Source organism: Hyperolius riggenbachi, chromosome 2 (assembly GCF_040937935.1).
Source record: "Hyperolius riggenbachi isolate aHypRig1 chromosome 2, aHypRig1.pri, whole genome shotgun sequence".
Taxonomy (NCBI): Eukaryota; Metazoa; Chordata; class Amphibia; order Anura; family Hyperoliidae; genus Hyperolius; species Hyperolius riggenbachi.
In genome coordinates this window covers 571,632,712-571,751,642 of record NC_090647.1, presented here as the reverse complement: position 1 = coordinate 571,751,642, position 118,931 = coordinate 571,632,712, and the positions used below count along the sequence as shown (strand labels likewise).

The following is a 118,931-nucleotide window of genomic DNA, read 5'->3' as shown; positions in this document are numbered from 1 at the left end:
ATGCAGCCATCCTGTGCCCTCGCAGTCACTCACTGCTGCTCCAGTCCCCCGCCACCAGCTAGTTCTGCTTCTACCAGCACCACTGTGCCCTCGCAGTCACTCACTGCTGCTCCGGTCCCCTGCCACCAGCTAGTTCTGCTTCTACCAGCCCCATGCAGCCATCCTGTGCCCTCTCAGTCACTCACTGCTGCTCCAGTCCCCCGCCACCAGCTAGTTCTGCTTCTACCAGCACCATGCAGCCATCCTGTGCCCTCGCAGTCACTCACTGCTGCTCCAGTCCCCCGCCGCCAGCTAGTTCTCCTTCTACCAGCCCCCTGCAGCCATCCTGTGCCCTCGCAGTCACTCACTGCTGCTCCAGTCCCCCGCCGCCAGCTAGTTCTGCTTCTACCAGCCCCATGCAGCCATCCTGTGCCCTCGTAGTCACTCACTGCTGTTCCAATCCCCTGCCACCAGCTAGTTCTGCTTCTACCAGCCCCCTGCAGCCATCCTGTGCCCTCGTAGTCACTCACTGCTGCTCCAGTCTCCCGCCACCAGCTAGTTCTGCTTCTACCAGCCCCCTGCAGCCATCCTGTGCCCTCGCAGTCACTCACTGCTGCTCCGGTCCCCTGCCACCAGCTAGTTCTGCTTCTACCAGCCCCATGCAGCCATCCTGTGCCCTCTCAGTCACTCACTGCTGCTCCAGTCCCCCGCCCCCAGCTAGTTCTGCTTCTACCAGCCCCATGCAGCCATCCTGTGCCCTCGCAGTCACTCACTGCTGCTCCAGTCCCCCGCCGCCAGCTAGTTCTGCTTCTACCAGCCCCATGCAGCCATCCTGTGCCCTCGCAGTCACTCACTGCTGCTCCAGTCCCCCGCCACCAGCTAGTTCTGCTTCTACCAGCACCATGCAGCCATCCTGTGCCCTCGCAGTCACTCACTGCTGCTCCAGTCCCCCGCCGCCAGCTAGTTCTCCTTCTACCAGCCCCCTGCAGCCATCCTGTGCCCTCGCAGTCACTCACTGCTGCTCCAGTCCCCCGCCACCAGCTAGTTCTGCTTCTACCAGCCGCATGCAGCCATCCTGTGCCCTCCTAGTCACTCACTGCTGCTCCAGTCCCCCGCCACCAGCTAGTTCTGCTTCTACCAGCCGCATGCAGCCATCCTGTGCCCTCGTAGTCACTCACTGCTGCTCCAGTCCCCCGCCACCAGCTAGTTCTGCTTCTACCAGCCCCCTGCAGCCATCCTGTGCCCTCACAGTCACTCACTGCTGCTCCAGTCCCCCGCCACCAGCTAGTTCTGCTTCTACCAGCCGCATGCAGCCATCCTGTGCCCTCCTAGTCACTCACTGCTGCTCCAGTCCCCCGCCACCAGCTAGTTCTGCTTCTACCAGCCCCCTGCAGCCATCCTGTGCCCTCGTAGTCACTCACTGCTGCTCCAGTCCCCCGCCACCAGCTAGTTCTGCTTCTACCAGCCCCCTGCAGCCATCCTGTGCCCTCGTAGTCACTCACTGCTGCTCCAGTCCCCCACCGCCAGCTAGTTCTGCTTCTACCAGCCGCATGCAGCTATCCTGTGCCCTCCTAGTCACTCACTGCTGCTCCAGTCCCCCGCCACCAGCTAGTTCTGCTTCTACCAGCCCCATGCAGCCATCCTGTTCCCTCCTAGTCACTCACTGCTGCTCCAGTCCCCCGCCACCAGCTAGTTCTGCTTCTACCAGCCCCATGCAGCCATCCTGTGCCCTCGCAGTCACTCACTGCTGCTCCGGTCCCCCGCCACCAGCTAGTTCTGCTTCTACCAGCTGCATGCAGCCATCCTGTGTCCTCGCAGTCACTCACTGCTGCTCCAGTCCCCCGCCGCCAGCTAGTTCTGCTTCTACCAGCCCCATGCAGCCATCCTGTGCCCTCGCAGTCACTCACTGCTGCTCCAGTCCCCCGCCGCCAGCTAGTTCTGCTTCTACCAGCCCCCTGCAGCCATCCTGTGCCCTCGCAGTCACTCACTGCTGTTCCAATCCCCTGCCACCAGCTAGTTCTGCTTCTACCAGCCCCATGCAGCCATCCTGTGCCCTCGTAGTCACTCACTGCTGCTCCAGTCCCTCGCCACCAGCTAGTTCTGCTTCTACCAGCCCCTTGCAGCCATCCTGTGCCCTCGTACTCACTCACTGCTGCTCCAGTCCCCCGCCACCAGCTAGTTCTGCTTCTACCAGCCCCATGCAGCCATCCTGTGCCCTCGTAGTCACTCACTGCTGCTCCAGTCCCCCGCGACCAGCTAGTTCTGCTTCTACCAGCCCCCTGCAGCCATCCTGTGCCCTCGTAGTCACTCACTGCTGCTCCAGTCCCCCGCCGCCAGCTAGTTCTGCTTCTACCAGCCCCATGCAGCCATCCTGTGCCCTCGTAGTCACTCACTGCTGCTCTAGTCCCCCGCCACCAGCTAGTTCTGCTTCTACCAGCCGCATGCAGCCATCCTGTGCCCTCGTAGTCACTCACTGCTGCTCTAGTCCCCTGCCACCAGCTAGTTCTGCTTTTACCAGCCGCATGCAGCCATCCTGTGCCCTCGTAGTCACTCACTGCTGCTCCAGTCCCCCGCCGCCAGCTAGTTCTGCTTCTACCAGCCCCATGCAGCCATCCTGTGCCCTCGTAGTCACTCACTGCTGCTCCAGTTCCCCGCCGCCAGCTAGTTCTGCTTCTACCAGCCCCATGCAGCCATCCTGTGCCCTCGCAGTCACTCACTGCTGCTCCAGTCCCCCGCCGCCAGCTAGTTCTGCTTCTACCAGCCCCCTGCAGCCATCCTGTGCCCTCGCAGTCACTCACTGCTGCTCCAGTCCCCCGCCGCCAGCTAGTTCTGCTTCTACCAGCCCCATGCAGCCATCCTGTGCCCTCGTAGTCACTCACTGCTGTTCCAATCCCCTGCCACCAGCTAGTTCTGCTTCTACCAGCCCCCTGCAGCCATCCTGTGCCCTCGTAGTCACTCACTGCTGCTCCAGTCTCCCGCCACCAGCTAGTTCTGCTTCTACCAGCCCCCTGCAGCCATCCTGTGCCCTCGCAGTCACTCACTGCTGCTCCGGTCCCCTGCCACCAGCTAGTTCTGCTTCTACCAGCCCCATGCAGCCATCCTGTGCCCTCTCAGTCACTCACTGCTGCTCCAGTCCCCCGCCGCCAGCTAGTTCTGCTTCTACCAGCCCCATGCAGCCATCCTGTGCCCTCGCAGTCACTCACTGCTGCTCCAGTCCCCCGCCACCAGCTAGTTCTGCTTCTACCAGCCCCATGCAGCCATCCTGTGCCCTCGTAGTCACTCACTGCTGCTCCAGTCCCCCGCCACCAGCTAGTTCTGCTTCTACCAGCACCATGCAGCCATCCTGTGCCCTCGCAGTCACTCACTGCTGCTCCAGTCCCCCGCCGCCAGCTAGTTCACCTTCTACCAGCCCCCTGCAGCCATCCTGTGCCCTCGCAGTCACTCACTGCTGCTCCAGTCCCCCGCCACCAGCTAGTTCTGCTTCTACCAGCCGCATGCAGCCATCCTGTGCCCTCCTAGTCACTCACTGCTGCTCCAGTCCCCCGCCACCAGCTAGTTCTGCTTCTACCAGCCCCCTGCAGCCATCCTGTGCCCTCGCAGTCACTCACTGCTGCTCCAGTCCCCCGCCAACAGCTAGTTCTGCTTCTACCAGCTGCATGCAGCCATCCTGTGCCCTCGTAGTCACTCACTGCTGCTCCAGTCCCCCGCCACCAGCTAGTTCTGCTTCTACCAGCCCCCTGCAGCCATCCTGTGCCCTCGCAGTCACTCACTGCTGCTCCAGTCCCCCGCCACCAGCTAGTTCTGCTTCTACCAGCCGCATGCAGCCATCCTGTGCCCTCCTAGTCACTCACTGCTGCTCCAGTCCCCCGCCACCAGCTAGTTCTGCTTCTACCAGCCCCCTGCAGCCATCCTGTGCCCTCGTAGTCACTCACTGCTGCTCCAGTCCCCCGCCACCAGCTAGTTCTGCTTCTACCAGCCCCCTGCAGCCATCCTGTGCCCTCGTAGTCACTCACTGCTGCTCCAGTCCCCCACCGCCAGCTAGTTCTGCTTCTACCAGCCGCATGCAGCTATCCTGTGCCCTCCTAGTCACTCACTGCTGCTCCAGTCCCCCGCCACCAGCTAGTTCTGCTTCTACCAGCCCCATGCAGCCATCCTGTTCCCTCCTAGTCACTCACTGCTGCTCCAGTCCCCCGCCACCAGCTAGTTCTGCTTCTACCAGCCCCATGCAGCCATCCTGTGCCCTCGCAGTCACTCACTGCTGCTCCGGTCCCCCGCCACCAGCTAGTTCTGCTTCTACCAGCTGCATGCAGCCATCCTGTGTCCTCGCAGTCACTCACTGCTGCTCCAGTCCCCCGCCACCAGCTAGTTTTGCTTCTACCAGCCCCCTGCAGCCATCCTGTGCCCTCGCAGTCACTCACTGCTGCTCCGGTCCCCTGCTACCAGCTACTTCTGCTTCTACCAGCCCCCTGCAGCCATCCTGTGCCCTCGTAGTCACTCACTGCTGCTCCAGTCCCCCGCCACCAGCTAGTTCTGCTTCTACCAGCCCCATGCAGCCATCCTGTGCCCTCGCAGTCACTCACTGCTGCTCCAGTCCCCCGCTGCCAGCTAGTTCTGCTTCTACCAGCCCCCTGCAGCCATCCTGTGCCCTCGCAGTCACTCACTGCTGCTCCGGTCCCCTGCTGCCAGCTAGTTCTGCTTCTACCAGCCCCCTGCAGCCATCCTGTGCCCTCGCAGTCACTCACTGCTGCTCCAGTCCCCCACCACCAGCTAGTTCTGCTTCTACCAGCCCCCTGCAGCCATCCTGTGCCCTCGTAGTCACTCACTGCTGCTCCAGTCCCCCGCCACCAGCTAGTTCTGCTTCTACCAGCCCCCTGCAGCCATCCTGTGCCCTCGTAGTCACTCACTGCTGCTCCAGTCCCCCGCCACCAGCTAGTTCTGCTTCTACCAGCCCCCTGCAGCCATCCTGTGCCCTCGTAGTCACTCACTGCTGCTCCAGTCCCCCGCCGCCAGTTAGTTCTGCTTCTACCAGCCCCCTGCAGCCATCCTGTGCCCTTGCAGTCACTCACCGCTGATCCAGTCCCCCGCCACCAGCTAGTTCCGCTTCTACCAGCCCCACGCAGCCATCCTGTGCCCTCGCAGTCACTCACTGCTGCTCCAGTCCCCCGCCACCAGCTAGTTCTGCTTCTACCAGCCCCCTGCAGCCATCCTGTGCCCTCGTAGTCACTCACTGCTGCTCCGGTCCCCCGCCACCAGCTAGTTCTGCTTCTATCAGCCCCATGCAGCCATCCTGTGCCCTCGCAGTCACTCACTGCTGCTCCAGTCCCCCGTTGCCAGCTAGTTCTGCTTCTACCAGCCCCCTGCAGCCATCCTGTGCCCTCGCAGTCACTCACTGCTGCTCCGGTCCCCTGCTGCCAGCTAGTTCTGCTTCTACCAGCCCCCTGCAGCCATCCTGTGCCCTCGCAGTCACTCACTGCTGCTCCAGTCCCCCACCACCAGCTAGTTCTGCTTCTACCAGCCCCCTGCAGCCATCCTGTGCCCTCGTAGTCACTCACTGCTGCTCCAGTCCCCCGCCACCAGCTAGTTCTGCTTCTACCAGCCCCCTGCAGCCATCCTGTGCCCTCGTAGTCACTCACTGCTGCTCCAGTCCCCCGCCACCAGCTAGTTCTGCTTCTACCAGCCCCCTGCAGCCATCCTGTGCCCTCGTAGTCACTCACTGCTGCTCCAGTCCCCCGCCGCCAGTTAGTTCTGCTTCTACCAGCCCCCTGCAGCCATCCTGTGCCCTTGCAGTCACTCACCGCTGATCCAGTCCCCCGCCACCAGCTAGTTCTGCTTCTACCAGCCCCACGCAGCCATCCTGTGCCCTCGCAGTCACTCACTGCTGCTCCAGTCCCCCGCCACCAGCTAGTTCTGCTTCTACCAGCCCCCTGCAGCCATCCTGTGCCCTCGTAGTCACTCACTGCTGCTCCGGTCCCCCGCCACCAGCTAGTTCTGCTTCTACCAGCCCCATGCAGCCATCCTGTGTTCTCGTAGTCACTCACTGCTGCTCCAGTCCCCCGCTGCCAGCTAGTTCTGCTTCTACCAGCCCCCTGCAGCCATCCTGTGCCCTCGCAGTCACTCACTGCTGCTCCGGTCCCCTGCTGCCAGCTAGTTCTGCTTCTACCAGCCCCCTGCAGCCATCCTGTGCCCTCGCAGTCACTCACTGCTGCTCCAGTCCCCCACCACCAGCTAGTTCTGCTTCTACCAGCCCCCTGCAGCCATCCTGTGCCCTCGTAGTCACTCACTGCTGCTCCAGTCCCCCGCCACCAGCTAGTTCTGCTTCTACCAGCCCCCTGCAGCCATCCTGTGCCCTCGTAGTCACTCACTGCTGCTCCAGTCCCCCGCCACCAGCTAGTTCTGCTTCTACCAGCCCCCTGCAGCCATCCTGTGCCCTCGTAGTCACTCACTGCTGCTCCAGTCCCCCGCCGCCAGTTAGTTCTGCTTCTACCAGCCCCCTGCAGCCATCCTGTGCCCTTGCAGTCACTCACCGCTGATCCAGTCCCCCGCCACCAGCTAGTTCTGCTTCTACCAGCCCCACGCAGCCATCCTGTGCCCTCGCAGTCACTCACTGCTGCTCCAGTCCCCCGCCACCAGCTAGTTCTGCTTCTACCAGCCCCCTGCAGCCATCCTGTGCCCTCGTAGTCACTCACTGCTGCTCAGGTCCCCCGCCACCAGCTAGTTCTGCTTCTACCAGCCCCATGCAGCCATCCTGTGTTCTCGTAGTCACTCACTGCTGCTCCAGTCCCCCGCCACCAGCTAGTTCTGCTTCTACCAGCCCCTGCAGCCATCCTGTGCCCTCGTAGTCACTCACTGCTGCTCCAGTCCCCCGCCACCAGCTAGTTCTGCTTCTACCAGCCCCCTGCAGCCATCCTGTGCCCTCGTAGTCACTCACTGCTGCTCCAGTCCCCCACCACCAGCTAGTTCTGCTTCTACCAGCCCCACGCAGCCATCCTGTGCCCTCGTAGTCACTCACTGCTGCTCCAGTCCCCCGCCCCCAGCTAGTTCTGCTTCTACCAGCCCCATGCAGCCATCCTGTGCCCTCGCAGTCACTCATGGCTCCTCTGGTCCCACGCCGCCAGTTAGTTTCATTTTTGCCGACTAGCAGTCGGCAGGCCGCATTACACCCGTAACGCATAATAATGTACTTGTTGATGTCTGCAATAGCTCCCTGCACCAGCAGGGATGTGTAAAAACGTACACAGAGAGTTCTAGCATGGATCAGAGATCAGACAATGCGGTAGTGTGTCTCTCCTGAGGACAGAGAGTTCTAGCATGGATCAGAGATCAGACAATGCGGTAGTGTGTCTCTCCTGAGGACAGAGAGTTCTAGCATGGATCAGAGATCAGACAATGCGGTAGTGTGTCTCTTCTGAGGACAGAGAGGTCCAGCATGGATCAGAGATCAGACAATGCGGTAGTGTATCTTCTGAGGACAGAGAGCTCTAGCATGGATCAGAGATCAGACAATGCAGTAGTGTGTCTCTTTTCTGAGGACAGAGAGTTCTAGCATGGATCAGAGATCAGACAATGTGGTAGTGTGTCTCTTCTGAGGACAGAGAGTTCTAGCATGGATCAGAGATCAGACAATGCGGTAGTGTATCTTCTGAGGACAGAGAGCTCTAGCATGGATCAGAGATCAGACAATACAGTAGTGTGTCTCTTCTGAGGACAGAGAGGTCTAGCATGGATCAGAGATCAGACAATGCAGTAGTGTGTCTCTCCTGAGGACAGAGAGGTCTAGCATGGATCAGAGATCAGACAATGCAGTAGTATGTCTCTTTTCTGAGGACAGAGAGTTCTAGCATGGATCGGAGATCAGACAATGCGGTAGTGTGTCTCTTCTGAGGACAGAGAGCTCTAGCATGGATCAGAGATCAGACAATGCAGTAGTGTCTCTTCGGAGCACAGAGAGTTCTAGCATGGATCAGAGATTAGACAATGCGGTAGTGTGTCTATTCTGAGGACAGAGAGGTCTAGCATGGATCAGAGATCAGACAATGCGGTAGTGTGTATCTTCTGAGGACAGAGAGTTCTAGCATGGATCAGAGATCAGATAATGTGGTAGTGTCTCTCCTGAGGACAGAGAGGTCTAGCATGGATCAGAGATCAGACAATGCGGTAGTGTCTCTTCTGAGGACAGAGAGCTCTAGCATGGATCAGAGATCAGACAATGCGGTAGTGTCTCTTCGGAGCACAGAGAGTTCTAGCATGGATCAGAGATTAGACAATGCGGTAGTGTGTCTATTCTGAGGACAGAGAGGTCTAGCATGGATCAGAGATCAGACAATGCGGTAGTGTGTATCTTCTGAGGACAGAGAGGTCTAGCATGGATCAGAGATCAGACAATGCAGTAGTGTGTCTCTTTTCTGAGGACAGAGAGTTCTAGCATGGATCAGAGATCAGACAATGCGGTAGTGTGTCTCTTCTGAGGACAGAGAGCTCTAGCATGGATCAGAGATCAGACAATGCAGTAGTGTCTCTTCGGAGCACAGAGAGTTCTAGCATGGATCAGAGATTAGACAATGCGGTAGTGTGTCTATTCTGAGGACAGAGAGGTCTAGCATGGATCAGAGATCAGACAATGCGGTAGTGTGTCTCTTCTGAGGACAGAGAGCTCTAGCATGGATCAGAGATCAGACAATGCGGTAGTGTCTCTTCTGAGGACAGAGAGCTCTAGCATGGATCAGAGATCAGACAATGCGGTAGTGTGTATCTTCTGAGGACAGAGAGGTCTAGCATGGATCAGAGATCAGACAATGTGGTAGTTTCTCTTCGGAGCACAGAGAGTTCTAGCATGGATCAGAGATTAGACAATGCGGTAGTGTATCTTCTGAGGACAGAGGGGTCTAGCATGGATCAGAGATCAGACAATGCGGTAGTGTCTCTTCTGAGGACAGAGAGTTCTAGCATGGATCAGAGATCAGACAATGCGGTAGTGTGTCTCTTCTGAGGACAGAGAGGTCTAGCATGGATCAGAGATCAGACAATGCGGTAGTGTGTCTCTTCTGAGGACAGAGAGGTCTAGCATGGATCAGAGATCAGACAATGCGGTAGTGTGTCTCTTCTGAGGATAGAGATTTCTAGCATGGATCAGAGATCAGACAATGTGGTAGTGTGTCTCTCCTGAGGACAGAGAGTTCTAGCATGGATCAGAGATCAGACAATGTGGTAGTTGTCTCTTCTGAGGACAGAGTTCTAGCATGGATCAGAGATCAGACAATGCGGTAGTGTGTCTCCTCTGAGGACAGAGAGTTCTAGCATGGATCAGAGATCAGACAATGTGGTAGTGTCTCTTCGGAGCACAGAGAGTTCTAGCATGGATCAGAGATTAGACAATGTGGTAGTGTGTCTCTTCTGAGGACAGAGAGTTCTAGCATGGATCAGAGATCAGACAATGCGGTAGTGTGTCTCTTCTGAGGACAGAGGTCTTGCATGGATCAGAGATTAGACAATGTGGTAGTGTCTCTTCTGAGGACAGAGAGCTCTAGCATGGATCAGAGATCAGATAATCTGGTAGTGTCTCTCCTGAGGACAGAGAGCTCTAGCATGGATCAGAGATCGGACAATGCGGTAGTGTGTCTCTTCTGAGGACAGAGAGTTCTAGCATGGATCAGAGATCAGACAATGCGGTAGTGTGTCTCTTCTGAGGACAGAGAGTTCTAGCATGGATCAGAGATCAGACAATGCGGTAGTGTGTCTCTTCTGAGGACAGAGTTCTAGCATGGATCAGAGATCAAACAATGCGGTAGTGTGTCTCCTCTGAGGACAGAGAGGTCTAGCATGGATCAGAGATCAGACAATGTGGTAGTGTCTCTTCTGAGGACAGAGGTCTAGCATGGATCAGAGATCAGACAATGCAGTAGTGTGTCTCTTCTGAGGACAGAGAGCTCTAGCATGGATCAGAGATCAGACAATGCAGTAGTGTGTCTCTTCTGAGGACAGAGAGTTCTAGCATGGATCAGAGATCAGACAATGCGGTAGTGTGTCTCTTCTGAGGACAGAGAGTTCTAGCATGGATCGGAGATCAGACAATGCGGTAGTGTGTCTCTTCTGAGGACAGAGAGGTCTAGCATGGATCAGAGATCAGACAATGCAGTAGTGTGTCTCTTCTGAGGACAGAGAGTTCTAGCATGGATCAGAGATCAGACAATGTGGTAGTTGTCTCTTCTGAGGACAGAGAGTTCTAGCATGGATCAGAGATCAGACAATGCGGTAGTGTGTCTCCTCTGAGGACAGAGAGTTTTAGCATGGATCAGAGATCAGACAATGTGGTAGTGTCTCTTCGGAGCACAGAGAGTTCTAGCATGGATCAGAGATTAGACAATGTGGTAGTGTGTCTCTTCTGAGGACAGAGAGCTCTAGCATGGATCAGAGATCAGACAATGCAGTAGTGTGTCTCTTCTGAGGACAGAGAGTTCTAGCATGGATCAGAGATCAGACAATGCGGTAGTGTGTCTCTCCTGAGGACAGTGAGTTCTAGCATGGATCAGAGATCAGACAATGCGGTAGTGTGTCTCTTCTGAGGACAGTGAGTTCTAGCATGGATCAGAGATCAGACAATGCGGTAGTGTGTCTCTTCTGAGGACAGAGAGTTCTAGCATGGATCAGAGATCAGACAATGCGGTAGTGTGTCTCTCCTGAGGACAGAGAGGTCTAGCATGGATCAGAGATCAGACAATGCGGTAGTGTCTCTGCTGAGGACAGAGAGTGCTAGCTTGGATCAGAGATCAGACAATGCGGTAGTGTGTCTTCTGAGGACAGAGAGTTCTAGCATGGATCAGAGATCAGACAATGCGGTAGTGTGTCTCTTCTGAGGACAGAGAGCTCTAGCATGGATCAGAGATCTGACAATGCGGTAGTGTGTCTCTTCTGAGGACAGAGAGGTCTAGCATGGATCAGAGATCAGACAATGCGGTAGTGTGTCTCTTCTGAGGACAGAGTTCTAGCATGGATCAGAGATCAGATAATGCGGTAGTGTGTCTCTTCTGAGGACAGAGAGCTCTAGCATGGATCAGAGATCTGACAATGCGGTAGTGTGTCACTTCTGAGGACAGAGAGGTCTAGCATGGATCAGAGATCAGACAATGCGGTAGTGTGTCTCTTCTGAGGACAGTGAGTTCTAGCATGGATCAGAGATCAGACAATGCGGTAGTGTGTCTCTTCTGAGGACAGAGAGTTCTAGCATGGATCAGAGATCAGACAATGCGGTAGTGTGTCTCTTCTGAGGACAGAGAGGTCTAGCATGGATCAGAGATCAGACAATGCGGTAGTGTGTCTCTCCTGAGGACAGAGAGGTCTAGCATGGATCAGAGATCAGACAATGCGGTAGTGTCTCTGCTGAGGACAGAGAGTGCTAGCTTGGATCAGAGATCAGACAATGCGGTAGTGTGTCTTCTGAGGACAGAGAGTTCTAGCATGGATCAGAGATCAGACAATGCGGTAGTGTGTCTCTTCTGAGGACAGAGAGCTCTAGCATGGATCAGAGATCTGACAATGCGGTAGTGTGTCTCTTCTGAGGACAGAGAGGTCTAGCATGGATCAGAGATCAGACAATGCGGTAGTGTGTCTCTTCTGAGGACAGAGTTCTAGCATGGATCAGAGATCAGATAATGCGGTAGTGTGTCTCTTCTGAGGACAGAGAGCTCTAGCATGGATCAGAGATCTGACAATGCGGTAGTGTGTCACTTCTGAGGACAGAGAGGTCTAGCATGGATCAGAGATCAGACAATGCGGTAGTGTGTCTCTTCTGAGGACAGAGGTCTAGCATGGATCAGAGATCAGACAATGCGGTAGTGTGTCTTCTGAGGACAGAGAGTTCCAGCATGGATGAGAGATCAGACAATGCAGTAGTGTGTCTCTTCTGAGGACAGAGAGCTCTAGCATGGATCAGAGATCAGACAATGCAGTAGTGTGTCTCTTCTGAGGACAGAGAGGTCTAGCATGGATCAGAGATCAGACAATGCGGTAGTGTGTCTCTTCTGAGGACAGAGAGGTCCAGCATGGATGAGAGATCAGACAATGCAGTAGTGTGTCTCTTCTGAGGACAGAGAGCTCTAGCATGGATCAGAGATCAGATAATGCGGTAGTGTGTCTCTTCTGAGGACAGAGGTCTAGCATGGATCAGAGATCTGACAATGCGGTAGTGTGTCTCTTCTGAGGACAGAGAGGTCTAGCATGGATCAGAGATCAGACAATGCGGTAGTGTGTCTCTTCTGAGGACAGAGTTCTAGCATGGATCAGAGATCAGATAATGCGGTAGTGTGTCTCTTCTGAGGACAGAGAGCTCTAGCATGGATCAGAGATCTGACAATGCGGTAGTGTGTCACTTCTGAGGACAGAGAGGTCTAGCATGGATCAGAGATCAGACAATGCGGTAGTGTGTCTCTTCTGAGGACAGAGGTCTAGCATGGATCAGAGATCAGACAATGCGGTAGTGTGTCTTCTGAGGACAGAGAGTTCCAGCATGGATGAGAGATCAGACAATGCAGTAGTGTGTCTCTTCTGAGGACAGAGAGCTCTAGCATGGATCAGAGATCAGACAATGCAGTAGTGTGTCTCTTCTGAGGACAGAGAGGTCTAGCATGGATCAGAGATCAGACAATGCGGTAGTGTGTCTCTTCTGAGGACAGAGAGGTCCAGCATGGATGAGAGATCAGACAATGCAGTAGTGTGTCTCTTCTGAGGACAGAAAGGTCCAGCATGGATGAGAGATCAGGCAATGTGGTAGTGTGTCTCTTCTGAGGACAGAGAGTTCCAGCATGGATCAGAGATCAGACAATGCAGTAGTGTCTCTCTTCTGAGGACAGAGAGTTGTAGCATGGATCAGAGATCAGACAATGCGGTAGTGTCTCTTCTGAGGACAGAGAGTTCTAGCATGGATCAGAGATCAGACAATGCAGTAGTGTGTCTCTTCTGAGGACAGAGAGCTCTAGCATGGATCAGAGATCAGACAATGCAGTAGTGTGTCTCTTCTGAGGACAGAGAGCTCTAGCATGGATCAGAGATCAGATAATGCGGTAGTGTGTCTCCTCTGAGGACAGAGAGGTCTAGCATGGATCAGAGATCAGACAATGCGGTAGTGTGTCTCTTCTGAGGACAGAGAGCTCTAGCATGGATCAGAGATCAGACAATGCGGTAGTGTCTCTCCTGAGGACAGAGAGCTCTAGCATGGATCAGAGATCAGACAATGCGGTAGTGTGTCTCTTCTGAGGACGTGGAGATCTTAGCATAGATCAGAGATCAGACAATGCGGTAGTGCGTCTCTTCTGAGGACAGAGAGTTCTAGCATGGATTAGAGATCAGACAATGCGGTAGTGTGTCTCTTCTGAGGACAGAGAGGTCTAGCATGGATCAGAGATCAGACAATGCGGTAGTGTGTCTCTTCTGAGGACAGAGAGGTCTAGCATGGATCAGAGATCAGACAATGCGGTAGTGTGTCTCTTCTGAGGACAGAGAGGTCTAGCATGGATCAGAGATCAGACAATGCGGTAGTGTGTCTCTTCTGAGGACGTGGAGATCTTAGCATAGATCAGAGATCAGACAATGCGGTAGTGCGTCTCTTCTGAGGACAGAGAGTTCTAGCATGGATTAGAGATCAGACAATGCGGTAGTGTGTCTCTTCTGAGGACAGAGAGGTCTAGCATGGATCAGAGATCAGACAATGCGGTAGTGTGTCTCTTCTGAGGACAGAGAGGTCTAGCATGGATCAGAGATCAGACAATGCAGGAGTGTGTCTCTTCTGAGGACAGAGAGGTCTAGCATGGATCAGAGATCAGACAATGCGGTAGTGTGTCTCTTCTGAGGACGTGGAGATCTTAGCATAGATCAGAGATCAGACAATGCGGTAGTGCGTCTCTTCTGAGGACAGAGAGTTCTAGCATGGATCAGAGATCAGACAATGCGGTAGTGTGTCTCTTCTGAGGACAGAGAGGTCTAGCATGGATCAGAGATCAGACAATGCGGTAGTGTGTCTCTTCTGAGGACGTGGAGATCTTAGCATAGATCAGAGATCAGACAATGCGGTAGTGCGTCTCTTCTGAGGACAGAGAGTTCTAGCATGGATCAGAGATCAGACAATGCGGTAGTGTGTCTCCTCTGAGGACAGAGAGTTCTAGCATGGATCAGAGATCAGACAATGTGGTAGTGTCTCTTCGGAGCACAGAGAGTTCTAGCATGGATCAGAGATTAGACAATGTGGTAGTGTGTCTCTTCTGAGGACAGAGAGTTCTAGCATGGATCAGAGATCAGACAATGCGGTAGTGTGTCTCTTCTGAGGACAGAGGTCTTGCATGGATCAGAGATTAGACAATGTGGTAGTGTCTCTTCTGAGGACAGAGAGCTCTAGCATGGATCAGAGATCAGATAATCTGGTAGTGTCTCTCCTGAGGACAGAGAGCTCTAGCATGGATCAGAGATCGGACAATGCGGTAGTGTGTCTCTTCTGAGGACAGAGAGTTCTAGCATGGATCAGAGATCAGACAATGCGGTAGTGTGTCTCTTCTGAGGACAGAGAGTTCTAGCATGGATCAGAGATCAGACAATGCGGTAGTGTGTCTCTTCTGAGGACAGAGTTCTAGCATGGATCAGAGATCAAACAATGCGGTAGTGTGTCTCCTCTGAGGACAGAGAGGTCTAGCATGGATCAGAGATCAGACAATGTGGTAGTGTCTCTTCTGAGGACAGAGGTCTAGCATGGATCAGAGATCAGACAATGCAGTAGTGTGTCTCTTCTGAGGACAGAGAGCTCTAGCATGGATCAGAGATCAGACAATGCAGTAGTGTGTCTCTTCTGAGGACAGAGAGTTCTAGCATGGATCAGAGATCAGACAATGCGGTAGTGTGTCTCTTCTGAGGACAGAGAGTTCTAGCATGGATCGGAGATCAGACAATGCGGTAGTGTGTCTCTTCTGAGGACAGAGAGGTCTAGCATGGATCAGAGATCAGACAATGCAGTAGTGTGTCTCTTCTGAGGACAGAGAGTTCTAGCATGGATCAGAGATCAGACAATGTGGTAGTTGTCTCTTCTGAGGACAGAGAGTTCTAGCATGGATCAGAGATCAGACAATGCGGTAGTGTGTCTCCTCTGAGGACAGAGAGTTTTAGCATGGATCAGAGATCAGACAATGTGGTAGTGTCTCTTCGGAGCACAGAGAGTTCTAGCATGGATCAGAGATTAGACAATGTGGTAGTGTGTCTCTTCTGAGGACAGAGAGCTCTAGCATGGATCAGAGATCAGACAATGCAGTAGTGTGTCTCTTCTGAGGACAGAGAGTTCTAGCATGGATCAGAGATCAGACAATGCGGTAGTGTGTCTCTCCTGAGGACAGTGAGTTCTAGCATGGATCAGAGATCAGACAATGCGGTAGTGTGTCTCTTCTGAGGACAGTGAGTTCTAGCATGGATCAGAGATCAGACAATGCGGTAGTGTGTCTCTTCTGAGGACAGAGAGTTCTAGCATGGATCAGAGATCAGACAATGCGGTAGTGTGTCTCTCCTGAGGACAGAGAGGTCTAGCATGGATCAGAGATCAGACAATGCGGTAGTGTCTCTGCTGAGGACAGAGAGTGCTAGCTTGGATCAGGGATCAGACAATGCGGTAGTGTGTCTTCTGAGGACAGAGAGTTCTAGCATGGATCAGAGATCAGACAATGCGGTAGTGTGTCTCTTCTGAGGACAGAGAGCTCTAGCATGGATCAGAGATCTGACAATGCGGTAGTGTGTCTCTTCTGAGGACAGAGAGGTCTAGCATGGATCAGAGATCAGACAATGCGGTAGTGTGTCTCTTCTGAGGACAGAGTTCTAGCATGGATCAGAGATCAGATAATGCGGTAGTGTGTCTCTTCTGAGGACAGAGAGCTCTAGCATGGATCAGAGATCTGACAATGCGGTAGTGTGTCACTTCTGAGGACAGAGAGGTCTAGCATGGATCAGAGATCAGACAATGCGGTAGTGTGTCTCTTCTGAGGACAGTGAGTTCTAGCATGGATCAGAGATCAGACAATGCGGTAGTGTGTCTCTTCTGAGGACAGAGAGTTCTAGCATGGATCAGAGATCAGACAATGCGGTAGTGTGTCTCTTCTGAGGACAGAGAGGTCTAGCATGGATCAGAGATCAGACAATGCGGTAGTGTGTCTCTCCTGAGGACAGAGAGGTCTAGCATGGATCAGAGATCAGACAATGCGGTAGTGTCTCTGCTGAGGACAGAGAGTGCTAGCTTGGATCAGAGATCAGACAATGCGGTAGTGTGTCTTCTGAGGACAGAGAGTTCTAGCATGGATCAGAGATCAGACAATGCGGTAGTGTGTCTCTTCTGAGGACAGAGAGCTCTAGCATGGATCAGAGATCTGACAATGCGGTAGTGTGTCTCTTCTGAGGACAGAGAGGTCTAGCATGGATCAGAGATCAGACAATGCGGTAGTGTGTCTCTTCTGAGGACAGAGTTCTAGCATGGATCAGAGATCAGATAATGCGGTAGTGTGTCTCTTCTGAGGACAGAGAGCTCTAGCATGGATCAGAGATCTGACAATGCGGTAGTGTGTCACTTCTGAGGACAGAGAGGTCTAGCATGGATCAGAGATCAGACAATGCGGTAGTGTGTCTCTTCTGAGGACAGAGGTCTAGCATGGATCAGAGATCAGACAATGCGGTAGTGTGTCTTCTGAGGACAGAGAGTTCCAGCATGGATGAGAGATCAGACAATGCAGTAGTGTGTCTCTTCTGAGGACAGAGAGCTCTAGCATGGATCAGAGATCAGACAATGCAGTAGTGTGTCTCTTCTGAGGACAGAGAGGTCTAGCATGGATCAGAGATCAGACAATGCGGTAGTGTGTCTCTTCTGAGGACAGAGAGGTCCAGCATGGATGAGAGATCAGACAATGCAGTAGTGTGTCTCTTCTGAGGACAGAGAGCTCTAGCATGGATCAGAGATCAGATAATGCGGTAGTGTGTCTCTTCTGAGGACAGAGGTCTAGCATGGATCAGAGATCTGACAATGCGGTAGTGTGTCTCTTCTGAGGACAGAGAGGTCTAGCATGGATCAGAGATCAGACAATGCGGTAGTGTGTCTCTTCTGAGGACAGAGTTCTAGCATGGATCAGAGATCAGATAATGCGGTAGTGTGTCTCTTCTGAGGACAGAGAGGTCTAGCATGGATCAGAGATCTGACAATGCGGTAGTGTGTCACTTCTGAGGACAGAGAGGTCTAGCATGGATCAGAGATCAGACAATGCGGTAGTGTGTCTCTTCTGAGGACAGAGGTCTAGCATGGATCAGAGATCAGACAATGCGGTAGTGTGTCTTCTGAGGACAGAGAGTTCCAGCATGGATGAGAGATCAGACAATGCAGTAGTGTGTCTCTTCTGAGGACAGAGAGCTCTAGCATGGATCAGAGATCAGACAATGCAGTAGTGTGTCTCTTCTGAGGACAGAGAGGTCTAGCATGGATCAGAGATCAGACAATGCGGTAGTGTGTCTCTTCTGAGGACAGAGAGGTCCAGCATGGATGAGAGATCAGACAATGCAGTAGTGTGTCTCTTCTGAGGACAGAGAGCTCTAGCATGGATCAGAGATCAGATAATGCGGTAGTGTGTCTCTTCTGAGGACAGAGGTCTAGCATGGATCAGAGATCAGACAATGCGGTAGTGTCTCTGCTGAGGACAGAGAGTGCTAGCTTGGATCAGAGATCAGACAATGCGGTAGTGTGTCTTCTGAGGACAGAGAGTTCTAGCATGGATCAGAGATCAGACAATGCGGTAGTGTGTCTCTTCTGAGGACAGAGAGCTCTAGCATGGATCAGAGATCTGACAATGCGGTAGTGTGTCTCTTCTGAGGACAGAAAGGTCCAGCATGGATGAGAGATCAGGCAATGTGGTAGTGTGTCTCTTCTGAGGACAGAGAGTTCCAGCATGGATCAGAGATCAGACAATGCAGTAGTGTCTCTCTTCTGAGGACAGAGAGTTGTAGCATGGATCAGAGATCAGACAATGCGGTAGTGTCTCTTCTGAGGACAGAGAGTTCTAGCATGGATCAGAGATCAGACAATGCAGTAGTGTGTCTCTTCTGAGGACAGAGAGCTCTAGCATGGATCAGAGATCAGACAATGCAGTAGTGTGTCTCTTCTGAGGACAGAGAGCTCTAGCATGGATCAGAGATCAGATAATGCGGTAGTGTGTCTCCTCTGAGGACAGAGAGGTCTAGCATGGATCAGAGATCAGACAATGCGGTAGTGTGTCTCTTCTGAGGACAGAGAGCTCTAGCATGGATCAGAGATCAGACAATGCGGTAGTGTCTCTCCTGAGGACAGAGAGCTCTAGCATGGATCAGAGATCAGACAATGCGGTAGTGTGTCTCTTCTGAGGACGTGGAGATCTTAGCATAGATCAGAGATCAGACAATGCGGTAGTGCGTCTCTTCTGAGGACAGAGAGTTCTAGCATGGATTAGAGATCAGACAATGCGGTAGTGTGTCTCTTCTGAGGACAGAGAGGTCTAGCATGGATCAGAGATCAGACAATGCGGTAGTGTGTCTCTTCTGAGGACAGAGAGGTCTAGCATGGATCAGAGATCAGACAATGCGGTAGTGTGTCTCTTCTGAGGACAGAGAGGTCTAGCATGGATCAGAGATCAGACAATGCGGTAGTGTGTCTCTTCTGAGGACGTGGAGATCTTAGCATAGATCAGAGATCAGACAGTGCGGTAGTGCGTCTCTTCTGAGGACAGAGAGTTCTAGCATGGATTAGAGATCAGACAATGCGGTAGTGTGTCTCTTCTGAGGACAGAGAGGTCTAGCATGGATCAGAGATCAGACAATGCGGTAGTGTGTCTCTTCTGAGGACAGAGAGGTCTAGCATGGATCAGAGATCAGACAATGCGGTAGTGTGTCTCTTCTGAGGACAGAGAGGTCTAGCATGGATCAGAGATCAGACAATGCGGTAGTGTGTCTCTTCTGAGGACGTGGAGATCTTAGCATAGATCAGAGATCAGACAATGCGGTAGTGCGTCTCTTCTGAGGACAGAGAGTTCTAGCATGGATCAGAGATCAGACAATGCGGTAGTGTGTCTCTTCTGAGGACAGAGAGGTCTAGCATGGATCAGAGATCAGACAATGCGGTAGTGTGTCTCTTCTGAGGACGTGGAGATCTTAGCATAGATCAGAGATCAGACAATGCGGTAGTGCGTCTCTTCTGAGGACAGAGAGTTCTAGCATGGATCAGAGATCAGACAATGCGGTAGTGTGTCTCTTCTGAGGACAGAGAGGTCTAGCATGGATCAGAGATCAGACAATGCGGTAGTGTGTCTCTTCTGAGGACGTGGAGATCTTAGCATAGATCAGAGATCAGACAATGCGGTAGTGCGTCTCTTCTGAGGACAGAGAGTTCTAGCATGGATCAGAGATCAGACAATGCGGTAGTGTGTCTCCTCTGAGGACGTGGAGATCTTAGCATAGATCAGAACAATCAGGTAACAAGGGCAAACACTGGAAGTATTCATTCATTAGTTTATTATAAGACTTTACACAAATACATATATATATATATATATATATATATATATATATATATATATATATATATATATATATATATATATATATTTTAAAACTGCCAGACCAGTATATGTGACAGCTGAACAGATTGGTTGGATAGAAGAAGAAAGGGATGAGAGAATGAGGTAGAATGTCTGAAAAACACTGCGTTTGGCTGTGTTTGGAGTCCAGTAGGCAGTAAAGTCTTTTGCTGAAATAATCCAAAGTATTGCGTTTGGCCCGTGTCCTGCTGGCCTGTCTATGATGGAAATTCAACAACAGATGATAAACAATGGACGATGAGGTCTGAGTGTAACAAACGCCTAAAGTGGAGCTGTCAGCCCTACTATCTCAGAAAAAAACCCACATATATAGGTAAATAAATTCTTGTCCACGTTTTGATTTTAGTGATTTTTCTATAATGTAAAAAAATCCTTTTTACGATTCTCCATTTTAACTGTCTTTCTTGAAGCTAATCCTGATGTCATTTCCTCCCTTACTCTCCTCTGCCTGATTGTGTATGCATTGCCCGCCTTCCTCCCAGTCTTCAGACACTCCCACCCAGCTCTGCAATAGAAAGTGAGTTGACTCCGCATGAGAAATATTAGCCAATCAGAGAGGAACAGAGGTGTGGGAGGGAAAGGGGCGCCAATCAGGCTGCATTAGTTATGTCTGAGAGCAAAGTAAAGAAGCAAAAAAGACAACCCAGCATGCCCTGCAACCTCCTTTGTGTGGAAATGTAGTAAGAGGTAAACTGGGGAATGATCATTTATCAACAAGAAAAGTAACAGTGATTTTAGCTTTTGGATTGCCTGGTTAGCATCCGTATTACTTGTTTACCAGATAAAAGTAAAGGATTGATTTTATGCCCAACAGTTACACTTTAACCTCTTGAGGACCTTGGGCTTAAACCGCCCTAGTGACCGGGCAATTTTTTTTACAAAATAGGCCGCTGCAGCTTTAAGGCCTTGCTGCACGGCCGCACAACTCAGCACACAAATGATCTCCCCTCCCCTTTTCTGCCCACCAACAGAGCTTTCTGTTGCTGGGCTATGATCCCTGCTGGGATATGTATTTGTCTGTACATTGGCTTCAATTCGTAAAGCATTCCCACATGCGGTAATGCTGAAAACAGCAGACTTTCCTGAGCACTTAGCAAAATGTCCATTCAATTACCGAGCAGTGAGGTAAATTATTGACTTGGCTGTAAATACCTCCAACACATGTCAGTAATTTGTCAGCAAATGTCAATTCATAAAGCCTGCAGCAAGCGGTAAGCCTGACGATAGTTACCGACATCTCTGGTGAGGTCTTAACAATGCAAAGTCCAGGGAGCCGAGGTCTGTGCAGGGAGCCGAGGTCTGTGCAGGGAGCCGAGGTCTGTGCAGGGAGCCGAAGTCTGTGCAGGGAGCCGAAGTCTGTGTGAGGGCCCTTTTCCACCAGCGCGTTTGCGCTGGCTGAATCGCAAAAACGCAAACCGCTAGCGATTTTACAATCGCTACGGTTTGCTTTTTAACATAGGAATTGCGGGAGGTCATTTCCACTACCGCGATTCGTTTTTGCCAGGAACGCGAACGCGCGGCGGAGCGATATTTGCAGCGATTTTGCTATGCAATGCATAGCATAGCAAAATCGCGGCCGCGAACGTCGGGGAATCGCCGGTAAATGCGATTCAGCAATCGCTAGCGTTCAGCGTGAACTCTAGCGATTGCTAGTGGAAAAGGGCCCTGAGGCTGTGCAGGGAGCAGAGGTCTGTGCGAGTCTGTGCAGGGAGCCGAAGTCTGTGCAGGGAGCCGAAGTCTGTGCAGGGACGAAGTCTGTGTGAGGCTGTGCAGGGAGCCGAAGTCTGTGTGAGTCTGTGCAGTGAAGTCTGTGTGAGTCATCTGTGCAAGGAGTCATCTGTGCAGGGAAGTCTGTGTGAGTCTGTGCAGGGAGCCGAGGTCTGTGTGAGTCTGTGCAGTGAAGTCTGTGTGAGTCTGTGCAGTGAGCTGCGGTCTGTGTGAGTCATCTGTGCAAGGAGTCATCTGTGCAGGGAAGTCTGTGTGAATCTGTGCAGGGAGCCGAAGTCTGTGTGAGGCTGTGCAGTGAGCCGAGGTCTGTGCAGGGAGCCGAAGTCTGTGTGAGTCTGTACAGGGAAGTTTGTGTGAGTCTGTGCAGGGAGCTGAGGTCTGTGTGAGTCTGTGCAGGGAGCCTAAGTCTGTGTGAGTCTGTGCAGGGAGCCGAGGTCTGTGTGAGTCTGTGCAGGGAGCCTAAGTCTGTGTGAGTCTGTGCAGGGAGCCTAAGTCTGTGTGAGTCTGTGCAGTGAGCCGAGGTCTGTGCAGGGAGCCGAGGTCTGTGCAGGGAGCCGAGGTCTGTGCAGGGAGCCGAAGTCTGTGCAGGGAGCCTAAGTCTGTGTGAGTCTGTGCAGGGAGCCTAAGTCTGTGTGAGTCTGTGCAGGGAGCCGAGGTCTGTGCAGTGAGCCGAGGTCTGTGCAGGGAGCTGAAGTCTGTGTGAGTCTGTACAGGGAAGTCTGTGTGAGTCTGTGCAGGGAGCCGAGGTCTGTGTGAGTCCTCTGTGCAGGGAAGTCTGTGTGAGTCCTCTGTGCAGGGAAGTCTGTGTGAGTCCTCTGTGCAAGGAAGTCTGTGTGAGTCATTTGTGCAGGGAGCTGAGGTCTGTGTAAGTCTGTGCAGGGAGCCGGAGTCTGTGCAGGGAGCCGAGGTCTGTGTGAGTCTGTGCAAGGAGCCGAGGTCTGTGTGAGTCTGTGCAGGGAGCCGAGGTCTGTGTGAGTCTGTGCAGGGAGCCGAAGTCTGTGTGAGTCTGTGCAGGGAGCCGAAGTCTGTGCGAGTCATCTGTGCAGCGAGGCAGGGAGCCGAGGTCTGTGCAGGGAGCCGAGGTCTGTGCAGGGAGCCGAAGTCTGTGTGAGTCTGTGCAGGGAGCCTAAGTCTGTGTGAGTCTGTGCAGGGAGCCGAGGTCTGTGCAGTGAGCCGAGGTCTGTGCAGGGAGCTGAAGTCTGTGTGAGTCTGTACAGGGAAGTCTGTGTGAGTCTGTGCAGGGAGCCGAGGTCTGTGTGAGTCTGTGCAGAGAGCCTAAGTCTGTGTGAGTCTGTGCAGGGAGCCTAAGTCTGTGTGAGTCTGTGCAGGGAGCCTAAGTCTGTGTGAGTCTGTGCAGGGAGCCTAAGTCTGTGTGAGTCTGTGCAGGGAGCCGAGGTCTGTGTGAGTCTGTGCAGGGAGCCTAAGTCTGTGAGTCTGTGCAGGGAGCCTAGGTCTGTGTGAGTCTGTGCAGGGAGCCTAAGTCTGTGTGAGTCTGTGCAGGGAGCCTAAGTCTGTGTGAGTCTGTGCAGGGAGCCTAAGTCTGTGTGAGTCTGTGCAGGGAGCCTAAGTCTGTGTGAGTCTGTGCAGAGAGCCGAGGTCTGTGTGAGTCTGTGCAGGGAGCCGAGGTCTGTGTGAGTCTGTGCAGGGAGCCGAAGTCTGTGTGAGTCTGTGCAGGGAGCCGAAGTCTGTGCGAGTCATCTGTGCAGCGAGGCAGGGAGCCGAAGTCTGTGCAGGGAGCCGAGGTCTGTGCAGGGAGCCGAAGTCTGTGTGAGTCTGTGCAGGGAGCCTAAGTCTGTGCAGGGAGCCGAGGTCTGTGCAGTGAGCCGAGGTCTGTGCAGGGAGCTGAAGTCTGTGTGAGTCTGTACAGGGAAGTCTGTGTGAGTCTGTGCAGGGAGCCGAGGTCTGTGTGAGTCTGTGCAGAGAGCCTAAGTCTGTGTGAGTCTGTGCAGGGAGCCTAAGTCTGTGTGAGTCTGTGCAGGGAGCCTAAGTCTGTGTGAGTCTGTGCAGGGAGCCTAAGTCTGTGTGAGTCTGTGCAGGGAGCCGAGGTCTGTGTGAGTCTGTGCAGGGAGCCTAAGTCTGTGAGTCTGTGCAGGGAGCCTAGGTCTGTGTGAGTCTGTGCAGGGAGCCTAAGTCTGTGTGAGTCTGTGCAGGGAGCCTAAGTCTGTGTGAGTCTGTGCAGGGAGCCTAAGTCTGTGTGAGTCTGTGCAGGGAGCCTAAGTCTGTGTGAGTCTGTGCAGAGAGCCGAGGTCTGTGTGAGTCTGTGCAGGGAGCCGAAGTCTGTGTGAGTCTGTGCAGGGAGCCAAAGTCTGTGTGAGTCTGTGCAGGGAGCCTAAGTCTGTGTGAGTCTGTGCAGGGAGCCTAGGTCTGTGTGAGTCTGTGCAGGGAGCCGAGGTCTGTGTGAGTCTGTGCAGGGAGCCGAGGTCTGTGTGAGTCTGTGCAGTGAAGTCTGTGTGAGTCTGTGCAGTGAGCTGAGGTCTGTGTGAGTCATCTGTGCAAGGAGTCATCTGTGCAGGGAAGTCTGTGTGAATCTGTGCAGGGAGCCGAAGTCTGTGTGAGGCTGTGCAGTGAGCCGAGGTCTGTGCAGGGAGCCGAAGTCTGTGTGAGTCTGTACAGGGAAGTTTGTGTGAGTCTGTGCAGGGAGCTGAGGTCTGTGTGAGTCTGTGCAGGGAGCCTAAGTCTGTGTGAGTCTGTGCAGGGAGCCTAAGTCTGTGTGAGTCTGTGCAGGGAGCCTAAGTCTGTGTGAGTCTGTGCAGGGAGCCGAGGTCTGTGTGAGTCTGTGCAGGGAGCCTAAGTCTGTGTGAGTCTGTGCAGGGAGCCTAAGTCTGTGTGAGTCTGTGCAGTGAGCCGAGGTCTGTGCAGGGAGCCGAGGTCTGTGCAGGGAGCCGAGGTCTGTGCAGGGAGCTGAAGTCTGTGCAGGGAGCCGAAGTCTGTGTGAGTCTGTGCAGGGAGCCGAGGTCTGTGCAGTGAGCCGAGGTCTGTGCAGGGAGCTGAAGTCTGTGTGAGTCTGTACAGGGAAGTCTGTGTGAGTCTGTGCAGGGAGCCGAGGTCTGTGTGAGTCCTCTGTGCAGGGAAGTCTGTGTGAGTCCTCTGTGCAGGGAAGTCTGTGTGAGTCCTCTGTGCAAGGAAGTCTGTGTGAGTCATTTGTGCAGGGAGCTGAGGTCTGTGTAAGTCTGTGCAGGGAGCCGAGGTCTGTGCGAGTCTGTGCAGGGAGCCGAAGTCTGTGTGAGTCTGTGCAGGGAGCCGAGGTCTGTGTGAATCTGTGCAGGGAGCCGGAGTCTGTGCAGGGAGCCGGAGTCTGTGCAGGGAGCCGGAGTCTGTGCAGGGAGCCGGAGTCTGTGCAGGGAGCCGGAGTCTGTGCAGGGAGCCGAAGTCTGTGTGAGTCTGTGCAGGGAGCCGAGGTCTGTGTGAGTCTGTGCAAGGAGCCGAGGTCTGTGTGAGTCTGTGCAGGGAGCCGAGGTCTGTGTGAGTCTGTGCAGGGAGCCGAAGTCTGTGTGAGTCATCTGTGCAGCGAGGCAGGGAGCCGAAGTCTGTGCAGGGAGCCGAGGTCTGTGCAGGGAGCTGAAGTCTGTGTGAGTCTGTGCAGGGAGCCTAAGTCTGTGTGAGTCTGTGCAGGGAGCCGAGGTCTGTGCAGTGAGCCGAGGTCTGTGCAGGGAGCTGAAGTCTGTGTGAGTCTGTACAGGGAAGTCTGTGTGAGTCTGTGCAGGGAGCCGAGGTCTGTGTGAGTCTGTGCAGAGAGCCTAAGTCTGTGTGAGTCTGTGCAGGGAGCCTAAGTCTGTGTGAGTCTGTGCAGGGAGCCTAAGTCTGTGTGAGTCTGTGCAGGGAGCCTAAGTCTGTGTGAGTCTGTGCAGGGAGCCTAAGTCTGTGTGAGTCTGTGCAGGGAGCCGAGGTCTGTGTGAGTCTGTGCAGGGAGCCTAAGTCTGTGTGAGTCTGTGCAGGGAGCCTAGGTCTGTGTGAGTCTGTGCAGGGAGCCGAGGTCTGTGTGAGTCTGTGCAGGGAGCCGAGGTCTGTGTGAATCTGTGCAGGGAGCCTAAGTCTGTGTGAGTCTGTGCAGAGAGCCGAGGTCTGTGTGAGTCTGTGCAGGGAGCCGAAGTCTGTGTGAGTCTGTGCAGGGAGCCTAAGTCTGTGTGAATCTGTGCAGGGAGCCTAAGTCTGTGTGAGTCTGTGCAGGGAGCCGAGGTCTGTGTGAGTCTGTGCAGGGAGCCGAGGTCTGTGTGAGTCTGTGCAGGGAGCCAAGGTCTGTGTGAGTCTGTGCAGGGAGCCGAAGTCTGTGTGAGTCTGTGCAGGGAGCCTAGGTCTGTGTGAGTCTGTGCAGGGAGCCTAAGTCTGTGTGAGTCTGTGCAGGGAGCCGAGGTCTGTGTGAGTCTGTGCAGGGAGCCGAGGTCTGTGTGAGTCTGTGCAGGGAGCCGAGGTCTGTGTGAGTCTGTGCAGGGAGCCTAAGTCTGTGTGAGTCTGTGCAGGGAGCCTAGGTCTGTGTGAGTCTGTGCAGGGAGCCGAGGTCTGTGTGAGTCTGTGCAGGGAGCCGAGGTCTGTGTGAATCTGTGCAGGGAGCCTAAGTCTGTGTGAGTCTGTGCAGAGAGCCGAGGTCTGTGTGAGTCTGTGCAGGGAGCCGAGGTCTGTGTGAGTCTGTGCAGGGAGCCGAGGTCTGTGTGAGTCTGTGCAGGGAGCCTAAGTCTGTGTGAGTCTGTGCAGGGAGCCTAAGTCTGTGTGAGTCTGTGCAGGGAGCCTAGGTCTGTGTGAGTCTGTGCAGGGAGCCGAAGTCTGTGTGAGTCATCTGTGCAGAGGGAAGTCTGTGAGTCATCTGTGCAGGGAGCCATCTGTGTGAGTCATCTGTGCAGAGGGAAGTCTGTGAGTCATCTGTGCAGGGAGCCGATGTCTGTGTATGTCCTCTGTGCAGGGAAGTCTGTGTGAGTCTGTGCAGGGAGCCGAGGTCTGTGTGAGTCCTCTGTGCAGGGAAGTCTGTGTGAGTCCTCTGTGCAGGGAAGTCTGTGTGAGTCCTCTGTGCAAGGAAGTCTGTGTGAGTCATTTGTGCAGGGAGCTGAGGTCTGTGTGAGTCTGTGCAGGGAGCCGAGGTCTGTGTGAGTCTGTGCAGGGAGCCGAAGTCTGTGTGAATCTGTGCAGGGAGCCGGAGTCTGTGCAGGGAGCCGAAGTCTGTGTGAGTCTGTGCAGGGAGCCGAGGTCTGTGTGAGTCTGTGCAGGGAGCCGAGGTCTGTGTGAGTCTGTGCAGGGAGCCGAGGTCTGTGTGAGTCTGTGCAGGGAGCCGAAGTCTGTGTGAGTTTGTGCAGGGAGTCATCTGTGCAGCGAAGTCTGTGTGAGTCATCTATGCAGGGAGCCGACGTCTGTGCGGGGAACCATAATTACAGCTTGTAACAAAAGATATCGGCACACTTCTGCTGTACCGCTCAATGGGCTGTGGTAATTTACCGAACTTCAAAGGCAGCTGTGAAAATCTTTATGAATTGGCACACAAAGGTCTAAAATACTGAATGCGGTATTTTCACTCCCAGATTTTTTTTTTATCGCACTTTTATGAATTGAGGCCATTATTTTTTAATAAATTGTCATATTTATTTATGTTCAGAGCCTCCCTCCACCCGCCAGCTAATGACCGCGGTCGGCTTCAGCCTATGACAAAGGATTGCTCCTAACCCTCCCAAGGGGCCAGCGCTGCCGTAGATCACAACGCTGTACAGTGTACAAATGTGTTCAAAATTATTCAACCCCCACAGAAACTGAGTGTTTTGGCCAGTTAGACATTGATTTTGATCATTTTAGTCATCTTGTTTACAATTAAATCAAAGAGGCACTTGTAAGTCAGACAAATATAATATAACATTTATAATGAAATAACCACAAATCTTTTCTGTGCTCACATCACTATCAGTTTTATTCCACCCCCAAGTGACATTCATTCTTAGTACTCAGTACAACATCCTTTTCCAGGTATAACAGCTTTTACACGTGAAGCATAGCTTGTCACAAGTGTCTTGCAGCCATCTGCGGGTATCTCAGCCCATTCTTCATGGGCAAAAGCCTCCAGTTCAGTCACATTCTTAGGCTTGCGCGCTGCAACTGCTTTCTTGTCCCACCAGAGGTTCTCAATCGGATTTAAAGAGACACTGAAGCGAGACTAAATCTCGCTTCAGCTCTCATATATAGCAGGGGCACGTGTGCCCCTGCTAAAACGCCGCTATCCCGCGGCTAAACGGGGGTCCCTTCACCCCCAACCCACCCCCCGCAAAAGTTGGTCGCAAAGTTGGTCGTGGACTTTGCTTTCTGGAGGCAAGGGCTAACGGCCGCAGCCCTGCCTCCAGTCGCGTCTATCAGACGCGCATCGCCGCCTCTCCCCCGCCCCTCTCAGTGAAGGAAGACTGAGAGGGGTGGGGGAGAGGCGGAGATATGCGCTGACAGACGCGCGTGGGGCAGGGCTGCGGCGGATAGCCCTGCCCCAATGCATGGTGTGACAATCCAGCCCGCGATCCCGTCCAATCTGCTCCCGTTAGCATACGCAGGAGGTACGGGTGCAGACGGACAACAAAGACCGGTTGCTGGATCGTCAGAGGGAGAAGAAGGTTAATGTGATAGAGCGTGTCAATCCGGTCTAATCTGCTCCCGTTAGCGTACGCAGGAAGTACGGTGAGCAGACGGACAACAAAGACCGGTTGCTGGATCGTCAGAGGAAAGAAGGTTAATGCGACAGAGCGTGCCAATCTCGTTTAATCTGCTCCCGTTAGCGTACGCAGGAAGTACGGTGAGCAGACTGACAAAAAAGACCGGTTGCTGGATCGTCAGAGGAAGGAGGTTAATGCGACAGAGCGTGCCAATCCCATCTAATCTGCTCCCGTTAGCATACGCAGGAAGTACGGTGAACAGACTGACAATAAGGATTGATCGCGCAGCTGTCGACAATATGTAATGGGATAAACATCCACCAATCCCGTATTACTAGGCCACTGTTGCCATGCAGGTCTCATGCACTAGAGACTGCTGGAGGCAAATTCACTGTGTGCATAGCAAACGGTTAAGGTTGGTTGGAGGTGCCCATACATGTACAATCCCGATTGTATATACAATTGTTAAACTAAATATCGATTTCGCGCTTGAAATCAGGTAATTTCACTGCCACCACTCTCTGATTTGATAGGGCGAAGAGACCCCAACGCTATCATAATACGGTAGCCAGCCCAATCACATTCGACACGCTCCAGTCACCGTTTGGGGAATAGTCACTTCCGACGGCTTAAAGACTGTGAGCAATGTGACGTTAAAGAAAGGTTACTGGGTCCATATATGATGCAATCTCGATTGTATCCAATCGAGGAACTAAAGTTATCGATTTCGCACAGGAAATCTGGTACTAGCTAATCCTAGAAGGAAGAAACGGTTATTTACAACCTAGCTAGCAAATCAACAAGTTATAAGAAAATAATAAAACAATGCGGTAGTATGACTGACTCTTCAGAGGGCAGATTCGTTATAGCAGCAATCAGATGACCAGAACAGGCACACGACTGAACGATAAAATCATTCGTTTTAATTCTAAAACTAAATACACACAGCTTAATGTAGGCCAGAGATAGATATACCTGTCCGGCAGAACAGATTGGTTTGATAGAAAGAGAATAAAGATGAAAAGAAACAGAATGTCTTAATATACAGTTCAAATACCGTTATTGGCAGTCCATGCGGCAATCAAGTGTTTTAGCTAATTAAAAGCCATAGCAAATGCTTGGAAATTGTTTAGAACCAATTATAATGTTCTACGATTAGATATATATTTGTCAAGGGGTACTTGTGATAATGATTCTTATGCTAGGGGGTACTTGGTGAGTAAAGGTGACCATACACTGGTCGATTTGCCATCAGATCGACCAACAGATAGATCCCTCTCTGATTGAATCTGATCAGAGAGGGATCGTATGGCTGCCTTTACTGCAAACAGATTGTGAATCGATTTCAGCCTGAGACCGATCACAATCTGTGGAGCTGCTGCCGCTTCCTACTAGGGCGTTCTACTGTTTAAACTTTCTGCCATGACAGGAAGTCAAACCAGCTGGAGCCCAGCGGAGAAGACGACAGCGGAGACTGGGGGAGTCGCACCGGCCGTAACAGGTAATGTATTGCCGCTATATTTCGTTGGTCGTCGGACATTCGTACGCTGCAGAATCTACTGCACGGACGGATCAACGGGAACGATTGATTTTGGACGGAAATCGATCATTCTGTCAGTGTTTGCGCAACGATTTTACAGCAGATCTGATCATAGTGATTGAATCTGCTGTATATCGTTAGGTGTATGGGCCCCTTGAAGGGGAATTTCAGCCTAAACCAACATACTGTCATTAAGTTACATTAGTTATGTTAATTAGAATAGATAGGTAATATAATCTCTTACCCACCCTGTTTTAAAAGAACAGGCAAATGTTTGTGATTCATGGGGGCTGCCATCTTTGTCATGGGGGCAGCCATCTTTTTGGTTGAAAGGAGGTGACAAGGAGCAGGAGACACAGTTCCAACTGTCCTGTGTCCTGATAACCCCTCCCAACTGCACATGCTAGGCTTCAAATGTCAAATTCAAAATGTAAAAAAAAAAAAAAATTGCACCAAAACAGCAGAACGAGAACAACATCAGAAATCCCATCATGCTTTGCACAGCATCAGGGAAAAAAGCCCGGGCAGTTTTTTTCTGTGCAGCTAAAAATGAGGCTTGTATAAGAGAAACAAAGTTCTGATGCTGTGAAACTGTTACAGAAACACCAGGCCTTTTCAGTTCTGCTGAGTCAATTTTTAGTCCGGAGGTTCACTTTAAAGGGCTTTATAAGGGGTACTTGTGATAGTGTTACTATGCTGGGGGTACTTGGTGAGTAAATAGAAATAAAATGTTGAGAAAGACTGGTGGAGAGAATGGGAAGAGCTAACAGCAGGAGCGGGTCAGGTGATTCCTGTAATGACTGTATACGATTTCTCTGCAGCTTTAGAAAGGTGGCGCTGCTTCTTCAGCCATCATACACAAGTGGATCAGATCCATATAAAAGTACTGCCACCTACACAGGCTGTATATACAGAGATGTGAAAAACGATTTGCCCCATTCCTGATTTCTTAGGCCCGGTTCACATTAGCGTTCCCTGTCCGGATTCGCTGAGCCGGATCCGGACCGTATACTGTACAAACGGAACGTACGTTCCGCATGGCAATGCAAAGGCTATGCGGACGTTCACACGTGTCCGTTCCATACAGTACGGAATCGGATCCGGACTCCGGACTCTTTTCCAACATGCGCTATTTTTTGGGTCCGGATCTCCGGCCCACGCACCCGGGCCGGACCTGAGCCTGACAGCACCATCAGGAACACAGAAACCAATGAGGAACGGAAGGCACAGAACACACTGCTTACAAAAACCTGACGTTCTACCCCACTTCCTATGCGTATCCAAGCGGCCATTTCGGATGGGGACACATGGGCCAAGCATGTCTGGAGTGGAGCAGCAGTGACAGACGTGCTGGAGCTGTTTGGCAGAATGTCTGAGGTGGAGGTGAGGCCTACAGCGGAGGACCTGATTCTACACGTGCACCAGGTGCACCTCCTGCTGACCCCAACATGTTTTTATTTAAATTTCGCTATTTTTTGCCCACGGATCCGGATGGCAGCCTGATGCATGCCTGATGCAAACCGTCCGGATCCGATCAGGATCTGGTCCGTTTGCATAGCAAAACGCAAGTGTGAACGGGGCCTTATTCTTTTGCATGTTTGTCACACTTGAATGTTTCTGCTCATCAAAAACCATTAACTATTAGTCAAAGATAACCTAATTGAACACAAAATGCAGTTTTAAATGATGGTTTTTATTATTTAGTGAGAAAAAAAACTCAAAACCTACATGGCCCTGTGTGAAAAAGAAATTGCCCCCTGAACCTAATAACTGGTTGGGCCACCCTTAGCAGCGATAACTGCAATCAAGCGTTTGCGATAACTTGCAACAAGTCTTTTACAGCGCTCTGGAGGAATTTTGGCCCACTCATCTTTGCAGAATTGTTGTAATTCAGCTTTATTTGAGGGTTTTCTAGCATGAACCGCCTTTTTAAGGTCATGCCACAACATCTCAATAGGATTCAGGTCAGGACTTTGACTCGGCCACTCCAAAGTCTTCATTTTGTTTTTCTTCAGCCATTCAGAGGTGGATTTGCTGGTGTGTTTTGGGTCATTGTCCTGCTGCAGCACCCAAGATCGCTTTAGCTTGAGTTGACGAACAGATGGCCGGACATTCTCCTTCAGGATTTTTTGGCAGACAGTAGAATTCATGGTTCCATCTATCACAGCAAGCCTTCCAGGTCCTGAAGCAGCAAAACAACCCCAGACCACCACACTACCACCACCATATTTTACTGTTGGTATGATGTTCTTTTGCTGAAATGCTGTGTTACTTCTACGCCAGATGTAATGGGACACGCACCTTCCAAAAAGTTCAACTTTTGTCTCGTCGGTCCACAAGGTATTTTCCCAAAAGTCTTGGCAATCATTGAGATGTTTTTTTTTTAGCAAAATTGAGACAAGCCTTAATGTTCTTTTTGCTTAAAAGTGGTTTGCGCCTTAGATATCTGCCATGCAGGCCGTTTTTGCCCAGTCTCTTTCTTATGGTGGAGTCGTGAACACTGACCTTAATTGAGACAAGTGAGGCCTGCAGTTCTTTAGATGTTGTCCTGGGGTCTTTTGTGGCCTCTCGGATGAGTTTTCTCTGCGCTCTTGGGGTAATTTTGGTCGGCCGGCCACTCCTGGGAAGGTTCATCACTGTTCCATGTTTTTGCCATTTGTGGATAATGGCTCTCACTGTGGTTCGCTGGAGTCCCAAAGCTTTAGAAATGGCTTTATAACCTTTACCAGACTGATAGATCTCAATTACAGTACTTTTGTTCTCATTTGTTCCTGAATTTCTTTGGATCTTGGCATGATGTCTAGCTTTTGAGGTGCTTTTGGTCTACTTCTCTGTGTCAGATAGCTCCTATTTAAGTGATTTCTTGATTGAAACAGGTGTGGCAGTAATCAGGCCTGGGGGTGACTACAGAAATTGAACTCAGGTGTGATAAACCACAGTTAAGTTATTTTTTAACAAGGGGGGCAACCACTTTTTCACACAGGGCCATGTAGATTTGGAGTTTTTTTTCTCACTAAATAATAAAAACCATCATTCAAAACTGCATTTTGTGTTCAGTTATGATATCTTTGACTAATAGTTAATGGTTTTTGATGAGCAGAAACATTTAAGTGTGAGAAACATGCAAAAGAATAAGAAATCAGGAAGGGGGCAAATAGTTTTTCACATCACTGTATATAACCTATATACAGTATATAGCCTATATATGTTCCTATATACAGCTTGTGTAGGTGGCAGCAATCCTCCCTCGACAAGCACTGATTTATTTACCTTCTCTGGCTCCAGCGGGGGCGCTGTTGTGGAAAACCGTACGGAGATAGGTGTAAATACCCGAGCTCTGTTGGGTCCGCTTTACTGCGCAGGCACAGGAGATTTGCACCTGCGCAGTAGAGCAGACCGACAGCGATCGTCTATTTCCACCTATCTCCGAGCGGAGAGCCGATACTGCGCCTGCGCTGGAGCCAGGAAGGTAAATATTTACATCCCCGCTGTTCAGAGGGGCACTGTGGGACCGAGGAGGACGGGGGAAGCCTCGATTGGATCCGGAGGCTTCCCCCACCCGAAGTGAGGACCCCCCAGGGGAGGTTTTTGTCGTTACAGGTTTTCTTTAACATGGGTGACAGAGGTGAGATTTAGGAGTACATATGAAATCGGCGCCGGTAGACTTGGGCGCAGGACACAGCCGGTATACAACTGATCCTGCTTCTGCACAAGTCCCGGCCGAAGTAATTACTATTCCCCCTCCAGGCCGCCATGGATAGTGGGGAGGACAGGTATTGGGGTGGGGGAGGAGCACATAGTGGGGGAGGGAAGGACAGGTATTGGGTGAGGGGAGGACAGGTATTGGGGTGAGGGGAGGAGCACATAGTGGGGGAGGGGAGGACAGGTATTGGAGTACATATGAAATCGGCGCCGGTAGACTTGGGCGCAGGATACAGCCGGTATATGGCTGATCCTGCTTCTGCACAAGTCCGGGCCGATTTAATTACTATTCCCCCTCCAGGCCGACATGGATAGTGGGGGAATGAAATAATTCGGCTTCCAGCGATCGCTGGAGGCCGAATTAATATGTTTTAAGCAACTTCGGCTCCGTCTTCTGACGGAGCCGACCTTCCTCACTGAGCGCCGCTAAAGACTGATTCCCATTACAGTCTATGGCGGCGCTGGCTGCACCCAAATCTAGCAGCGCTGAAAAGCACTCCTCCGAGATTTAGGCCTCTTATGGCTAATTCAAACTTTCTTTCAGCGAAAATCTGAGAATTCCTGAGAACCGCTGGTTACCCGGAGACATTGTTCTCAGCACAGCGGAATCTGCGGTGACCAGAGGCGTAGCTGAGGAGCTGTGGGCCCTGGTGCAGGTCTTACATGGGCCCCCCCAAGCACTCTATACATGAGAGCTGCTGGTTACCCGGAGACATTGTTCTCAGCACAGCGGAATCTGCGGTGACCAGAGGAGGAGCTGTGGGCCCCGGTGCAGGTCTTACATGGGCCCCCCCAAGCACTCTATACATGAGAGCTGCTGGTTACCCGGAGACATTGTTCTCAGCACAGCGGAATCTGCGGTGACCAGAGGCGTAGCTGAGGAGCTGTGGGCCCTGGTGCAGGTGTTATATGGGCCCCCCCAAGCACTCTATACATGAGAGCCGCTGGTTACCCGGAGACATTGTTCTCAGCACAGCGGAATCTGCGGTGACCAGAGGCGTAGCTGAGGAGCTGTGGGCCCCGGTGCAGGTGTTATATGGGCCCCCCCAAGCACTCTATACATGAGAACCGCTGGTTACCTGGAGACATTGTTCTCAGCACAGCGGAATCTGCGGTGACCAGAGGAGGAGCTGTGGGCCCCGGTGCAGGTCTTACATGGGCCCCCCCAAGCACTCTATACATGAGAGCTGCTGGTTACCCGGAGACATTGTTCTCAGCACAGCGGAATCTGCGGTGACCAGAGGCGTAGCTGAGGAGCTGTGGGCCCCGGTGCAGGTGTTACATGGGCCCCCCCAAGCACTCTATACATGAGAGCTGCTGGTTACCCGGAGACATTGTTCTCAGCACAGCGGAATCTGCGGTGACCAGAGGAGGAGCTGTGGGCCCCGGTGCAGGTCTTACATGGGCCCCCCCAAGCACTCTATACATGAGAACCGCTGGTTACCTGGAGACATTGTTCTCAGCACAGCGGAATCTGCGGTGACCAGAGGAGGAGCTGTGGGCCCCGGTGCAGGTCTTACATGGGCCCCCCCAAGCACTCTATACATGAGAGCTGCTGGTTACCCGGAGACATTGTTCTCAGCACAGCGGAATCTGAGGTGACCAGAGGCGTAGCTGAGGAGCTGTGGGCCCCGGTGCAGGTGTTACATGGGCCCCCCCAAGCACTCTATACATGAGAGCTGCTGGTTACCCGGAGACATTGTTCTCAGCACAGCGGAATCTGCGGTGACCAGAGGCGTAGCTGAGGAGCTGTGGGCCCCGGTGCAGGTGTTACATGGGCCCCCCCAAGCACTCTATACATGAGAGCTGCTGGTTACCCGGAGACATTGTTCTCAGCACAGCGGAATCTGCGGTGACCAGAGGAGGAGCTGAGGAGCTGTGGGCCCCGGTGCAGGTGTTACATGGGCCCCCCCAAGCACTCTATACATGAGAGCTGCTGGTTACCCGGAGACATTGTTCTCAGCACAGCGGAATCTGCGGTGACCAGAGGAGGAGCTGTGGGCCCTGGTGCAGGTGTTACATGGGCCCCCCCAAGCACTCTATACATGAGAGCTGCTGGTTACCCGGAGACATTGTTCTCAGCACAGCGGAATCTGCGGTGACCAGAGGCGTAGCTGAGGAGCTGTGGGCCCCGGTGCAGGTGTTACATGGGCCCCCCCAAGCACTCTATACATGAGAGCTGCTGGTTACCCGGAGACATTGTTCTCAGCACAGCGGAATCTGCGGTGACCAGAGGCGTAGCTGAGGAGCTGTGGGCCCCGGTGCAGGTGTTACATGGGCCCCCCCAAGCACTCTATACATGAGAGCTGCTGGTTACCCGGAGACATTGTTCTCAGCACAGCGGAATCTGCGGTGACCAGAGGAGGAGCTGAGGAGCTGTGGGCCCCGGTGCAGGTGTTACATGGGCCCCCCCAAGCACTCTATACATGAGAGCTGCTGGTTACCCGGAGACATTGTTCTCAGCACAGCGGAATCTGCGGTGACCAGAGGAGGAGCTGTGGGCCCTGGTGCAGGTGTTACATGGGCCCCCCCAAGCACTCTATACATGAGAGCTGCTGGTTACCCGGAGACATTGTTCTCAGCACAGCGGAATCTGCGGTGACCAGAGGCGTAGCTGAGGAGCTGTGGGCCCCGGTGCAGGTGTTACATGGGCCCCCCCAAGCACTCTATACATGAGAGCTGCTGGTTACCCGGAGACATTGTTCTCAGCACAGCGGAATCTGCGGTGACCAGAGGCGTAGCTGAGGAGCTGTGGGCCCCGGTGCAGGTGTTACATGGGCCCCCCCAAGCACTCTATACATGAGAGCTGCTGGTTACCCGGAGACATTGTTCTCAGCACAGCGGAATCTGCGGTGACCAGAGGAGGAGCTGAGGAGCTGTGGGCCCCGGTGCAGGTGTTATATGCCCCCCCCCCCCCAAGCACTCTATACATAATAAGAAGGGGGCGGGGAGGAAAGTGAGCAATACAGAGCTAATATTAGTATAGGCAGAGGGAGGGGCCCCCAAGCACTCTACACAGGGCCAGCCCCAGTGTCACAGGTGCCAGAAGGGGGCGGGGAGGAGCAATACAGAGCTGATAGAGGGAGGGGCCCGATGTACCGCCTATTACTGTGCCGGGGGCGGGGTCCCCATCTGTCACCTGACCCGCTCCTGCTGTGACCTCTTCCCATTCCGCAATCATAGCCCCGCCCATACACTCCGCCTGCGGGGGGCGGGGCTGGCAGCCGTCTCTACCCTCCGAACAGGAGGGGCGTGGCTGCAGCGAGACTAGTACTGCCGAGGCCCGCCCACAGAGACGCCCCCTTATGACAGAAGGAGCAGCTCCGCCCAGCCACGGCAGAAGATGGCGCAGAGGGCGGGGCTAGCGCTGCGCAGGAAGATGGCGGCACTGCTGGGTCTCCGGAGCTCTGCACGGCTCCTCCCCCTCCTGGGGGCCCCCCGATCCCTGCACGTCACCCCGGGAAACCCCTCCGCCCGCGTGGCTGTGGTGTGTATGACCCCGCCCCCTCCTACCTGTCTGTCTGACGTCACTGGGCAATGTGCCAGACCCCGCCCCCTGCAAGTGATGTCACCCTGTAGACTGACTCCGCCCCTTTCTGTAATGTCCATTGTATGCTGAGCTCTCTGACCCCGCCCTTTCCCTCTCCGTAACTCCTCCCACTGAAGGTCACATGTGTCCCTCCACGGAGGTAGGACACACGTGACTTCCAGGGGGAGGAGCTGTGGGAGGAACATGTGACTTCCAGGGGGAGGAGCTGTGGGAGGGACACATCTGACTTCCAGGGGGAGGAGCTGTGGGAGGGACACGTGACTTCCAGGGGGAGGAGCTGTGGGGAGGGGCACGTGACTTCCAGGGGGAGGAGCTGTGGGGAGGGACACGTGACTTCCAGGGGGAGGAGCTGTGGGGAGGGACACGTGACTTCCAGGGGGAGGAGCTGTGGGAGGGACACATCTGACTTCCAGGGGGAGGAGCTGTGGGAGGGACACATGTGACTTCCAGGGGAGGAGCTGTGGGAGGGACACATGTGACTTCTAGGAGAAGGAGCTGTGGGGAGGGACATGTGACTTCCAGGGGGAGGAGCTGTGGGAGGGACACATGTGACTTCCAGGGGGAGGAGCAGTGGGAGGGACACGTGACTTCCAGGGGGAGGAGCTGTGGGAGGGACACATGTGACTTCCAGGGGGAGGAGCTGTGGGAGGGACATGTGACTTCCAGGGGGAGGAGCTGTGGGGAGGGACACGTGACTTCCAGGGGGAGGAGCTGTGGGAGGGACACATGTGACTTCCAGGGGGAGGAGCTGTGGGAGGGACACATGTGACTTCCAGGGGGAGGAGCTGTGGGAGGGACACGTGACTTCCAGGGGGAGGAGCTGTGGGAGGGACACATGTGACTTCCAGGGGGAGGAGCTGTGGGGAGGGACACGTGACTTCCATGGGGAGGAGCTGTGGGGAGGGACACGTGACTTCCATGGGGAGGAGCTGTGGGGAGGGACACATGACTTCCAGGGGAGGAGCTGTGGGAGGGACATGTGACTTCCAGGGGGAGGAGCTGTGGGAGGGACATGTGACTTCCAGGGGGAGGAGCTGTGGGAGGGACATGTGACTTCCAGGGGGAGGAGCTGTGGGAGGGACTCATGTGACTTCCAGGGGGAGGAGCTGTGGAAGGGACTCATGTGACTTCCAGGGGGAGGAGCTGTGGGAGGGACACATCTGACTTCCAGGGGGAGGAGCTGTGGGAGGGACACATGTGACTTCCAGGGGAGGAGCTGTGGGAGGGACACATGTGACTTCTAGGAGAAGGAGCTGTGGGGAGGGACATGTGACTTCCAGGGGGAGGAGCTGTGGGAGGGACACATGTGACTTCCAGGGGGAGGAGCAGTGGGAGGGACACGTGACTTCCAGGGGGAGGAGCTGTGGGAGGGACACATGTGACTTCCAGGGGGAGGAGCTGTGGGAGGGACATGTGACTTCCAGGGGGAGGAGCTGTGGGGAGGGACACGTGACTTCCAGGGGGAGGAGCTGTGGGAGGGACACATGTGACTTCCAGGGGGAGGAGCTGTGGGAGGGACACATGTGACTTCCAGGGGGAGGAGCTGTGGGAGGGACACGTGACTTCCAGGGGGAGGAGCTGTGGGAGGGACACATGTGACTTCCAGGGGGAGGAGCTGTGGGGAGGGACACGTGACTTCCATGGGGAGGAGCTGTGGGGAGGGACACGTGACTTCCATGGGGAGGAGCTGTGGGGAGGGACACGTGACTTCCAGGGGGAGGAGCTGTGGGGAGGGACACGTGACTTCCAGGGGGAGGAGCTGTGGGAGGGACACGTGACTTCCAGGGGAGGAGCTGTGGGAGGGACATGTGACTTCCAGGGGGAGGAGCTGTGGGAGGGACATGTGACTTCCAGGGGGAGGAGCTGTGGGAGGGACATGTGACTTCCAGGGGGAGGAGCTGTGGGAGGGACTCATGTGACTTCCAGGGGGAGGAGCTGTGGAAGGGACTCATGTGACTTCCAGGGGGAGGAGCTGTGGGAGGGACACATGTGACTTCCAGGGGAGGAGCTGTGGGAGGGACACATGTGACTTCCAGGGAGAGGAGCTGTGGGAGGGACACATGTGACTTCCAGGGAGAGGAGCTGTGGGAGGGACACATGTGACCTCCAGGGGGAGGAGCTGTGGGGAGGGACATGTGACTTCCAGGGGGAGGAGCTGTAGGGAGGGACATGTGACTTCCAGGGGGAGGAGCAGTGGGAGGGACACGTGACTTCCAGGGGGAGGAGCTGTGGGAGGGACATGTGACTTCCAGGGGGAGGAGCTGTGGGAGGGACACATGTGACTTCCAGGGGGAGGAGCTGTGGGAGGGACACATGTGACTTCCAGGGGAGGAGCTGTGGGAGGGACACATGTGACTTCCAGGGAGAGGAGCTGTATGAGGGACACATGTGACCTCCAGGGGGAGGATCTGTGGGGAGGGACATGTGACTTCCAGGGGGAGGAGCTGTAGGGAGGGACATGTGACTTCCAGGGGGAGGAGCAATGGGAGGGACACGTGACTTCCAGGGGGAGGAGCTGTGGGAGGGACACATGTGACTTCCAGGGGAGGAGCTGTGGGGAGGGACACATGACTTCCAGGGGGAGGAGCTGTGGGAGGGACACATGTGACTTCCAGGGGGAGGAGCTGTGGGAGGGACACATGTGACTTCCAGGGGGAGGAGCTGTGGGAGGGACACATGTGACTTCCAGGGAGAGGAGCTGTGGGAGGGACACATGTGACCTCCAGGGGGAGGAGCTGTGGGGAGGGACATGTGACTTCCAGGGGGAGGAGCTGTGGGAGGGACACATGTGACTTCGAGGAGGAGGAGCTGTGCGGAGGGACATGTGACCTCCAGGGGCAGGAGCTGTGGGAGGGACACATGCCTTCCAGGGGAGGAGCTGTGAGACGGACATGTGACTTCCAGGGGGAGGAGCTGTGGGAGGGACACATGTGACCTCCAGGAGGAGGAGCTGTGGGGAGGGACACGTGACTTCCAGGGGGAGGAGCTGTGGGAGGGGCACATGTGACTTCGAGGAGGAGCAGCTGTGGGAGGGACGTGTGACTTCCAGGGGGAGGAGCTGTGGGAGGGACGTGTGACTTCCAGGGGGAGGAGCTGTGGGAGGGACACATGTGACTTCCAGGGGGAGGAGCTGTGGGGAGGGACACGTGACTTCCAGGGGGAGGAGCTGTGGGGAGGGACACGTGACTTCCAGGGGGAGGAGCTGTGGGAGGGACACATGTGACTTCCAGGGGGAGGAGCTGTGGGAAGGGACACGTGACTTCCAGGGGGAGGAGCTGTGTAGAGGGACACGTGACTTCCAGGAGGAGGAGCTGTGGGGAGGGACACGGGACTTCCAGGGGGAGGAGCTGTGGGAGGGACACATGACTTCCAGGGGAGGAGCTGTGGGAGGGACACATGTGACTTCCAGGGGGAGGAGCTGTGGGAGGGACACATGTGACTTCCAGGGGGAGGAGCTGTGGGAGGGACACATGTGACCTCTAGGAGGAGGAGCTGTGGGGAGGGACATGTGACTTCCAGGGGGAGGAGCTTCAGGGAGGGACATGTGACCTCCAGGAGGAGGAGCTGTGGGGAGGGACATGTGACTTCCAGGGGGAGGAGCTGTGGGAAGGGACACATGACTTCCAGGGGGAGGAGCTTCAGGGAGGGACATGTGACCTCCAGGGGGAGGAGCTGTGGGGAGGGACATGTGACTTCCAGGGGGAGGAGCTGTGGGAAGGGACATGTGACTTCCATGGGGAGGAGCTTCAGGGAGGGACATGTGACCTCCAGGAGCTGGGATATCTCATCTCAGTCCTTAAAGGATACCCCAACTGAAATGTGACATGATGAGATAGACATGTGTATGTACAGTGCCTAGCACACAAATAATTATGCTGTGTTCCTTTTTTTCTTTCTCTGCCTGAAAGAGTTAAATATCAGGTATGTAAGTGGCTGACTCAGTCCTGACTCAGACAGGAAGTGACTACAGTGTGACCCTCACTGATAAGAAATCCCCCCTTTTTACCTCTTTCTTGCTCTCACAAGCCATTTTCTGCTAGGAAAGTGTTTTATAGTTGGAATTTCTTATCAGTGAGGGTCACACTGTAGTCACTTCCTGTCTGAGTCAGGACTGAGTCAGCCACTTACATACCTTATATTTAACTCTTTCAGGCAGAAAAATAAAAAAAGGAACACAGCATAGTTATCTGTGTGCTAGGCACTGTACATACCCATGTCTATCTCATTATGTCACATTTCAGTTGGGGTATCCTTTAAAGGACAACTGAAGTAAGAGGGATATGGAGACTGCCATATTTATTTCTTTGTAAAGAATACAGATTGCCTGGCTTATCTTCTGGCATATGCAGTGTCTATCAAAACCCTGGAACAAGCATGTGGGTAAACCAGTAAAACCTTAGAGCACCTGATCTGCTGCATGCTTGTTCAGGGTCTCAGGCTAAAAGTATTAGAGGCAGAGGATCAGCAGGACTGCCAGGCAACTGGTATTGTCTAAAAGGAAATAAATATGGCAGCCTCCATATAACTCTCACCTCAGGTTCCTTTCAACCTATCCATCAGTAGGAGGAGCCACCCCACCCTGCTCCTCCCTCCATGCTTCCGGTGGCGGTGCTTCCCATATGCACATCTATGGTCATACAGAGAATCCAAGGGAAATCTGACAGGACTGGTGCAGCTCCTCATGGGGGATTCTGAGCTTGATATGCACATGCAGGCTTTCAGCAGCAGTGGCGCATGCGTTGTAGGCGTGCGCACGCTGATGCATCGTATAGTATAATTCTGTCAGCACCTGATCTGCATGCTTGGATAAAATGTATTAGATGCACAGGATCAGCAGGTCAGTCAGGCAATGAGCATTGTTTAAACAAGAAGGGGGCATGCTGCAATTGACTGGTTAGTCGCTCAGGCATGCACCACCTCTACCAGACTGAGAATGCATACCCTGCGTCCAAACAAGTGCGACATTTATTATACTAATCGCTCAGGCATGCACCACCTCTACCAGACTGAGATTGCATACCCTGCGTCCAAACAACTGCCACATTTATTATACTAATCGCTCAGGCATGCACCACCTCTACCAGACTGAGAATGCATACCCTGCGTCCAAACAACTGCCACATTTATTATACTAATCGCTCAGGCATGCACCACCTCTACCAGACTGAGAATGCATACCCTGCGTCCAAACAACTGCCACATTTATTATACTAATCGCTCAGGCATGCACCGCCTCTACCAGACTGAGAATGCATAGCCTGCGTCCAAACAACTGCCACATGTATTATACTAATCGCTCAGGCATGCACCACCTCTACCAGACTGAGAATGCATACCCTGCGTCCAAACAACTGCCACATTTATTATACTAATCGCTCAGGCATGCACCGCCTCTACCAGACTGAGATTGCATACCCTGCGTCCAAACAACTGCCACATTTATTATACTAATCGCTCAGGCATGCACCGCCTCTACCAGACTGAGATTGCATACCCTGCGTCCAAACAACTGCCACATTTATTATACTAATCGCTCAGGCATGCACCACCTCTACCAGACTGAGAATGCATACCCTGCGTCCAAACAACTGCCACATTTATTATACTAATCGCTCAGGCATGCACCACCTCTACCAGACTGAGAATGCATACCCTGCGTCCAAACAACTGCCACATTTATTATACTAATCGCTCAGGCATGCACCGCCTCTTCCAGACTGAGATTGCATACCCTGCGTCCAAACAAGTGCGACATTTATTATACTAATCGCTCAGGCATGCACCGCCTCTACCAGACTGAGAATGCATACCCTGCGTCCAAACAACTGCCACATTTATTATACTAATCGCTCAGGCATGCACCACCTCTACCAGACTGAGAATGCATACCCTGCGTCCAAACAACTGCCACATTTATTATACTAATCGCTCAGGCATGCACCACCTCTACCAGACTGAGAATGCATACCCTGCGTCCAAACAACTGCCACATTTATTATACTAATCGCTCAGGCATGCACCACCTCTACCAGACTGAGATTGCATACCCCGCGTCCAAACAAGTGCGACATTTATTATACTAATCGCTCAGGCATGCACCGCCTCTACCAGACTGAGATTGCATACCCTGCGTCCAAACAAGTGCGACATTTATTATACTAATCGCTCAGGCATGCACCACCTCTACCAGACTGAGATTGCATACCCTGCGTCCAAACAAGTGCGACATTTATTATACTAATCGCTCAGGCATGCACCACCTCTACCAGACTGAGAATGCATACCCTGCGTCCAAACAAGTGCGACATTTATTATACTAATCGCTCAGGCATGCACCGCCTCTACCAGACTGAGAATGCATACCCTGCGTCCAAACAACTGCCACATGTATTATACTAATCGCTCAGGCATGCACCGCCTCTACCAGACTGAGATTGCATACCCTGCGTCCAAACAACTGCCACATTTATTATACTAATCGCTCAGGCATGCACCACCTCTACCAGACTGAGATTGCATACCCCGCGTCCAAACAACTGCCACATTTATTATACTAATCGCTCAGGCATGCACCACCTCTACCAGACTGAGATTGTATACCCTGCGTCCAAACAAGTGCGACATTTATTATACTAATCGCTCAGGCATGCACCACCTCTACCAGACTGAGATTGCATACCCTGCGTCCAAACAAGTGCGACATTTATTATACTAATCGCTCAGGCATGCACCGCCTCTACCAGACTGAGATTGCATACCCTGCGTCCAAACAACTGCCACATGTATTATACTAATCGCTCAGGCATGCACCACCTCTACCAGACTGAGATTGCATACCCTGCGTCCAAACAACTGCCACATTTATTATACTAATCGCTCAGGCATGCACCACCTCTACCAGACTGAGATTGCATACCCCGCGTCCAAACAAGTGCGACATTTATTATACTAATCGCTCAGGCATGCACCGCCTCTACCAGACTGAGATTGCATACCCTGCGTCCAAACAAGTGCGACATTTATTATACTAATCGCTCAGGCATGCACCACCTCTACCAGACTGAGATTGCATACCCTGCGTCCAAACAAGTGCGACATTTATTATACTAATCGCTCAGGCATGCACCACCTCTACCAGACTGAGAATGCATACCCTGCGTCCAAACAAGTGCGACATTTATTATACTAATCGCTCAGGCATGCACCGCCTCTACCAGACTGAGAATGCATACCCTGCGTCCAAACAACTGCCACATGTATTATACTAATCGCTCAGGCATGCACCGCCTCTACCAGACTGAGATTGCATACCCTGCGTCCAAACAACTGCCACATTTATTATACTAATCGCTCAGGCATGCACCACCTCTACCAGACTGAGATTGCATACCCCGCGTCCAAACAACTGCCACATTTATTATACTAATCGCTCAGGCATGCACCACCTCTACCAGACTGAGATTGTATACCCTGCGTCCAAACAAGTGCGACATTTATTATACTAATCGCTCAGGCATGCACCACCTCTACCAGACTGAGATTGCATACCCTGCGTCCAAACAAGTGCGACATTTATTATACTAATCGCTCAGGCATGCACCGCCTCTACCAGACTGAGATTGCATACCCTGCGTCCAAACAACTGCCACATGTATTATACTAATCGCTCAGGCATGCACCACCTCTACCAGACTGAGATTGCATACCCCGCGTCCAAACAACTGCCACATTTATTATACTAATCGCTCAGGCATGCACCGCCTCTACCAGACTGAGAATGCATACCCTGCGTCCAAACAAGTGCGACATTTATTATACTAATCGCTCAGGCATGCACCACCTCTACCAGACTGAGATTGCATACCCCGCGTCCAAACAAGTGCCACATGTATTATACTAATCGCTCAGGCATGCACCGCCTCTACCAGACTGAGATTGCATACCCTGCATCCAAACAACTGCCACATTTATTATACTAATCGCTCAGGCATGCACCGCCTCTACCAGACTGAGATTGCATACCCTGCGTCCAAACAACTGCCACATTTATTATACTAATCGCTCAGGCATGCACCGCCTCTACCAGACTGAGATTGCATACCCTGCGTCCAAACAAGTGCCACATGTATTATACTAATCGCTCAGGCATGCACCGCCTCTACCAGACTGAGATTGCATACCCTGAGTCCAAACAACTGCCACATTTATTATACTAATCGCTCAGGCATGCACCACCTCTACCAGACTGAGATTGCATACCCCGCGTCCAAACAACTGCCACATTTATTATACTAATCGCTCAGGCATGCACCACCTCTACCAGACTGAGATTGTATACCCTGCGTCCAAACAACTGCCACATTTATTATACTAATCGCTCAGGCATGCACCGCCTCTACCAGACTGAGAATGCGTACCCTGCGTCCAAACAACTGCCACATTTATTATACTAATCGCTCAGGCATGCACCACCTCTACCAGACTGAGAATGCATACCCTGCGTCCAAACAAGTGCCACATTTATTATACTAATCGCTCAGGCATGCACCGCCTCTACCAGACTGAGAATGCATACCCTGCGTCCAAACAAGTGTGACATTTATTATACTAATCGCTCAGGCATGCACCGCCTCTACCAGACTGAGAATGCATACCCTGCGTCCAAACAACTGCCACATGTATTATACTAATCGCTCAGGCATGCACCGCCTCTACCAGACTGAGATTGCATACCCCGCGTCCAAACAACTGCCACATTTATTATACTAATCGCTCAGGCGTGCACCGCCTCTACCAGACTGAGAATGCATACCCTGCGTCCAAACAAGTGCGACATTTATTATACTAATCGCTCAGGCATGCACCGCCTCTACCAGACTGAGATTGCATACCCCGCGTCCAAACAACTGCCACATTTATTATACTAATCGCTCAGGCATGCACCACCTCTACCAGACTGAGAATGCATACCCTGCGTCCAAACAACTGCGACATGTATTATACTAATCGCTCAGGCATGCACCGCCTCTACCAGACTGAGAATGCATACCCTGCGTCCAAACAACTGCAACATTTATTATACTAATCGCTCAGGCATGCACCGCCTCTACCAGAATGAGAATGCATACCCTGCGTCCAAACAAGTGCCACATTTATTATACTAATCGCTCAGGCATGCACCGCCTCTACCAGACTGAGAATGCATACCCTGCGTCCAAACAAGTGCCACATTTATTATACTAATCGCTCAGGCATGCACCACCTCTACCAGACTGAGAATGCATACCCTGCGTCCAAACAAGTGCGACATTTATTATACTAATCGCTCAGGCATGCACCACCTCTACCAGACTGAGAATGCATACCCTGCGTCCAAACAAGTGCGACATTTATTATACTAATCGCTCAGGCATGCACCGCCTCTACCAGACTGAGAATGCATACCCTGCGTCCAAACAACTGCCACATTTATTATACTAATCGCTCAGGCATGCACCGCCTCTACCAGACTGAGATTGCATACCCTGCGTCCAAACAACTGCTACATTTATTATACTAATCGCTCAGGCATGCACCGCCTCTACCAGACTGAGATTGCATACCCCGCTTCCAAACAACTGCCACATTTATTATACTAATCGCTCAGGCATGCACCGCCTCTACCAGACTGAGAATGCATACCCCGCGTCCAAACAAGTGCCACATTTATTATACTAATCGCTCAGGCATGCACCGCCTCTACCAGACTGAGAATGCATACCCCGCTTCCAAACAAGTGCCACATTTATTATACTAATCGCTCAGGCATGCACCGCCTCTACCAGACTGAGAATGCATACCCTGCGTCCAAACAAGTGCCACATTTATTATACTAATCGCTCAGGCATGCACCGCCTCTACCAGACTGAGATTGCATACCCTGCGTCCAAACAAGAGCCACATTTATTATACTAATCGCTCAGGCATGCACCGCCTCTACCAGACTGAGAATGCATACCCCGCGTCCAAACAACTGCCACATTTATTATACTAATCGCTCAGGCATGCACCACCTCTACCAGACTGAGATTGCATACCCTGCGTCCAAACAAGAGCCACATTTATTATACTAATCGCTCAGGCATGCACCGCCTCTACCAGACTGAGAATGCATACCCCGCGTCCAAACAACTGCCACATTTATTATACTAATCGCTCAGGCATGCACCGCCTCTACCAGACTGAGAATGCATACCCTGCGTCCAAACAAGTGCCACATTTATTATACTAATCGCTCAGGCATGCACCACCTCTACCAGACTGAGATTGCATACCCTGCGTCCAAACAACTGCCACATTTATTATACTAATGGCTCAGGCATGCACCGCGTCTACCAGACTGAGAATGCATACCCTGCGTCCAAACAACTGCCACATTTATTATACTAATCGCTCAGGCATGCACCGCCTCTACCAGACTGAGAATGCATACCCCGCGTCCAAACAACTGCCACATTTATTATACTAATCGCTCAGGCATGCACCACCTCTACCAGACTGAGAATGCATACCCTGCGTCCAAACAAGTGCGACATTTATTATACTAATTGCTCAGGCATGCACCACCTCTACCAGACTGAGATTGCATACCCTGCGTCCAAACAAGTGCCACATTTATTATACTAATCGCTCAGGCATGCACCACCTCTACCAGACTGAGATTGCATACCCTGCGTCCAAACAAGTGCCACATGTATTATACTAATCGCTCAGGCATGCACCGCCTCTACCAGACTGAGAATGCATACCCTGCGTCCAAACAACTGCCACATTTATTATACTAATCGCTCAGGCATGCACCGCCTCTACCAGACTGAGATTGCATACCCTGCGTCCAAACAACTGCAACATTTATTATACTAATCGCTCAGGCATGCACCGCCTCTACCAGACTGAGATTGCATACCCTGCGTCCAAACAAGTGCGACATTTATTATACTAATCGCTCAGGCATGCACCACCTCTACCAGACTGAGATTGCATACCCTGCGTCCAAACAAGTGCGACATTTATTATACTAATCGCTCAGGCATGCACCGCCTCTACCAGACTGAGATTGCATACCCTGCGTCCAAACAAGTGCCACATTTATTATACTAATCGCTCAGGCATGCACCACCTCTACCAGACTGAGATTGCATACCCCGCGTCCAAACAAGTGCGACATTTATTATACTAATCGCTCAGGCATGCACCGCCTCTACCAGACTGAGAATGCATACCCTGCGTCCAAACAACTGCCACATTTATTATACTAATCGCTCAGGCATGCACCGCCTCTACCAGACTGAGATTGCATACCCCGCGTCCAAACAACTGCCACATTTATTATACTAATCGCTCAGGCATGCACCGCCTCTACCAGACTGAGATTGCATACCCCGCGTCCAAACAAGTGCGACATTTATTATACTAATCGCTCAGGCATGCACCGCCTCTACCAGACTGAGATTGCATACCCTGCGTCCAAACAACTGCAACATTTATTATACTAATCGCTCAGGCATGCACCGCCTCTACCAGACTGAGAATGCATACCCCGCGTCCAAACAACTGCCACATTTATTATACTAATCGCTCAGGCATGCACCGCCTCTACCAGACTGAGAATGCATACCCTGCGTCCAAACAACTGCCACATGTATTATACTAATCGCTCAGGCATGCACCGCCTCTACCAGACTGAGAATGCATACCCTGCGTCCAAACAACTGCCACATGTATTATACTAATCGCTCAGGCATGCACCGCCTCTACCAGACTGAGAATGCATACCCTGCGTCCAAACAACTGCCACATTTATTATACTAATCGCTCAGGCATGCACCACCTCTACCAGACTGAGAATGCGTACCCTGCGTCCAAACAACTGCCACATTTATTATACTAATCGCTCAGGCATGCACCACCTCTACCAGACTGAGAATGCATACCCTGCGTCCAAACAAGTGCCACATTTATTATACTAATCGCTCAGGCATGCACCACCTCTACCAGACTGAGAATGCATACCCCGCTTCCAAACAACTGCCACATTTATTATACTAATCGCTCAGGCATGCACCGCCTCTACCAGACTGAGAATGCATACCCCGCTTCCAAACAAGTGCCACATTTATTATACTAATCGCTCAGGCATGCACCGCCTCTACCAGACTGAGAATGCATACCCCGCGTCCAAACAAGTGCCACATTTATTATACTAATCGCTCAGGCATGCACCGCCTCTACCAGACTGAGAATGCATACCCCGCTTCCAAACAAGTGCCACATTTATTATACTAATCGCTCAGGCATGCACCGCCTCTACCAGACTGAGATTGCATACCCTGCGTCCAAACAAGAGCCACATTTATTATACTAATCGCTCAGGCATGCACCGCCTCTACCAGACTGAGAATGCATACCCCGCGTCCAAACAACTGCCACATTTATTATACTAATCGCTCAGGCATGCACCACCTCTACCAGACTGAGATTGCATACCCTGCGTCCAAACAAGAGCCACATTTATTATACTAATCGCTCAGGCATGCACCGCCTCTACCAGACTGAGAATGCATACCCCGCGTCCAAACAACTGCCACATTTATTATACTAATCGCTCAGGCATGCACCGCCTCTACCAGACTTAGAATGCATACCCTGCGTCCAAACAAGTGCCACATTTATTATACTAATCGCTCAGGCATGCACCGCCTCTACCAGACTGAGATTGCATACCCTGCGTCCAAACAACTGCCACATTTATTATACTAATCGCTCAGGCATGCACCACCTCTACCAGACTGAGATTGCATACCCTGCGTCCAAACAACTGCCACATTTATTATACTAATGGCTCAGGCATGCACCGCGTCTACCAGACTGAGAATGCATACCCTGCGTCCAAACAAGAGCCACATTTATTATACTAATCGCTCAGGCATGCACCGCCTCTACCAGACTGAGAATGCATACCCCGCGTCCAAACAACTGCCACATTTATTATACTAATCGCTCAGGCATGCACCACCTCTACCAGACTGAGAATGCATACCCTGCGTCCAAACAAGTGCGACATTTATTATACTAATCGCTCAGGCATTCACCACCTCTACCAGACTGAGATTGCATACCCTGCGTCCAAACAAGTGCCACATTTATTATACTAATCGCTCAGGCATGCACCACCTCTACCAGACTGAGATTGCATACCCTGCGTCCAAACAACTGCAACATTTATTATACTAATCGCTCAGGCATGCACCACCTCTACCAGACTGAGATTGCATACCCTGCGTCCAAACAAGTGCCACATGTATTATACTAATCGCTCAGGCATGCACCGCCTCTACCAGACTGAGAATGCATACCCTGCGTCCAAACAACTGCCACATTTATTATACTAATCGCTCAGGCATGCACCGCCTCTACCAGACTGAGATTGCATACCCTGCGTCCAAACAACTGCAACATTTATTATACTAATCGCTCAGGCATGCACCGCCTCTACCAGACTGAGATTGCATACCCTGCGTCCAAACAAGTGCGACATTTATTATACTAATCGCTCAGGCATGCACCACCTCTACCAGACTGAGATTGCATACCCTGCGTCCAAACAAGTGCGACATTTATTATACTAATCGCTCAGGCATGCACCGCCTCTACCAGACTGAGATTGCATACCCTGCGTCCAAACAAGTGCCACATTTATTATACTAATCGCTCAGGCATGCACCACCTCTACCAGACTGAGATTGCATACCCCGCGTCCAAACAAGTGCGAGATTTATTATACTAATCGCTCAGGCATGCACCGCCTCTACCAGACTGAGAATGCATACCCTGCGTCCAAACAACTGCCACATTTATTATACTAATCGCTCAGGCATGCACCGCCTCTACCAGACTGAGATTGCATACCCCGCGTCCAAACAACTGCCACATTTATTATACTAATCGCTCAGGCATGCACCGCCTCTACCAGACTGAGATTGCATACCCCGCGTCCAAACAAGTGCGACATTTATTATACTAATCGCTCAGGCATGCACCGCCTCTACCAGACTGAGATTGCATACCCTGCGTCCAAACAAGTGCGACATTTATTATACTAATCGCTCAGGCATGCACCACCTCTACCAGACTGAGATTGCATACCCTGCGTCCAAACAACTGCCACATTTATTATACTAATCGCTCAGGCATGCACCGCCTCTACCAGACTGAGATTGCATACCCTGCGTCCAAACAACTGCCACATTTATTATACTAATCGCTCAGGCATGCACCGCCTCTACCAGACTGAGAATGCATACCCTGCGTCCAAACAATTGCCACATTTATTATACTAATCGCTCAGGCATGCACCGCCTCTACCAGACTGAGAATGCATACCCTGCGTCCAAACAACTGCCACATGTATTATACTAATCGCTCAGGCATGCACCGCCTCTACCAGACTGAGAATGCATAGCCTGCGTCCAAACAACTGCCACATGTATTATACTAATCGCTCAGGCATGCACCGCCTCTACCAGACTGAGAATGCATACCCTGCGTCCAAACAACTGCCACATTTATTATACTAATCGCTCAGGCATGCACCGCCTCTACCAGACTGAGAATGCGTACCCTGCGTCCAAACAACTGCCACATTTATTATACTAATCGCTCAGGCATGCACCGCCTCTACCAGACTGAGAATGCATACCCTGCGTCCAAACAAGTGCGACATTTATTATACTAATCGCTCAGGCGTGCACCGCCTCTACCAGACTGAGAATGCATACCCTGCGTCCAAACAACTGCCACATTTATTATACTAATCGCTCAGGCATGCACCGCCTCTACCAGACTGAGATTGCATACCCTGCGTCCATACAACTGCCACATTTATTATACTAATCGCTCAGGCATGCACCACCTCTACCAGACTGAGATTGCATACCCTGCGTCCATACAACTGCCACATTTATTATACTAATCGCTCAGGCATGCACCGCCTCTACCAGACTGAGATTGCATACCCTGCGTCCAAACAAGTGCCACATGTATTATACTAATCGCTCAGGCATGCACCGCCTCTACCAGACTGAGAATGCATACCCTGCGTCCAAACAACTGCCACATTTATTATACTAATCGCTCAGGCATGCACCGCCTCTACCAGACTGAGAATGCATACCCTGCGTCCAAACAACTGCCACATTTATTATACTAATCGCTCAGGCATGCACCGCCTCTACCAGACTGAGAATGCATACCCTGCGTCCAAACAACTGCCACATTTATTATACTAATCGCTCAGGCATGCACCGCCTCTACCAGACTGAGAATGCATACCCTGCGTCCAAACAAGTGCCACATTTATTATACTAATCGCTCAGGCATGCACCGCCTCTACCAGACTGAGAATGCATACCCTGCGTCCAAACAACTGCCACATTTATTATACTAATCGCTCAGGCATGCACCGCCTCTACCAGACTGAGATTGCATACCCTGCGTCCAAACAACTGCCACATTTATTATACTAATCGCTCAGGCATGCACCGCCTCTACCAGACTGAGAATGCGTACCCTGCGTCCAAACAACTGCGACATTTATTATACTAATCGCTCAGGCATGCACCACCTCTACCAGACTGAGAATGCATACCCTGCGTCCAAACAACTGCAACATTTATTATACTAATCGCTCAGGCATGCACCGCCTCTACCAGACTGAGAATGCATACCCTGCGTCCAAACAACTGCCACATTTATTATACTAATCGCTCAGGCATGCACCGCCTCTACCAGACTGAGATTGCATACCCTGCGTCCAAACAACTGCCACATTTATTATACTAATCGCTCAGGCATGCACCACCTCTACCAGACTGAGAATGCATACCCTGCGTCCAAACAACTGCCACATTTATTATACTAATCGCTCAGGCATGCACCACCTCTACCAGACTGAGAATGCGTACCCTGCGTCCAAACAACTGCCACATGTATTATACTAATCGCTCAGGCATGCACCACCTCTACCAGACTGAGAATGCATACCCTGCGTCCAAACAACTGCCACATCTATTATACTAATCGCTCAGGCATGCACCGCCTCTACCAGACTGAGAATGCATACCCTGCGTCCAAACAACTGCCACATATATTATACTAATCGCTCAGGCATGCACCGCCTCTACCAGACTGAGATTGCATACCCTGCGTCCAAACAAGTGCGACATTTATTATACTAATCGCTCAGGCATGCACCGCCTCTACCAGACTGAGATTGCATACCCTGCGTCCAAACAACTGCCACATTTATTATACTAATCGCTCAGGCATGCACCGCCTCTACCAGACTGAGAATGCATACCCTGCGTCCAAACAACTGCCACATGTATTCTACTAATCGCTCAGGCATGCACCGCCTCTACCAGACTGAGATTGCATACCCTGCGTCCAAACAAGTGCGACATTTATTATACTAATCGCTCAGGCATGCACCACCTCTACCAGACTGAGAATGCATACCCTGCGTCCAAACAACTGCCACATGTATTCTACTAATCGCTCAGGCATGCACCACCTCTACCAGACTGAGATTGCATACCCTGCGTCCAAACAAGTGCGACATTTATTATACTAATCGCTCAGGCATGCACCGCCTCTACCAGACTGAGATTGCATACCCTGCGTCCAAACAACTGCCACATTTATTATACTAATCGCTCAGGCATGCACCGCCTCTACCAGACTGAGAATGCATACCCTGCGTCCAAACAACTGCCACATGTATTCTACTAATCGCTCAGGCATGCACCGCCTCTACCAGACTGAGAATGCATACCCCGCGTCCAAACAACTGCCACATTTATTATACTAATCGCTCAGGCATGCACCACCTCTACCAGACTGAGAATGCATACCCTGCGTCCAAACAACTGCCACATTTATTATACTAATCGCTCAGGCATGCACCGCCTCTACCAGACTGAGATTGCATACCCTGCGTCCAAACAAGTGCGACATTTATTATACTAATCGCTCAGGCATGCACCACCTCTACCAGACTGAGAATGCATACCCTGCGTCCAAACAACTGCCACATTTATTATACTAATCGCTCAGGCATGCACCGCCTCTACCAGACTGAGAATGCATACCCCGCGTCCAAACAACTGCCACATTTATTATACTAATCGCTCAGGCATGCACCGCCTCTACCAGACTGAGAATGCATACCCTGCGTCCAAACAACTGCGACATTTATTATACTAATCGCTCAGGCATGCACCACCTCGACCAGACTGAGATTGCATACCCCGCGTCCAAACAAGTGCGACATTTATTATACTAATCGCTCAGGCATGCACCACCTCTACCAGACTGAGAATGCATACCCTGCGTCCAAACAACTGCCACATTTATTATACTAATCGCTCAGGCATGCACCGCATCTACCAGACTGAGAATGCATACCCTGCGTCCAAACAACTGCCACATTTATTATACTAATCGCTCAGGCATGCACCGCCTCTACCAGACTGAGATTGCTTACCCTGCGTCCAAACAACTGCCACATGTATTATACTAATCGCTCAGGCATGCACCGCCTCTACCAGACTGAGAATGCATACCCTGAGTCCAAACAAGAGCGACATTTATTATACTAATCGCTCAGGCATGCACCGCCTCTACCAGACTGAGATTGCATACCCTGCGTCCAAACAACTGCCACATTTATTATACTAATCGCTCAGGCATGCACCACCTCTACCAGACTGAGAATGCATACCCTGCGTCCAAAGAACTGCCACATGTATTATACTAATCGCTCAGGCATGCACCACCTCTACCAGACTGAGAATGCATACCCCGCTTCCAAACAACTGCCACATTTATTATACTAATCGCTCAGGCATGCACCGCCTCTACCAGACTGAGATTGCATACCCTGCGTCCAAACAACTGCCACATTTATTATACTAATCGCTCAGGCATGCACCGCCTCTACCAGACTGAGAATGCATACCCTGCATCCAAACAACTGCGACATTTATTATACTAATCGCTCAGGCATGCACCACCTCTACCAGACTGAGAATGCATACCCTGCGTCCAAGCAACTGCCACATTTATTATACTAATCGCTCAGGCATGCACCGCCTCTACCAGACTGAGATTGCATACCCTGCGTCCAAACAACTGCCACATTTATTATACTAATCGCTCAGGCATGCACCGCCTCTACCAGACTGAGAATGCATACCCTGCGTCCAAACAACTGCCACATTTATTATACTAATCGCTCAGGCATGCACCACCTCTACCAGACTGAGAATGCATACCCTGCGTCCAAACAACTGCCACATTTATTATACTAATCGCTCAGGCATGCACCGCCTCTACCAGACTGAGAATGCATACCCTGCGTCCAAACAACTGCCACATTTATTATACTAATCGCTCAGGCATGCACCGCCTCTACCAGACTGAGATTGCTTACCCTGCGTCCAAACAACTGCCACATGTATTATACTAATCGCTCAGGCATGCACCGCCTCTACCAGACTGAGAATGCATACCCTGCGTCCAAACAACTGCCACATTTATTATACTAATCGCTCAGGCATGCACCACCTCTACCAGACTGAGATTGCATACCCTGCGTCCAAACAACTGCCACATCTATTATACTAATCGCTCAGGCATGCACCGCCTCTACCAGACTGAGAATGCATACCCTGAGTCCAAACAAGAGCGACATTTATTATACTAATCGCTCAGGCATGCACCGCCTCTACCAGACTGAGATTGCATACCCTGCGTCCAAACAAGTGCGACATTTATTATACTAATCGCTCAGGCATGCACCACCTCTACCAGACTGAGAATGCATACCCTGCGTCCAAACAACTGCCACATGTATTATACTGATCGCTCAGGCATGCACCACCTCTACCAGACTGAGATTGCATACCCTGCGTCCAAACAACTGCCACATTTATTATACTATGGAGGAATTTATCTTCCACTATAGTTTGCAGGCAAAGTATAATATACTACACTATCCAGCCACCACTGGCTGGACTATTCCGGGATGTATAGTTATTATGCACACAATCCAATATATATATGAAAGGATAACGTCAGTTTTTCTAGGTATATAAATTTGTTTATTAAAAGTACAATTTCACATAAATATTAAGGTCTGATATAAATGCCAGGCTTGCTCACAATTATAACATGGTCATCTGAATATTTCAGACCAACAGCATTCACTCACATATTTCATACTATTATTAGGTATGTACTCTCCTATGCCGTGTTCTCACATGTATAAATCACTCATAGCTTGCACACAATGGAGCCACCTGATCCAAAAGAGACAAAAAGTGATAAAAAAATAACCTAAATAAGAAAAAATGTATACAAATATAGATCTCTTCTGCTCAAAAATTGCCCCCACAAGTTGTGTGTAGCACTATAGTCTGCTGTAGCACTATAGTCTGCTGTAACACTCTAGTCTGCTGTAACACTGTAGTCTGCTGTAACACTGTAGTCTGCTGTAGCACTATAGTCTGCTGTAACACTATAGTCTGCTGTAACACTGTAGTCTGCTGTAACACTGTAGTCTGCTGTAACACTATAACACTGTAGTCTGCTGTAGCACTCTAGTCTGCTGTAGCACTCTAGTCTGCTGTAACACTATAGTCTGCTGTAACACTATAGTCTGCTGTAACACTCTAGTCTGCTGTAACACTGTAGTCTGCTGTAACACTATAGTCTGCTGTAACACTGTAGTCTGCTGTAACACTGTAGTCTGCTGTAACACTGTAGTCTGCTGTAACACTATAGTCTGCTGTAACACTATAGTCTGCTGTAACACTGTAGTCTGCTGTAACACTATAGTCTGCTGTAGCACTATAGTCTGCTGTAACACTATAGTCTGCTGTAACACTGTAGTCTGCTGTAACACTATAGTCTGCTGTAACACTCTAGTCTGCTGTAGCACTCTAGTCTGCTGTAACACTGTAGTCTGCTGTAACACTGTAGTCTGCTGTAACACTGTAGTCTGCTGTAACACTGTAGTCTGCTGTAACACTATAGTCTGCTGTAACACTGTAGTCTGCTGTAACACTGTAGTCTGCTGTAACACTGTAGTCTGCTGTAGCACTATAGTCTGCTGTAACACTGTAGTCTGCTGTAACACTATAGTCTGCTGTAGCACTATAGTCTGCTGTAACACTATAGTCTGCTGTAACACTGTAGTCTGCTGTAACACTATAGTCTGCTGTAGCACTATAGTCTGCTGTAACACTATAGTCTGCTGTAACACTGTAGTCTGCTGTAACACTATAGTCTGCTGTAGCACTATAGTCTGCTGTAACACTATAGTCTGCTGTAACACTATAGTCTGCTGTAACACTATAGTCTGCTGTAACACTATAGTCTGCTGTAGCACTATAGTCTGCTGTAGCACTATAGTCTGCTGTAGCACTATAGTCTGCTGTAACACTATAGTCTGCTGTAACACTGTAGTCTGCTGTAACACTGTAGTCTGCTGTAACACTGTAGTCTGCTGTAGCACTATAGTCTGCTGTAACACTATAGTCTGCTGTAACACTATAGTCTGCTGTAACACTATAGTCTGCTGTAACACTGTAGTCTGCTGTAACACTATAGTCTGCTGTAACACTGTAGTCTGCTGTAACACTGTAGTCTGCTGTAACACTGTAGTCTGCTGTAACACTATAGTCTGCTGTAACACTATAGTCTGCTGTAGCACTATAGTCTGCTGTAACACTGTAGTCTGCTGTAACACTATAGTCTGCTGTAACACTATAGTCTGCTGTAACACTATAGTCTGCTGTAACACTGTAGTCTGCTGTAACACTGTAGTCTGCTGTAACACTATAGTCTGCTGTAACACTATAGTCTGCTGTAACACTATAGTCTGCTGTAGCACTATAGTCTGCTGTAGCACTATAGTCTGCTGTAACACTATAGTCTGCTGTAACACTGTAGTCTGCTGTAACACTATATTCTGATGTAACACTATAGTCTGCTGTAACACTGTAGTCTGCTGTAACACTGTAGTCTGCTGTAACACTATAGTCTGCTGTAACACTATAGTCTGCTGTAACACTATAGTCTGCTGTAACACTATAGTCTGCTGTAACACTGTAGTCTGCTGTAACACTGTAGTCTGCTGTAACACTGTAGTCTGCTGTAACACTGTAGTCTGCTGTAACACTATAGTCTGCTGTAACACTATAGTCTGCTGTAACACTGTAGTCTGCTGTAACACTATAGTCTGCTGTAACACTGTAGTCTGCTGTAACACTGTAGTCTGCTGTAACACTGTAGTCTGCTGTAACACTATAGTCTGCTGTAACACTATAGTCTGCTGTAACACTATAGTCTGCTGTAACACTATAGTCTGCTGTAACACTATAGTCTGCTGTAACACTGTAGTCTGCTGTAACACTATAGTCTGCTGTAGCACTATAGTCTGCTGTAACACTATAGTCTGCTGTAACACTATAGTCTGCTGTAGCACTATAGTCTGCTGTAACACTGTAGTCTGCTGTAACACTGTAGTCTGCTGTAACACTATAGTCTGCTGTAACACTATAGTCTGCTGTAACACTGTAGTCTGCTGTAACACTGTAGTCTGCCACTCTAATAGAGCTGCCAAATAGCTTGTGTTAGGAGTGCTTAGTCGCGTTTCTCATAATTACTCACGCGTCTTCTAACAGTTATTGATTCTCTCCACGCGGGCTCCGGCCGGTAGCCTCGCACTAAGTCCCCCACTCAGGCCCTGTTCACACTGCATGCGTTTCCAGCCGCGTTTTGGAAACGCGTGCAGGTGGCCGACACGCACGACATCAGACATTGCATAGAGTGCAATGTCTGATGTTCACACTGCATGCGTTCCGGACCTGTGCGGTCCGGGAACGCATGCTTCACGCACTTTTTGTAAAAACGCGTGGCTGTCCCATTCACTTTTCAGTGATGGGATCAGCCACGCAACGCACACAAACGCGGATGGCGTGCGTTTGCATGCGTTGCGTTCCGCATGCGTGGCCATCCGCGTTTGTGATGAGAACGGGGCCTCAGAGTGCAGTACGTCCGCTTCCTATGCGTAACTGTACCCGCGTAGTTCCAGCAGTACAGTAGCGGTGAAATCAGCTCTGCCTACAGCTTCCAGGCAAGTGGTTGGCTGGGAGTGACGTCACTTCCCCCTGGGACCCTGATCCTGAGGAAGATGGCCGTCAGCCATTGAAACATGTCGATCTAAAAAGGAGTTTTGAGCAAGCTGATAGAGAAGCTACCAGTGTGGACACTCTTGCATTATCCACGGGCTGCTAATACGAGCTTGGAGACTGACAGCCGCGTTGGAAAGCAAGGTGGAACGCAATAAACTCCAGGGGGAAGTGACGTCACTCCCAGTCAACCACTTGCCCGGAAGCTGTAGGCAGAGCTGATTTCACCGCTATTGTACTGCTAGAACTACGCGGATACAGTTACGCATAGGAAGTGGACGTACTGCACTCTGAGTGGGGAACTTAGTGCGAGGCTACCAGCCGGAGCCCGCATGGAGAGAATCAATAACTGTTAGAAGACGCGTGAGTTACCTTATGAGAAACGCGATTAAGCACTACTATTGCAAGCACTCCTAACACAAGCTATTTGGCAGCTCTATTAGAGTGGCAGACTATAGTGTTACAGCAGACTATAGTGCTACAGCAGACTATAGTGTTACAGCAGACTATAGTGCTACACACAACTTGTGAGGGCAATTTTTGAGCAGAAGAGATCTATATTTGTATACATTTTTTCTTATTTAGGTTATTTTTTATCACTTTTTGTCTCTTTTGGATCAGGTGGCTCCATTGTGTGCAAGCTGTGAGTGATTTATACATGTGAGAACACGGCATAGGAGAGTACATACCTAATAATAGTATGAAATATGTCAGTGAATGTTGTTGGTTTGAAATATTCAGATGACCATTGTTTTAATTGTGAGCAAGCCTGGCATATTTATCAGACCTTAACCAGTTCGGCCTATCTGGACGAGCTTTCTCGTCCAGAAAGGCACTGCTGCTTTCAATGCGTGGTGCGCGCGATCGGGCGCGTGCCCGCGCCGCTAGCCCCCCGATCAGTGAATGGGAATATAATTCCCATTCACCGATCTAACTTCCCCGCAGAAATACCAACGCTTTCTCTCCAGAGAGCGTGGTATTTCTGCCCCCAGGAAACAACTCCTCTGAATTTTGGTTCCTGGATGCGTGATCGTTAGCATCCAGGACTTTTCTCACTGTGGCCATCTTGTGGCCAAATAGTAAACTGCACCCACATACATTTTTAATGAAAGAATTTGCTTATTTTACATGTAAAATAAGCAGTTTCCCTCCCACACCAAAAATTACCCACATACATTTTTTATTAAAAAATAAAATAAAAAAAAATACAATTAAAAAAAAAAAAAAAAACAACATAAATAGTTACCCAAGGGTCTAAACTTTTTAAATATACATGTCAAGAGAGTATGTTATTATAATTTTTAAAATTAGAAGCTTATAAATAGTGATGGACGCAAATTGAAAAAATGCACCTTTATTTCTAAATGAAATATCGGCACCATAAATTGTGATAGGGACATCGTTTAAACGGTGTAATTAACGGGACAGATGGGCAAATAAAATACATGAGTTTTAATTACGGTAGCGTATATTAATTTCAAACTATAATGGCCAAAACTGAGAAATAATGAATTTTTTTCATTTCTTTCTTAATTTTCCTGTTAAAATGGATTTAGAAAAAAATAATTCTTAGCAAAATGTAGCACCCAAAGAAAGCCTAATTAGTGGCGGAAAAAACAAGATATAGATCAATTCATTGTGATAAGTAGCAATAAAGTTATAGGCGAATGAATGGGAGGTGAACGTTGCTCGGATGCATGAGATTTTTCGGCACTGCGGCGCTGAACCGGTTAATATTTATGTGAAATTGTACTTTTAATAAACAAATTTATATACCTAGAAAAACTGACGTTATCCTTTCATATATATATATATGTATATATATATATATATATATATATATATATATATATATATATATATATATATATATATATATATATATATATATATATATATATATATATATATATATATATATATATATATATATATATATATATTGGATTGTGTGCATAATAACTATACATTCCGGAATAGTCCAGCCAGTGGTGGCTGGATAGTGTAGTGGTTGAGGGCTCTGCCTTTGACACAGGCAACCAGTGTTCGAGTCTCGGCTCTGCCTGTTCGTAGCGCCATCCTCTGTATTAACTTTTTTTTGCTCCAAGTATTGGTAGGGGGAAGGGGATACCCCAGACCTTGAGGAATAGGCAGCTCTAAATTAATATAGCAGCGCCCTTCAATTAACTCGTTAAAGTATAATATACTGGACTCTTGCACCACGGTGAGGTGAACCTCCAGGCAATAGATCTAACCTGAGTTAAAACAACACATGTGTAACCCTGGGAGCAGCTAGGCAAAATTTTTGAAGGGTTAGTGAGTTGGGGGCAGGAGTAGAAAGGAGATGTATGGTCATCATTGTCTCACATGCACACATATGTAACATTTACCACGTCTTGTGACAGGTTTTGTCGGGCTGTGGAGTGTACGATGGCACCGAGATACACGAGGCGTCAGCGTAAGTCGCACCCCTCTCCACCCATTCTACTGTGCTACTGACCACACCTCCAATAGTGTGTAACTGACCACACCTCCAATAGTGTGCTACTGACCACACCTCCAATAGTGTGCTACTGACCACACCTCCAATACTGTGCTACTGACCACACCTCCAATACTGTGCTACTGACCACACCTCCAATACTGTGCTACTGACCACACCTCCAATAGTGTGCTACTGACCACACCTCCAATAGTGTGTAACTGACCACACCTCCAATAGTGTGCTACTGACCACACCTCCAATAGTGTGCTACTGACCACACCTCCAATAGTGTGCTACTGACCACTCCTCCAATAGTGTGCTACTGACCACACCTCTAATAGTGTGCTACTGACCACACCTCCAATAGTGTGCTACTGACCACACCTCCAATAGTGTGCTACTGACCACACCTCCAATAGTGTGCTACTGACCACACCTCCAATAGTGTGCTACTGACCACACCTCCAATAGTGTGCTACTGACCACACCTCCAATAGTGTGCTACTGACCACACCTCCAATAGTGTGTAACTGACCACACCTCCAATAGTGTGCTACTGACCACACCTCCAATAGTGTGCTACTGACCACACCTCCAATAGTGTGCTACTGACCACACCTCCAATAGTGTGCTAGTGACCACACCTCCAATAGTGTGCTACTGACCACACCTCCAATAGTGTGCTACTGACCACACCTCCAATAGTGTGCAACTGACCAAACCTCCAATAGCGTGCAACTGACCATGCCTCCAATAGTGTGCTACTGACCACACCTCCAATAGTGTGCTACTGACCACACCTCCAATAGTGTGCTACTGACCACACCTCCAATAGTGTGTAACTGACCACACCTCCAATAGTGTGCCAGTGACCACACCTCCAATAGTGTGCTACTGACCACACCTCCAATAGTGTGCTACTGACCACACCTCCAATAGTGTGCTAGTGACCACACCTCCAATAGTGTGCAACTGACCACACCTCCAATAGTGTGCTACTGACCACACCTCCAATAGTGTGCTACTGACCACACCTCCAATAGTGTGCTACTGACCACACCTCCAGTAGTGTGCTACTGACCACACTTCCAATAGTGTGCTACTGACCACACTTCCAATAGTGTGCAACTGACCACACCTCCAATGACCACACCTCCAATAGTGTGCTACTGACCACACCTCCAATAGAATGTAACTGACCACACCTCCAATAGTGTGTAACTGACCACACCTCCAATAGTGTGTAACTGACCACACCCCCAATAGTGTGCAACTGACCACACCTCCAATAGTGTGCTGCTGACCACACCTCCAATAGTGTGCTGCTGACCACACCTCCAATAGTGTGTAACTGACCACACCTCCAATAGTGTAACTGACCACACCTCCAATAGTGTGTAACTGACCACACCTCCAATAGTGTGTAACTGACCACACCTCCAATAATGTGCTACTGACCACACCTCCAATAGTGTGCTACTGACCACACCTCCAATAGTGTGCTACTGACCACACCCCCAATAGTGTGCTACTGACCACACCTCCAATAGTGTGCTACTGACCACACCTCCAATAGTGTAGCTGACCACGCCTCCAATAGTGTGCAACTGACCACGCCTCCAATAGTGTGCCACTGACCACGCCTCCAATAGTGTGCCACTGACCACGCCTCCAATAGTGTGCCACTGACCACACCTCCAATAGTGTGTAACTGACCACGCCTCCAATAGTGTGTAACTGACCACGCCTCCAATAGTGTGTAGCTGACCACGCCTCCAATAGTGTGCAACTGACCACGCCTCCAATAGTGTGCTACTGACCACACCTCCAATAGTGTGTAACTGACCACGCCTCCAATAGTGTGTAACTGACCACGCCTCCAATAGTGTGTAACCGACCACGCCTCCAATAGTGTGTAGCTGACCACACCTCCAATAGTGTGTAACTGACCACGCCTCCAGTAGTGTGTAACTGACCACGCCTCCAATGGTGTATAACTGACCATGCCTCCAATGGTGTGCTACTGACCACGCCTCCAATAGTGTGCTACTGACCACGCCTCCAATAGTGTGCAACTGACCACGCCTTCAATAGTGTGCAACTGACCACACCTCCAATAGTGTGCAACTGACCACACCTCCAATAGTGTGCAACTGACCACGCCTCCAGTAGTGTGCAACTGACCACGCCTCCAGTAGTGTGCAACTGACCACGCCTCCAATAGTGTATAACTGACCACACCTCCAATAGTGTGTAACTGACCACGCCTCCAATAGTGTGTAACTGACCACACCTTCAATAGTGTAACTGACCACTCCTCCAATAGTGTGCTACTGACCACACCTCCAATAGAATGTAACTGACCACACCTCCAATAGTGTGTAACTGACCACACCTCCAATAGTGTGTAACTGACCACGCCTCCAGTAGTTTGTAACTGACCACACCTCCAATAGTGTGCTACTGACCACACCTCCAATAGTGTGCTACTGACCACACCTCCAATAGTGTGCTACTGACCACTCCTCCAATAGTGTGCTACTGACCACACCTCTAATAGTGTGCTACTGACCACACCTCCAATAGTGTGCTACTGACCACACCTCCAATAGTGTGCTACTGACCACACCTCCAATAGTGTGCTACTGACCACACCTCCAATAGTGTGCTACTGACCACACCTCCAATAGTGTGCTACTGACCACACCTCCAATAGTGTGCTACTGACCACACCTCCAATAGTGTGTAACTGACCACACCTCCAATAGTGTGCTACTGACCACACCTCCAATAGTGTGCTACTGACCACACCTCCAATAGTGTGCTACTGACCACACCTCCAATAGTGTGCTAGTGACCACACCTCCAATAGTGTGCAACTGACCACACCTCCAATAGTGTGTAACTGACCACACCTCCAATAGTGTGCTACTGACCACACCTCCAATAGTGTGTAACTGACCACACCTCTAATAGTGTGTAACTGACCACACCTCTAATAGTGTGTAACTGACCACACCTCCAATAGTGTGCAACTGACCACACCTCCAATAGTGTGCTACTGCCCACACCTCCAGTAGTGTGCTACTGACCACACCTCCAATAGTGTGCTACTGACCACACCTCCAATGGAATGTAACTGACCACACCTCCAATAGTGTGCTACTGACCACACCTCCAATAGTGTGTAGCTGATCACGCTTCCAATAGTGTGCTACTGACCACACCTCCAATAGTGTGTAACTGACCACACCTCTAATAGTGTGTAACTGACCACACCTCCAATAGTGTGTAACTGACCACACCTCCAATAGTGTGTAACTGACCACATCTCCAATAGTGAGTAACTGACCATGTCCCCAATAGTGTGCTACTGACCACACCTCCAGTAGTGTGTAACTGACCACACCTCAAATAGTGTGTAACTGACCACTCCTCCAATAGTGTGTAACTGACCACACCTCCAATAGTGTGTAACTGACCACACCTCCAGTAGTGTGTAACTGACCACACCTCTAATAGTGTGTAACTGACCACACATCCAATAGTGTGCTACTGACCACACCTCCAATAGTGAGTAACTGACCACGCCTCCAATAGTGTTCAACTGACCACACCTCCAATAGTGTGTAACTGACCACACCTCCAATAGTGTGTAACTGACCACACCTCCAATAGTGTGTAGCTGACCACGCTTCCAATAGTGAGTAACTGACCACACCTCCAATAGTGAGTAACTGACCACGCCTCCAATAGTGTGTAACTGACCACACCTCCAATAGTGTGTAGCTGACCACGCTTCCAATAGTGAGTAACTGACCACACCTCCAATAGTGAGTAACTGACCACGCCTCCAATAGTGTACCTCATCCGTTACTTTCTGTGGCTACCGAGTTATTTCTCTCTACACACTCCTCCAGAACTAGTGACTTTGTCTGAACTGACCACTGCTTTTTATGTCCTCAAATTCTATGACCTCTCAAACCACACCCCTTCCATTACATGCACCATTCTTCCCCACCCCTCCCCTGGCCTCCCCTCTTCCTCAGCTGTCCCTTCTGCTCCCCAGCTGTCCTCCCCTCTTCCTCAACTGTCCCCTCTGCTCCCCAGCTGTCCCCTCTGCTCCCCAGCTGTCCCCTCTGCTCCTCAGCTGTCCCCTCTGCTCCTCAGCTGTCCCCTCTGCTCCTCAGCTGTCCCCTCTGCTCCCCAGCTGTCCCCTCTGCTCCTCAGCTGTCCCCTCTGCTCCTCAGCTGTCCCCTCTGCTCCTCAGCTGTCCCCTCTGCTCCTCTTCCCCAGCTGTCCCCTCTGCTCCTCAGCTGTCCTCTCTGCTCCTCAGCTGTCCCCTCTGCTCCTCAGCTGTCCCCTCTGCTCCTCTTCCCCAGCTGTCCCCTCTCTTCCTCTTCCTCATCTGTCCCCTCTGCTCCCCAGCTGTCCCCTCTGCTCCCCAGCGGTCCTCTCCTCTTCCTCAGCTGTCCTATCTGCTCCTCTTCCTCAGCTGTCCCCTCTGCTCCCCAGCTGTCCCCTCTGCTCCCCAGCGGTCCTCTCCTCTTCCTCAGCTGCCCTCTCTGCTCCTCTTCCCCAGCTGTCCCCTCTGCTCCTCTTCCTCAGCTGTCCCCTCTGCTCCCCAGCTGTCCTCTCCTCTTCCTCAGCTGTCCCTTCTGCTCCCCAGCGGTCCTCTCCTCTTCCTCAGCTGTCCCCTCTGCTTCTCTTCCTCAGTAATCCCTCTGCTCCCCAGCTGTCCCCTCTGCTCCTCAGCTGTCCCCTCTGCTCCTCAGCTGTCCCCTCTGCTCCTCTTCCCCAGCTGTCCCCTCTGCTCCTCTTCCTCAGCTGTCCCCTCTGCTCCCCAGCTGTCCTCTCCTCTTCCTCAGCCGTCCCTTCTGCTCCCCAGCGGTCCTCTCCTCTTCCTCAGCTGTCCCCTCTGCTTCTCTTCCTCAGTAATCCCTCTGCTCCCCAGCTGTCCCCTCTGCTCCTCAGCTGTCCCCTCTGCTCCTCAGCTGTCCCCTCTTCTCCTCTTCCCCAGCTGTCCCCTCTGCTCCTCTTCCTCAGCTGTCCCCTCTGCTCCCCAGCTGTCCCCTCTGCTCCTCTTCCTCAGTGTCCCCTCTGCTCCCCAGCTGTCCCCTCTGCTCCTCAGCGTCCCCTCTGCTCCCCAGCTGTCCCTTCTGCTCCCCAGCGGTCCTATCCTCTTCCTCAGCTGTCCCCTCTGCTTCTCTTCCTCAGTAATCCTTCTGCTCCCCAGCTGTCCCCTCTGCTCCTCAGCTGTCCCCTCTGCTCCTCAGCTGTCCCCTCTGCTCCTCAGCTGTCCCCTCTGCTCCTCAACTGTCCCCTCTGCTCCTCTTCCCCAGCTGTCCCCTCTGCTCCTCATCTGTCCCCTCTGCTCCTCTTCCGCAGCGGTCCCCTCTGCTCCCCAGCTGTCCTCTCCTCTTCCTCAGCTGTCCCTTCTGCTCCCCAGCGGTCCTCTCCTCTTCCTCAGCTGTCCCCTCTGCTCCCCAGCGGTCCTCTCCTCTTCCTCAGCTGTCCCCTCTGCTCCCCAGCTGTCCCCCCTGCTCCCCAGCTGTCCCCTCTGCTCCTCAGCTGTCCCCTCTGCTCCTCAGCTGTCCCCTCTGCTCCCCAGCTGTCCCCTCTGCTCCCCAGCTGTCCCCTCTGCTCCCCAGCTGTCCCCTCTGCTCCTCAACTGTCCCCTCTGCTCCTCTTCCCCAGCTGTCCCCTCTGCTCCTCTTCCTCAGCTGTCCCCTATGCTCCCCAGCTGTCCTCTCCTCTTCCTCAGCTGTCCCCTCTGCTCCCCAGCTGTCCCCCCTGCTCCCCAGCTGTCCCCTCTGCTCCTCTTCCCCAGCTGTCCCCTCTGCTCCTCTTTCCCAGCTGTCCCCTCTGCTCCTCAGTGTCCCCTCTGCTCCTCTTCCTCAGTGTCCCCTCTGCTCCTCAGTGTCCCCTCTGCTCCCCAGCTGTCCCCTCTGCTCCTCCTGGTTGACCTGTGTGCTGTGTTTTCTCTTCCCTCAGTATCCTGGTCCACTTGAGCCGTGCAGGGGCAGAAGTGAAGATGTTTGCCCCGGATATTCCTCAGATGCACGTTGTTGATCACAGCAAGGGGCAGCCCAGCCAGGAGAGCAGGTGCGTCATCTCCATCCCACAGCTTCCTCAGTGGATTAGTTTATTTTATTAGTTAGGGTTTGTAGAGACACATTACTTCCTGGGCGTGGCAGAAACCTTGTGACCCGCCCCCTCATGTATTCCATATCCTATGACAGCAGCAGTTTCCTCTCCCCTTTATCTGCACCCATCCCTGGCCTCTCCCATATTTGCAGCTATGCACACTCACTGGACTAATAGATGAAGATTGACTTGGGTACGGATCAAGTGTGTGCACAGCAGCCCTCTAACATCACCTGGACATCCGGTGTCACCGTCCTATAAAATAGGTGAACTAACTATGAAGAACACTAAACTCATTGAAGCAGAGCCGGGACAAGGTCCTCCAGCACCCAAGGCTGAGACACCAAAGTGCGCCCCTCCATCCCTGCCCCCGAGCCATCAAACACTGATTGCTATTAGACTAAGAGCCTCCACAGGGCCCACAACCTCCCCAACACCTTAATATCTTGTTATCTGGCTTGCAGTCACTTCTATTTATCCCCTTTTCTTATTTCTTTCTGCTTCAAACACAATTGGGAATGACATCTGAATGAATTCTGCGCCCCCTCCTACACTGCGCCCTGAGGCTGGAGCCTCTCCAGCCTATGCCTCGGCCCGGCCCTGCATTGAAGTGTCTGATCTCCTAGGGGTCGGTCAGATGGGCTCTCAGCCACTGTCATACCAGCAATAGGTATTTGTATTATTACAGACTAGTCTACCTAAGCTCGGATAAAAACGGGCTTTAGGTAGGGAAATTATCGCTGCCCGCCCGCCGCCCTGCTCCCTGGCCTCACCTCCCATCCTAACGGCTTTCTGTACTGCGCACATGCACGCCCACCACACGCACGCACACCCGCCCTGCTCCCTGGCCTCACCTCCCATCCTAACGGCTTTCTGTACTGCGCACATGCACGCCCGCCACACGCGCGCACACCCGCCCTGCTCCCTGGCCCCACCTCCCATCCTAACGGCTTTCTGTACTGCGCACATGCACGCCCGCCACACGCGCGCACACCCGCCCTGCTCCCTGGCCTCACCTCCCATCCTAACGGCTTTCTGTACTGCGCACATGCACGCCCACCACACGCACGCACACCCGCCCTGCTCCCTGGCCTCACCTCCCATCCTAACGGCTTTCTGTACTGCGCACATGCACGCCCGCCACACGCGCGCACACCCGCCCTGCTCCCTGGCCTCACCTCCCATCCTAAAGGCTTTCTGTACTGCGCACATGCACGCCCGCCACACGCGCGCACACCCTCCCTGCTCCCTGGCCTCACCTCCCATCCTAACGGCTTTCTGTACTGCGCACATGCACGCCCGCCACACGCACGCACACCCGCCCTGCTCCCTGGCCTCACCTCCCATCCTAACGGCTTTCTGTACTGCGCACATGCACGCCCGCCACACGCACACCCGCCCTGCTCCCTGGCCTCACCTCCCATCCTAACGGCTGTCTGTACTGCGCACATGCACGCCCGCCACACGCGCGCACACCCGCCCTGCTCCCTGGCCTCACCTCCCATCCTAACGGCTTTCTGTACTGCGCACATGCACGCCCGCCACACGCGCGCACACCCGCCCTGCTCCCTGGCCTCACCTCCCATCCTAACGGCTTTCTGTACTGCGCACATGCTTCGGACGGACAGACAGGGAAAGATGCTGATGACGCAGGGACAGTTAGGTGTTATTGTATAGGATATCCCCAATGACATAAGTGGAGTCTCAGACCAGAATCCTTTTTCTATAATACTGTCAATGTATTCTTGTGATTACCGTATACACTCGCATATAAGCCTAATTTTTTCAGCACAAAAAACTGATGAAAAGTCCCCCCTCCCTTCCTCCCTGCCCCCAACTTATACGCGAGTCACCTACTTTGCTGGGTGAGGAGTGACGTTTCCCTGGGCCCCCGAGTGATTTGCTGGTGGAATCAGCGTGCAGCGGTGATGCCGGGAGTGAGACTCCAGCAGGATCATCTATCCCCAAGCCAGTGCATATATGTATGCAGCACTTGTGTATGTTCACCATAAACATTATGTGTGCCCGGGAAGTTATAAAGGCAAGCAGTTCTACTTAACTGGGGCTTCCTATAATGTCATTTTATTGGCATTGATTTTGATGATTGAAATGCAGTAGCTGCTACATTTCCTACCCTCGGCTTATACACGAGTATATACAGGTATATGTGAAGCGTATACAAACAGTACATGTGACGGGGTTACAATCAGGATACCAATAGCAAGAATATCCAGCAACATATTTCTGTCATCAGTACATTAGAGTTCTTACATCTGTGTCAGTATCTCATCAGATTTACCTGTATCTGTACTGATTTTCTGACTATATGAGGTTCTGGGGTATCCCCCGCAGGGAGGCTCACACCTTTCCCTGGGAAGATACGCCTGGCCTTTAAAGGACACCTAAAGTAAGAAGAACATGGAGGCTGCCATATTTATTTTCTGTTAAACAATACCAGTTGCCCGGCAGCCTTGCTGGTCTACAGGTCCTTCTAAAAAAATTAGCATATTGTGATAAAGTTCATTATTTTCTGTAATGTACTGATAAACATTAGACTTTCACATATTTTACATTCATTACACACAACTGAAGTAGTTCAAGCCTTTTATTGTTTTAATATTGATGATTTTGGCATACAGCTCATGAAAACCCCAAATTTCCTATCTCAAAAAATTAGCATATCATGAAAAGGTTCTCTAAACGAGCTATTAACCTAATCATCTGAATCAACTAATTAACTCTAAACACCTGCAAAAGATTCCTGAGGCTTTTAAAAACTCCCAGCCTGGTTCATTACTCAAAACCGCAATCATGGGTAAGACTGCCGACCTGACTGCTGTCCAGAAGGCCATCATTGACACCCTCAAGCAAGAGGGTAAGACACAGAAAGAAATTTCTGAATGAATAGGCAGTTCCCAGAGTGCTGTATCAAGGCACCTTATTGGGAAGTCTGTGGGAAGGAAAAAGTGTGGCAGAAAACGCTGCACAACGAGAAGAGGTGACCGGACCCTGAGGAAGATTGTGGAGAAGGACCGATTCCAGACCTTGGGGGACCTGCGGAAGCAGTGCACTGAGTCTGGAGTAGAAACATCCAGAGCCACCGTGTACAGGCGTGTGCAGGAAGTGGGCTACAGGTGCCGCATTCCCCAGGTCAAGCCACTTTTGAACCAGAAACAGCGGCAGAAGCGCCTGACCTGGGCTACAGAGAAGCAGCACTGGACTGTTACTCAGTGGTTCAAAGTACTTTTTTCGGATGAAAGCAACTTTTGCATGTCATTCGGAAATCAAGGTGCCAGAGTCTGGAGGAAGACTGGGGAGAGGGAAATGCCAAAATGCCTGAAGTCCAGTGTCAAGTACCCACAGTCAGTGATGGTCTGGGGTGCCATGTCAGCTGCTGGTGTTGGTCCACTGTGTTTTATCAAGGGCAGGGTCAGGGGCGTAGCAATAGGGGGTGCAGCGGTAGCGACCGCATCGGGGCCCTTGGGCCAGAGGGGCCCCGAATGGCCCTCCCTCAACTACAGTATTAGCTCTATATTGGTCCTGTGCTCATAATAATCATTTATATATCTACTTTGAATAGTGGTAATCATTAACAAGCTATTTCCCATCCCCTTCTTGCACCCCTGACATTGTAGTTGCCATTGGCAGCTTTTAGTGCGCCGTTTTAATTGCTATGTATAGAGTGCATGGGGGGCCCCATTGTAAAACTTGCATCGGGGCCCACAGCTCCTTAGCTACGCCACTGCAGGGTCAATGCAGCTAGCTATCAGGAGATTTTGGAGCACTTCATGCTTCCATCTGCTGAAAAGCTTTATGGAGATGAAGATTTCATTTTTCAGCACGACCTGGCACCTGCTCACAGTGCCAAAACCACTGGTAAATGGTTTACTGACCATGGTATTACTGTGCTCAATTGGCCTGCCAACTCTCCTGACCTGAACCCCATAGAGAATCTGTGGGATATTGTGAAGAGAAAGTTGAGAGACACAAGACCCAACACTCTGGATGAGCTTAAGGCCGATATCGAAGCATCCTGGGCCTCCATAACACCTGAGCAGTGCCACGGGCTGATTGCCTCCATGCCACGCCGCATTGAAGCATCCTGGGCCTCCATAACACCTGAGCAGTGCCACAGGCTGATTGCCTCCATGCCACGCCGCATTGAAGCATCCTGGGCCTCCATAACACCTGAGCAGTGCCACAGGCTGATTGCCTCCATGCCACGCCGCATTGAAGCATCCTGGGCCTCCATAACACCTGAGCAGTGCCACAGGCTGATTGCCTCCATGCCACACCGCATTGAAGCATCCTGGGCCTCCATAACACCTGAGCAGTGCCACAGGCTGATTGCCTCCATGCCACGCCGCATTGAAGCATCCTGGGCCTCCATAACACCGGAGCAGTGCCACAGGCTGATTGCCTCCACGCCGCATTGAAGCATCCTGGGCCTCCATAACACCTGAGCAGTGCCACAGGCTGATTGCCTCCATGCCACGCCGCTATCGAAGCATCCTGGGCCTCCATAACACCTGAGCAGTGCCACCGGCTGATTGCCTCCATGCCACGCCGCATTGAAGCATCCTGGGCCTCCATAACACCTGAGCAGTGCCACAGGCTGATTGCCTCCATGCCACACCGCATTGAAGCATCCTGGGCCTCCATAACACCTGAGCAGTGCCACAGGCTGATTGCCTCCATGCCACGCCGCATTGAAGCATCCTGGGCCTCCATAACACCTGAGCAGTGCCACGGGCTGATTGCCTCCACGCCGCATTGAAGCATCCTGGGCCTCCATAACACCTGAGCAGTGCCACAGGCTGATTGCCTCCATGCCACGCCGCATTGAAGCAGTCATTTCTGCAAAAGGATTCCCGACCAAGTATTGCGTGCATAACTGAACATAATTATTTGAAGGGTGACTTTTTTTTTGTTTTAAAAACACTTTTCTTTTATTGGTCGGATGAAATATGCTAATTTTTTGAGATAGGAATTTGGGGTTTTCATGAGCTGTATGCCAAAATCATCAATATTAAAACAATAAAAGGCTTGAACTACTTCAGTTGTGTGCAATGGATCTAAAATATATGAAAGTCTAATGTTTATCAGTACATTACAGAAAATAATGAACTTTATCACAATATGCTAATTTTTTGAGAAGGCCCTGTATTTGACCTAGTTTGTGAGCTTTGTGGTCTTTGGCATCAATAATTTGCATTGAAATGAAACAAATCTGATCGGCTGTTTTGTGGCTCCACCCCTTTTCTGAAATTGAACCCCAGTGAGCCAATGACCATCTGCACCAGGTTTGAGGCTTGTGCCATTAACAGGGCAAGAATGGCAGCAATTACATATTCCCCTTGAAAATTAACAGGTGAATTTTGATTGGCTTTTGTAGACTCCACCCACTTTTCTGAATATTAATCCCAGTCACCCAGTGACCAATTATGCACAGTTTGAGAACCCTTCCAGTAACAGTGTAAGAATGGCTGCAGTTTATATTTTCCCAGTGACATTTGTATTTGTCTCCGCCCACTTTTTGGTTATGGGGATAAAAAGTATTCTATCTGTTATTCCAGGTAATGTACTATGTGTGTGCCAAATTACATTCAAATCCGTTCAGCTATTGGTGCGTTATTGAGTAACAAACATTCAAACATCCGAACTTTCGCATTTATATTAGTTATATATTTATATACTGTGTGTGTGTGTACAGTGTGTGTGTGTACAGTGTGTGTGTGTGTGTGTGTGTACAGTGTGTGTGTGTGTGTGTGTGTGTACTGTGTGTGTGTGTGTGTGTGTGTGTGTGTGTGTGTGTGTGTGTGTGTGTGTGTGTGTGTGTGTGTGTGTGTGTACTGTGTGTGTGTGTGTGTGTGTGTGTGTGTGTGTGTGTGTGTGTGTGTGTGTGTGTACTGTGTGTGTGTGTGTGTGTGTGTGTACGTACAGTGTGTGTGTGTGTGTACAGTGTGTGTGTGTACAGTGTGTGTGTGTTTGTGTGTGTGTGTGTGTGTGTATATATATATATATATATATATATATATATATATATATATATATATATATATATATATATAACTAACATATTACACATACAGCAGTATATATTACCTAAAAACAAATGACAATACACATAAAATATTTGTGACACCGCATGGCAAATCTTTCACAACCGCCAGTGCAATGTTCTTGCCCCACCCACAGCAAGCCACTCCCCTTCCATAGTAACCGGTGTGATTGGCCGCATTTGGGGCCCAGGCAGTGCATCTGTTGAGCCTCGGCCCTGAACTGTTTCCTGAGGGATTACTTCCTGATCTCATCGGGTGACAGTCATTGTACGTGTGTGGCCTGTACAAGCCATTACCGTATCTCACGGCAGCTGTCCGGTATCGTAATCACAAGAGGCTTCATTGAGATGTTAGACAGCCCACACACTACGCAATCTGTCTGTACAATCTGCCCAGCAGAGCTGTAAGTGCCAATAACCCTGTGTGTGAATTGTGTCCCCCCCTGCAGGAACGTGTTGGTAGAGTCCGCCCGCCTGGCTCGCGGTGACATCACTGCCTTGTCTCAGCTGAGTGCGCAGGATTACGATGCCGTCATATTTCCTGGAGGATTTGGTGCCGCCAAAAACCTGTGAGTATAACGGAGGAGTACAGGGGTTTTATTATCTGTTGTGTGACATCATATAGCCATCCGCCACCTCTGCTGTGACGTCATACAGCCAGCCTCCACCTCTGATGTGATGTCATATAACCAACTGCCATCTCTGGTGTGATGTCACACAGCCAGCCTCCACCTCTGGTGTGATGTCATATAACCAACCGCCATCTCTGGTGTGATGTCATACAGCCAGCCTCCATCTCTGGCCACAGCACATCCTTCCTGATACTTCTTCCTTCTGGCTGTAGCACCCCACACCCTTCTACATCCTCCTGATACTTCCTCCATCTTTACGCAGCACTCCACACACTTCTATATCCTCTTGATACTTCCTCCTTCTGGCTGTAGCAGGGTATGGAGTGCGGCGGCCAGAAGGAGGAAGTATCAGAAGGATGTAGAAAGGTTTGGAGTGCTGCGGCCAGAAGGAGGAAGTATCAGGAGGATGTAGAAGGGTGTGGAGTGCTGCGGCCAGAAAGAGGAAGTATCAGGAGGATGTAGAAGGGTTTGGAGTGCTGCGGCCAGAAGGAGGAAGTATCAGGAGGATGTAGAAGGGTGTGGAGTGCTGCGGCCAGAAGGAGGAAGTATCAGGAGGATGTAGAAGGGTGTGGAGTGCTGCGGCCAGAAAGAGGAAGTATCAGGAGGATGTAGAAGGGTTTGGAGTGCTGTGGCCAGAAGGAGGAAGTATCAGGAGGATGTAGAAGGGTGTGGAGTGCTGCGGCCAGAAGGAGGAAGTATCAGGAGGATGTAGAAGGGTGTGGAGTGCTGCGGCCAGAAGGAGGAAGTATCAGGAGGATGTAGAAGGGTGTGGAGTGCTGCGGCCAGAAGGAGGAAGTATCAGGAGGATGTAGAAGGGTGTGGAGTGCTGCGGCCAGAAGGAGGAAGTATCAGGAGGATGTAGAAGGGTGTGGAGTGCTGCGGCCAGAAGGAGGAAGTATCAGGAGGATGTAGAAGGGTTTGGAGTGCTGCGGCCAGAAGGAGGAAGTATCAGGAGGATGTAGAAGGGTGTGGAGTGCTGCGGCCAGAAGGAGGAAGTATCAGGAGGATGTAGAAGGGTGTGGAGTGCTGCGGCCAGAAGGAGGAAGTATCAGGAGGATGTAGAAGGGTGTGGAGTGCTGCGGCCAGAAGGAGGAAGTATCAGGAGGATGTAGAAGGGTGTGGAGTGCTGCGGCCAGATGGGGGCAGTATCAGGAGGAGAGGCGGCAACCACTCCAATATGTGTTTCACTCGCTTATCCTTACAGGAGCCAACACACACCCTCCCCCTCATACGCATTGGCTTATGTATTCCATATATACAAATTCCATATTCTCACTTAAGGGCAATGTTAACAAGAAATACCAACGAAGTGTAGAGTGTACTGGTCGTGTGTAATGAATTATGGCAAAAGTAGTAAAAAGAAAAACCATTTCTCAAAAACCCGAAAGTTGAGTTTATTAATGTTTGATATCTACATGAAGGAGAAGATGAGTAGAGAACGGTTTCAGAAATATGCAACTGCAACATTGACACAAATATTTAGGAACTGTATCTCAGTACTGAAATGGATCAATCAGAGGTGAAAGGTCTCCTCCTAAGCACGGCCTAAGACCCCTCCCTGACCTCCAAAGTACCTGAAAGCGGTGATTCCTCTCACCACCTGGCCTTCCTGTCCCGATACGGCGGGGCTCTTGTATTTTGCGTAGAACAAAGGGTTAAAGGCTGTTTTCTATAACTGCTGCTCTTTAGGTGGTGTCCCTGTATAGACACGTGGTGATGGTGATGTGATTGTATGTGTGTGGGCCCCGGTTGTCTGTTACCCGGCTGTCAGCTGGTACATGGATCCCTTCTCAGGTGGTGTCCCTGTATAGACACGTGGTGATGGTGATGTGATTGTATGTGTGTGGGCCCCGGTTGTCTGTTACCCGGCTGTCAGCTGGTACATGGATCCCTTCTCAGGTGGTGTCCCTGTATAGACACGTGGTGATGGTGATGTGATTGTATGTGTGTGGGCCCCGGTTGTCTGTTATCCGGCTGTCAGCTGGTGCATGGATCCCTTCTCAGGTGGTGTCCCTGTATAGACACGTGGTGATGTGATTGTATGTGTGTGGGCCCCGGTTGTCTGTTACCTGGCTGTCAGCTGGTGCATGGATCCCTTCTCAGGTGGTGTCCCTGTATAGACACGTGGTGATGGTGGTGTGATTGTATGTGTGTGGGCCCCGGTTGTCTGTTACCCGGCTGTCAGCTGGTACATGGATCCCTTCTCAGGTGGTGTCCCTGTATAGACACGTGGTGGTGTGATTGTATGTGTGTGGGCCCCGGTTGTCTGTTACCCGGCTGTCAGCTGGTACATGGATCCCTTCTCAGGTGGTGTCCCTGTATAGACACGTGGTGATGGTGGTGTGATTGTATGTGTGTGGGCCCCGGTTGTCTGTTACCCGGCTGTCAGCTGGTGCATGGATCCCTTCTCAGGTGGTGTCCCTGTATAGACACATGGTGATGTGATTGTATGTGTGTGGGCCCCGGTTGTCTGTTACCCGGCTGTCAGCTGGTACATGGATCCCTTCTCAGGTGGTGTCCCTGTATAGACACGGGGTGATGTGATTGTATGTGTGTGGGCCCCGGTTGTCTGTTACCCGGCTGTCAGCTGGTACATGGATCCCTTCTCAGGTGGTGTCCCTGTATAGACACGTGGTGGTGTGATTGTATGTGTGTGGGCCCCGGTTGTCTGTTACCCGGCTGTCAGCTGGTACATGGATCCCTTCTCAGGTGGTGTCCCTGTATAGACACGTGGTGATGGTGGTGTGATTGTATGTGTGTGGGCCCCGGTTGTCTGTTACCCGGCTGTCAGCTGGTGCATGGATCCCTTCTCAGGTGGTGTCCCTGTATAGACACATGGTGATGTGATTGTATGTGTGTGGGCCCCGGTTGTCTGTTACCCGGCTGTCAGCTGGTACATGGATCCCTTCTCAGGTGGTGTCCCTGTATAGACACGGGAAAAATCTATTAACCCTTCGCACACTCACATGCAAATGTTCAAACAATTGCATTCACAGATTCACTCATCCAGGCACAACTGTTATCCCTACAGCTAAATTAAAAGCCAGGGTTTTAGTTCACAGAAGAATGCATTCTTATGCTTAATCACCTATACTGCGCAGAAGTACCCAGGTAAACATAGGTGTCCTAACTCTGGCCCTGTAACATGCATAGTGCAGACATGCAAACACATTCATTGCATCAAACCTATCAATGGATTAGGAGCACACATCCTAACTTCCTCTCCTGGGAAAGACAGTGCATCTTACCAATCGCACAAGGGAGCTAATGTTATGTGTCCATGTGCACCATGCGCATACACCAGCATAAGCTGTCTGCATGCTGACAAACATACAGGGGAAGGGGGGAGTGCACCGAATTGGACCCTAGCCACAGGGGTCAATGATAAGAATAAACATACATATATCCAGGCACATCGCCTCTAGTTAGGACATTAAATAAATTATTAGGGAAAGGGAGGTGCTGAAGGGGGTGTGGCTAGAAAACAGCAAAAATCTATTAACCCTTCGCACACTCACATGCAAATGTTCAAACAATTGCATTCACAGATTCACTCATCCAGGCACCACTGTTATCCCTACAGCTAAATTAAAAGCCGGGGTTTTAGTTCACAGAAGAATGCATTCTCTTGCTTAGTCACCTATACTGCGCAGAAGTACCCAGGTAGACATAGGTGTCCTAACTCTGGCCCTGTAACACGCACAGTGCAGACATGCAAACACATTCATTGCATCAGACCTATCAATGGATTAGGTGCACACATCCTAACTTCCTCTCCTGGGAAAGATAGTGCATCTTACCAATCGCACAAGGGAGCTAATGTTATGTGTCCATGTGCACCATGCGCATACACCAGCATAAGCTGTCTGCATGCTGACAAACATACAGGGGAAGGGGGGAGTGCACCGAAGGGTTAATAGATTTTTGCTGTTTTCTAGCCACACCCCCTTCAGCACCTCCCTTTCCCTAATAATTTATTTAATGTCCTAACTAGAGGCGATGTGCCTGGATATATGTATGTTTATTCTTATCATTGACCTCTGTGGCTAGGGTCCAATTCGGTGCACTCCCCCCTTCCCCTGTATGTTTGTCAGCATGCAGACAGCTTATGCTGGTGTATGCGCATGGTGCACATGGACACATAACATTAGCTCCCTTGTGCGATTGGTAAGATGCACTGTCTTTCCCAGGAGAGGAAGTTAGGATGTGTGCTCCTAATCCATTGATAGGTTTGATGCAATGAATGTGTTTGCATGTCTGCACTATGCATGTTACAGGGCCAGAGTTAGGACACCTATGTTTACCTGGGTACTTCTGCGCAGTATAGGTGATTAAGCATAAGAATGCATTCTTCTGTGAACTAAAACCCTGGCTTTTAATTTAGCTGTAGGGATAACAGTTGTGCCTGGATGAGTAAATCTGTGAAGGCATTTGTTTAAACATTTGCATGTGAGTGTGCGAAGGGTTAATAGATTTTTGCTGTTTTCTAGCCACACCCCCTTCAGCACCTCCCTTTCCCTAATAATTTATTTAATGTCCTAACTAGAGGCGATGTGCCTGGATATATGTATGTATAGACACGGGGTGATGTGATTGTATGTGTGTGGGCCCCGGTTGTCTGTTACCCGGCTGTCAGCTGGTACATGGATCCCTTCTCAGGTGGTGTCCCTGTATAGACACGTGGTGATGGTGGTGTGATTGTATGTGTGTGGGCCCCGGTTGTCTGTTACCCGGCTGTCAGCTGGTACATGGATCCCTTCTCAGGTGGTGTCCCTGTATAGACACGTGGTGATGTGATTGTATGTGTGTGGGCCCCGGTTGTCTGCTCTCATAGATTGTGGTCCCGAATGCTGAAGAATCCATGGGCAGGGCTGTGTGAGGCGGGATAAGGGTTTGTGTCTCTGGTGTGTGACATCATGCAGCGACAGTCGGCTGCCACATCTGCATGGCTGGGATTGTACTGTCATCTCCCATGTGTATAGGTAATGCAGTATTGGGTGATGTGTCTGCAGTGTAGGTATGATTGGGAGGTGAACTGTGAAGGCGAAGTCCCTCCCCCTCACCACTGTTATTTCTCCTCTTCCCTCAGCTCCTCCTTTTCTCCTCCCCCTCTCGTGCTGTTGTGTCTCCTCTTCCCTCAGCTCCTCCTTTGCTCCTCCCCCTCTCACCACTGTTATGTCTCCTCTTCCCTCAGCTCCTCCTTTGCTCCCCCCCCTCTCGTGCTGTTGTGTCTCCTCTTCCCTCAGCTCCTCCTTTGCTCCCCCCCCTCTCGTGCTGTTGTGTCTCCTCTTCCCTCAGCTCCTCCTTTGCTCCTCCCCCTCTCACCACTGTTTTGTCTCCTTTTCCCTCAGCTCCTCCTTTGCTCCTCCCCCTCTCACCACTGTTATGTCTTTTCTTCCCTCAGCTCCTCCTTTGCTCCTCCCCCTCTCACCACTGTTATGTCTCCTCTTCCCTCAGCTCCTCTTTTGCTCCTCCCCCTCTCATGCTGTTATGTCTCACTTTCCCTCAGCTCCTCCTTTGCTCCTCCCCCTCTCACCACTGTTATGTCTCCTCTTCCCTCCGCTCCTCCTTTGCTCCTCCCCCTCACCACTGTTATTTCTTCTCTTTCCTCAGCTCCTCCTTTTCTCCTCCCCCTCTCGTGCTGTTGTGTCTCCTCTTCCCTCAGCTCCTCCTTTGCTCCCCCCCCTCTCGTGCTGTTGTGTCTCCTCTTCCCTCAGCTCCTCCTTTGCTCCTCCCCCCCCTCTCGTGCTGTTGTGTCTCCTCTTCCCTCAGCTCCTCCTTTGCTCCTCCCCCTCTCACCACTGTTATGTCTCCTTTTCCCTCAGCTCCTCCTTTGCCCCTCCCCCTATCACCACTGTTATGTCTCCTCTTCCCTCAGCTCCTCCTTTGCTCCTCCCCCTCTCACCACTGTTATGTCTTCTCTTCCCTCAGCTCCTCCTTTGCTCCTCCCCCTCTCACCACTGTTATGTCTCCTCTTCCTTCAGCTCCTCTTTTGCTCCTCCCCCTCTCACCACTGTTATGTCTCCTCTTCCCTCAGCTCCTCTTTTGCTCCTCCCCCTCTCACCACTGTTATGTCTCCTCTTCCCTTAGCTCCTCTTTTGCTCCTCCCCCTCTCATGCTGTTATGTCTCACCTTCCCTCAGCTCCTCCTTTGCTCCTCCTCCTCTCACCACTGTTGTCTCCTCTTCCCTCAGCTCCTCCTTTCCTCCTCCCCCTCTCACGCTGTTATGTCTCCTCTTCCCATAGCTCCTCCTTTGCTCCTCCCCCTCTCATGCTGTTTTGTCTCCTCTTCCCTCAGCTCCTCCTTTGCTCCTCCCCCTCTCGTGCTAGTGTGTCTCCTCTTCCCTCAGCTCCTCCTTTGCTCCTCCCCCTCTCACCACTGTTATGTCTCCTCTTCCCTCAGCTCCTCCTTTGCTCCTCCCCCTCTCATCACTGTTGTCTTCTCTTCCCTCTGCTCCTCCTCTGCTCCTCCCCCTCTCATGCTGTTATGTCTCACCTTCCCTCAGCTCCTCCTTTGCTCCTCCCCCTCTCACCACTGTTATGTCTCACCTTCCCTCAGCTCTTCCTTTGCTCCTCCCCCTCTCACCACTGTTATGTCTCCTCTTCCCTCAGCTCCTCCTTTGCTCCTCCCCCTCTCATCACTGTTGTCTTCTCTTCCCTCCGCTCCTCCTTTGCTCCTCCCCCTCTCATGCTGTTATGTCTCCTCTTCCCATAGCTCCTCCTTTCCTCCTCCCCCTCTCGTGCTGTTGTGTCTCCTCTTCCCTCAGCTCCTCCTTTGCTCCTCCCCCTCTCACGCTGTTATGTCTCCTCTTCCCATAGCTCCTCCTTTCCTCCTCCCCCTCTCGTGCTGTTGTGTCTCCTCTTCCCTCAGCTCCTCCTTTGCCCCTCTCCCTATCACCACTGTTATGTCTCCTCTTCCCTCAGCTCCTCCTTTGCTCCTCCCTCTCTCACCACTGTTGTCTCCTCTTCCCTCAGCTCCTCCTTTGCTCCTCCCCCTCTCACCACTGTTATGTCTCCTCTTCCCTCAGCTCCTCCTTTGCTCCTCCCCCTATCACCACTGTTATGTCTCCTCTTCCCTCAGCTCCTCCTTTGCTCCTCCCCCTCTCACCACTGTTATGTCTCCTCTTCCCTCAGCTCCTCCTTTGCTCCTCCCCCTCTCACACTGTTATGTCTCCTCTTCCCATAGCTCCTTCTTTGCTCCTCCCCCTCTCATGTTGTTTTTGTGAGAAAACGCGGAAAAGCCGCCGCATATGCCAAGAGCAAGGCGTCTGACTCCGCGTCCAAAGCGGCGGTTTGCACGCATAGACACGCGTCTGGTAGTATGGTGGAATGCGGAAAAGCCGCCGCATGTCCTGACAGCAAAGCGGCTGCTTGCATGCGGCGGCGTGCGCTTGGTGTGGCTGGGTCTGTTAGTGCACATAGGCAGATGGAGAGCTACGCGCGCGCGGGCCTGGACTCAGGACCTTTATACTAGCAGGGGAAGTGTCAGCTGATCAGGAAGGTCAGCTGATTCCTGCTGGACTCATGATTGGCTGAGTGGCTCGGGCGGGGCGGCAGAGTCCAGCAACTATATATTCTGCTGCTTGTCAGTTGCTGGTTGTCTGCCATTGCTAACACTTGCGTGAAGGCACTCAGACCTTAGCTAGACCCGACAGTGTGCCAGAACCGGCTGGAGCTGGGAATCCACACTGAGTCAGATTCTTGATAGCTTAAAGTACTAATTGTATGGTATTATTTGTTAGACCAGTTCCAGGGTGTTGAGATCAAGGCCCTCACACCCCAGACTAGGAATACTGTGCATCTTCTGTGTATTCTCTAGCATAGTTCCAGGGTGTGGAGATCAAGGCCCTCACACCCCAGACTAGGAATACTGTGTATCTTCTGTGTATTCTCTAGACCAGTTCCAGGGTGTTGAGATCAAGGCCCTCACACCCCAGACTAGGAATACTGTGTATCTTCTGTGTTATTCTCTAGACCAGTTCCAGGGTGTTGAGATCAAGGCCCTCACACCCCAGACTAGGAATACTGTGTATCTTCTGTGTATTCTCTAGACTAGTTCCAGGGTGTTGTGAATACGGACCTCACACCCAGACTAGGATTGTGCTATTACTGTATTACGTTAGCCCAGTCCGGGGCAATACCTTTCATACCAGTTGCAGGGCTTCCTGCAACCCAGCCTCGGTCCCTCGCCCAGGGGTCCACAGGCTACAGGAATATCACCCACAGTCAGGGGTAAATTCCTCAGGAGTCTTAGGCCGCCAGCTCCTCTGGTGGTCTGTACTCAGAGTTGTTACTGTGTCTAGAGGTTAGACATATCTGATTATTGACGATTCCGCAGATCCTCAATAATCGGGTATATCTGTATTCTTGGGGATACTGTGGATCGCAAAGGATCAGATTCTCTCTCTGGTTGCTGACACCGATCGTTACAGTTTTGTCTCCTCTTCCCTCAGCTCCTCCTTTGCTCCTCCCCCTCTCACGCTGTTATGTCTCCTCTTCCCATAGCTCCTCCTTTGCTCCTCCCCCTCTCACGCTGTTATGTCTCCTCTACCCTCAGCTCCTCCTTTGCAGTGGATGGAGAGTCTTGCAGCGTTCACAGTGAGGTGGAGCGAATCCTCCAAGACTTCAATAAGGCCAAGAAACCCATCGGGTGAGTCTGATTGTGCTGCTTCCTGTGGGAGGGGCTGCCATCTTTGCTTCTCTCTGATTGGATGTGGGATTCCTGCATAGTCACAGTCTTCTGCACCTTCCCCTGAGGAGCTCAAATGGTGCTTCATTAACCCGGAAAGACGGACATAGGAAGGGGTGCACGTGGGAGGACAGGGACAGGGGTCATCCAGGAGGACAGGCGGGGATGAAGGAAGGGGTCACCTGGGAGGACAGGGACGGGGGTCACCCGGGAGGATGGGCGGGGATGAAGGAAGGGGTCACCTGGGAGGATGGGCTGGGAGGACAGGGACGGGGGTCACCCAGGAGGACAGACATAGGAAGGGGTCACCCGAGAAGATGGGCGGGGATGAAGGGGTCACCTGGGAGGATGGGCCGGGGGTCACCCGGGAAGATGGGCGGGGATGAAGGGGTCACCTGGGAGGATGGGCCAGGAAAGGGCGGGGGGGAAGGAAGGGGGTTACGCGGGGCTCACCAGGCCCTTGTTTGTTGGGGTATCGTGTCTGTAAGTTGCCCAGTAATGACGGATGTTGCTGTGATGTTTGTGTCTCCGCAGGCTGTGCTGCATTGCTCCCGTCCTCGCTGCCAAGGTCATTCCTGGGGTGGAGGTGACGGTGGGGCAGGAGGAGGAGCAAGGAGGGAAATGGCCGTACGCTGGAACATCCAAAGCCATCCAGGGCATGGGAGGGAAACACAGTGCCAAGGAGGTGCACATATCCTTCTGCTTCTGCAGCTCAGTGGAGACCCCCTCTGGATGGGGATGGGGGGTCCTGACTCCTGACACACCTCCATCGTCTCCCCTCATGGACGTGACAGGTTATCTTTATCATGGCATTTCCCCCCCCCCCCGGATTGGGGGAGGGGTTCCTGATGCAGCAGGTGGGCGCACACCTGCATCTTGTCCCCTCATGGATGTGTGACTGGTCATCTTTAGCATGCCCTCCCCCTTGCCTCGATCTTCTTGTCAATGTCTACCCTCTGATAATTGCACACAGTCTTGTATCTGGGGTGGCTTGTTGTCTACCCTCTGATAATTGCACACAGTCTTGTATCTGGGGTGGCTTGTTGTCTACCCTCTGATAATTGCACACAGTCTTGTATCTGGGGTGGCTTGTTGTCTACCCTCTGATAATTGCACACAGTCTTGTATCTGGGGGTGGCTTGTTGTCTACCCTCTGATAATTGCACACAGTCTTGTATCTGGGCGTGGCTTGTTGTCTACCCTCTGATAATTGCACACAGTCTTGTATCTGGGGTGGCTTGTTGTCTACCCTCTGATAATTGCACACAGTCTTGTATCTGGGCGTGGCTTGTTGTCTACCCTCTGATAATTGCACACAGTCTTGTATCTGGGGTGGCTTGTTGTCTACCCTCTGATAATTGCACACAGTCTTGTATCTGGGGTGGCTTGTTGTCTACCCTCTGATAATTGCACACAGTCTTGTATCTGGGGTGGCTTGTTGTCTACCCTCTGATAATTGCACACAGTCTTGTATCTGATGGTGGCTTGTTGTCTACCCTCTGATAATTGCACACAGTCTTGTATCTGGGGTGGCTTGTTGTCTACCCTCTGATAATTGCACACAGTCTTGTATCTGGGGGTGGCTTGTTGTCTACCCTCTGATAATTGCACACAGTCTTGTATCTGGGTGTGGCTTGTTGTCTACCCTCTGATAATTGCACATAGTCTTGTATCTGGGGTGGCTTGTTGTCTACCCTCTGATAATTGCACACAGTCTTGTATCTGGGCGTGGCTTGTTGTCTACCCTCTGATAATTGCACACAGTCTTGTATCTGGGGTGGCTTGTTGTCTACCCTCTGATAATTGCACACAGTCTTGTATCTGGGGTGGCTTGTTGTCTACCCTCTGATAATTGCACACAGTCTTTTATCTGGGGTGGCTTGTTGTCTACCCTCTGATAATTGCACACAGTCTTGTATCTGGGGTGGCTTGTTGTCTACCCTCTGATAATTGCACACAGTCTTGTATCTGGGGTGGCTTGTTGTCTACCCTCTGATAATTGCACACAGTCTTGTATCTGGGGGTGGCTTGTTGTCTACCCTCTGATAATTGCACACAGTCTTGTATCTGGGGTGGCTTGTTGTCTACCCTCTGATAATTGCACACAGTCTTGTATCTGGGGTGGCTTGTTGTCTACCCTCTGATAATTGCACACAGTCTTGTATCTGGGCGTGGCTTGTTGTCTACCCTCTGATAATTGCACACAGTCTTGTATCTGGGGTGGCTTGTTGTCTACCCTCTGATAATTGCACACAGTCTTGTATCTGGGGTGGCTTGTTGTCTACCCTCTGATAATTGCACACAGTCTTGTATCTGGGGTGGCTTGTTGTCTACCCTCTGATAATTGCACACAGTCTTGTATCTGGGGTGGCTTGTTGTCTACCCTCTGATAATTGCACACAGTCTTGTATCTGGGGTGGCTTGTTGTCTACCCTCTGATAATTGCACACAGTCTTGTATCTGGGGTGGCTTGTTGTCTACCCTCTGATAATTGCACACAGTCTTGTATCTGGGGTGGCTTGTTGTCTACCCTCTGATAATTGCACACAGTCTTGTATCTGGGAGTGGCTTGTTGTCTACCCTCTGATAATTGCACACAGTCTTGTATCTGGGGTGGCTTGTTGTCTACCCTCTGATAATTGCACACAGTCTTGTATCTGGGGGTGGCTTGTTGTCTACCCTCTGATAATTGCACACAGTCTTCTATCTGGGCGTGGCTTGTTGTCTACCCTCTGATAATTGCACATAGTCTTGTATCTGGGGTGGCTTGTTGTCTACCCTCTGATAATTGCACACAGTCTTGTATCTGGGCGTGGCTTGTTGTCTACCCTCTGATAATTGCACTTAGTCTTGTATCTGGGGTGGCTTGTTGTCTACCCTCTGATAATTGCACACAGTCTTGTATCTGGGGTGGCTTGTTGTCTACCCTCTGATAATTGCACACAGTCTTGTATCTGGGGTGGCTTGTTGTCTACCCTCTGATAATTGCACACAGTCTTGTATCTGGGGGTGGCTTGTTGTCTACCCTCTGATAATTGCACACAGTCTTGTATCTGGGGTGGCTTGTTGTCTACCCTCTGATAATTGCACACAGTCTTGTATCTGATGGTGGCTTGTTGTCTACCCTCTGATAATTGCACACAGTCTTGTATCTGGGGGTGGCTTGTTGTCTACCCTCTGATAATTGCACATAGTCTTGTATCTGGAGGTGGCTTGTTGTCTACCCTCTGATAATTGCACATAGTCTTTTATCTGGGGGTGGCTTGTTGTCTACCCTCTGATAATTGCACATAGTCTTGTATCTGGGGGTGGCCTGTTGTCTACCCTCTGATAATTGCACACAGTCTTGTATCTGGGGTGGCTTGTTGTCTACCCTCTGATAATTGCACACAGTCTTGTATCTGATGGTGGCTTGTTGTCTACCCTCTGATAATTGCACACAGTCTTGTATCTGGGGTGGCTTGTTGTCTACCCTCTGATAATTGCACACAGTCTTGTATCTGGGGGTGGCTTGTTGTCTACCCTCTGATAATTGCACACAGTCTTGTATCTGGGTGTGGCTTGTTGTCTACCCTCTGATAATTGCACATAGTCTTGTATCTGGGGTGGCTTGTTGTCTACCCTCTGATAATTGCACACAGTCTTGTATCTGGGCGTGGCTTGTTGTCTACCCTCTGATAATTGCACATAGTCTTGTATCTGGGGTGGCTTGTTGTCTACCCTCTGATAATTGCACACAGTCTTGTATCTGGGGTGGCTTGTTGTCTACCCTCTGATAATTGCACACAGTCTTGTATCTGGGGTGGCTTGTTGTCTACCCTCTGATAATTGCACACAGTCTTGTATCTGGGGTGGCTTGTTGTCTACCCTCTGATAATTGCACACAGTCTTGTATCTGGGGGTGGCTTGTTGTCTACCCTCTGATAATTGCACACAGTCTTGTATCTGGGGTGGCTTGTTGTCTACCCTCTGATAATTGCACACAGTCTTGTATCTGGGGTGGCTTGTTGTCTACCCTCTGATAATTGCACACAGTCTTGTATCTGGGCGTGGCTTGTTGTCTACCCTCTGATAATTGCACACAGTCTTGTATCTGGGGTGGCTTGTTGTCTACCCTCTGATAATTGCACACAGTCTTGTATCTGGGGTGGCTTGTTGTCTACCCTCTGATAATTGCACACAGTCTTGTATCTGGGGTGGCTTGTTGTCTACCCTCTGATAATTGCACACAGTCTTGTATCTGGGGTGGCTTGTTGTCTACCCTCTGATAATTGCACACAGTCTTGTATCTGGGGTGGCTTGTTGTCTACCCTCTGATAATTGCACACAGTCTTGTATCTGGGGTGGCTTGTTGTCTACCCTCTGATAATTGCACACAGTCTTGTATCTGGGGTGGCTTGTTGTCTACCCTCTGATAATTGCACACAGTCTTGTATCTGGGAGTGGCTTGTTGTCTACCCTCTGATAATTGCACACAGTCTTGTATCTGGGGTGGCTTGTTGTCTACCCTCTGATAATTGCACACAGTCTTGTATCTGGGGGTGGCTTGTTGTCTACCCTCTGATAATTGCACACAGTCTTGTATCTGGGCGTGTCTTGTTGTCTACCCTCTGATAATTGCACATAGTCTTGTATCTGGGGTGGCTTGTTGTCTACCCTCTGATAATTGCACACAGTCTTGTATCTGGGCGTGGCTTGTTGTCTACCCTCTGATAATTGCACTTAGTCTTGTATCTGGGGTGGCTTGTTGTCTACCCTCTGATAATTGCACACAGTCTTGTATCTGGGGTGGCTTGTTGTCTACCCTCTGATAATTGCACACAGTCTTGTATCTGGGGGTGGCTTGTTGTCTACCCTCTGATAATTGCACACAGTCTTGTATCTGGGGTGGCTTGTTGTCTACCCTCTGATAATTGCACACAGTCTTGTATCTGATGGTGGCTTGTTGTCTACCCTCTGATAATTGCACACAGTCTTGTATCTGGGGGTGGCTTGTTGTCTACCCTCTGATAATTGCACATAGTCTTGTATCTGGAGGTGGCTTGTTGTCTACCCTCTGATAATTGCACATAGTCTTTTATCTGGGGGTGGCTTGTTGTCTACCCTCTGATAATTGCACATAGTCTTGTATCTGGGGGTGGCCTGTTGTCTACCCTCTGATAATTGCACACAGTCTTGTATCTGGGGTGGCTTGTTGTCTACCCTCTGATAATTGCACACAGTCTTGTATCTGATGGTGGCTTGTTGTCTACCCTCTGATAATTGCACACAGTCTTGTATCTGGGGTGGCTTGTTGTCTACCCTCTGATAATTGCACACAGTCTTGTATCTGGGGGTGGCTTGTTGTCTACCCTCTGATAATTGCACACAGTCTTGTATCTGGGTGTGGCTTGTTGTCTACCCTCTGATAATTGCACATAGTCTTGTATCTGGGGTGGCTTGTTGTCTACCCTCTGATAATTGCACACAGTCTTGTATCTGGGCGTGGCTTGTTGTCTACCCTCTGATAATTGCACATAGTCTTGTATCTGGGGTGGCTTGTTGTCTACCCTCTGATAATTGCACACAGTCTTGTATCTGGGGTGGCTTGTTGTCTACCCTCTGATAATTGCACACAGTCTTGTATCTGGGGTGGCTTGTTGTCTACCCTCTGATAATTGCACACAGTCTTGTATCTGGGGTGGCTTGTTGTCTACCCTCTGATAATTGCACACAGTCTTGTATCTGGGGGTGGCTTGTTGTCTACCCTCTGATAATTGCACACAGTCTTGTATCTGGGGTGGCTTGTTGTCTACCCTCTGATAATTGCACACAGTCTTGTATCTGGGGTGGCTTGTTGTCTACCCTCTGATAATTGCACACAGTCTTGTATCTGGGCGTGGCTTGTTGTCTACCCTCTGATAATTGCACACAGTCTTGTATCTGGGGTGGCTTGTTGTCTACCCTCTGATAATTGCACACAGTCTTGTATCTGGGGTGGCTTGTTGTCTACCCTCTGATAATTGCACACAGTCTTGTATCTGGGGTGGCTTGTTGTCTACCCTCTGATAATTGCACACAGTCTTGTATCTGGGGTGGCTTGTTGTCTACCCTCTGATAATTGCACACAGTCTTGTATCTGGGGTGGCTTGTTGTCTACCCTCTGATAATTGCACACAGTCTTGTATCTGGGGTGGCTTGTTGTCTACCCTCTGATAATTGCACACAGTCTTGTATCTGGGGTGGCTTGTTGTCTACCCTCTGATAATTGCACACAGTCTTGTATCTGGGAGTGGCTTGTTGTCTACCCTCTGATAATTGCACACAGTCTTGTATCTGGGGTGGCTTGTTGTCTACCCTCTGATAATTGCACACAGTCTTGTATCTGGGGGTGGCTTGTTGTCTACCCTCTGATAATTGCACACAGTCTTGTATCTGGGCGTGTCTTGTTGTCTACCCTCTGATAATTGCACATAGTCTTGTATCTGGGGTGGCTTGTTGTCTACCCTCTGATAATTGCACACAGTCTTGTATCTGGGCGTGGCTTGTTGTCTACCCTCTGATAATTGCACTTAGTCTTGTATCTGGGGTGGCTTGTTGTCTACCCTCTGATAATTGCACACAGTCTTGTATCTGGGGTGGCTTGTTGTCTACCCTCTGATAATTGCACACAGTCTTGTATCTGGGGTGGCTTGTTGTCTACCCTCTGATAATTGCACACAGTCTTGTATCTGGGGGTGGCTTGTTGTCTACCCTCTGATAATTGCACACAGTCTTGTATCTGGGGTGGCTTGTTGTCTACCCTCTGATAATTGCACACAGTCTTGTATCTGATGGTGGCTTGTTGTCTACCCTCTGATAATTGCACACAGTCTTGTATCTGGGGGTGGCTTGTTGTCTACCCTCTGATAATTGCACATAGTCTTGTATCTGGAGGTGGCTTGTTGTCTACCCTCTGATAATTGCACATAGTCTTTTATCTGGGGGTGGCTTGTTGTCTACCCTCTGATAATTGCACATAGTCTTGTATCTGGGGGTGGCCTGTTGTCTACCCTCTGATAATTGCACACAGTCTTGTATCTGGGGTGGCTTGTTGTCTACCCTCTGATAATTGCACAAAGTCTTGTATCTGGGGTGGCTTGTTGTCTACCCTCTGATAATTGCACATAGTCTTTTATCTGGGGGTGGCTTGTTGTCTACCCTCTGATAATTGCACATAGTCTTGTATCTGGGGGTGGCCTGTTGTCTACCCTCTGATAATTGCACACAGTCTTGTATCTGGGGTGGCTTGTTGTCTACCCTCTGATAATTGCACAAAGTCTTGTATCTGGGGTGGCTTGTTGTCTACCCTCTGATAATTGCACACAGTCTTGTATCTGGGGTGGCTTGTTGTCTACCCTCTGATAATTGCACACAGTCTTGTATCTGGGGTGGCTTGTTGTCTACCCTCTGATAATTGCACACAGTCTTGTATCTGGGGGTGGCCTGTTGTCTACCCTCTGATAATTGCACACAGTCTTGTATCTGGGGTGGCTTGTTGTCTACCCTCTGATAATTGCGCATAGTCTTGTATCTGGAGGTGGCTTGTTGTCTACCCTCTGATAATTGCACACAGTCTTGTATCTCGGGGTGGCTTGTTGTCTACCCTCTGATAATTGCACACAGTCTTGTATCTGGGGTGGCTTGTTGTCTACCCTCTGATAATTGCACACAGTCTTGTATCTGGGGTGGCTTGTTGTCTACCCTCTGATAATTGCACACAGTCTTGTATCTGGGGGTGGCTTGTTGTCTGCCCTCTGATAATTGCACACAGTCTTGTATCTGGGGGTGGCTTGTTGTCTACCCTCTGATTATTGCACACAGTCTTGTATCTGGGGGTGGCTTGTTGTCTACCCTCTGACAATTGCACATAGTCTTGTATCGGGGCGTGGCTTGTTGTCTACCCTCTGATAATTGCACACAGTCTTGTATCTGGGCGTGGCTTGTTGTCTACCCTCTGATAATTGCACATAGTCTTGTATCGGGGCGTGGCTTGTTGTCTACCCTGTGATAATTGCACACAGTCTTGTATCTGGGGTGGCTTGTTGTCTACCCTCTGATAATTGCACACAGTCTTGTATCTGGGGTGGCTTGTTGTCTACCCTCTGATAATTGCACACAGTCTTGTATCTGGGGTGGCTTGTTGTCTACCCTCTGATAATTGCGCATAGTCTTGTATCTGGAGGTGGCTTGTTGTTTACCCTCTGATAATTGCACACAGTCTTGTATCTGGGGGTGGCTTGTCTACCCTCTGATAATTGCACACAGTCTTGTATCTGGGGTGGCTTGTTGTCTACCCTCTGATAATTGCACACAATCTTGTATCTGGGGTGGCTTGTTGTCTACCCTCTGATAATTGCACACAGTCTTGTATCTGGGCGTGGCTTGTTGTCTACCCTCTGATAATTGCACATAGTCTTGTATCTGGGGTGGCTTGTTGTCTACCCTCTGATAATTGCACACAGTCTTGTATCTGGGCGTGGCTTGTTGTCTACCCTCTGATAATTGCACATAGTCTTGTATCTGGGGTGGCTTGTTGTCTACCCTCTGATAATTGCACACAGTCTTGTATCTGGGGTGGCTTGTTGTCTACCCTCTGATAATTGCACACAGTCTTGTATCTGGGGTGGCTTGTTGTCTACCCTCTGATAATTGCACACAGTCTTGTATCTGGGCGTGGCTTGTTGTCTACCCTCTGATAATTGCACATAGTCTTGTATCTGGGGTGGCTTGTTGTCTACCCTCTGATAATTGCACACAGTCTTGTATCTGATGGTGGCTTGTTGTCTACCCTCTGATAATTGCACACAGTCTTGTATCTGGGGGTGGCTTGTTGTCTACCCTCTGATAATTGCACATAGTCTTGTATCTGGGGTGGCTTGTTGTCTACCCTCTGATAATTGCACACAGTCTTGTATCTGGGGTGGCTTGTTGTCTACCCTCTGATAATTGCACACAGTCTTGTATCTGGGGTGGCTTGTTGTCTACCCTCTGATAATTGCACACAGTCTTGTATCTGGGGGTTGCCTGTTGTCTACCCTCTGATAATTGCACACAGTCTTATATCTGGGGGTGGCTTGTTGTCTACCCTCTGATAATTGCGCATAGTCTTGTATCTGGGGGTGGCTTGTTGTCTACCCTCTGATAATTGCACACAGTCTTGTATCTGGGGGTGGCTTGTTGTCTACCCTCTGATAATTGCACACAGTCTTGTATCTGGGGTGGCTTGTTGTCTACCCTCTGATAATTGCACACAGTCTTGTATCTGGGGGTGGCTTGTTGTCTGCCCTCTGATAATTGCACACAGTCTTGTATCTGGGGGTGGCTTGTTGTCTACCCTCTGATAATTGCACACAGTCTTGTATCTGGGGGTGGCTTGTTGTCTACCCTCTGATAATTGCACACAGTCTTGTATCTGGGGGTGGCTTGTTGTCTACCCTCTGATAATTGCACACAGTCTTGTATCTGGGCGTGGCTTGTTGTCTACCCTGTGATAATTGCACACAGTCTTGTATCTGGGGTGGCTTGTTGTCTACCCTCTGATAATTGCACACAGTCTTGTATCTGGGGTGGCTTGTTGTCTACCCTCTGATAGCTGCACACAGTCTTGCATCTGGGGTGGCTTGTTGTCTACCCTCTGATAATTGCGCTTAGTCTTGTATCTGGAGGTGGCTTGTTGTCTACCCTCTGATAATTGCACACAGTCTTGTATCTGGGGTGGCTTGTTGTCTACCCTCTGATAATTGCACATAGTCTTGTATCTGGGGTGGCTTGTTGTCTACCCTCTGATAATTGCACACAGTCTTGTATCTGGGGTGGCTTGTTGTCTACCCTCTGATAATTGCACACAGTCTTGTATCTGGGGTGGCTTGTTGTCTACTCTCTGATAATTGCACACAGTCTTGTATCTAGGGTGGCTTGTTGTCTACCCTCTGATAATTGCACACAGTCTTGTATCTGGGGTGGCTTGTTGTCTACCCTCTGATAATTGCACAAAGTCTTGTATCTGGGGGTGGCTTGTTGTCTACCCTCTGATAATTGCACACAGTCTTGTATCTGGGGGTGGCTTGTTGTCTACCCTCTGATAATTGCACACAGTCTTGTATTTGGGGGTGGCTTGTTGTCTACCCTCTGATAATTGCACACAGTCTTGTATCTGGGGGTGGCTTGTTGTCTACCCTCTGATAATTGCACACAGTCTTGTATCTGGGCGTGGCTTGTTGTCTACCCTCTGATAATTGCACATAGTCTTGTATCGGGGCGTGGCTTGTTGTCTACCCTGTGATAATTGCACACAGTCTTGTATCTGGGGTGGCTTGTTGTCTACCCTCTGATAATTGCACACAGTCTTGTATCTGGGGTGGCTTGTTGTCTACCCTCTGATAATTGCACACAGTCTTGTATCTGGGGTGGCTTGTTGTCTACCCTCTGATAATTGCGCATAGTCTTGTATCTGGAGGTGGCTTGTTGTTTACCCTCTGATAATTGCACACAGTCTTGTATCTGGGGGTGGCTTGTCTACCCTCTGATAATTGCACACAGTCTTGTATCTGGGGTGGCTTGTTGTCTACCCTCTGATAATTGCACACAATCTTGTATCTGGGGTGGCTTGTTGTCTACCCTCTGATAATTGCACACAGTCTTGTATCTGGGCGTGGCTTGTTGTCTACCCTCTGATAATTGCACATAGTCTTGTATCTGGGGTGGCTTGTTGTCTACCCTCTGATAATTGCACACAGTCTTGTATCTGGGCGTGGCTTGTTGTCTACCCTCTGATAATTGCACATAGTCTTGTATCTGGGGTGGCTTGTTGTCTACCCTCTGATAATTGCACACAGTCTTGTATCTGGGGTGGCTTGTTGTCTACCCTCTGATAATTGCACACAGTCTTGTATCTGGGGTGGCTTGTTGTCTACCCTCTGATAATTGCACACAGTCTTGTATCTGGGCGTGGCTTGTTGTCTACCCTCTGATAATTGCACATAGTCTTGTATCTGGGGTGGCTTGTTGTCTACCCTCTGATAATTGCACACAGTCTTGTATCTGATGGTGGCTTGTTGTCTACCCTCTGATAATTGCACACAGTCTTGTATCTGGGGGTGGCTTGTTGTCTACCCTCTGATAATTGCACATAGTCTTGTATCTGGGGTGGCTTGTTGTCTACCCTCTGATAATTGCACACAGTCTTGTATCTGGGGTGGCTTGTTGTCTACCCTCTGATAATTGCACACAGTCTTGTATCTGGGGTGGCTTGTTGTCTACCCTCTGATAATTGCACACAGTCTTGTATCTGGGGGTTGCCTGTTGTCTACCCTCTGATAATTGCACACAGTCTTATATCTGGGGGTGGCTTGTTGTCTACCCTCTGATAATTGCGCATAGTCTTGTATCTGGGGGTGGCTTGTTGTCTACCCTCTGATAATTGCACACAGTCTTGTATCTGGGGGTGGCTTGTTGTCTACCCTCTGATAATTGCACACAGTCTTGTATCTGGGGTGGCTTGTTGTCTACCCTCTGATAATTGCACACAGTCTTGTATCTGGGGGTGGCTTGTTGTCTGCCCTCTGATAATTGCACACAGTCTTGTATCTGGGGGTGGCTTGTTGTCTACCCTCTGATAATTGCACACAGTCTTGTATCTGGGGGTGGCTTGTTGTCTACCCTCTGATAATTGCACACAGTCTTGTATCTGGGGGTGGCTTGTTGTCTACCCTCTGATAATTGCACACAGTCTTGTATCTGGGCGTGGCTTGTTGTCTACCCTGTGATAATTGCACACAGTCTTGTATCTGGGGTGGCTTGTTGTCTACCCTCTGATAATTGCACACAGTCTTGTATCTGGGGTGGCTTGTTGTCTACCCTCTGATAGCTGCACACAGTCTTGCATCTGGGGTGGCTTGTTGTCTACCCTCTGATAATTGCGCTTAGTCTTGTATCTGGAGGTGGCTTGTTGTCTACCCTCTGATAATTGCACACAGTCTTGTATCTGGGGTGGCTTGTTGTCTACCCTCTGATAATTGCACATAGTCTTGTATCTGGGGTGGCTTGTTGTCTACCCTCTGATAATTGCACACAGTCTTGTATCTGGGGTGGCTTGTTGTCTACCCTCTGATAATTGCACACAGTCTTGTATCTGGGGTGGCTTGTTGTCTACTCTCTGATAATTGCACACAGTCTTGTATCTAGGGTGGCTTGTTGTCTACCCTCTGATAATTGCACACAGTCTTGTATCTGGGGTGGCTTGTTGTCTACCCTCTGATAATTGCACAAAGTCTTGTATCTGGGGGTGGCTTGTTGTCTACCCTCTGATAATTGCACACAGTCTTGTATCTGGGGGTGGCTTGTTGTCTACCCTCTGATAATTGCACACAGTCTTGTATTTGGGGGTGGCTTGTTGTCTACCCTCTGATAATTGCACACAGTCTTGTATCTGGGGGTGGCTTGTTGTCTACCCTCTGATAATTGCACACAGTCTTGTATCTGGGGGTGGCTTGTTGTCTACCCTCTGATAATTGCACACAGTCTTGTATCTGGGGGTGGCTTGTTGTCTACCCTCTGATAATTGCACACAGTCTTGTATCTGGGGTGGCTTGTTGTCTACCCTCTGATAATTGCACACAGTCTTGTATCTGGGGGTGGCTTGTTGTCTACCCTCTGATAATTGCACACAGTCTTGTATCTGGGGGTGGCTTGTTGTCTGCCCTCTGATAATTGCACAGTCTTGTATCTGGGCGTGGCTTGTTGTCTACCCTCTGATAATTGCACATAGTCTTGTATCTGGGGAGGCTTGTTGTCTACCCTCTGATAATTGCACACAGTCTTGTATCTGGGGTGGCTTGTTGTCTACCCTCTGATAATTGCACACAGTCTTGTATCTGGGCGTGGCTTGTTGTCTACCCTCTGATAATTGCACACAGTCTTGTATCTGGGGGTGGCTTGTTGTCTACCCTCTGATAATTGCACACAGTCTTGTATCTGGGGGTGGCTTGTTGTCTGCCCTCTGATAATTGCACACAGTCTTGTATCTGGGCGTGGCTTGTTGTCTACCCTCTGATAATTGCACACAGTCTTGTATCTGGGGTGGCTTGTTGTCTACCCTCTGATAATTGCACACAGTCTTGTATCTGGGCGTGGCTTGTTGTCTACCCTCTGATAATTGCACACAGTCTTGTATCTGGGGTGGCTTGTTGTCTACCCTCTGATAATTGCACACAGTCTTGTATCTGATGGTGGCTTGTTGTCTACCCTCTGATAATTGCACACAGTCTTGTATCTGGGGTGGCTTGTTGTCTACCCTCTGATAATTGCACACAGTCTTGTATCTGGGGGTGGCTTGTTGTCTACCCTCTGATAATTGCACACAGTCTTGTATCTGGGTGTGGCTTGTTGTCTACCCTCTGATAATTGCACATAGTCTTGTATCTGGGGTGGCTTGTTGTCTACCCTCTGATAATTGCACACAGTCTTGTATCTGGGCGTGGCTTGTTGTCTACCCTCTGATAATTGCACACAGTCTTGTATCTGGGGTGGCTTGTTGTCTACCCTCTGATAATTGCACACAGTCTTGTATCTGGGGTGGCTTGTTGTCTACCCTCTGATAATTGCACACAGTCTTTTATCTGGGGTGGCTTGTTGTCTACCCTCTGATAATTGCACACAGTCTTGTATCTGGGGTGGCTTGTTGTCTACCCTCTGATAATTGCACACAGTCTTGTATCTGGGGTGGCTTGTTGTCTACCCTCTGATAATTGCACACAGTCTTGTATCTGGGGGTGGCTTGTTGTCTACCCTCTGATAATTGCACACAGTCTTGTATCTGGGGTGGCTTGTTGTCTACCCTCTGATAATTGCACACAGTCTTGTATCTGGGGTGGCTTGTTGTCTACCCTCTGATAATTGCACACAGTCTTGTATCTGGGCGTGGCTTGTTGTCTACCCTCTGATAATTGCACACAGTCTTGTATCTGGGGTGGCTTGTTGTCTACCCTCTGATAATTGCACACAGTCTTGTATCTGGGGTGGCTTGTTGTCTACCCTCTGATAATTGCACACAGTCTTGTATCTGGGGTGGCTTGTTGTCTACCCTCTGATAATTGCACACAGTCTTGTATCTGGGGTGGCTTGTTGTCTACCCTCTGATAATTGCACACAGTCTTGTATCTGGGGTGGCTTGTTGTCTACCCTCTGATAATTGCACACAGTCTTGTATCTGGGGTGGCTTGTTGTCTACCCTCTGATAATTGCACACAGTCTTGTATCTGGGGTGGCTTGTTGTCTACCCTCTGATAATTGCACACAGTCTTGTATCTGGGGTGGCTTGTTGTCTACCCTCTGATAATTGCACACAGTCTTGTATCTGGGAGTGGCTTGTTGTCTACCCTCTGATAATTGCACACAGTCTTGTATCTGGGGTGGCTTGTTGTCTACCCTCTGATAATTGCACACAGTCTTGTATCTGGGGGTGGCTTGTTGTCTACCCTCTGATAATTGCACACAGTCTTGTATCTGGGCGTGGCTTGTTGTCTACCCTCTGATAATTGCACATAGTCTTGTATCTGGGGTGGCTTGTTGTCTACCCTCTGATAATTGCACACAGTCTTGTATCTGGGCGTGGCTTGTTGTCTACCCTCTGATAATTGCACTTAGTCTTGTATCTGGGGTGGCTTGTTGTCTACCCTCTGATAATTGCACACAGTCTTGTATCTGGGGTGGCTTGTTGTCTACCCTCTGATAATTGCACACAGTCTTGTATCTGGGGTGGCTTGTTGTCTACCCTCTGATAATTGCACACAGTCTTGTATCTGGGGGTGGCTTGTTGTCTACCCTCTGATAATTGCACACAGTCTTGTATCTGGGGTGGCTTGTTGTCTACCCTCTGATAATTGCACACAGTCTTGTATCTGATGGTGGCTTGTTGTCTACCCTCTGATAATTGCACACAGTCTTGTATCTGGGGGTGGCTTGTTGTCTACCCTCTGATAATTTCACATAGTCTTGTATCTGGAGGTGGCTTGTTGTCTACCCTCTGATAATTGCACATAGTCTTTTATCTGGGGGTGGCTTGTTGTCTACCCTCTGATAATTGCACATAGTCTTGTATCTGGGGGTGGCCTGTTGTCTACCCTCTGATAATTGCACACAGTCTTGTATCTGGGGTGGCTTGTTGTCTACCCTCTGATAATTGCACACAGTCTTGTATCTGATGGTGGCTTGTTGTCTACCCTCTGATAATTGCACACAGTCTTGTATCTGGGGTGGCTTGTTGTCTACCCTCTGATAATTGCACACAGTCTTGTATCTGGGGGTGGCTTGTTGTCTACCCTCTGATAATTGCACACAGTCTTGTATCTGGGTGTGGCTTGTTGTCTACCCTCTGATAATTGCACATAGTCTTGTATCTGGGGTGGCTTGTTGTCTACCCTCTGATAATTGCACACAGTCTTGTATCTGGGCGTGGCTTGTTGTCTACCCTCTGATAATTGCACATAGTCTTGTATCTGGGGTGGCTTGTTGTCTACCCTCTGATAATTGCACACAGTCTTGTATCTGGGGTGGCTTGTTGTCTACCCTCTGATAATTGCACACAGTCTTGTATCTGGGGTGGCTTGTTGTCTACCCTCTGATAATTGCACACAGTCTTGTATCTGGGGTGGCTTGTTGTCTACCCTCTGATAATTGCACACAGTCTTGTATCTGGGGGTGGCTTGTTGTCTACCCTCTGATAATTGCACACAGTCTTGTATCTGGGGTGGCTTGTTGTCTACCCTCTGATAATTGCACACAGTCTTGTATCTGGGGTGGCTTGTTGTCTACCCTCTGATAATTGCACACAGTCTTGTATCTGGGGTGGCTTGTTGTCTACCCTCTGATAATTGCACACAGTCTTGTATCTGGGCGTGGCTTGTTGTCTACCCTCTGATAATTGCACACAGTCTTGTATCTGGGGTGGCTTGTTGTCTACCCTCTGATAATTGCACACAGTCTTGTATCTGGGGTGGCTTGTTGTCTACCCTCTGATAATTGCACACAGTCTTGTATCTGGGGTGGCTTGTTGTCTACCCTCTGATAATTGCACACAGTCTTGTATCTGGGGTGGCTTGTTGTCTACCCTCTGATAATTGCACACAGTCTTGTATCTGGGGTGGCTTGTTGTCTACCCTCTGATAATTGCACACAGTCTTGTATCTGGGGTGGCTTGTTGTCTACCCTCTGATAATTGCACACAGTCTTGTATCTGGGGTGGCTTGTTGTCTACCCTCTGATAATTGCACACAGTCTTGTATCTGGGAGTGGCTTGTTGTCTACCCTCTGATAATTGCACACAGTCTTGTATCTGGGGTGGCTTGTTGTCTACCCTCTGATAATTGCACACAGTCTTGTATCTGGGGGTGGCTTGTTGTCTACCCTCTGATAATTGCACACAGTCTTGTATCTGGGCGTGTCTTGTTGTCTACCCTCTGATAATTGCACACAGTCTTGTATCTGGGGGTGGCTTGTTGTCTACCCTCTGATAATTGCACACAGTCTTGTATCTGGGTGTGGCTTGTTGTCTACCCTCTGATAATTGCACATAGTCTTGTATCTGGGGTGGCTTGTTGTCTACCCTCTGATAATTGCACACAGTCTTGTATCTGGGCGTGGCTTGTTGTCTACCCTCTGATAATTGCACATAGTCTTGTATCTGGGGTGGCTTGTTGTCTACCCTCTGATAATTGCACACAGTCTTGTATCTGGGGTGGCTTGTTGTCTACCCTCTGATAATTGCACACAGTCTTGTATCTGGGGTGGCTTGTTGTCTACCCTCTGATAATTGCACACAGTCTTGTATCTGGGGTGGCTTGTTGTCTACCCTCTGATAATTGCACACAGTCTTGTATCTGGGGGTGGCTTGTTGTCTACCCTCTGATAATTGCACACAGTCTTGTATCTGGGGTGGCTTGTTGTCTACCCTCTGATAATTGCACACAGTCTTGTATCTGGGGTGGCTTGTTGTCTACCCTCTGATAATTGCACACAGTCTTGTATCTGGGGTGGCTTGTTGTCTACCCTCTGATAATTGCACACAGTCTTGTATCTGGGCGTGGCTTGTTGTCTACCCTCTGATAATTGCACACAGTCTTGTATCTGGGGTGGCTTGTTGTCTACCCTCTGATAATTGCACACAGTCTTGTATCTGGGGTGGCTTGTTGTCTACCCTCTGATAATTGCACACAGTCTTGTATCTGGGGTGGCTTGTTGTCTACCCTCTGATAATTGCACACAGTCTTGTATCTGGGGTGGCTTGTTGTCTACCCTCTGATAATTGCACACAGTCTTGTATCTGGGGTGGCTTGTTGTCTACCCTCTGATAATTGCACACAGTCTTGTATCTGGGGTGGCTTGTTGTCTACCCTCTGATAATTGCACACAGTCTTGTATCTGGGAGTGGCTTGTTGTCTACCCTCTGATAATTGCACACAGTCTTGTATCTGGGGTGGCTTGTTGTCTACCCTCTGATAATTGCACACAGTCTTGTATCTGGGGGTGGCTTGTTGTCTACCCTCTGATAATTGCACACAGTCTTGTATCTGGGCGTGTCTTGTTGTCTACCCTCTGATAATTGCACATAGTCTTGTATCTGGGGTGGCTTGTTGTCTACCCTCTGATAATTGCACACAGTCTTGTATCTGGGCGTGGCTTGTTGTCTACCCTCTGATAATTGCACTTAGTCTTGTATCTGGGGTGGCTTGTTGTCTACCCTCTGATAATTGCACACAGTCTTGTATCTGGGGTGGCTTGTTGTCTACCCTCTGATAATTGCACACAGTCTTGTATCTGGGGTGGCTTGTTGTCTACCCTCTGATAATTGCACACAGTCTTGTATCTGGGGGTGGCTTGTTGTCTACCCTCTGATAATTGCACACAGTCTTGTATCTGGGGTGGCTTGTTGTCTACCCTCTGATAATTGCACACAGTCTTGTATCTGATGGTGGCTTGTTGTCTACCCTCTGATAATTGCACACAGTCTTGTATCTGGGGGTGGCTTGTTGTCTACCCTCTGATAATTGCACATAGTCTTGTATCTGGAGGTGGCTTGTTGTCTACCCTCTGATAATTGCACATAGTCTTTTATCTGGGGGTGGCTTGTTGTCTACCCTCTGATAATTGCACATAGTCTTGTATCTGGGGGTGGCCTGTTGTCTACCCTCTGATAATTGCACACAGTCTTGTATCTGGGGTGGCTTGTTGTCTACCCTCTGATAATTGCACAAAGTCTTGTATCTGGGGTGGCTTGTTGTCTACCCTCTGATAATTGCACATAGTCTTTTATCTGGGGGTGGCTTGTTGTCTACCCTCTGATAATTGCACATAGTCTTGTATCTGGGGGTGGCCTGTTGTCTACCCTCTGATAATTGCACACAGTCTTGTATCTGGGGTGGCTTGTTGTCTACCCTCTGATAATTGCACAAAGTCTTGTATCTGGGGTGGCTTGTTGTCTACCCTCTGATAATTGCACACAGTCTTGTATCTGGGGTGGCTTGTTGTCTACCCTCTGATAATTGCACACAGTCTTGTATCTGGGGTGGCTTGTTGTCTACCCTCTGATAATTGCACACAGTCTTGTATCTGGGGGTGGCCTGTTGTCTACCCTCTGATAATTGCACACAGTCTTGTATCTGGGGTGGCTTCTTGTCTACCCTCTGATAATTGCGCATAGTCTTGTATCTGGAGGTGGCTTGTTGTCTACCCTCTGATAATTGCACACAGTCTTGTATCTGGGGGTGGCTTGTTGTCTACCCTCTGATAATTGCACACAGTCTTGTATCTGGGGTGGCTTGCTGTCTACCCTCTGATAATTGCACACAGTCTTGTATCTGGGGTGGCTTGTTGTCTACCCTCTGATAATTGCACACAGTCTTGTATCTGGGGGTGGCTTGTTGTCTGCCCTCTGATAATTGCACACAGTCTTGTATCTGGGGGTGGCTTGTTGTCTACCCTCTGATTATTGCACACAGTCTTGTATCTGGGGGTGGCTTGTTGTCTACCCTCTGATAATTGCACATAGTCTTGTATTTGGGGGTGGCTTGTTGTCTACCCTCTGATTATTGCACACAGTCTTGTATCTGGGGGTGGCTTGTTGTCTACCCTCTGACAATTGCACATAGTCTTGTATCGGGGCGTGGCTTGTTGTCTACCCTCTGATAATTGCACACAGTCTTGTATCTGGGCGTGGCTTGTTGTCTACCCTCTGATAATTGCACATAGTCTTGTATCGGGGCGTGGCTTGTTGTCTACCCTGTGATAATTGCACACAGTCTTGTATCTGGGGTGGCTTGTTGTCTACCCTCTGATAATTGCACACAGTCTTGTATCTGGGGTGGCTTGTTGTCTACCCTCTGATAATTGCACACAGTCTTGTATCTGGGGTGGCTTGTTGTCTACCCTCTGATAATTGCGCATAGTCTTGTATCTGGAGGTGGCTTGTTGTTTACCCTCTGATAATTGCACACAGTCTTGTATCTGGGGGTGGCTTGTCTACCCTCTGATAATTGCACACAGTCTTGTATCTGGGGTGGCTTGTTGTCTACCCTCTGATAATTGCACACAATCTTGTATCTGGGGTGGCTTGTTGTCTACCCTCTGATAATTGCACACAGTCTTGTATCTGGGCGTGGCTTGTTGTCTACCCTCTGATAATTGCACATAGTCTTGTATCTGGGGTGGCTTGTTGTCTACCCTCTGATAATTGCACACAGTCTTGTATCTGGGCGTGGCTTGTTGTCTACCCTCTGATAATTGCACATAGTCTTGTATCTGGGGTGGCTTGTTGTCTACCCTCTGATAATTGCACACAGTCTTGTATCTGGGGTGGCTTGTTGTCTACCCTCTGATAATTGCACACAGTCTTGTATCTGGGGTGGCTTGTTGTCTACCCTCTGATAATTGCACACAGTCTTGTATCTGGGCGTGGCTTGTTGTCTACCCTCTGATAATTGCACATAGTCTTGTATCTGGGGTGGCTTGTTGTCTACCCTCTGATAATTGCACACAGTCTTGTATCTGATGGTGGCTTGTTGTCTACCCTCTGATAATTGCACACAGTCTTGTATCTGGGGGTGGCTTGTTGTCTACCCTCTGATAATTGCACATAGTCTTGTATCTGGGGTGGCTTGTTGTCTACCCTCTGATAATTGCACACAGTCTTGTATCTGGGGTGGCTTGTTGTCTACCCTCTGATAATTGCACACAGTCTTGTATCTGGGGTGGCTTGTTGTCTACCCTCTGATAATTGCACACAGTCTTGTATCTGGGGGTTGCCTGTTGTCTACCCTCTGATAATTGCACACAGTCTTATATCTGGGGGTGGCTTGTTGTCTACCCTCTGATAATTGCGCATAGTCTTGTATCTGGGGGTGGCTTGTTGTCTACCCTCTGATAATTGCACACAGTCTTGTATCTGGGGGTGGCTTGTTGTCTACCCTCTGATAATTGCACACAGTCTTGTATCTGGGGTGGCTTGTTGTCTACCCTCTGATAATTGCACACAGTCTTGTATCTGGGGGTGGCTTGTTGTCTGCCCTCTGATAATTGCACACAGTCTTGTATCTGGGGGTGGCTTGTTGTCTACCCTCTGATACTTGCACACAGTCTTGTATCTGGGGGTGGCTTGTTGTCTACCCTCTGATAATTGCACACAGTCTTGTATCTGGGGGTGGCTTGTTGTCTACCCTCTGATAATTGCACACAGTCTTGTATCTGGGCGTGGCTTGTTGTCTACCCTGTGATAATTGCACACAGTCTTGTATCTGGGGTGGCTTGTTGTCTACCCTCTGATAATTGCACACAGTCTTGTATCTGGGGTGGCTTGTTGTCTACCCTCTGATAGCTGCACACAGTCTTGCATCTGGGGTGGCTTGTTGTCTACCCTCTGATAATTGCGCTTAGTCTTGTATCTGGAGGTGGCTTGTTGTCTACCCTCTGATAATTGCACACAGTCTTGTATCTGGGGTGGCTTGTTGTCTACCCTCTGATAATTGCACATAGTCTTGTATCTGGGGTGGCTTGTTGTCTACCCTCTGATAATTGCACACAGTCTTGTATCTGGGGTGGCTTGTTGTCTACCCTCTGATAATTGCACACAGTCTTGTATCTGGGGTGGCTTGTTGTCTACTCTCTGATAATTGCACACAGTCTTGTATCTAGGGTGGCTTGTTGTCTACCCTCTGATAATTGCACACAGTCTTGTATCTGGGGTGGCTTGTTGTCTACCCTCTGATAATTGCACAAAGTCTTGTATCTGGGGGTGGCTTGTTGTCTACCCTCTGATAATTGCACACAGTCTTGTATCTGGGGGTGGCTTGTTGTCTACCCTCTGATAATTGCACACAGTCTTGTATTTGGGGGTGGCTTGTTGTCTACCCTCTGATAATTGCACACAGTCTTGTATCTGGGGGTGGCTTGTTGTCTACCCTCTGATAATTGCACACAGTCTTGTTTCTGGGGGTGGCTTGTTGTCTACCCTCTGATAATTGCACACAGTCTTGTATCTGGGGGTGGCTTGTTGTCTACCCTCTGATAATTGCACACAGTCTTGTATCTGGGGTGGCTTGTTGTCTACCCTCTGATAATTGCACACAGTCTTGTATCTGGGGGTGGCTTGTTGTCTACCCTCTGATAATTGCACACAGTCTTGTATCTGGGGGTGGCTTGTTGTCTGCCCTCTGATAATTGCACAGTCTTGTATCTGGGGGTGGCTTGTTGTCTACCCTCTGATAATTGCACATAGTCTTGTATCTGGGGAGGCTTGTTGTCTACCCTCTGATAATTGCACACAGTCTTGTATCTGGGGTGGCTTGTTGTCTACCCCCTGATAATTGCACACAGTCTTGTATCTGGGCGTGGCTTGTTGTCTACCCTCTGATAATTGCACACAGTCTTGTATCTGGGGGTGGCTTGTTGTCTACCCTCTGATAATTGCACACAGTCTTGTATCTGGGGGTGGCTTGTTGTCTGCCCTCTGATAATTGCACAGTCTTGTATCTGGGGGTGGCTTGTTGTCTACCCTCTGATTATTGCACACAGTCTTGTATCTGGGGGTGGCTTGTTGTCTACCCTCTGATAGCTGCACACAGTCTTGCATCTGGGGTGGCTTGTTGTCTACCCTCTGATAATTGCACACCGTCTTGTATCTGGGCGTGGCTTGTTGTCTACCCTCTGATAATTGCACACAGTCTTGTATCTGGGGGTGGCTTGTTGTCTACCCTCTGATTATTGCACACAGTCTTGTATCTGGGGGTGGCTTGTTGTCTACCCTCTGATAATTGCACACAGTCTTGTATCTGGGGTGGCTTGTTGTCTACCCTCTGATAATTGCACAGTCTTGTATCTGGGGTGGCTTGTTGTCTACCCTCTGATAATTGCACACAGTCTTGTATCTGGGGTGGCTTGTTGTCTACCCTCTGATAATTGCACACAGTCTTGTATCTGGGGTGGCTTGTTGTCTACCCTCTGATAATTGCACACAGTCTTGTAGCTGGGTGTGGCTTGTTGTCTACCCTCTGATAATTGCACATAGTCTTGTATCTGGGGGTGGCTTGTTGTCTGCCCTCTGATAATTGCACACAGTCTTGTATCTGGGGGTGGCTTGTTGTCTACCCTCTGATAATTGCACACAGTCTTGTATCTGGGGGTGGCTTGTTGTCTACCCTCTGATAATTGCACACAGTCTTGTATCTGGGGGTGGCTTGTTGTCTACCCTCTGATAATTGCACACAGTCTTGTATCTGGGCGTGGCTTGTTGTCTACCCTGTGATAATTGCACACAGTCTTGTATCTGGGGTGGCTTGTTGTCTACCCTCTGATAATTGCACACAGTCTTGTATCTGGGGTGGCTTGTTGTCTACCCTCTGATAGCTGCACACAGTCTTGCATCTGGGGTGGCTTGTTGTCTACCCTCTGATAATTGCGCATAGTCTTGTATCTGGAGGTGGCTTGTTGTCTACCCTCTGATAATTGCACACAGTCTTGTATCTGGGGTGGCTTGTTGTCTACCCTCTGATAATTGCACATAGTCTTGTATCTGGGGTGGCTTGTTGTCTACCCTCTGATAATTGCACACAGTCTTGTATCTGGGGTGGCTTGTTGTCTACCCTCTGATAATTGCACACAGTCTTGTATCTGGGGTGGCTTGTTGTCTACTCTCTGATAATTGCACACAGTCTTGTATCTAGGGTGGCTTGTTGTCTACCCTCTGATAATTGCACACAGTCTTGTGTCTGGGGTGGCTTGTTGTCTACCCTCTGATAATTGCACAAAGTCTTGTATCTGGGGGTGGCTTGTTGTCTACCCTCTGATAATTGCACACAGTCTTGTATCTGGGGGTGGCTTGTTGTCTACCCTCTGATAATTGCACACAGTCTTGTATCTGGGGGTGGCTTGTTGTCTACCCTCTGATAATTGCACACAGTCTTGTATCTGGGGGTGGCTTGTTGTCTACCCTCTGATAATTGCACACAGTCTTGTATCTGGGGGTGGCTTGTTGTCTACCCTCTGATAATTGCACACAGTCTTGTATCTGGGGGTGGCTTGTTGTCTACCCTCTGATAATTGCACACAGTCTTGTATCTGGGGTGGCTTGTTGTCTACCCTCTGATAATTGCACACAGTCTTGTATCTGGGGGTGGCTTGTTGTCTACCCTCTGATAATTGCACACAGTCTTGTATCTGGGGGTGGCTTGTTGTCTGCCCTCTGATAATTGCACAGTCTTGTATCTGGGGGTGGCTTGTTGTCTACCCTCTGATAATTGCACATAGTCTTGTATCTGGGGAGGCTTGTTGTCTACCCTCTGATAATTGCACACAGTCTTGTATCTGGGGTGGCTTGTTGTCTACCCTCTGATAATTGCACACAGTCTTGTATCTGGGCGTGGCTTGTTGTCTACCCTCTGATAATTGCACACAGTCTTGTATCTGGGGGTGGCTTGTTGTCTACCCTCTGATAATTGCACACAGTCTTGTATCTGGGGGTGGCTTGTTGTCTGCCCTCTGATAATTGCACAGTCTTGTATCTGGGGGTGGCTTGTTGTCTACCCTCTGATTATTGCACACAGTCTTGTATCTGGGGGTGGCTTGTTGTCTACCCTCTGATAGCTGCACACAGTCTTGCATCTGGGGTGGCTTGTTGTCTACCCTCTGATAATTGCACACCGTCTTGTATCTGGGCGTGGCTTGTTGTCTACCCTCTGATAATTGCACACAGTCTTGTATCTGGGGGTGGCTTGTTGTCTACCCTCTGATTATTGCACACAGTCTTGTATCTGGGGGTGGCTTGTTGTCTACCCTCTGATAATTGCACACAGTCTTGTATCTGGGGTGGCTTGTTGTCTACCCTCTGATAATTGCACAGTCTTGTATCTGGGGTGGCTTGTTGTCTACCCTCTGATAATTGCACACAGTCTTGTATCTGGGGTGGCTTGTTGTCTACCCTCTGATAATTGCACACAGTCTTGTATCTGGGGTGGCTTGTTGTCTACCCTCTGATAATTGCACACAGTCTTGTAGCTGGGTGTGGCTTGTTGTCTACCCTCTGATAATTGCACATAGTCTTGTATCTGGGGGTGGCTTGTTGTCTACCCTCTGATAATTGCACAGTCTTGTATCTGGGGTGGCTTGTTGTCTACCCTCTGATAATTGCACATAGTCTTGTATCTGGGGTGGCTTGTTGTTTACCCTCTGATAATTGCACATAGTCTTGTATCTGGGGGTGGCTTGTTGTCTACCCTCTGATAATTGCACAGTCTTGTATCTGGGGTGGCTTGTTGTCTACCCTCTGATAATTGCACACCGTCTTGTATCTGGGCGTGGCTTGTTGTCTACCCTCTGATAATTGCACACAGTCTTGTATCTGGGGGTGGCTTGTTGTCTACCCTCTGATTATTGCACACAGTCTTGTATCTGGGGTGGCTTGTTGTCTACCCTCTGATAATTGCACATAGTCTTGTATCTGGGGTGGCTTGTTGTTTACCCTCTGATAATTGCACATAGTCTTGTATCTGGGGGTGGCTTGTTGTCTACCCTCTGATAATTGCACAGTCTTGTATCTGGGGTGGCTTGTTGTCTACCCTCTGATAATTGCACATAGTCTTGTATCTGGGGTGGCTTGTTGTCTGCCCTCTGATAATTGCACACAGTCTTGTATCTGGGGTGGCTTGTTGTCTACCCTCTGATAATTGCACACCGTCTTGTATCTGGGGTGGCTTGTTGTCTACCCTCTGATAATTGCACACAGCCTTGTATCTGGGGTGGCTTGTTGTCTACCCTCTGATAATTGCACATAGTTTTGTATCTGGGGTGGCTTGTTGTCTACCCTCTGATAATTGCACACAGTCTTGTATCTGGGGTGGCTTGTTGTCTACTCTCTGATAATTGCACACAGTCTTGCATCTGGGTTGGCTTGTTGTCTACCCTCTGATAATTGCACACAGCCTTGTATCTGGGGTGGCTTGTTGTTTACACTCTGATAATTGCACACAGCCTTGTATCTGGGGTGGCTTGTTGTCTACCCTCTGATAATTGCACATAGTCTTGTATCTGGGGTGGCTTGTTGTCTACCCTCTGATAAATGCACATAGTCTTGTATCTGGGGTGGCTTGTTGTCTACCCTCTGATAATTGCACACAGTCTTGTATCTGGGGTGGCTTGTTGTCTACCCTCTGATAATTGCACACAGTCTTGTATCTGGGGGTGGCCTGTTGTCTACCCTCTGATAATTGCACACAGTCTTGTATCTGGGGTGGCTTGTTGTCTACCCTCTGATAATTGCACATAGTCTTTTATCTGGGGGTGGCTTGTTGTCTACCCTCTGATAATTGCACATAGTCTTGTATCTGGGGGTGGCCTGTTGTCTACCCTCTGATAATTGCACACAGTCTTGTATCTGGGGTGGCTTGTTGTCTACCCTCTGATAATTGCACAAAGTCTTGTATCTGGGGTGGCTTGTTGTCTACCCTCTGATAATTGCACACAGTCTTGTATCTGGGGTGGCTTGTTGTCTACCCTCTGATAATTGCACACAGTCTTGTATCTGGGGTGGCTTGTTGTCTACCCTCTGATAATTGCACACAGTCTTGTATCTGGGGGTGGCCTGTTGTCTACCCTCTGATAATTGCACACAGTCTTGTATCTGGGGTGGCTTGTTGTCTACCCTCTGATAATTGCGCATAGTCTTGTATCTGGAGGTGGCTTGTTGTCTACCCTCTGATAATTGCACACAGTCTTGTATCTGGGGGTGGCTTGTTGTCTACCCTCTGATAATTGCACACAGTCTTGTATCTGGGGTGGCTTGTTGTCTACCCTCTGATAATTGCACACAGTCTTGTATCTGGGGTGGCTTGTTGTCTACCCTCTGATAATTGCACACAGTCTTGTATCTGGGGGTGGCTTGTTGTCTGCCCTCTGATAATTGCACACAGTCTTGTATCTGGGGGTGGCTTGTTGTCTACCCTCTGATTATTGCACACAGTCTTGTATCTGGGGGTGGCTTGTTGTCTACCCTCTGATAATTGCACATAGTCTTGTATTTGGGGGTGGCTTGTTGTCTACCCTCTGATTATTGCACACAGTCTTGTATCTGGGGGTGGCTTGTTGTCTACCCTCTGATAATTGCACATAGTCTTGTATCGGGGCGTGGCTTGTTGTCTACCCTCTGATAATTGCACACAGTCTTGTATCTGGGCGTGGCTTGTTGTCTACCCTCTGATAATTGCACATAGTCTTGTATCGGGGCGTGGCTTGTTGTCTACCCTGTGATAATTGCACACAGTCTTGTATCTGGGGTGGCTTGTTGTCTACCCTCTGATAATTGCACACAGTCTTGTATCTGGGGTGGCTTGTTGTCTACCCTCTGATAATTGCACACAGTCTTGTATCTGGGGTGGCTTGTTTTCTACCCTCTGATAATTGCGCATAGTCTTGTATCTGGAGGTGGCTTGTTGTTTACCCTCTGATAATTGCACACAGTCTTGTATCTGGGGGTGGCTTGTCTACCCTCTGATAATTGCACACAGTCTTGTATCTGGGGTGGCTTGTTGTCTACCCTCTGATAATTGCACACAATCTTGTATCTGGGGTGGCTTGTTGTCTACCCTCTGATTATTGCACACAGTCTTGTATCTGGGCGTGGCTTGTTGTCTACCCTCTGATAATTGCACATAGTCTTGTATCTGGGGTGGCTTGTTGTCTACCCTCTGATAATTGCACACAGTCTTGTATCTGGGCGTGGCTTGTTGTCTACCCTCTGATAATTGCACATAGTCTTGTATCTGGGGTGGCTTGTTGTCTACCCTCTGATAATTGCACACAGTCTTGTATCTGATGGTGGCTTGTTGTCTACCCTCTGATAATTGCACACAGTCTTGTATCTGGGGGTGGCTTGTTGTCTACCCTCTGATAATTGCACATAGTCTTGTATCTGGGGTGGCTTGTTGTCTACCCTCTGATAATTGCACACAGTCTTGTATCTGGGGTGGCTTGTTGTCTACCCTCTGATAATTGCACACAGTCTTGTATCTGGGGGTTGCCTGTTGTCTACCCTCTGATAATTGCACACAGTCTTGTATCTGGGGGTGGCTTGTTGTCTACCCTCTGATAATTGCGCATAGTCTTGTATCTGGGGGTGGCTTGTTGTCTACCCTCTGATAATTGCACACAGTCTTGTATCTGGGGGTGGCTTGTTGTCTACCCTCTGATAATTGCACACAGTCTTGTATCTGGGGTGGCTTGTTGTCTACCCTCTGATAATTGCACACAGTCTTGTATCTGGGGGTGGCTTGTTGTCTGCCCTCTGATAATTGCACACAGTCTTGTATCTGGGGGTGGCTTGTTGTCTACCCTCTGATAATTGCACACAGTCTTGTATCTGGGGGTGGCTTGTTGTCTACCCTCTGATAATTGCACACAGTCTTGTATCTGGGGGTGGCTTGTTGTCTACCCTCTGATAATTGCACACAGTCTTGTATCTGGGCGTGGCTTGTTGTCTACCCTGTGATAATTGCACACAGTCTTGTATCTGGGGTGGCTTGTTGTCTACCCTCTGATAATTGCACACAGTCTTGTATCTGGGGTGGCTTGTTGTCTACCCTCTGATAGCTGCACACAGTCTTGCATCTGGGGTGGCTTGTTGTCTACCCTCTGATAATTGCGCATAGTCTTGTATCTGGAGGTGGCTTGTTGTCTACCCTCTGATAATTGCACACAGTCTTGTATCTGGGGTGGCTTGTTGTCTACCCTCTGATAATTGCACATAGTCTTGTATCTGGGGTGGCTTGTTGTCTACCCTCTGATAATTGCGCATAGTCTTGTATCTGGAGGTGGCTTGTTTTTTACCCTCTGATAATTGCACACAGTCTTGTATCTGGGGGTGGCTTGTCTACCCTCTGATAATTGCACACAGTCTTGTATCTGGGGTGGCTTGTTGTCTACCCTCTGATAATTGCACACAATCTTGTATCTGGGGTGGCTTGTTGTCTACCCTCTGATAATTGCACACAGTCTTGTATCTGGGCGTGGCTTGTTGTCTACCCTCTGATAATTGCACATAGTCTTGTATCTGGGGTGGCTTGTTGTCTACCCTCTGATAATTGCACACAGTCTTGTATCTGGGCGTGGCTTGTTGTCTACCCTCTGATAATTGCACATAGTCTTGTATCTGGGGTGGCTTGTTGTCTACCCTCTGATAATTGCACACAGTCTTGTATCTGGGGTGGCTTGTTGTCTACCCTCTGATAATTGCACACAGTCTTGTATCTGGGGTGGCTTGTTGTCTACCCTCTGATAATTGCACACAGTCTTGTATCTGGGCGTGGCTTGTTGTCTACCCTCTGATAATTGCACATAGTCTTTTATCTGGGGTGGCTTGTTGTCTACCCTCTGATAATTGCACACAGTCTTGTATCTGATGGTGGCTTGTTGTCTACCCTCTGATAATTGCACACAGTCTTGTATCTGGGGGTGGCTTGTTGTCTACCCTCTGATAATTGCACATAGTCTTGTATCTGGGGTGGCTTGTTGTCTACCCTCTGATAATTGCACACAGTCTTGTATCTGGGGTGGCTTGTTGTCTACCCTCTGATAATTGCACACAGTCTTGTATCTGGGGTGGCTTGTTGTCTACCCTCTGATAATTGCACACAGTCTTGTATCTGGGGGTTGCCTGTTGTCTACCCTCTGATAATTGCACACAGTCTTGTATCTGGGGGTGGCTTGTTGTCTACCCTCTGATAATTGCACACAGTCTTGTATCTGGGGTGGCTTGTTGTCTACCCTCTGATAATTGCGCATAGTCTTGTATCTGGGGGTGGCTTGTTGTCTACCCTCTGATAATTGCACACAGTCTTGTATCTGGGGGTGGCTTGTTGTCTACCCTCTGATAATTGCACACAGTCTTGTATCTGGGGTGGCTTGTTGTCTACCCTCTGATAATTGCACACAGTCTTGTATCTGGGGGTGGCTTGTTGTCTGCCCTCTGATAATTGCACACAGTCTTGTATCTGGGGGTGGCTTGTTGTCTACCCTCTGATAATTGCACACAGTCTTGTATCTGGGGGTGGCTTGTTGTCTACCCTCTGATAATTGCACACAGTCTTGTATCTGGGGGTGGCTTGTTGTCTACCCTCTGATAATTGCACACAGTCTTGTATCTGGGGGTGGCTTGTTGTCTACCCTCTGATAATTGCACACAGTCTTGTATCTGGGCGTGGCTTGTTGTCTACCCTGTGATAATTGCACACAGTCTTGTATCTGGGGTGGCTTGTTGTCTACCCTCTGATAATTGCACACAGTCTTGTATCTGGGGTGGCTTGTTGTCTACCCTCTGATAGCTGCACACAGTCTTGCATCTGGGGTGGCTTGTTGTCTACCCTCTGATAATTGCGCATAGTCTTGTATCTGGAGGTGGCTTGTTGTCTACCCTCTGATAATTGCACACAGTCTTGTATCTGGGGTGGCTTGTTGTCTACCCTCTGATAATTGCACATAGTCTTGTATCTGGGGTGGCTTGTTGTCTACCCTCTGATAATTGCACACAGTCTTGTATCTGGGGTGGCTTGTTGTCTACCCTCTGATAATTGCACACAGTCTTGTATCTGGGGTGGCTTGTTGTCTACTCTCTGATAATTGCACACAGTCTTGTATCTAGGGTGGCTTGTTGTCTACCCTCTGATAATTGCACACAGTCTTGTATCTGGGGTGGCTTGTTGTCTACCCTCTGATAATTGCACAAAGTCTTGTATCTGGGGGTGGCTTGTTGTCTACCCTCTGATAATTGCACACAGTCTTGTATCTGGGGGTGGCTTGTTGTCTACCCTCTGATAATTGCACACAGTCTTGTATCTGGGGGTGGCTTGTTGTCTACCCTCTGATAATTGCACACAGTCTTGTATCTGGGGGTGGCTTGTTGTCTACCCTCTGATAATTGCACACAGTCTTGTATCTGGGGGTGGCTTGTTGTCTACCCTCTGATAATTGCACACAGTCTTGTATCTGGGGTGGCTTGTTGTCTACCCTCTGATAATTGCACACAGTCTTGTATCTGGGGGTGGCTTGTTGTCTACCCTCTGATAATTGCACACAGTCTTGTATCTGGGGGTGGCTTGTTGTCTGCCCTCTGATAATTGCACAGTCTTGTATCTGGGGGTGGCTTGTTGTCTACCCTCTGATAATTGCACATAGTCTTGTATCTGGGGAGGCTTGTTGTCTACCCTCTGATAATTGCACACAGTCTTGTATCTGGGGTGGCTTGTTGTCTACCCTCTGATAATTGCACACAGTCTTGTATCTGGGGGTGGCTTGTTGTCTACCCTCTGATAATTGCACACAGTCTTGTATCTGGGGGTGGCTTGTTGTCTACCCTCTGATAATTGCACACAGTCTTGTATCTGGGGGTGGCTTGTTGTCTGCCCTCTGATAATTGCACAGTCTTGTATCTGGGGGTGGCTTGTTGTCTACCCTCTGATTATTGCACACAGTCTTGTATCTGGGGGTGGCTTGTTGTCTACCCTCTGATAGCTGCACACAGTCTTGCATCTGGGGTGGCTTGTTGTCTACCCTCTGATAATTGAACACCGTCTTGTATCTGGGCGTGGCTTGTTGTCTACCCTCTGATAATTGCACACAGTCTTGTATCTGGGGGTGGCTTGTTGTCTACCCTCTGATTATTGCACACAGTCTTGTATCTGGGGGTGGCTTGTTGTCTACCCTCTGATAATTGCACACAGTCTTGTATCTGGGGTGGCTTGTTGTCTACCCTCTGATAATTGCACACAGTCTTGTATCTGGGTGTGGCTTGTTGTCTACCCTCTGATAATTGCACATAGTCTTGTATCTGGGGGTGGCTTGTTGTCTACCCTCTGATAATTGCACAGTCTTGTATCTGGGGTGGCTTGTTGTCTACCCTCTGATAATTGCACATAGTCTTGTATCTGGGGTGGCTTGTTGTTTACCCTCTGATAATTGCACATAGTCTTGTATCTGGGGGTGGCTTGTTGTCTACCCTCTGATAATTGCACAGTCTTGTATCTGGGGTGGCTTGTTGTCTACCCTCTGATAATTGCACACCGTCTTGTATCTGGGCGTGGCTTGTTGTCTACCCTCTGATAATTGCACACAGTCTTGTATCTGGGGGTGGCTTGTTGTCTACCCTCTGATTATTGCACACAGTCTTGTATCTGGGGGTGGCTTGTTGTCTACCCTCTGATAATTGCACACAGTCTTGTATCTGGGGTGGCTTGTTGTCTACCCTCTGATAATTGCACAGTCTTGTATCTGGGGTGGCTTGTTGTCTACCCTCTGATAATTGCACACAGTCTTGTATCTGGGGTGGCTTGTTGTCTACCCTCTGATAATTGCACACAGTCTTGTATCTGGGGTGGCTTGTTGTCTACCCTCTGATAATTGCACACAGTCTTGTATCTGGGTGTGGCTTGTTGTCTACCCTCTGATAATTGCACATAGTCTTGTATCTGGGGGTGGCTTGTTGTCTACCCTCTGATAATTGCACAGTCTTGTATCTGGGGTGGCTTGTTGTCTACCCTCTGATAATTGCACATAGTCTTGTATCTGGGGTGGCTTGTTGTTTACCCTCTGATAATTGCACATAGTCTTGTATCTGGGGGTGGCTTGTTGTCTACCCTCTGATAATTGCACAGTCTTGTATCTGGGGTGGCTTGTTGTCTACCCTCTGATAATTGCACATAGTCTTGTATCTGGGGTGGCTTGTTGTCTGCCCTCTGATAATTGCACACAGTCTTGTATCTGGGGTGGCTTGTTGTCTACCCTCTGATAATTGCACACCGTCTTGTATCTGGGGTGGCTTGTTGTCTACCCTCTGATAATTGCACACAGCCTTGTATCTGGGGTGGCTTGTTGTTTACACTCTGATAATTGCACACAGTCTTGTATCTGGGGTGGCTTGTTGTCTACCCTCTGATAATTGCACATAGTTTTGTATCTGGGGTGGCTTGTTGTCTACCCTCTGATAATTGCACACAGTCTTGTATCTGGGGTGGCTTGTTGTCTACTCTCTGATAATTGCACACAGTCTTGCATCTGGGTTGGCTTGTTGTCTACCCTCTGATAATTGCACACAGCCTTGTATCTGGGGTGGCTTGTTGTTTACACTCTGATAATTGCACACAGCCTTGTATCTGGGGTGGCTTGTTGTCTACCCTCTGATAATTGCACATAGTCTTGTATCTGGGGTGGCTTGTTGTCTACCCTCTGATAATTGCACATAGTCTTGTATCTGGGGTGGCTTGTTGTCTACCCTCTGATAATTGCACACAGTCTTGTATCTGGGGGTGGCCTGTTGTCTACCCTCTGATAATTGCACACAGTCTTGTATCTGGGGTGGCTTGTTGTCTACCCTCTGATAATTGCGCATAGTCTTGTATCTGGAGGTGGCTTGTTGTCTACCCTCTGATAATTGCACACAGTCTTGTATCTGGGGGTGGCTTGTTGTCTGCCCTCTAATAATTGCACACAGTCTTGTATCTGGGGGTGGCTTGTTGTCTACCCTCTGATTATTGCACACAGTCTTGTATCTGGGGGTGGCTTGTCTACCCTCTGATAATTGCACACAGTCTTGTATCTGGGGTGGCTTGTTGTCTACCCTCTGATAATTGCACACAGTCTTGTATCTGGGGGTGGCTTGTTGTCTGCCCTCTGATAATTGCACATAGTCTTGTATCTGGGGTGGCTTGTTGTCTACCCTCTGATAATTGCACACAGTCTTGTATCTGGAGGTGGCTTTTTGTCTACCCTCTGATAATTGCACATAGTCTTGTATCTGGGGTGGCTTGTTGTCTACCCTCTGATAATTGCACACAGTCTTGTATCTGGGTGTGGCTTGTTGTCTACCCTCTGATAATTGCACACAGTCTTGTATCTGGGGTGGCTTGTTGTCTACCCTCTGATAATTGCGCATAGTCTTGTATCTGGGGTGGCCTGTTGTCTACCCTCTGATAATTGCACACAGTCTTGTATCTGGGGGTGGCTTGTTGTCTACCCTCTGATAATTGCACACAGTCTTGTATCTGGGGGTGGCTTGTTGTCTACCCTCTGATAATTGCACACAGTCTTGTATCTGGGGGTGGCTTGTTGTCTACCCTCTGATAATTGCACACAGTCTTGTATCTGGGCGTGGCTTGTTGTCTACCCTCTGATAATTGCACATAGTCTTGTATCTGGGGTGGCTTGTTGTCTACCCTCTGATAATTGCACACAGTCTTGTATCTGGGCGTGGCTTGTTGTCTACCCTCTGATAATTGCACACAGTCTTGTATCTGGGGGTGGCTTGTTGTCTACCCTCTGATAATTGCACACAGTCTTGTATCTGGGGGTGGCTTGTTGTCTACCCTCTGATAATTGCACACAGTCTTGTATCTGGGGGTGGCTTGTTGTCTACCCTCTGATAATTGCACATAGTCTTGTATCTGGGGGTGGCTTGTTGTCTACCCTCTGATTATTGCACACAGTCTTGTATCTGGGCGTGGCTTGTTGTCTACCCTGTGATAATTGCACACAGTCTTGTATCTGGGGGTGGCTTGTTGTCTACCCTCTGATAATTGCACACAGTCTTGTATCTGGGGTGGCTTGTTGTCTACCCTCTGATAATTGCACACAGCCTTGTATCTGGGGTGGCTTGTTGTCTACTCTCTGATAATTGCACACAGTCTTGCATCTGGGGTGGCTTGTTGTCTACCCTCTGATAATTGCACACAGCCTTGTATCTGGGGTGGCTTGTTGTCTACCCTCTGATAATTGCACACAGTCTTGTATCTGGGGGTGGCTTGTTGTCTACCCTCTGATAATTGCACACAGTCTTGTATCTGGGGGTGGCTTGTTGTCTACCCTCTGATAATTGCACATAGTCTTGTATCTGGGGTGGCTTGTTGTCTACCCTCTGATAATTGCACACAGTCTTGTATCTGGGGGTGGCTTGTTGTCTACCCTGTGATAATTGCACACAGTCTTGTATCTGGGCGTGGCTTGTTGTCTACCCTCTGATAATTGCACACAGTCTTGTATCTGGGGTGGCTTGTTGTCTACCCTCTGATAATTGCGCATAGTCTTGTATCTGGAGGTGGCTTGTTGTCTACCCTCTGATAATTGCACACAGCCTTGTATCTGGGGTGGCTTGTTGTTTACACTCTGATAAGGTTGGCCATTTGGTTACCTTAGTTTGCATTATGCTATACTGTGTAGCTTGTCCCACAATAGCCCCTCTCATTGGCACGGTCAGATATAATGTTATTTTAATATAAAAATTGCAGCTAAAATGTATCTCCAAATTTAAACATCAAAAACATATGTATTTTTTTATTTATTTATATTTATTTTAATTTGGAGATAAATTATAGCTGCCATTTTCATATTAAAGTATCATTATATCTGACCACACCTATGACAGGGGCTATATTCTGTGGGGCAAGCTCTGTGCAGATAGTGTGTGTTACGCTCTCTCAGCCCACTCGGGTCTGCGTTGCCAGAGCCAATCTCTCTCCTCGATTTAGTACGCATAACAGTCTGGGTAATGTATAGGTAAGCTTTATTATTGCTGTCTGTCCATTCTTTTTTTTCCTTAACTCTTCCCCCCACGAGGTGCACGTGGACAAGACACACAAGGTAGTCACCACTCCGGCCTTCATGGGCCAGGCTCCGCTGCATAGGATATTTGATGGGATTGGGGCCATGGTGTCCAGCGTCATCAAGCTGACTGGGAAATGAAGAGTTAAGTGTTTGCGCACCGTCCATTGGGTGGTCTGGCCATGGATGCTGGATATCATGTGACTAGAATTGTGAAGAAATGAATGTACTCTGCATTGAACTGTGATTCTCAATAAATTCTCCTTTGCATCTCCAGTCCTCAGGGGTGTGGGTGATAAGTGGGTGTGGTTGTGGAATTAGCCCTGCCCTCGAGGAGCTTCTGGTGTGCCTTAAGTCTACACAAAGTCATCCCTGAAAATGTCATTGTGCAGTTAGCTGGGCTCTGTTGCAGGGGCAGCTGAGGGCGGAGCCAGAAATATTCTAGTTTTTTTATTCTTTCTTTCTCAATGGTAAAGGGGTCTTCAGTTGTGTGTACACACCTACAAATCCTGAGAATACTTCAACAAGAAGAGGAAGAATGCCTCACGTCATTCCAATTGAGGTGAGGTGATGTCAGGTCAATGATTGCCTTTAGTTATGTCTGCTTATTCCTCTTAAGCTGGACATGCATCTAGCCATGTTGCTACCCCAACGACCAACCGGTTTGATAATTTCATCGAATTGGATGAAAATCGGTGTCGCAACAAATAGTCCGACGTGGTCGCACCAGACACCATCAGAGCCCTTTCTATAAACTTACAGCC

The 118,931-nt window shown here is 50.0% G+C and overlaps 1 protein-coding gene across 1 annotated transcript; it reads left to right on the top strand.

Annotated features, from left to right (window-relative positions):
- The first annotated feature begins 36,499 nt into the window (after positions 1-36,499).
- Positions 36,500-118,443, top strand: GATD3 (glutamine amidotransferase class 1 domain containing 3). The gene is made up of 7 exons (XM_068266327.1): positions 36,500-36,663; positions 61,424-61,476; positions 67,498-67,608; positions 74,161-74,280; positions 82,900-82,992; positions 83,566-83,722; positions 118,180-118,443. The coding sequence occupies exons 1-7, from the start codon at positions 36,520-36,522 to the stop codon at positions 118,306-118,308; spliced, it is 807 nt and encodes a 268-aa protein (XP_068122428.1). The 5' UTR covers positions 36,500-36,519; the 3' UTR covers positions 118,309-118,443.
- Positions 118,444-118,931: the final 488 nt, after the last annotated feature.

Excerpts from the sequence above, each read along its gene's own strand:
- GATD3 (XM_068266327.1), top strand. The coding sequence starts at position 36,520 with ATGGCGCAGAGGGCGGGGCTAGCGCTGCGCAGGAAGATGGCGGCACTG. Across the intron at positions 67,609-74,160 it reads CAGCCCAGCCAGGAGAGCAG|GAACGTGTTGGTAGAGTCCG; the intron begins GTGCGTCATCTC and ends CCCCCCCTGCAG. Across the intron at positions 82,993-83,565 it reads AAGGCCAAGAAACCCATCGG|GCTGTGCTGCATTGCTCCCG; the intron begins GTGAGTCTGATT and ends GTGTCTCCGCAG.